This window comes from Nelumbo lutea, chromosome 4 (assembly GCF_056320005.1).
Source record: "Nelumbo lutea isolate HS-2025 chromosome 4, American lotus-T2T, whole genome shotgun sequence".
Taxonomy (NCBI): domain Eukaryota; kingdom Viridiplantae; phylum Streptophyta; class Magnoliopsida; order Proteales; family Nelumbonaceae; genus Nelumbo; species Nelumbo lutea.
The window spans coordinates 85,443,699-85,561,350 of NC_142687.1; the positions used below are offsets into that span (position 1 = coordinate 85,443,699).

The 117,652-nt window shown below is 41.5% G+C and overlaps 2 protein-coding genes, 1 long non-coding RNA gene and 1 pseudogene across 14 annotated transcripts; 2 read left to right on the forward strand and 2 right to left on the reverse strand.

Annotated features, from left to right (window-relative positions):
* Positions 1 to 4,242: 4,242 nt before the first annotated feature.
* On the reverse strand, positions 4,243 to 23,627 carry LOC148861477 (binding protein). The gene is made up of 10 exons (XM_088982397.1): positions 21,984 to 23,627; positions 21,097 to 21,840; positions 19,909 to 20,403; positions 19,737 to 19,828; positions 19,569 to 19,656; positions 19,302 to 19,416; positions 19,006 to 19,132; positions 18,745 to 18,919; positions 16,331 to 16,343; positions 4,243 to 5,228 (listed from the first exon to the last, which is right to left on the reverse strand). Exons 1-10 carry the CDS (start codon positions 23,502 to 23,504, stop codon positions 4,519 to 4,521), a joined length of 4,080 nt encoding a protein of 1,359 aa, XP_088838523.1. The 5' UTR covers positions 23,505 to 23,627; the 3' UTR covers positions 4,243 to 4,518.
* Positions 23,628 to 60,323: 36,696 nt separating this feature from the next.
* LOC148861478 (phytochrome A-associated F-box protein pseudogene) lies at positions 60,324 to 62,334 on the forward strand (annotated as a pseudogene). The gene has a single exon (XR_016112223.1). The product of XR_016112223.1 is annotated as a phytochrome A-associated F-box protein pseudogene (transcript).
* A 13,852-nt stretch (positions 62,335 to 76,186) lies between these two features.
* LOC148861479 (Terpenoid synthases superfamily protein) lies at positions 76,187 to 115,649 on the reverse strand. Of its 10 annotated transcripts, none has more exons than XM_088985595.1 (3): positions 115,148 to 115,591; positions 114,958 to 115,043; positions 76,187 to 77,267 (listed from the first exon to the last, which is right to left on the reverse strand). In XM_088985595.1, the coding sequence occupies exon 3, from the start codon at positions 77,230 to 77,232 to the stop codon at positions 76,327 to 76,329; it is 906 nt and encodes a 301-aa protein (XP_088841721.1). In that variant the 5' UTR covers positions 77,233 to 77,267; positions 114,958 to 115,043; positions 115,148 to 115,591; the 3' UTR covers positions 76,187 to 76,326. The 10 variants fall into 10 exon arrangements, 6 of the variants coding, with proteins under 6 accessions (XP_088841721.1, XP_088841724.1, XP_088841727.1 ...); XM_088985598.1 differs by having other exon boundaries at positions 114,958 to 115,025; positions 115,148 to 115,589; XR_016113145.1 differs by lacking the exons at positions 76,187 to 77,267; positions 114,958 to 115,043; positions 115,148 to 115,591 and adding exons at positions 77,467 to 81,643; positions 81,726 to 82,088; positions 82,245 to 86,511.
* Positions 86,519 to 100,249, forward strand: LOC148861480 (uncharacterized). 2 transcript variants are annotated; one of them, XR_016113148.1, is made up of 4 exons: positions 86,519 to 88,139; positions 88,690 to 88,794; positions 90,092 to 90,146; positions 99,957 to 100,249. It is a non-coding gene; the product is annotated as an uncharacterized LOC148861480 (long non-coding RNA). The 2 variants fall into 2 exon arrangements; XR_016113149.1 differs by having other exon boundaries at positions 88,690 to 88,745.
* Positions 115,650 to 117,652: the final 2,003 nt, after the last annotated feature.

The window sequence follows — 117,652 nt, forward strand, 5'->3', positions numbered from 1 at the left end:
CCATACTTGTACATACCCTATAGGATCTGGGTCTAGGTGTTTTCCTTTCAGTTTGGGACCAGGTCTACCCTAATCAATACAACCCATTGGGAACCCTAAAAGAATATGATACAAATGACTCACGAGATGTAAAGTCTGTTGACAAGCAAGCATACATTAGAAAAATGAAAGGAATATAGTTTACTTCAAGGATATGTGAAAACTGGCTCCAAGTCATTAAATGTTGCTAAACTCTGCACGGTAAGAAAATTCTTCCAGAGCACAACTAAGAAAATAATAATGAAAACCTCTGCAGCTTTTGCATGTCCAAAATGATGGCCAACATATGAAGATCAATGAACACTTGCTTCTGATTGAATAAGATGAGAAATATATTAACTATAATAAAGGAGAAAACTCGAAATGCTAAAGATTAATATATATAATCAACTGTGTACATAGATAAATATGATTAAAAGCAAAATAGCCATCATGAAACAGTAATTCACTCCTTGCCCTGCAAACTGCAATACAAAACAAATATTGGGGATGGACCAATTCTGAAAAACTACATGGTCCATAGTAACATTAAATTTTAGCTTTCAGCCTCAATTTCACAATTCACAATGGACTCAAATAGTGGAAAATTTATAGTTCACTTATCTTGGCATCAAATTCTCTACAGAATGTGCAAATACACGTCATAATCAGATGATGGGAAGAATAGTTTTCAACTTGCCAGACATTAGGACCTCAGCAAAAACCAAGTACTGGATAATGTAAAAAACTAAATGTTTTACCTTCCAAGGATACAGCAGTGAGAAAATAAACTAATCTGCATTTCAACTGAATCAATGCTAAAGGAAATGACTAAGAAAACAAACTAATCTGAGAAAATTAAATGCTTTACCTTCCAAGGATACAGCAGTGACAAGTAAACTAATCTGCATTTCAACTGAATCAATGCTAAAAGGAAATGACTGTCAGAGAAAACAAACTAATCTGAGAAAACTAAATGATTTACCTTACAAGGATACAGCAGTGAGAAGTCAGCTAATCTGCATTTCAACTGAATCAATGCTAAAGGAGACAGGCTACCTTGACCAGGAGTTTATCCCTATCTACCTTCTCTCGAGTTGGATTTCTAGGGATTTGAACGGTGGTCCTAGACGCATAGGTGAGGCGCATTTTAGGGTAGGTGCCTCGCCCAGGTCCTAGGCACAACACTTTCAAAAGGCACATGACTGGTGCACCTAGGCATGCACCTGATGCGCCTTGGCCCAGGCATATGCCTTTTGAAAATTGTACACTTTTTTTTTGCTTTTTTTGAACCTAGCAGCTGGGCCGGGGGCTCCACACCCCTCGAGGCAATCCCAAGCAAGTCCATGTTAAGGTCTTAAATTCTTAATTCTCACACAAAAAATAATGATTTTATAATTTTAATTGTCTTTTAAGAAGATATTGTATTAAGATGAATGAATAAACAACATTAAGCAAGTCCATGTTAAGGTCTTAAATTCTTAATTCTCACACAAAAAATAATGATTTTATAATTTTAATTGTCTTTTAAGAAGATATTGTATTAAGATGAATGAATAAACAACATTAGCAAATAGGGGGTTCTCAGAGCTTCAGTGAGTGAACGAACCGGAGCAGACTTGTTTGGGATTGCCTCGAGGGGCATGGCACAAAGGCGACTTGTAGAATCAGGACTGTAATATATTTTACATCACATTAGCTACTCGAAGTAAGCAATTGAGCAAAAAAAAGGAGATTGTGGGCTTTATGTGCTTGAAAATGTTTTATTTTATTTTTAAATTTTCATTTGAATATGCTTTACTTGTTATGTTTATGTATTTTAGATTTATATAATAGGCTTTTTAAAACATTAATTTTAAAATTTAAGTTTATATTTCTTATTAATATTATGTTTAATATTTTTGAACTTTTTGCATTTTTTGAATTTTATTATTATTTTTATTTTTCAGCAATCTTTTGCAATTTTACGCCTTGCTCCAAAAAGGCATGCGTGCCCCGCCTTGCGCCTTGCACTTTTTAAACATTTTATCTAGAAGTAATCGCAATTTGATATATAACCTGTCCTCATTACCATATGAAATTTGTACTGCATGTTGTGAGGATTGGTCACAAGCTATTGCCGCCCATTTCTGTTCAGTTTTTTTTTCTCTCCTTCAAATGCAGGGCTAGCATCTTCACTTAAACTACTTTTACATTTTTGCTATATGCACATATATCTTTTTTTATGAATAAGAAGATTTTATTATAGAAAGAAGAGAAAAAGCTGCAACTAGGGAGAGGCACGAACTACAACCTCAACTAACTAAAAAGAAAACAAATTACACCTATGCCCAATACAATTGATCCCTATTTGCCCCTTGCTTGGCTAAGCTATCAACCATAGCATTAGCTGATCTCCCCACCGATTGTATCCTTATAAATATATTCCTTGTCAGCCACTTGAATTTTTTCAATGTATTTTTGTAACACCAGACTACATTCTCTGGGTTCTGCAGCCACCTCACCACCACCTTAGAGTTACCTTCTATTAGTAGCTGTTGCACTCCTAGTTGTACTGCAAATTGTACCCCTTGGAGGGCGGCTAGTAATTCTGCCCTAGAGGAGTCCCCCACACCTAGTGTACCGGAGTATAAGAGAGCCACATTACCACTTTCATTCCTTATAACCCCTCCCATTCCAGAGGGGCCTGGTTTACCTTGACTACTGCCATCAAAATTCAATTTCATAAAACCTTCAGGAGGGGATGTCCAACTCATATACACCTTGTTCTTTCTTGAGGTGCTACTTGCCACTGCTGCTCAATGCCTCCAAAGATCATTAAAAGAGAACTGGTGAAATAAGTACAAAGATTTGGAAGATAACAGTCACCTGTTTCTGCACTGCTCAATATCTGCTAGAATTTGGAATCATTTTCTCGGTTCAGTGGGTCTTGCTTGGTCAATGCCAGCTTCGGTGAAGGAGATGTTGTGGAGCTGGGGACTACAGGGATTGTCAAAGCTTGCTTCAGCTGTGTGGATTTCCATTCTGGCTGCAGTCATCAGTACCATTTGGGCAGAAAGGAACAAAAGACTATTTCAGAATATCTATAAGGATCCGGAAGACCTGATATCTATTTCTTTTGGAAAGTTGACTTCTTGGGTCTCGGCCTCGAAGCATGGTTCAAAGTATCGATACGCCTCTGCGTGTCGGTACTTAGATACACAGAAATTACCTTTTTTAGTTTTTTTTCAAATTTTGGTTTTTGGGGAGTTAAAAAATGGTTTTTTTAAATTAAAAAAGGGTGGGGTAACAGGTATTTCAGGACCCAAAAGATACGATACGATGCACCCAATACAGGGCGTGTCAAATTGATTTTTTGAACCTTGCCCCGAAGGGAATTCAGGCTGCTCAATCGAGGGCTAGACTAAATTCTAGGAGCCTATGGCATCTGTAATCTTGTTATGTTTGGGCTGTTTCCCCATCTAAGGTGCTCCCATTGGGGGCCTTTTATACTAGTACTTCTTATCAATAAAATGTACCTTACCTTTTATCAAAAAATAATAATAATAATAAGTCCAAAGAATTCAGACACAAAATGGCCCTATGTAATATGCAGTCCTTTGATTCTTGTATGCTTCTTTCCTTCTCTTGAAAAATTCTGGAGTTCCTTACTTCCCAACTGTCCAGAGCAAAGCTGCACTTGCACACCTCCACATTAATCTTCCTCTCCAATGGCGCCAAGGAAAGGTAGACGGATCAAAAAGCAAACTTACACAGGTTTTTTGAGAAGAAATGTGTTTTAATAGAACCCTCCTGACTGTTTTCTAATCTTTCATGCTAAGATGCTAATAATAGAACCCTCCTGACTGTTTCTTGAAAAGAAAGAGGTTTGCTAGTAAGGCATTAAGTAGACATGCTGCATTACTACATTCTTTAAGCCACATGGGAGAATGACATGGCCATACTGGATTAATGCAACTAATCCTTGAAAGGCTGTTACAACTAATCAATTAGATAATGCAAAGTTGTCCATGATATAGTTGACCAAATTTGTCCCCTTTTGAGATCTTAGCCTAAAGGCCCTAAACTAATGTTCCACTTCGATATGTGCTTTAATCTGGCTCAACACTTCTTTTGTTGCACACTATAACCAATACTCAGCAAATCATTTATTAAATTTAATGGAAGGGTGAAGAAAAGGCCCATCTCCAAAATATATTTCAAAACAAGCACATGTGGAATCCAAAAAGTTTAGTTAGATTGATACTCGAGATAAAAACTCTTAACAATGCTCTTGACATCTTAGCTTCAATAACATTCTTTCAAATATCTTAATCTGAAAGAAGATTTCAACATACATTTTACTGAAAGATATCATATAGAATGTAGAAATAGAAACATTATTTACATCCTAAATATCAAAGTCCCTGGGGCTGAGTAGAAGAAACTACCTTGTAAGGCCTCAAAGACGCAAGCCAAGTATCAATAACTTTTACATGAAAAGTGGGTTGAGAAAACAAACTAACTCTCTTCATCAGAATCAAACGATTGTCTTCTCCTCAAAGATTCCAATACATCCAGGGGACGATCTCCTCTAGTAAGTGTTCCTCCCATAGAAGATTTGAGCTTGGGCATACTAATGGAACGAAGTTGTGGGGTGGATGTACCCCGATTCACTTCCCTTAACACAGATTTAACCGTGGCTGCAGCTGCCACATCTGCCATTGCTGATGCAACTTTGACAGCACTTCCCAACTTCTCAGCTAACCTATCGTGAATATTTGATTCTTTAGCAATTCTGGAAATACTAGTCCCATGGCCTGGGGGTGAACAGTATTTATTGGCTCTCTGCATGGTCTCAACAGCCTCAGTTACTGTAGACTTGGCCTTGGTTGCTTCATACTTCTGCATGTCATATAAGAGTTCCTTTTGAAGCTGCTTGTCAGCAACCAATATCTCGTCAATCTCATTCTTGTAGTCCTTGAGAAGTACTCTTAAGCACTCCATCAGACAACCTGTGAGAGGGCTATTCTTGCTCTCCAAAAGCCGCTTTAGTTCTATGAATATGGGGATAGCATTCTGGATCAAGCCCTTTTTAATTGCTTGTGTTGCTAACCTCCCTCTTGCAGCAGCCAATGTAACTCCACCATCACCCCCTTCCTCATCCATTTCTGTTGACTCAGTTGCAGTTCCACGGTTGGACTGGATCCGGATCTCTTTACATGCAAGTACTAAATCAAGCATATACCTGCTCCAATGGACCATAAGGTCTCAAGCATGGAACCATCAAATCGGGCATGCAAATAACCAATTATTCTATTTGGCAGCTAAAATCTTATTACACTAAAGCAGACATGGCATTACACCCATCCACCCAATGACATTCCACTCCCCAATAAAACCAATAAAAAAATGGCATGGAAAGTGGAATGATATCCAATCACAGTGGCTATTATGTAGAAAACATGGGGGAATGGAACTCCAGATTCCAGAATTCTATCTTTGCTAGCAAGTAGAATAAATAAAACAGCAGAAGCCATGATCTAGTCATGTTTCAGAAGCATCTAGGCTATCAAGCAATTCAGTTATCTATCCCAACATCGTAGATAAGCATATTAAGCCCTTCAAGCTTGCTCTGCATGGTGTCTGGTCATTTGGCAAAGCTAGAAACTATAAATCTCACTCTAGGACAAATCCAGCTGAAGTTTTGAAGAAAGAGGCTACTGAACAAGATTTGGAAGCTTCCAATATGGTCATATCTTCAAGGGAGTCTTTTAGTTGTTCAGGAATCTAAAAGTGTTGCATGTATGTGAACCTGGGAAGTAGAAAACAATGCATATCCTAGAGTCTGAAAACATGGATGCACAAACACATCCTTTTTTTTTTTGATAATTGGATGCACTGGAAATGAGGACATTCTCACAGTTTTCCATGCAGATATTTGGAGGAAATGGGGAGAGGTGGCAAGAAGCTCTTCAAGAAAGGAACCGGCACTTTCTCTTTGGTTGCCTCCTGCGGAAGGATTTATTAAGGCCCTTTTGGTTGGACTATTCTGGGCTTTTGAAATCCATAAAGCTCAAGAAATTGGGATTACACCAAGTTGAGATAGAAGGAGATTCTAAATTGTTAATAGACTGGCTGCAATCAAGCAAGTTGGGAGCATGGATGTATTAACAGCCCATACGGGAAATCCTCAATATAACAAGGGAGTTTGATGCAGGCTTCAAGTGGATAAGAAGATCAGCTAATGGTCTGGCTGATACCTTAGCCAAACAAGGGATAGTGAGGGAAAGTTTGTTCTGGGCAGTTCTGTAATTCAAATTAGTTGAGCTCAACTCCTATCTTAGGGGTTGACAATTGTATCTTAATTTTACAGTAATGAACTTACCGTTTCCAATAAAAAAAATGCTAAGCCAACTAGACAAACAAACTAATTTATAAAAGAATAAACAAATAAGTAAAAACCAACCCCTTTTTTATATAAAGAATCATCACCTAGGCAATGCCTAAGCAGGTGCCTAGTCATCTATGCAACAAGGCACACAGCTATCTCCCAGCATTGACTTGGCATCTTAATAACCACACCTATACTATAGATAGATAGTAGTGATAAGAGTCGTAAGATCTTTTTGGGTCTTTTTTGTTGAGTTATTGGAGAGCTTTATTTTCTCAGTATAGAGTTAAAAAAGAGGAGAAGAATTTTCATAAGAGGTTTGAGCTTCACTCTACATTTATTTTCTCCATTTTCAACTGTTTCTACAGTGAGGTGAACAGTTGGTCAGTACCTTCTGTTCCTCCAAGCCTACCTAGGTCAGATTTGCTTCAATATTAGATCATAACTGTAAATGTCACTCCTAGCCTACAAGGCTACAAGGAACGCATGAAGAGACACCTCACTTTATCACATACCTATTTTGTTAGTGGCCCAATGATATACTTTTATATTCTTTATTTTTTGAGATTATAACAATAAAAACATTACTAAGAATTTTCTGTACTACTTTAGCCAAAGAGGAGAGTGTGATTGCTGGAGTGAAATTTTAATAAATTCTCATGCAACGTAATTCACTCAATAGAGTGATTGAGTTTTTTATTATTTTGGGTAAAGCCCATTCAGGGGATCATATGGATTATTCCCCTTAATTACATCTCCACAAGAAAGTAGAGAACACCTTTTGATTCTAACTTAGAGAAATGAATGCATAGAACAAAAGAAAAGAATAATAGAGTACTTCTTAAAAAGAACTTTTCATTTGCATTTCTTTTACATATTAAAGTGTACAAGAATGAGAAAAGAAGACAATTGAGAAACTCCACGGCAATACATTTCTCTCTTTCTTTTCTTTTTGATACAAAGAAGATTTCCTTCCCACTCCTTTCTTCACAAATTGTAGTCAATCAGATGAAATTCTAACTATAGACAGCCTAAATCTTTTGGATTTTGTATACAAGAAGGGAACTGTAGTCAATCAAATTGAATATTTGATTGTAGATGATTTTTATCCCTCTGCTATTCACTTTCAAATAAAGGGAACCATAATCAGCCTTTGTAAATCTGTAGATGCCGGTTTAATCCCTAACTTGTCTTGATAGAGGGACTATAATCAACCAAGCAAAAGAACTTGATCTAGATGGTTTTTTTCCCTCTATTTCTTTTCTTAAAAGTAACAAGGGAGAGAGAAGAAGAAGAAGAAGAAGAAGAAGGATACATAGCAAAAGACATATATAGGAAGTATTTACAAAGATGACCTTCCTTCTACCTACATGTATTAGTGAGATTTCTTTTTTTCTTCCTCGTCTTCCCCTAAGAACTTCTCTTTGCTTCTCCATTTATCTTGGTTTTCTTAAGAATCTTTGAGAGTGGTATGCTCTGAGACACAATTTTCTCCAAAGAGCACGCTCTAGTTTCCCCTTAAGGAGCTTAAATAGGGAGTGGGCTAGTTATGCAACTATCCTCTCCCCCTAGGCGAAGGACACCTGTCATTCCCACTTAAAAAGAGGGAACTCTCATACATGAGACCTTATTTATTTTTTATGATTTAGCTAGCACACTAGCCAAGCTACTTATTTGGGTTAAAAGCTATCTAAATATTATTTGGGATTTAAAAAAAAAAAATCCTTTTACAATGATGCACTTGATTTTTGGCTATTGTTTCCCAAAGTATGTCTAAGGGTATTATTTTAGCCTTTTCAGCATTGATATGTGGAATCCAAGATAGCCTAAAGAATTTTTGGTTATTGCCCCTTTCTAAGGGGAAATAAAAAGGCAAAAATTTGTGGAGTTATATTCGTTTGGCTATTTGTTGCGAAATTTGGAAAACACAAGGACCAAGTTGATTTCTTTAATGGAAAAAGATTTAAGAACTGGATTATGTTACTACCAAAATTTGAGGGTGTCACAAAGGAGGATTTTGAATATGTAACTTTTGGGTTTTATTAAATCTCAAATTTGGGAGGTGAAAGTTTTGTATATTTTGTTTTTTATGTTTGGGGTGACTCCTAGTGGTGCAACTTATGTAGGCCCAGCCCAAGCATGGACCGATCCAACCCACAATTTTACATGTGTTGGGCTAACAATTAGGAAAAAAATAATAGTATATAGACCCACAAAATGAATGTTTTAGTTTAGTAATGTCTATTTTGTTTTTCTTGGTAATAATGAAAAAGAAGTTTTATTAATCAAAATAAGATTGCATTCAAAAGGTGATGAGGAATCACTAGGGGTGCAAGTCGGGTGGGCTGGGTTGGGTTTAAGCTCAACCTAGGCCCAATGGCCCTAAGGCCTAAGTCTAGCATGTGCCTGAGGTCAAGCCCGGATTGTCCAACTTGGGTCCAATCCGCACTAAAATTTGATGCACTTGGGTTAACTCAAGACCGGGTTGAGATAATGTTGGTTAACCAGCCCACAAATTTGACCGTATGGTTACCCAAGGAAGTATGCATATATGCATGCAAATATGTTGTGTTGTGTGTGTATATATAGTATATACATAGTTGGGTTGGGCTTGGGTTTTAAGTTCTTTGGCTGGGCTTGGACCCAAAAAATTATTTTTCTGGCCAGGCCCAGGTTTAGCCCTTAGGTGGCCCAAACCCAACCCATGTATATACTACACACACACACACTTGCATGCATACATGCATACTTCTTTGGGTAACCATACAATCAAATTTGTGGGCTGATTAACCAACACTATCTCAACCCAATCTTGAGTTAACCCAAGTGCATCAAATTTTTGTGTGGATTGGGCCCAAGTTGGACAATTCAGGCTTGACCTCAGGCACAGGCTAGGCTTAGGCCTTTGGCCCATTGGGCCTAGGTTGAGCTTAAACCCAACCCAGCCCACCCAACTTGCACCCCTAGTGATTCCTCATCAGCTTTTGAATGCAATCCGATTTTGATTAATAAAATTTATCTTTCATTATTACCAAGAAAAATAAAATAGACATTACTACACTAAAACATTCATTTTGTGGGTCCATATACTACTTTTTTATAATTGTCTATATACTACTTTTATTTTTTTTCCTAATTGTTAGAGTTCAATCATCACATATGTTGGTGTTAGGGGTGATCTTAGGCAGAGCTCAACACCTATGACAAGGGCTATTGCTTGGACCCGGATCTATGGCATTAAATAATATATTTAGATATTTATAGTATTTTATATTATATAAAATATAATATACATAAATGTTGCATGGGCCCAAGCTAGGCTAGGCAAGACTTTGGGCCTATGACATTAAATAATATGGTCACCCAGCTTGCACAGAAGTCTATTATTAAATAGATGAATTGATAATGCAAAGCTTTCAACTTCATAATTCATCGAGGTAGGACCTTGAATGTCAACTTGTTCATTTCAACCAAAAGGCTAACGACCTAGCATTCAAGGTCCCACATCGATAAATTTTGGAAATGGAAGCTTTGCATTCATCTATTAAAGAATTGTTAATCAAGGCAAATAAGCTATGAACCCATACATGAGTTGACTCGTGGGAATGTGTCAAGTTGTAAATCATTATCAAACATGGGGTGCTCATGCAACACTTACGTGTAAATAAATTAATGTTTACTTTATAAAATAAAATGTTATATCCAATATATGTTTTATGAGTCATATAATAATTATTATATAGAATAATATAATATAACATAAAACATATATAATATTATATAATATATATAATAAATGCATATAAAATATAATTTTATATATTATATAAATATATAATATTTTACAGGCTTGATCTAGGCCCACCTGAAAATTTCCTAGCTTGATGCATGCCTAAGCCCAGTGTTATGGACACATCGCCAGGCAGCACACTGCGGCGCAGTCACAGCAGCGGCACGCACCACCCGGCAGCACCGCACAGCAGCACGCACCGCCTGGCAGCGCGCAACACGCACCGCCCGACATCGCGCAACACGCACCGCCCGGCATCGCGCAGCATGCACCGCCCGGCAACGCGCAGCACGCACCACTATGAGACGTGCGCGTCGCCGACAGCAACGATAGGGCGGGACCTACACGACAACTCATCAGTCCTTATCCACACTTATCTTGCCACATCAGCCCTACTCACCAACTCGCCGCCAGCTACACTAGTCCTTATCCTTATCTTATCTTATCTTATCTTAAGTAACAGTTGTGTTACCATTAGGAGTAGGTAATTAGGAGTTTGAGATTAATTAGGAATTTGCTTCTGTAATCTCCTATTTAAGGAGCCACGAATTAAAGAAAAGGCATTGAATTTTCGATCAAGAAAAGAGCTTAGGAGAGTTAGGGTGATCTCTTGGACAAATCACCCCCTAGTTTGCCACCATAGGGTCAGCACGCAAAGGGAAGGGCAAGGGAAGACTAGGAGTTTCCCCCGTGGACCGCCCCGTAATGACGTGCGGGCCCATAACATTTTGGTATCAAAGCCTAGCGTCATGGGCGACATGGAGCAGCTATCATCCAAGGTCCACGAACTGGAACACCGACTGGTGGAAAATCACGCAAAAGTAAGAGAAGTCAAGGAGGATGTTAGGGAGCTTCGGCGCCTACTAGAGTTATACTTCGCCACTAGAGAAAGGAGTCCTGAAGAGGCGGCCACCAACCACAGCCACCGCCCAGATCGGGCCGAATGCTCTAGTGAACGACAGGACGCCACCCCAGCTACAGCGGTCATACCCAAGTACAGTCGTCTGGAGTTTCCCTCATACAGCAGCAGCGATGACCCACTGGGATGGCTGTACCGCTGTGAGCAATTCTTCCGTAATCAGCGCACGGTGAAGAAGGACAAGGTCAGCCTGGCTACATTCCACCTGACCGAAGAAGCGCAGCTTTGGTTCTACCGAGTAGAGTAGGAAGAACCAAATCTTAGTTGGGAGCAGTTCAAGTCGTACTGCCTCCTTCGATTCGGACCCCCATTAACAAGCAACCCCTTGGGGGAACTCATTAACCTCAAGCAGATCGGGACCATAGCAGAGTATTAGTGACAGTTTCAGACCCTTCTCGCCAGAGCCTCTTTAGTACACCCAAACCAGCAGGTGGATATGTTCACAACTGGCCTAGCCGAACCTCTGCGAGTTGACGTAGAGATGCAGAGCCTGCCTAACCTGGTCATGGCAATGAATTTAGCCCGAGCCTTCGAGCGCAAACTACAGATTAGCCGAGGGCCATCCAGCATGGGATGCCCAGCAACAGCTTGGACAAACCCAAAGCCTACTGGAGGAGGGTCTTCACTAGCAGACAACAGGGAACCACGGCCTTTCACCAGTAACCCTCCCCGATCTACAACCAGCATAGGGAGCAGCACGACAGCATCTCCCATCAAACGTCTATCCAGAGCCGAGATGGCGAAACGTCAGGCCAAGGGCCAATGCTTCAACTATGACAAGTTGTACTCCGCAGGCCACCGCTGCAAGCAGTTGTTCTGCCTCCTGGTAGATGAACTGGAGGAAGAAGAGCAGACAACACTAGAACCCGAGATCTCCCTCCACGCCATCATCGGGATGCAAAACTCCCAAACCATGCAGTTGCAGGCCCAAGTGGCAGGGAAACAGGTATGGATTCTGGTGGACTCGGGGAGCACACATAATTTTATCAGCAAGCAAGCTGCGCGCCAACTGAAACTACCGGTGGAAGACCGACCACGGCTTCAGGTAGCCATAGCAAATGGGGAGAGAGTTCACAGCCCGAGGATCTACCGAAACATCCAAATACAAGTGGATTCTGAACCATTCCGTGCTGATCTGTTTGTATTGCCCCTATACGAGTTCGATATAGTGTTGGGAATTAAGTGGCTCATCACCCTCGGCCCTATCCTATGGGATTTCAGTGCCTTGACCATGACATTTAACCTAAATGGGAGACAAGTCACATGGAAAGGGACCAAGATGAGAGCAAAAAGACCACAAGTACATACTTTCCATGGCGACGCCTTGCACGCTGCAAAGATGGAGAGACTTCTTGCTGATTTTCCCGACATGTTCTCAGAACCCAAGGGCCTTCCTCCTGTCCGATCATGTGACCATCGGATCCCCTTAATGCCAGGGACTGGACCCGTGGTCGTTCGGTCGTACCGCTACCCACACCTTTAGAAGGACGAGATAGAGAACCAGTGTACAGAAATGCTGAAGCAGAGTATTATCCGCCCAAGCCGCTCCCCATTCTCTTCGCCAGTCTTGTTGGTGCCAAAACAGGACAGCACCTGGAGGTTTTGTGTAGACTACCGGGAGCTCAACAACAGGACCGTCAAGGACAAGTTCCCAATTCCCGTGGTGGACGAACTGCTAGATGAGCTCCACGGGTCTCAATATTCCTCTAAACTGGATCTCAAGTCAGACTACTTCCAGGTTCGAATGGCCCCCGAAGACGTGAAGAAAACAGCCTTCCGAACGCACTACGGCCATTTTGAATTCCTGGTTATGCCTTTTGGTCTCACCAACGCTCCATCCACATTTCAGGCCTTGATGAACGAGGTATTTCGACCCCACCTCCGCAGATTTGTCCTAGTATTTTTTAACGACATCTTGATTTACAGTACATCATGGGTGGAGCACGTTCGTCACCTACGGACGGTTCTGGAGCTGCTACGCCAACATAAGCTCTTCCTAAAACGAACCAAATGTTCCTTCAGAGAGCAACAGGTCCTTTATCTAGGACATATAATAAGCAAGGAAGGAGTCTCGGTAGATGACTCCAAGATTCAGGCCATTCGAGAATGGCCCAAGCCTCAGTCCACTAGGGCTCTCCACGGGTTCTTAGGGCTCACCGGATACTACCGCAAGTTTGTAAAGGATTACGAACTCTTGGCTGCCCCGTTAGCCAAGATGTTAAAGAAGAATGCATTTCAGTGGGATGAAGCAGCGGACGCCGCCTTCACAAAATTAAGAGATGCACTCTCCTCAACCCCCGTGCTATAGTTACCAAACTTTAACCAAGAATTTACGGTTGAGTGCGATGCGTCTGACATAGGCATCGGCGCAGTGCTGCAACAGCAAGAGCACCCCATAGCCTTCTTCAGCCACAAGCTAGCAAACCAGCACCTAAAGCTACCAACCTACGAGCGTGAATTGATCGGGCTTGCCAAGGTCGTCCAACACTGGAGGCCATATTTGTGGGGCAGACCCTTCGTCGTCAAGACAAACCATTATAGCCTCAAGTACCTTCTTGAGCAGCGGCTTACTACTCCACCCCAACAGCACTGGGCAAGTAAAGTGCTAGAGTTTGACTTCCGCGTAGACCACAAGACAGGGGGCTTCAAACCGGGCCGCAAATGCACTATCTAGGCGTGATGAAGACACAATACACCTTTGCGCGATCTCCCAGCCCCGCGTTACCCTATTAGAGACCCTAAGGAGCATACTGCCCCAATCACCAACATTTTGGGATCGGGTGCAAGAATTACAGTCCGGAACAACCAACCCGAACCGGTCCTTCCACGAGGGACTTGTGTTGTACAAAGGGAGGGTATATCTCCCAGCAGATTCCCCATTGATTTCAGCCGTCATCGCCAGCATCCATAACGCCACCCACGAAGGGGTTCAGAAGACGTTACACCGCGTCCGCGCCGATTTTCATTGGCAGGGTATGCGCGGCTCAGTTAGGGATTTCATCCAAAACTGCTCCACATGCTAGCAACAAAAATGGGAGAATTTACACCCGGCAGGCCTCCTACAGCCCCTCTCACTTCCAACACAGATTTGGGCTGATATCTCCATGGACTTCATTGAAGGCTTGCCTAAAGTCGGAGGGAAGTCAGTCTTATTCGTAGTGTTGGACCGCTTCTCCAAGTATGCCCATTTCATTCCGTTGTCCCACCCATACAGCGCAATCTCTGTAGCCCACGCCTTCTTCACACCATCTTCCGCCTGCATGGGCTACCCGAGTCCATCGTCAGCAACAGGGACCAGTCTTCATCAGCACCTTTTGGAAGGAGCTGTTCCGATTACAATGCACGACCCTAGCTTTCTCCTCCGCCTACCATCCACAAACAGACGGGCAAACGGAGGTTGTCAACCGTACCATAGAGTTGTACCTCCGTTGTTTCATAGGGGACCAACCACAATGCTGGGTGGATTGCCTTCCTTGGGCCGAATACTACTATAACACGTCCTACCACTCCTCCCTTGGCATGACTCCCTTCCGGGTTGTGTATGGCCGAGACCTTCCTCGTCTTTTATCTTACGAACCAGGCTCCACACGGTTGGAAGAAGTAGATCGCAGTCTCCAAGACCGTGACGCCCTCCTGACTGAAGTCTCCCTACGCTTACAGTAAGCACAAGCGCGCATGAAGCAAGCCTACAATCAGCACCACCGCGAAGTCACCTTCGAGCAAAGTCAGTTCGTTTGGCTGAAGCTCCAGCCTTACCGACAACTCTCCCTCATGCGTCGGGGCCCCCCCAAGCTAGCCCCAAAATTTTACGGGCCCTTCAAGGTTCTACGGTAGATAGGGAAGGTTGCCTATCAACTCGAGCTACCGGAGCACAGCATAATCTGTGACACCTTCCATGTGTCCCTACTAAAGCCTTTTACAGGGATTCCCCCTGAGCATGTGCCTTCTCTACCTCCTCTAAAGGACGGTAGACCCATCCTCCACCCTTGAGCTCTTGTCCAGTCACGCATCAATCAGGGTACCTTCGAGGTTCTCGTAGAATGGGAAGGACTACCCTCAGCTGAGGCCACCTGGATTCCCTACACCGACCTTCACAACGCCTACCCAACCCTCGAGCTTGAGGACAAGCTCGTTGTCCAGGAGGGGTGTGATGTTATGGACACATTGCCAGGCAGCACACTATGGCGCAGTCACAGGCAACGGCACGCACAGCAGGCCGCACAGCAGTACGCACCACCCGGCAGCGCCGCACAGCAGCGCGCACCGCCTAACAGCGCTCAGCACACCCCACTGTGAGACGCGCGCGTCGCCGACAGCGGCGGTAGGGCAAGACCCACACGACAGCTCATCAGTCCTTATCCACGCTTATCTTGCCACATCAGCCCTGCTCACCAACTCGCCGCCAGCTACACCAGTCCTTATCCTTATCCTTATCTTATCTTATCTTATCTTATCTTATCTTATCTTAAGTAATAGTTACGTTACCATTAGGAGTAGGTAATTAGGAGTTTGAGTTCATGTTGGAGTTTGAGTTTAATTAGGAATTTCCTTCTGTAATCTCCTATTTAAGGAGCCACGAATTAAAGAAAAGGCATTGAATTTTCGATCAAGAAAAGAGCTTAGGAGAGTTAGGGTGATCTCTTGGACAAATCACCCCCTAGTTCGCCACCATAGGGTCAGCACGCAAAGGGAAGGGCAAGGGAAGGCTAGGAGTTTCCCCCGTGGACCGCCCCATGACAAGATCCTACGCGCGGGCCCATAACACCCAGCCCTAAACACAACCTAGGCCTGAAACCAAAATTTTCCAAATTGGGCCAGGTAGGGTTGGAAATGATCATCCCTAGTTGGTGTATGCTGTCTTGAACCACCAAAGATCGAAAACTTGAATCAATAAGCAAGGAAGAACTTAAAATTTTGTCCAATCAACACAATTTTATTAGGACAAAAAGGCACTCCCCCTATATTTTTTGAGCTTTTTCTTTTGTTATCTTCCCATGAATGTGTTGATTTACTATGAAGTTTATACTTTTTATGAAGATTATAGATAATTACTTGTGAATGATGGTTGTCGGTTTGTGAAGATTATATATAACCAAGGAGACTAGGCAACAAGGAGTGGCAAGAAAGTGCCTCCTTGTCACTAGCCTCGCCTTGGCACCTTGAAAACTATGCATTAGATTTCTGTAGTTCCTGGCTGAGTATCTTAATTATGTAAGTATAAGAGATATACTCATTAAAGAGTCCTTGGGTTTCACTAATGTGTATTTGCTAGTTCCAACTTTAAGAAACAAACACTGGATCAATAGCTCATTGATGTGCATGCTAAGCTCCCTATGGTTTTCGGGCCTACAAGGACTTAGCTATGCCTCCATACCTAGCACCCTATTAGAAAACAGAGTAAAGAGTTCTTTAATTGCAGGTGGACCCCACCGCCAAACATTCAAAGTCTGTTTAGCCCCTCGTTCTTTGGTTGGCCAAACAAAAGGGGAAGGATAATGTGGAGATGTGTGAGGGCTGCTATTTGCTGGACTCTTTGGGAGGAAAGGAACACCAGATATTTTTCTGAAGTTGAAAGAAGTAAAGAAAGCATTATTGAAGTAGTAACAGTGAGGGTGGTACACTGGCTGAAATACTTGGACCTGTTTGTTGATATTTCTATGGATATATTGCTAAATAGCTGGCTGGAGGTGGCAAATTCTGCTCCCGCCCGCTCTTTAGTTTGTCCTGTGTGGTCACCACCAGGAAGTGGACTTATAAAGCTAAACTTCGATGGAAATAGTGAGGGAAATCCAGGTCCATCAGGTGTAGAAGGGGCTTTTAGAGATGAGGATGAGAAGATGCCCGCTTTGTATTCAGGTCCCATTGGGATTGGAGACTCTCTTAAAGCTGAGGTCTATGCAGTACTGGAGGGGGGTATAAGGAAGTCTAAGGAACATAATATACAAAAGTTAGTTATTGAAGGGGACTCAAAACTGGTCTTAAGTTGGTTACAATAAGGTAGTGGACTTTGGGAATTTGCTAATGAAAGGAGGGAGATTAAATGGCTAACTAAAGAACTGGAAATCAATGAATTCCAGTTATTGGGAATTTGCTAATGAAAGGTAGTGAACTTTTTTGTTATCTTCCTGGAGAGAGTTAGCCTGATTATCTCTCTCTGGAGTGTTGTAACTAGAACTCTTTTAATCTAATGAATTCCAGTTATTGATCAAAAAAAGAGTACCTTAATTGTCATTTGCTATTCGTTAATAGTAACTCCCTTACTACATTCAGAACAGGCCTCTATCAAATGGGTCCCTTCGCTTCACTCTTTGGAAAAGCACTGAATTAAAACTTTGAACGAGTTTTAGCCATTTAGCACCAATGGCATCATCAGGAATGGCAATGTATCATCATCTTCCACCAGAAGGCTTCAAAGATCATCAGGAATGGGAACAACCACCTCTTCTTCTTTTTATAAGTAAACCACCTCTAAATTTCATTAAGCTAAATTTTGATATATGTAGCTTGGGCTTTCCATGAGCTTCAAGAGTATATGGTGTTTTAAGGAATCAGCTTGGAAAGATATTGACAGCTATTCAGGTTAGACATTGGGGACTCCATCAAAGCTAATCTATTATCCCAACTGCAAGCTCTATGCTTGCGCAGGACACTAGGACATATAGATCTAGAGGATGGTTGTACAGTAGTGATAGGTTGTTTTAGGAGTAGTGACCCAGGACTAGGGGTGATCATTTCAGCCTGGCCTGGAAATTCCGACCTTGGGCCTGGGTTTTGTGTTCAGGCCCAGGCCCACATCAGGCCCACAGATTTTAGGGCCAGGTTTGGGCTTAATACTTCAAGCCCGGCCCGCATATATTTAAACTTACACATTTTGTGTATAATGTATACATATGTATACATGTTATTTTATATTATATTATATATTTATATATAAATATTATAACATGACATGTATAATTTATATTATATGTAATATTTTACATTATATAATATATAAAATAAAAGTTTATATGCATGTTATGTCATTTAATATAAAACATTATAGATATCTAACGTTTTATATATGAAAGACAATGGCCCAGAATCAGGCCCGAGCCCATTTAGACCTGGGCTAGGGCTTATGTTTCAGGCCCAGAACCCCGGGCCTGGGCCTACGCTATAGCCCTTATCATAAGTGCAAAGCCCAGCCCAGCCCGGCCCATGATCACCCCTACCCAGGACCTTGGCAGTTGCAACAGTTAATTGGAGAAATTAGGAAAACTTAACTTCTATAACTAAATGGATGTCTCATCTGGATGCATAGAAATACCAGCTAATTCCTTAGTTGATTCACTAGTAAAGGAAGGAGCAGCAAGAGTTGACTTGTATTAGGGACCTTGCCCCTAGGGCAAAAGACTGTGTACTTTTGAGTAATTGGGTTTTACTGTAGGATTGTGGTAAAGTGGCGTTTTGGGGCCAACTTCACTTGTTGGCCCCAAAATGTTTGTTCTGTTACCTATCATAAAAATAAATCACAGCAAATGCATGAAATCAACATTATCATTTCATCACCATCAGGATCTGACTTGATCCACCTATGTGGTACAGTTCTTGTTAATCAACATCATTTTTATCACTTCAGTCCAACAGATATTCAAATAGTACCTGCAGTACAGACTGCCCAGTAACATCATCAAGATTGAGCAAGCCATCAGATGCAGCAGCAAGTACTTCTGCACAGAGCTTTGCAGAAGTGGCCAAAAGGTGCTCTGGAGCCATTTGTTTCAGCAAAGAAACATAAATGTGCATCCGTTGTGACCTAGACTTTTCATCATTGCCTCTGCAGCAAACAATATCACTACATAAAGTCAATCATTATTCGCAAGACAATTATTTTGTTTGGCTCCAATTCCATGACAACCTTACCGGAGTGAGAAGAGCCGACTGTCCGTTCTCACACCTTGAGATTCACTGTGTCCAGCATGTGCATGACAGTCATTCAAAACAAATATGGCCTCAACAAAACTGTTATATGCCAGAAGTGGTGCCTTTGCTGTTAAAATCATGCAAATGTCAATAACTGTAGACAGATGGTTCACTTATATGGACATATGCATGCACAGTCTCATAGACAAACATACAGACTCAGACATGCATGCAAGAAAGTCCAATGGCCTTCTCATAGATGTAACATGTCAAATTATTTGTGAGAGTGCCTTAACCTTTCAAGATGTTCCCAAAGAGAAAATCTGCTAGCTGCCTGATCTTCTCTGATTCATCAACAAGGGACAAGAGAAATCGAAGGAAAAGCACTCCTCTCCACTTCACATAGTCCCTCTGTGGGTGAGGATAATAAGTAAAGGATTATGTCATTTTCCACCTAAGGAAAATTCTCTTTAATCATTTTCCACAAAAATAACCTTCTACAGAAAATAACATTATTAATGAAAACAACAATCTTAAGGTCAGGGCCCCAGAAATATATTGACCTGCAATAATCTTGAAAGTAGTACAAATGTTTGTCTTCTAACAACTTCACATGGATCACGCAAGCACTTGGTGATCTTGGATATGTAACTGAAAATTCAAGAGCAATAACTACTTAAAAGTCAAGCAGTGGATGAAAACCTATATGGGTTTGTGTCCTATGGCCTCACCAATCAACAAGAGCAGTGTATCGCACACAAAAATCTGCCATCATCACCACAATGTTGTTGCGAAGTGCTGCAGAGTCACTCTTCTCAAGCTCCTGCAGCACAATTCCTAATGATTAGGTAAAGGTGATTTCAGAACCATGCCAAACAAACAATATAGGACCAAGAGCAGAACCTGGACAAAAAGAGGGATATAACGCTTTGCAAGTTTCCCATCTGCAAGGCATATCTTCCCCATCGTTAGCCATGACTGATTATAGAGAGAAGGGGCTATCTGCTTTATGGGAATTGCAGAGCCAGGTAATCTTTTCACTTTTAATTCAGAAGTCCCTGATGTGATAATGGTGTGTAAAAGTGGAAGAATGCTTTTTAAATCTGCAGAAGGACAAACCAATACCAATGATCCAATAGTATATACAGCGGTGACAGTTCGTAATAAGGAGGGAGACGTGGCTGCTACTCTCTTTCCCTTTCTGTCCCCGGTTCTAGGTGGTGTAAAAAAGCTATTCAATTTGCTTACTTCCGAGGCCTCTGAAATGTAGGTTTCAAGAACTTTTAATGCTTTAGAGAGCAACTGGTTTACCCATCTTAAGACAAGGTTGTCGCCCTCTTCAGGACTCAAAGCCTTTCGTTTACACAAAGTTCTGAGGGCTTTTACATGAGCATTTACCTGCCACAACATATATGAAATGGTTATGTAGATAGGAATCAAACAAAACTCTAACTGCACAAAGGAAGGGCAATATATATGAATCAATTGTGCCCCCTTCTACTTTTGTTCTAATACACCCAGGTAGGAAGTGGTTAAGGAAATTCTGATGAATCTTAAAAAGAAAGATTCATCTGGAATTAGTGGAGGTGCTGCAATAATGAGTCCGGATCTAGTAGGCACAGCATTGTAAGCATGTTCGATGAGCACTTAATAAATATTCTGACAACTGCATCAAAAGTTGTTTTTAATCTTTTTCAAGGGCAGCCTAGGGTATTTTAAGGGACAGGTGTCAAAAATTTTTCATGTGTACTCAATGTGCTCACCATGTGTGCCTACCTGATCCGGACTGTGCTACAACACCTTGTTGCAATGATAAGTGAGCAAGCATTCCTACACTTTGATGAATTTGTGCAAGTAAAGAAGTTAGTCCAAGAGAAGAAGATTCATCTAGCAGCAACAAGGAACCTAATTTAAAGCCTACAGTTCAGTGAACTAGACAAGTATCACATGCAACAAAACTTAAGACCATTGTGAGCTTAATTATTTAAGCTAACTAAACAAACATGTGTGTTTGTTGAAACTGTAGAGAATGAGTTATTTACATATTGCTCTAGATAGAAACATGGGTCTATGAATCCAGACAAGAAATACCTCTGTTGAGTGCATGTTGAACTCCTCAATCCGCTTCAGCAAGTTATGAGCTAACTCTGCTGCAGGCTCTGGGGGCAGCTCCATAGAAACATTAGAAATTGTCTGCAAGAGGAAAACGCGATCTCCTGCCCAGGCAGTTGAATTGATTTCAATGCCCTCAACTTGTTCATCAGTATTTCCTTGCAAAGGTGGGCTGCGAACCTCACCATCTGGTGAAGTCTTGTCAAGGAGCTGCCAGTGATGATGGAGAAAATCCCAGCCCACCGCTTTTGGCAGAAATGCTGACACCTCAGATAAAAGAAACCAAGCACCAGGAGGAGCAGTCCACTTCTCTATTGGCATAGAATGGCTCAACCAGAGAGACTCAGATGTCCTCATAATGTTTTGGAGTGCAATAGCAATAGTAGGTTTTAGTCGTTTCTTCTTTCCAAGACTTGCACAGATTTTTTTCACACAAGGCATGACCTCTCCATCGGAAATCTCATTCAGTAGAGCCAACACTCCTTCAGGAAAAGACAAAGCAATTTTCTTTTCTAAATTTTTCTTCCCTGCATCCAGATTGGAACAACAATCTCTGATATGACTCAAACCTGAAGATCCAATTCTGGATACCCGATCCAAGACCAATTCCAAAAATAAATTCTCACATTCCTCCTGAATGCTGGATTCATTGTCAGTTATTAAGCGTGGAACAGATTGAAGCCACTCAATGACTACACCTCTGTCAGAGAATTTTCTAAATACCTACAGAGACAACTAAGAATCCGAAGTTTAAAAAAATGCAGGAAGAGAAACTTTAGACCAGAAGCACAAAATATATGCATAAAGGGGATACAAAAGAACCAGAGAGAGAGAGAGAGTAAAATAAAATTGAGCAACAACTATACCTCTGATAAAGCTGACATTGCTGTTTTCCGAATGCTAACAAGAGGGTCTGAGCAAGCAATACCCATAGTTTTGAGCACGACTTGATCCACAGGCCTTCCTAGTAGTGCAGTCGACTTGGTAATTAAAAGAAGGGCAGCTTTCCTAACTGCTGCCTTCTCATCCATGCACCTTTTCCTAAGAAGTGTAGTTAGACCCCCATCCATATTCTGCCACTCAGCGTTCCCCAAACCCATCAGTTCTTCCAAACGAGCTTGGCTTCTAACATCTGCAGATAAAAATCCCACCACCTGTGCCAGGTTCGATAAAGCCCGAGCTCGAATTCCCGCAACTGCATCTGAACAACGCTGAATCAGAGCAACCAAACACCTTTGCCCCCAACAATCTTTAGCTTCCTCATCTCTGTTTACCCCCAATGGATCCGGAAATGACATCAGAAACATTGGTATAAGATCGACAGCTAGTAGCCTCAGGTTGGCCTTCCCCTGAGTCATCTTCACCGTATAATCCATAAAGCCAACTTGCTCGTCAAATTCCATTGCTCGAACTATCTCCATTATTGATTCCACGGCAGAAGCACGGGGCTCTGACCTCTCGGGTGCCTTTTGGACCAAGTACCTAGGGAGATATGCAATTGCTTTCCTGACAGCAGCAGAGTCTTTAGCTGCAGTCATCATCTGATGTGTCACAAATCTCAATGCTAATGTTCGGGCCTGCGATTTCAGTAAAAGAATTGCCGGAGACAGCGATTTCAACACTTCAGTGGCCGCGATGGTCTGGTCTCCATGCTCGGGCTTCAAAACCCCATTCAATATCCGGAAACACAGGTCAGACAACCTCTGGTAGCTAGCCGAATTGTCGAATGACTCGAGCGCCATAACTGGGATTTCTGCCACAGTTTGAATTAAAGACTTCAAACTGTCCGGGAACCGATCGAGATGAATTCGACACAACACCGAATCTAGTCTTTCGAGGATAGGGAATAGAACTCTAACATCAAACCGGTTCCCATCACTTTCAACATCGTCCTCAGTATCATTGACAATATTGCGAGAAGTCTTACCCCTCCCACCGCCCTTTCTCTTTCTATTCGTCTTATTGATTCCGGCACTATTGTCAAGTGCTGCCGTAGGCGGTGGGACAGATCGATGCTGCTTGAAAGATCGTCTGATAGAACGAAGGAGCGAAACGAACGCGATAGGAGTGAACAAAGTTAAAACGGGAGAGTTTGGAGATAGGAGAATCGAAAGATAAACTTTGGAAGCTAAGAGAGTGACGTCGGTAGGTCCGGAGTCCATGGAAGCTGTGATCCGACTAACAAGGAATGCCGGAGAGATGTTCTTTGACGCTAGCTCTTCCCACAGGCGATCGATGTCGTCGGTATCGTCGGCGCCGACTGCATTGTCGGCCAGGGTTTGTAAATCTAAGAGGGCTGATCTTGAAATGGGCATTTCTGAATCTGTGCCATTGAGGCCATGGTGGGTTTCGAGCTCTGAAGCTATTCGAGAGATGATTTCTTCCATTGAGGCCTAAGTTCTCTGCATTCTGAACCCAACACTAACACGGCGTTTCTAGTCTCTCACAGTCTCCCCCTCTCCCTCCATCCGATCTTCGAATTTTCGGCATTCCCGCTAATTGAAGGCGGTGGTTCGGATAAAATAAGGCTGCAAAAGGATCCAATGGATCGGATATCAGTATATCCAAATTTGATTAATTTGTATTCAAACTAAAACTAGTGAATGACCCGTATTTAGTACGGAAAGTTAATTATATATATATATATATATACATATGAATCAACGTTAATGATTTTTATTACCATTTTTTATTACTGTTTATAAATTGTCATTTTTTAAGACATTTATACAGTCTACGGATTCACATAACTTGACCTTTATATGTCAAACCCAATACGGGTCATTAAATTCAACTTGAACTGTTTATTTCTTTAATTTAACTATTTTTATTATTATTATTAGCAGGTACATGTACAATGCACGAACAAATCTAAAAGATTTAATATTTTTATTTTTCATTTAATATTGATTTATAAAAAATAATTATTGTTAATTGAATATGAACAAAGAGAGGCAAAGTAATCACTCTTGAATGTCGGTCAAGTTTAGGGGCAAAGCACCCCACTCCTTATCAAAGACAAATAATCGTCGAATTTCCCTACCTCGTCCCTAGTATTGGGCGGGTTCAAGTAGAGGTATAAATTGCGTCATGTTGGGTCAGTACAACACAACCCACACGTAGCCCACACAAAGTGCGAGTTGTGTCGTGCTGGCTCATGAGGCGTCCTAGGTTGTGTCTCCCTCCTCTAGGATAATTTGGGGGGTCAGGTCGGCATGACTCACGGCTCGAGCCCGCATGAGGCCGTGTTGCGTCGTGGGTTGAGCTGGTTCATGGGTCGGGGCTTGGGCCAAGTTAAGCTTAAGGCAAGGCACCCACTCCCCATCCAAGCTTTTTAAAATTTGACTAGATAGAGAACCTTTATAGGGTCGAACAATCTGATTGTTTGGTCCAAATGGATGACCCGCTTTGACAAAAAAATAAAAAATTAGAAAAACAAAAAAATGTCAAAATTTGTTCTTTGGGTTGACGGTTCGACCGCCCAAATCAGTGGTTTGCTAACCAAATAAACTGTTTTTGGACAAAAAGCGATTTTGAGGTGAAACGGTGTCAGGTTTCCAATTTTTCTGATCTGATCTAACCATCTTGTTTGATCCAGTTTTAAAACAGTCCCCGTCAATCCAATATTTAATTTGATGTTAAAAATGATCAAAAGGATATATCGAGTATCTACCACATGGTAAATTTCTAAAAGTACAATAAATTGTCTTTAATATTCAAAAATGTAATTTTATGAATATTTTGGAAAATTTATTGTACTTGTGTAATTTTGAAAATTTATTCAAATTTATTTAATTTTTTATTAAATAATTTATTTACTTTTAAATGGTTTACTTACAAATTATACTCATTTATCTTATAATTTCTAATATAAACTAACCAATAATTTCCTTTTTCCAATATTATACTAATTTGTCTTAATAATTTGTGTAATTATCTGTTCAAATTATAGTTTTCCATATCCCATTGTAATTATTTGTCCAAATTCTAGTAATTTTGAATAATTATTTAATGCATTTTAAATAAACTTTCAAATACTTTATATCTTTTAATTTCAAAAATATTACTTTACGAAAATGTAGTTTTATGAAAATTTTTGAAAATTTTATTACATTTGTGTAATTATGGGGATTTATTGAATTTTTTTAAATTGTTATTAAATATATTTTTTTATTTGGTAGTTTACTAACAAAATTACACTAATTTATCTTTTATTCTTCAATATAAATTAGTTAATAATTTCATTTTCTAACATTATAATATTTTGTTCCCCCATTTGTATTTGGTTGTTAATTATAATAATAACAATAGCTAAAATTGTATACTTTTTTATAATTGCTAAATATAATTATCAATTTTATAGAAATTATTTGAAGGGTTTTCAATTTCTATAAAATGTTGTTGATAAATTAATTAATAACAATATTTATTAATTTTTGCTAATTTACTAACCGTACTAATAAGAATATTTAATTTTTGGTAATTTACTAGCTGCATTTATTAACTTTTGGTAATAACACTATTTAATACTCATTGAGTATAGGTGTGATTAAATATTAATCATGTGTTAACTATTTATTAATTAATATGAATATTTTAAATGAGGGAGAGTGAATATAGATTGGGGGGAGATGCATTTTAGGAATTGATTAGGGAGTGGGGCAACATGATACTTTTCTATTGGTTTAAATGAGATACTTAGGAGAGAGATTATAGGAATATTTTTAGGGAAAATTCATGATAGGTACCTGTACTTTAGGCTAAGTGTCAATTTAGTACCCAAACTTTAAAATGGGACAATCTAATACCTAAACTTTTATTTTGCCACAATCAAATACCTAGAGTTAATAATCATCATTTATGTATATTACATGACCTCATGTGCCATTTAAGACTTTTAAAAATGTTAAATTTACCCTTTGAACACTATTCATTAGAGCCCAAACACACTGTTCATCTTCTTATATCTCAAGAAAATGAAGATCAAGTTCCAGGAACCCAAAGAGTGGAATGTTGGAGAGTAGGACAACTATTGCTCTCTCAGAAAAAGAAAAAATCTATATATTAAAAAGAGAAAAGAAAATACGCTACTTTAATACTTTGCTTGAGGGTGTAGGAAGAAGAAGAAACAGAGACGATGGTCAGATCAATTTTGCTCAGGTTTCCTGGTTGACTCAAACGCATTTGTTGCTTCCGCTGAGCAGCGAAGTACATACAAATGTAAGTAAGGGTAGTATTGATCAAAGAAAAGAAAAGGAGAAGGAAAAGAGGAAAGGAATCCATCCATTCATAAACGATGGTGGAAGAGAAGAGCATTGAAGATGAGCTATGCTCTCAAATCCTACTCGCTGAAAGAGTATAGAAAGCTCAAGGAGGATATCAAGTTCACTTTTAATCCCATTTCCATTTTCTTCTTGCTGATGAGGTAGTGCAGACGGCAATGGAGGTTGTTGTTGAACCACATTATTGGCGAATGGCGGTAGCCAAGTTGGTGGTGGCGGTGGTTATTGAATCACACCGGGGAACATGGTCGGGAAATGTTTTGCACCTTGAAACATTCTACCGGAAGAAGGTAATGATTGAGGAGCAAAACCAGGAAGGAATGAGCTCATCAACTCCGGAAATGGAGAACATTTCCTCGTCGTTGTTAGTGTTTCCTTGCCCTTACGTGCCTTATCCATCGAGGTGTAGCTACCATTGATACCATTTGGTGGTCTACCATTGAAACGAATCATTTGACCCAATCCAACCTACAACTCTCCAGCATCCGCCATCGGAAATCCGGCATGGTTGTTATTGGTGTAATTGAAATTTGGGGCTTGGTTATGCTTTCTGGATTAACCCATATTCTCAAATCTTGTATTGATACTGTTGTGATTGTGCTTGTATAGGTTCAATAATGTGTCGACAGAATATCTTGGTTGCATCTGAGTTCGTTGTGGGTTCATCTGCACTGTATCTGTACCTTTTCCCAGTAAGGATGCAACCATTCCAACATAGTGCGGTTTCATTCGTTGATTAAGTGAAGGTGCAGAGCCAAGAAAAGTGAACTTTATATGCTCTTCAAGCTCGACTGCTCTGAAGTAGGTAAGCAAGTCGACTATCTCTACCAAATGCCTCGCTCTGCTGTCCGACTCGACAACTCCAACCCTTCTCTTTATGAACGTCCTGTCCGTTGTATCGTCCCCAAAGTCTCCAAGAATCTCGAACGCGCCTTGGCTCTCGTCCGTAAGTGCAAGCACAGTGGCGTCCTCCGCAGAGTCGTCACCATCACCAGCACCACCAATTTCCGCAAGCTCTTCAACCTCATCGACGCCTCCATTGGCGACATGAAGTGGCTCTTCAGCATCTTGGACTCCTACGGCTCCGGTGGCGGTACCCTCCCCTCCCCCCCCGCCCCCATCGCTAGCAACGACCCTATCCTCTCTACGTTTGGTCCTTCATTGCCACCATTCAAATGGGTCCTCTTCCCGAACAAGTGAAGAGTGCCAACGAAATCGCCTCACTCGCCCGTGACAATGACTGCAACAAGAAAATTATTGTCGAAGAAGATGGGGTTCCCCCTCTACCGAAGCTCTTTAAAGAATGGGCCTCCCTCGTGCAAAATCACGATTCCGAGCAAAACCAAGAAGGATGGTTTCAATCCCACTTCCATTTTGTGTCGGATTCCAAATCTGCACAGAAAAAATCATTAATGGGATGATGGCTCATAGGATGGGAGAGTATAGCTTTTGAAGGGCATTTTTGTCTTTTTGTATGCTATTTAACGGTTTAACGGATGGTTAACTCCAAATAATACATTGTCGCAAATAAAATTTCCCGTGGCATTTTAAAGTTTGGGTACTAAATTAGCACTCAGCCTAAAGTACATAGTACCTATCAGGAATAGTTTGGTGACATGTCTTGAGTGGTGGGAATGGGGAGGAAAGAGAATGCAAGGTGGGGATAACTGAGCAATGAGAAGCATGGTAACGGGCCCGTGATTTGTTAAGAGAAAGTTAAACAATGGAAATACATAAAAATATATAATTGTTTTATATTTTAACTTTTTAATAAACAACCCGATCAAACTCAATACGTGTTGGTCGGTTTTCTAGTATTTCAGATCGGCTTTGGTTTAATAAATATATATTAATATTTTAAATTTAAAATTTAAAATTTTAATAGGAAAGTAGAAAAATTCCCAATTTGTTAGTCTAAAAGATTTTATATCATAGATTCAATTTTTGTAATTTATTTTTAATATCATTGTAATTTATGAAATTTAAAGTTAATTATTAAGTTTAAATCTTTTGAACAAACAAACAAAACTGAAAATAAACCCAAATCAATACAACCTGAGTTGGTGGGTTTTCACTAATGGTCAATTGGTTTCAAGTGACAAACATCGGACTTGACTAAATTGACTTGGTTAGAACTGAACCATTCATTAAATACTCCTAAGTTCAACTAAATTTATAGTCTAATATCTAATAAATAACAATAGTTTAATCTCCAATAATTATTGAAAATTTATAACAAATGTACACAATCATTGAAAATAAGTTTATAATAAAAATACAATAATTACAAAAATATACTAAATTAGTCAATAAATAGTGTATTCTGAAATTATATTTTAATCTATAATAAGTATTAATCTATAAATTATAGAAAATATATAATTACTAAAGACAAATTAATAACAAAAATACAATAAATACGATATAAATTTCAAAAGTTAAATCATAGTTGTTTAATCTCCAATAACTATTGATAATTTTCTATTAAATAACAAAGATAAAAATACATTTATAAATAATTATTGAAAGTATATTTATAAAAAAATAATAAATAATTACTGAAAATAAAATAAATATCAATTATAGTATATATAAATATATAACGAATATACACTATTATTGTAAAATTATTACTAATAAATATAATTTTGTTGATAGTTATTTTCTATAATTATTAATTGATATAAGTGAAATTAGTTATTTACAATATTATTTATTTGTTGAAATAATATTGTTATTTAAATTCTTAAAATATTAATTATTTATTGAATTTAATAATCCATAAAATTATAATTGTACTATTATTACATAATTCGTTATTAATTTTGTAAAATATTAAACTATTATTAATATGAATATTATGAATTTTATTATAATTATTTTTCTACTTGTAATGTTTTTTTTTTAATTTATCACATAATTTCATTATTTTAACTATTTAAAATTTCGTCATGTTAATTATTTAAGTAATATGTAAAATATCTAAAAATTTTCATTATTTTAATGTTATTACGTTATATTAAATATTTTGTTATATCATTTAGCTATTTTTAATGTTTTTTATTTAAGATTTTTAGTTATTGAAATATTTAAATAATGTTTTTTTTAATATTAAACTTTTATTATTTGAATAACTTTCAAATTGAATAATTTGCAAAATTATAATTTATATTGTTACTATATAATTTCATGATGAATGTTGTAAAAATATTGAATTATTAATAATATGAATATTATTAAATCTATTAATTTTTTTGTGTTTTGAATAAATATTTTAAATTTAGTATATAATTCTGTTATAACATTTAAATAGTTCTGTTTTTTTAATTAAAAATTTTTTTAGATAGATATAAATAAAAAGTGGGAGGAGAGGATAAATAGGAATTAGAGATTGTTTAGCAGAGAACCCCGCTACTAATTTAGAGATAATTTAAGAGATAAATAGGAAATAAATATAATTTAGGAGATAAATAGGAATTAGAGACAATTTAGGAGGAAGTGGGGGAAAGTGGTGCCACTTGGCTAAACATTGGAAAACAAAATCCCTCTTTCTTTATTGTTGTTAGAAATAGTTATGCATGTGTGATTTCCTTATTGGTTTAATGGGTAATTATGCGGAATTAAAAAATTCAAAATTCAAAAAAACAGAAAATTAGGAAGGGGGTTTGAAGCAATGAGAGGTATGGTGATGTGGACAGACCAATTTTAATATATACTAGTGGAATGGCCCGTGCGATGCATGGGGTATTTGATATTGATGGCGATATTTGACTATGCTTTTATATATTGGGTATAGATTTGTAATTTATGTTATTTTCTTCCATTTTTATGATTTTTTTATTTTTATAAATTTTCTATGTATTTATTTGTTTTTTATAATTTATATTATTTTCTTTATTTTACGTGTTTTTTCATAATTATTTTGCAATAACATATATATAATGGGAAAAATAGAAAGTTGAGGGTAAATTTGAAAAGTAAAATTAGAGTGTTTTTACCAAACCAATTGCACCATTCTCATTTTTCAGTATGATATATAAGTTTCTATGATTTCTACATTTTTTTTGTAAATTTTCAATGTATTCCTTTGTTTTTTGTAATTTATATTGTTTCTTCATTTTATGTTTTTCATAATTATTTTGTAGTGACAATATATATAATGGAAAATATAGAAAGTTGAGGGTAAAGTTGGAAAGTAAAATCAATGTGTTTTGACCAAACCAATTGCAACATTCTCATTTTTTAGTATATAAGATATAAGATATACATGGTATAGAATTTTTTATGATTTTCTATATTTTTTTTGTAATTGTTTTTGTGTATTTCACATTCTCATTTTTTTAGCATGGCACATAAATTTTTATGATTCTTTTTTTTTTTTTGTAAATGCTTGTGTATTTTTCTTTTTTTTTTTTGTAATTTATATTGTTTTCTTTATTTTGAATAGAAAGGTGCATAGGATAAAGAGACACCATTTCTATTTCCTCCTTCCTATTGTGAAGTAGGGGGAATGGATAAGATATACACTATGCAGAAAGGGGTTTAAAGGCGAGAATTGAGGTTTTAGAACTTATTTCTTTGCTTCATGTGTGAATATTTGGCATTTTGCCTCACGTCGTTCTGTTCGTCAATGGTGGGGTTGTTATTTGCATAACTAACGGCTAGTGTTTGGATATAGGTTGATCTTGATTTGTTTATATTTGGATTTGAGTTGAGCATCCATCCGGTTTTTGTAGAAGAGGCCAGATCTCTTACCAACAAAACACATTCCAAACCTCTACAACCCTACCAAGTACCAAACCCCTACGGTATTACGTTGGTAGGGTGTTAGATTATTAGACTGGCACGATGATCGTCAAGAAAAAAAAACACCATAAAACAAATCAATATAATGAACCTGAAAGCATTTATCGATCCAATACAACTTATTATGTTAACGGAGACAATCGAAATAGAGGGGAAATGGAAAAATATACCTAGAAAAATATGGAGAAAACCAAAAAATGCTTCATTTAATCATCTAATTGATTGTTTGATGATGAAAATAGAGAAGTCGAAAAAATCCATTCCTCCATTCAATTTGAATTCATGGGTTTTGGGCAAACCATCCGATACTTGACACATGTTGGCACTAATCGATGAAGAAGTTCGTCAGGTAGGCCTATCAATGATACCCAAAAATCTGAGGCCCAATTCGACATCCAATCTAATTATCTTGGACTCAGATTACGTATTTATGTAATTGGATCAAATATACATCCAATTAATAATCAAATCGGATTTGGATTTGACCCAATATGATTTGATTAAAATTTGAATATGATTATAATATAATATTTATTAAATTTAATATACAAATTCTATATAATTATATTAAAATTTATAAAAATATATTTTAAATATTATATCATATATGAATTTATATAATAAATTTAGTATGTTATATTTATATTAATTTATTATATATACAAGTTGAAAAATAAATATTTTTTTTAATTTTACTGGTATTTTAGAGAATTTAAAGAGGATTGGAATTTATATGAGTTTGTTAGGATTCAAATTCGAATCTGAGTCTCTATATCTAATCGAATTTTGGATCAAATTTAAACGTAGGTTCTTAATATTCAGATTGGATGCGGATTTTGATACATCAAATCAGAACCCGATCCGATTGCAACCCTATAGAGGAGAATATCAAATAAAGCCTAAGGGGAGAGAGAGGAGTAGGTTCCATAGCGGTTTTATTATTATTTTATTTGTTACAAGCGTGAACTATTAGGTTTTTTCACGAAACATTGTTCCCATCCTCATTTTTGTAAATGGTACAGACACCATTCTCATTTTTTAGTATGATATAGAAAGTTTTATGATTTTCTATATGTTTTGTAATTTTTATGCATATTTCTTTATTTTTTTTAATTTATATTGTTTTCTTCATTTCGAGGAAAAAGGTGCATAGGATAAGCGAGATGCCATTTCTGTTTCTTCCTTCCTATTGTAAAGTAGGGGGAGTGGATAAGATAAACACTATGTAGATAAGGGTTTAAAGGAGAGAATTGGGGTTTTAGGATTTATGTATTTGCTTCATGTGTGAATGATGACATTTGGTCTTTTGCCTCTTGCCATTCTACTCACCAATGGTGGGGTCGTTATTTGCATATCTAATGCTTAGGATTAGGTTAATTGTGTCATTTATATTTAGATTCAAATCGAACACCCATTTGATTTATATAAAAGAATCCAGATCTCTTGCCAACAAAATGTCTATAAATATTGAAATTTTGGTTAATGAAATTATCGTTGATTAATTCAAATTAACATTAATCAATTAATAGTATTTTGATAAATACAGTTAATATTTATGATAATTATCTGTAATTTAATAAATTACTACAAATACAATTAAATTAATGTATTTATTAATTAATAGTAATTACGTTTAAAAAGTAATAAATTACACTTAACAACAATTATTTTTAAATAAATAACATTATATTTAATAATTAATAGTAATTATCATTAAACTCAATAATCACAGTGTTTTTAAATAATTTACAATATTGATTAAAAACCAGATTTATTTAATAGTAATTAACAGTAAATAACTACAACAGTAAGAAACAAATTCAAATTAATTAGGAGTCCAACCCGAAAACCCATTATTAGTAATTAAGAGCATTAATAGTAATTATATTTAAATTGCTTTTAAATTTAACAGTAATAAAATATCAAGATAGGATTAATTGACAACATTTAAAAGTAGTTCAATTGTAAAGAAATTATTTTTAAATTGTAATTACCAATAATTATAACTATAGTATTTTATAATGTAATTAACAGTATAATGAAAAATACGCCAAATATTTATGATAATTACAGTATTTAAATAAATTCATGTAAATACATTAAAAATAAAGTATTTATTAATTCACAGTAATATAATTAACATCAATTGATTATAAACTGTAATAAATTACATTTAACAACATTTATTAACAGAATGTATTTCATAATTACAGTATTTTAAATAATTAAATTGTTTATTAAAAAACAATATTATGTAACAGTGCAACATACAACATTTAACATTAATTATTTATTAATTAACAGAAAATTGCATTTAATTATAAATAATTAAAAGTAATTAAATTGTAACGAAATATTAAAGAATAAAACTGATATGGGTCTTCATAAATAATTATCAATGGTATGCTAAAATGTTGATATCAGTATTTTGATAATTATTAATGGTTACTAATGGAGGGTGATTTGGCCCGACCTCATAGCTCAGGTACATGTAGGCATGACCTAGCTCAAACAGTGACTCAGTGGGGAAGCCCCACCGAGTTCAGCACGACAACTCGGTAGGTAAACTACTCGCCGAAAGCCGCCTCGCCCGCACCTCCTCCCTGGGGTCAAGGGACTTCGGGGGATCCCGAGTTCGGGGCACCCTGACCCCTTTTGAGACCCGAGATCCTCCCAATGGACCTAGGGCTACTCCCAAGCAAGAACACATTGATTCTTCTTTGGACGCCTTGAGGCACGAAGGCCTCGGGTCGGCTAGCTCGGCATAACCGGCTGCAGGCAACCCGCCACTTAAGGGATGGCCCTGCTCAGGGCAATTCGCAGGAGAACAACTTGGTATACCATAGGAGGGCTTCCTGCCCGACCGCCGTACCTAACAAACCTGTGAATTGCAGGCATGTCCCCTCGCCGCGCCTGCCACCTTTAGGAAAGTGTCCCACACCTGACAGACACGTATCCTGCACGACGGCCCCGTGCATGCCACCTCAGCTCTGCCTGTAGTGGCTACGGCAGACTGACAGTGACTGTTATACCTGCCTTGTCAGAAGCCAGAGGGCCGCGAGCAACAGAATTCAGCTATAAGGAACTTACCCTCAAGGAACAAGGTATATGAAAAATCACTAGCGCAACCAACAGTCTTAGCCTTCGTTCTCTCTTTGCTTCCTGTACGTAATACTAACTTAAGCATCGGAGCATTCCCATCGGGAAACCCCCCGGGAGTTCTTCCTCCCTCTCATTTCAGTTAAATCTCAAGAGCCACACGAGCGCCAGCTAGGAGTGACCAGATTGTGCTACATCATTTGGCGTTGTCTGTGGGAATCGCTTTAAAAAGCCTTTCTCTCTAAACTTTTCCAATTCCTTCTTCCTCCTTGAAACAATCCAACGCTCATGGCTTCCTCTAGCAATGTCGGATGAAGCACGGAGATAGATAACTCCAGGGAACAACCCTAGTTTCCTACTGTCTGTGTCGGACATTTCACCGTCCCCCTCTCAACGGACGGAATCCCTAGCTTGAATGTGCCTCTCACAATGGCACCTGTCATCACCCCACTCCCCGCTACATTCGGAACGACATTCACCGAGCCTTCGGTCGTGCCCCCAGTGGTCAGCCCGAACTAGCTGGAGGACTTGGTGCAGTGCATGAGGGCCAAGCAGGCTCAAATGCAACATTTCCAACAACTTTAACTTTACCAACATCACATATTGCACTAGGTCTCCCAGCATCAGTATCAGCAGCAGTTCCACCAGTTGCCCCAACCTCAGCTCTCGCCTTCAGCGCCTAGCTTCACAGCAAGCCAAATCTCGCCGCCAGAGTGAGCACTCCGGCCGAGGAGAGGCCCCCCCAAAATCTCCCAAAAAACCAGGCCTCCCCCCATGGCAAACGGGAGAGACCGGCTATCCCTATCTCGTCGCGGGCAGATAGGTCGGGAGGACCCCGACTCGGTAGGTCTACGTCGCCTCGACAGTCGAAGTTTGGAACCCCGATCCTTGAAAACCAGTTCGAGATCCTGGCAACAGATTCCAAGCAGGATCCTTCTGTCCGTAGCCATTACCAGTGGACCGGGCTACTACCGATGCAAACCATTCTGGATAGTGCGGAGGTGAGCAGCATGAACGCCAAGCCCATCAAGAAGAAGAGACACCGCCACCGAGCTCGCCGATCTGTCACCCCCGATTTGCCCGAGCTCATGGGCAAAGAAGAGGTAGGCTTGGCCGGAGCCAAAGCTCCCCTCCTTTCGGTTCTGTCCCCCCTGTCTTCCGAACTCCTGGCAGTCCCGATGCCGAAGGATTTCAAGCTCCCCCCTCTTCATAAGTATGACGGGTCGTTTGACCCGAATGATCATGTAGACGCCTTTCAGTCAAAGATGCACCTAGCGCAAGCCAACAAGTCGTGCATGTGCATGACCTTCTACACTACTTTTAGGGGAGCAACCCGCATGTGGTACCGAAACTTGGCGCCCGGGTCAATAAGAAGTTGGGCGCAGCTCGCACAAGCTTTCACGTCCCACTTCCTCACCAGCAAACGCTGCCCGTGAACTGAAGAAAGCATCTTCAACGTAGCACAAAGAGAGGGAGAGTCCATCCAGATCTATATCAAGCGGTTCAACGACGATTGTATGCAGATACCGCGCCTGGACCCCGTCGTACGCCTTGCTGCAGCCAAGAAGGGCGTGATGCACAAAGAGTTCAAGTGGAACATGGTCATCAACCAACCCGCGACCATAACCGAGTTTCTAAAGCTTGCAAATAAGTTCATAGCCACTGAAGAGGAGATCAACCAGAAGGGCGAAGGCACACCCGAAAAAGAAAGATAGAAGGAGAGCCTTCTAGTCAAGGGGACACCCGAAGAAAAAAGGAAATAGTTCGGGGAGCAAAGCCGGGTCAACTGTTCCGAGCTCCTGCTCTGGATCGAGCTGATTACACTCCATTGAATGCAAAGCGGGCCGAAATTCTGATGACGATCAAGGACACCCCGTACGTTAAGTGGCCACCCCGTCTGAGGGGTAATCCCAATGATAGAAATAAGAATTTGTATTGCAGTTTTCACAAAGACCACGGTCACAGTATTGAGAGTTGTAAAAACCTACGTGAAGAGATAGAGGAGCTCATCCGTCGCAGATATTTGGGAAACTTTGTACAAAATAATAATAATAACAATAGCAATAGAACAAGTCGGCAAGGAGAGCACGGTAAAGATGCGAGTCCAGTAGCAGGCCGACCGAACAACTGCAGAGACAGCCTCTGGAGGAGAGGCCAGTTCGGGGGACCATCCACATGATAGTGGGAGGTTCGATCTTTGCAGGTTGCACCTCAGCAGCAGCATGGACGTCAGTTCGTGAGGCCACCCGGGAAGAGCAGAACCCCTCAAAGCGGCCGAAGACGACAGATCCAATTTTCTTCACAGAAGACGATGTGCGAGGGGTCAACTACCCCCATGATGACACACTCATAATAAAGCTAAGAATCAATGACTTCGAGGTCAGGCGCGTACTCGTGGACTCAGGCAGCTCAGCCGACATCTTCTTCAAAGCTGCATTTGACCAACTTCAGTTGCAAAGAAGCGATCTGAGGCCTACGGACACCCCTTTAGTGGGCTTCAGTAGAGAGGAAGTCCGCCCCCTTGGGAAAATAACAGTACCTGTAGAGATTGACACATGGCCTTGTGTGGTCAGATTCGAACACAACTTCCTGGTGGTAACGACCCCCTCTCCCTACAATGCCATAATAGGTCGACCGATCACCCATGTCCTATTGGCGGTGGTCTCCACTTACCACTTGGCTATGAAGTTCTCGACAGATTTCGGTGTGGGAGTAGTGCGGGGCGACCAGCTCGAGTCCCGCAATTGCTACGTTGCCGCCCTAAAGGGGATAACCAAGGTGGCCGATGACCTCGAATTGGAGCGACCCACGGAGCAAGACGAAGAGCGAGTCACGCCCATAGAAGAAACAGTCACGGTCCCAACCTCAACAGCAGACCCAGCTCGGACGCTTCAGATCGGCGCTTCCGTCCAGAAGCCCCTACAATCCGAACTGGTAAGTTTTTTACTTCAAAATTTAGATATTTTTGCATGGTCCGCGGCAGAAATGCCCGGTATAGACCCCGAAATCATAACTCACAAGCTGAACACTGATCCTGTAGTTAGGCCCGTTAGACAGAAGAAACACAACCTAACATCGGAACGGTGGAAAGCGGTCGACGAGGAAGTCAAGAAGCTCCTCGCAGCAGACTTCATAAGAGAAGTCCACTACCCGAGCTGGGTAGCCAACCTAGTCCTGGTAAGTGGCGCATGTGCGTCGACTACACCGACCTGAACTGGGCTTGCCCGAAAGACTACTTCCCGCTCCCCATAATCGACCGTTTGATGGACGCGTCCTCAGGGCATGAGTTGATAAGTTTCTTGGACGCCTATTTGGGCTATAACCAGATCAAGATGGACCCGATGGACGAAGAAAAGACTGCCTTCATCACGGAGTTTGGCCTATACTGTTACAAGGTTATGCCCTTTGGGTTACCGACAAACCTCTGAGGCAAGTCTTGCTTAAGCCCGAGGTCTCTGGTCGGTTGACGAAGTGGGCCGTTGAGCTCAGCGAGTACGACCTCCAATACAAGCCGCAAACTGCCATTAAGGCCCAAGCCTTAGCAGATTTCATAGCCGAATGCACATTCAGCTCCGAAGTTCCCAGTCCGATTGAGCGCGAGGCTCCCACCTCGGGTGAGCCCAAAGCTCCCGGATCGGTCGAGTCTGAACCCCGTGAAGTAGTAGCCAGTGTGACACCTCTCCTAGCTCAGCCAACCGTGAGCTGGGATGAGGAGCCCTGGATCCTTCACGTAGATGGCTCCTCAAACCAATAGGGCAGCGGTGCCAGAATAGTTCTGTACGGCCCAAGCGGCATAAAACTGGAGTATGCACTACACTTAGAGTTCAAGGCATCCAACAATGAAGCAGAATACAAGGCGTTGATAGCTGGACTAGCTCTAGCCAGAGAAGTAAAAGCCAAGCACATCGTTATCTGCAGTAACTCCTAGCTTGTGGTCAACCTGGTCACCGACGAGTACGAAGCTCGTGAGCTAACCATGATCGCCTACTTAGCCAAAGTCAGAAAGGCCCTACTCAACTTCCAGTCACACTTTATCAGACAAATCCCTAGGTCAGAGAACGCTGAGGCCGACGCCCTGTCCAAGTTAGTCAGCACTAATGACATCACCATGAGAACCATATACATAGAGGACCTGTCTCAGCCTAACATTCTCACGGGGGGCAGAGGAGGTCACTCCCGTCGTTCAAGTAGAGCCGAGCTGGATTGATCTGCTCGCGAGCTTCTTACTACATGGGACCCTCCCTGCAGACCGCAATGCGGCTAGAAGGGTGCAGCGCCAGGCAGCCAAATATGTCATGATAGACGAACAACTATATTGGAGATCTTACATGCTCCTCTACTTGCGTTACTTGTGACCTACCGAAGCCAAGCTCGTACTCCGTGACATCCATGAGGGTCTGTGTGGTGGGGACTTGGGGGGCATGGCCCTCGCCCAAAAGACACTTCAACAAGGGTACTATTGGCCAACAATGAAGGTAGACGCTATTGAGCTCATCAGAAAATGTGACAAATGCTAGAGACATGCCAATATTCACCACCAACCCGCTGCCGACCTCAAGAATCTCACCAGCCCGTGGCCCTTTGCACAGTGGGGCATCGATCTACTCAGGCCATTCTCGCCAGCAACGGGTGGAAGAAAGTTCTTAGTAGCGGCGGTGGACTATTTTACCAAGTGGGTACAAGCCGAGCCCCTCGTGATGATCACAACCCGAAATGCCCAAAACTTCTTTTGGAAGAACATCGTATGCCGCTTCGGACTACCTCGGGTATTGATTTCCGACAATGGCAAACAGTTTGAGGACATCAAATTTCAAGATTGGTGCCGAGACATGGGTATCCAACAGAACTTTACTTCACTCACGCACCCTCAAGCAAATAGTCAGGCAGAAGTCACGAACAGAACCATCCTCCGCGGACTAAAGGCACGACTGGACCGAGCTAAAGGATTGTGGGCTGATGAACTACCCAGTGTCCTGTGGGCCTACCGAACCATGGAGAAGATCACCACGGGAGAAACACCCTTCAATCTCACCTACGACACCGAAGTAGTGATCCCCCGCAGAGATCAAAGTACTTATGCTACGAGTAGAAGAATACAGTGATCAGACAAACGAAGATGAGTTACGTACCAACCTCGATCTACTCGACGAAGTAAGGGACCTCGCATACATTAGGACCGCAACCTACCAGTAGAGAGTAGCTCGGTACTATAACGCTAGGGTCAAGAAGCGAAACCTCCGCGTTGGCGACCTGGTCCTTCATAAAGTTATGGTACCTGAGCCCGGCGCTGGCAAGCTCGGGTCCAACTGGGAAGGTCCTTACCGAGTGAAATGAGTGCTCGGGGAAGGAACATACGAACTCGAGACCCTCGAAGGGAAACAAATACCTCGAGCATGGAATATTGTCAATCTAAGACAATATTATTTGTAAGAATCGAGTAGGCCACGAGCCACTCCCCAAGCCTAAGGACCAAAATACCGAGCCAACGCGACCTCAACACATAAGACCCAACCACCACTTCGGCCTGGGTGAAATCTAGGAGTGGACTACGGGTCCCTCCCTAAGCCTAAGGGCCACAAGAAGACCCTAGTCGCCACTTTGGCCTGGGTAAAACCTAAGAACAAACTACGAGTCCCTTCTTAAGCCTAAGGGTCACAAGAAAACCCCAACTGCCACTTCAGCATAGCAAACTGACAAAAACCTGGTTATCTCTAACCCTTAAGGGAAAGACAACTCGGGTGTGAACACTACGGTGTCTATACACTTGTTGCTCTTACTCAGCTCGGTAACCTACGCAACCTGAAGTAACACAACTTCACTCAGTCACCCTTATCGCCAACTTGGTGGCTTGACAGCTCGGGTAACCCATACATTAAATTAACCAGCTTGGAGTCTGCTCACACTTCGAAGTATTTTTGCACTCAGAGATACTCGAAAGAAACTATATTTCATTAAAAAGAGAGTTCAGGTATAAGAGTTTTTACCCGAGCTCGAAGGCTCAGGATGGTACATTCACAGTTCAGAAAGGGAAAAGATTAATTTACAAATATAAGGAGCAAACTACTTCGGGGACTCGCCACCTCTATCAGGGACCCCCTCGGGGACAGTGTCTGGACCGGCGTCCTCTGCTCCATCTTCGGGACCTTCATCCTCGGAATCGGGGTCATCTTTTGATTGACACACGATGTTGTCAATGATCTGCGAAGTAGTGATGACACTCGTGTCTAGCTCGGGGTAGAGGTGCCTAATCAGCCACCGACTAAGCTTGAAGCCCTTATGGTAGGCCTCCGTCATCACATCGTTGAATCTCGAAGACTTGACGTAGTCAATGACGGCTTGGGTCTTGGCCTCCTCAAGAGCACCTTCGAAGATTGCAGTCTTCTCCCTTATGTCCTTCTAGAGGTACCCCACTTCATGCTCCAGCTTCCCCTTCGCCTCCTTGAGGCCTTGCACCTTGAGCTTCAAGGCATCCGCTCAGCCTTGAGGCTGCTCACGTCGAGCCCTAAGGCCTCCTGACCGACCTTAAGGCCATTCACCTCGGCCCTCAACTTGTCCTTGTCTCGGGCTAGCTCCCCATTCTCTGCCATTAACATCTCAATGAAGCTCTTTTGAGCCAAGGCGTCACTCTCCAGGCGGTGAACCTGACAATGAGCTGCCCTCAACTCAGTATGGGCTGCACGAGACGACTCCTCAGCCTCCAGAGCCTGCCTCAGGTGCCGATCTGATTGGAGGGTCAAGGCGCGAATGGCGGTGTTCACCTGCGAAAGGGAAACCAGTCAAAAAAAAAAAAAAAGAAGGAAAAAGAGAAAAAGAAGAGAAACTCACCACCATAGTATGAGTGGCAGCTCGGGCGCCGAGCTAACCAGGAGTGAGTTTGGCCCACTCGCTGACCTCCCCTGGGTATGCAGCAAGCGTACTCTTCTTCAGGCTGCGCTTGGGATTCAGGACGGATTGGCTCCCTTGACCCTCTGAGCTGGAAGCCATCATCTCCACATCGTGAGTGGAGCTCTCGGAGGTCTCAGCGGCATCTTCAACAGGATGAGCCCCGGTAGTAGCGGCGTTAGCCTCGGTGATGCTTTCCCTGGCAAGTTGGGTAGGCTTAGCAACGGGCCCCTTTGGCACAGTCCCCTCTTCCAGGTCTATGACAGGGACGACTTCCACCTCGGGCCTTGAGGCAGAGGTCTACAGAGTCGAGGCTCGGCTGGAGCTGGCGGGGACCCAACGCGCGCCTTATTTACCACGCGTTTCTTCCTCTTCATCTGGTGGAAGAGTCTCTAGTTGTCTATCTTTTCCGCCTCCATAGGACCTGCGATGAAATATGACATCAGTAACTCAAAGCAAATATATGAGCGGAAAAGCCGAAGTGGGAATTACCTACCCGGACTCAAGCTCGCTCCGACGAGCTTCTCCTTAGAGGTGAAGTCTTTATAATGCAACCCGAGCTTAACCAGTGACTGGAGCTCCTCCTTGGTCTTCCCGTCCAGGATGACACCAGGGTCTTGAATGACTATCCTCCAATTGGTGGGGAAGGGCCACCCCGTGCTGCTCTAGACTACGAAGTAGTCCCGCTTCCAAGCTGGGACTTTGCTCGGGAGCTTGTGCATGAGTTTAAAACCCGGGCGGGGGGACAGGTAGTAAGACTACCTATGCCCGGGGAGAGCGCCCGAAGCGCTCTTCTTTATAGCCATGGTTGTACTAAGAACATCTAAATCTATGGAAAGGGAACGGTCAAAGACAAATGGACCCCACCACATTCCGCATGGAGTTCGGGTGGAGTTGGTCCAGAGTAAAGGGTGAAGTGGAAGTTTGAGCCCGACTACCAGTTGCTCCCTGAAGATCACGATCTCGTTGGGACCGTGCTCCCATGGGAAGTTGCTAGTGGGAAGACTATATGAGTACTCGCTAGGGAGGCAGAACCTCTGTATGAGGTCCTGAAGCCTCTCCGAGGTCATTATGGAAACCCCGAACTGATCTGGTTCCCGACCTCGGTGGGAGGTAGACGCTAGATGATCCGAAGCCATCCGTACTTCGGATGGCTGGGTAGCAGAGGGGACATCCCAAGACGAGGTACCTACCTCGGGCTCGTCGATGAGATCGTCTACACTAGACGACGTACAGGACTAACAGAAAGAAGCGAACTAGAAGGGAAAAGGAAGCTCGGGAGAACTCACCAAAGAAACGCAACCGGACTGGAAGAACAAAACGAACTGGAGGACCCAAGCTAAGAAACCCCTGGCGCAAGCTCAAACGCTAACGATGAAGACTTTGTGGTGGAGAAAATGGCCAAGGGACCCCCTATTTATAGCCGCAATTGCGGGTTCTTTGAGGCGAAAATGATTTAGTGCGTTTTTGATGTTCGCGAAGTCCAAGTCGCGTGAAGTCCGCGCGTAACTCGGACGTGACCCGAATCTCTTTTCAGTCGAGTCGGGCACTAGACCGATACAGTTGGACGGAATGCGCAACGATGCAACACAAACACCGACGCCAAATCCACCCGGCGCGTCATGACCTCCCCGCGCTGGGTCACCGCCGCTAGCGTAGGGAGTGGGGGGCAATTGATGGGGGGTGATTTGGCCCGACCTCGTAGCTTAGGTACACGTAGGCGTGACCTACCTCGAACGGTGACTCAGCATGACAGAACAACGGACAAGAGCACAGCTCGGTGGGGAAGTCCCATCGAGTTCAGCACGACAACTCGACAGGTAAACTACTCGCCGAAAGCCGCCTCGCCCGCACCTCCTCCCCGGGGTCAAGGGACTTCGGGGGATCCCGAGTTCGGGGCACCCTGACCCCTTTTGAGACCTGAAGTCCTCCCAATGGACCTCGGGCTACTCCCAAGCAAGAACTGATTCTTCTTTGGACGCCCCGAGGCACAAAGACCTCGGGTCGGCTAGCTCGGCATAATCGGCTATAGGCAGCCCGTCACTTAAGGGACGGCCCTGCTAAGGGCAATTCGTAGGAGAACAGCTTGGTATACCATAGGAGGGCTTCCTGCTCGACCGCCGTACCTGACAAACCTGCGAATTACATGCATGTCCCCTCGCTGTGCCTGCCACCTTTAGGAAAGCGTCCCACACCTGACAGACACGTACCCTGCACGACGGCCCCTCGCGTGCCACCTCAGCCCTGCCTATAGTGGCTACGACAGACTAACAGTGGCGGTTATACTTGCCTAGTCTGAGGTCAGAGGGCCGCGAGCAACGGAATTCAGATATAAGGAACTTACCCTCAAGGAACAAGGTATCTGAAAATCACTAGCGCAACCAACAGTCTTAGCCTTCGTTCTCTCTTTGCTTCCTGTACACAATACTAACTTAAGCATCGGAGCGTTCCTGCCGGGAAACCCCCTGGGAGTTCTTCCTCCTTCCTCTCGTTTCAGGTACATCTCAAGAGCCACGTGAGCGCCAGCTAGGAGTGACCGGATTGTGCTACATCGGTTACAACGGTACTTGACTGAATACCATTTTATTAATTATTAATGGTATTTTAAATTGTAATTAACAATATTTTATTAAATACACTTAATATGTATGATAATGAACTATGAATTAAAAAAATACTATAAATACAATAAAATTAATGTATTTATTATTTAACAGTGCATCATACAGGAATTTACAGTAATTATTTTATAAATAGCAGAAAATTGTATTTAATTAAAAATAATTAAATTGCATCATACAACAATTATCAGCAAATATTTCTTATTTAAAGACATTACTATTTGTAAACATAATATATGTTTAAATTTGTAACTAAATGATTTTTAGTAGTAATTATAATTCAAGCTACAAATAGCATAAAATTAAATTTAATTACATTCAACAGTAATTAATTAATAATAATATATACACATATTTAATGAGGTAATAATCTTTTTAATTAATTTAGTAAAAATATAATGAATAATTATAAGTTTTAATAATTATCATTATTAAAATATTTATTAACAATAATAAGTTACAGAAAATTTTCAGTAAATAAGAGTACGTATATAAATATAGATATGAAATGAATATATCCGAAATATAATTATAAATATAAATATTACTTATTAATTAAATAATTAATTAAAATACTTATTAATGAATTATTTATAAAATAATGGTAATTAAATAAATATCAATAATTAGTAAATTTATAAATAAACTGAATTGATTAGCAGTAATGTATTTTCTAATAAACTATATGTATAATTATTACAGTATTGTTTGAATAAATAACAATACTTTTTTAAATAATCAGTATTATTTAAGAGTGCATACTATAACAATTAACAGTAAATAATTTTTAATTAGAAGAATTTTCATTTAATTAAAAATAAGGTATATAATTTTTTTAGTAAAAAAGAAATGAATATTATTTCAAATATAAATATTAGTTAGTAATTAATTAATTAAAATGCTTATTAATTAGTTGTTTATTAAATAATTATAAATAATTAATTATCATTAATTCATAAAACGGGTTTAGACTACTAATATATTGAACCGGACCACCTCATAGTGTGAATCAGGTGTACAACGGTTCGAATCATGATCCGACCCGAACATCGTATTCTTTACCCGCTTCCCATTTCGTTCGCTTATTAAAGCGACTAAAACATTAGACTTCGCCATTTCAAAGATAGATGCTTTACCACCCATTTCAACGAAATATAATCAAGAAATATAAAATAAGCAGAGATGAATTAAATGAAAAAACTAAAAAATGAAAAAAAACCAATATAAATACAACTGACAATTTTTCTCTCGCTCGCTTTGTTTTCTGTTCAGTTTTTTTTTTTTACTCCTTTTCTGAAATCTTGTATTTGTATTTGTAATCCTCATAGCTCTCTGAAAGAAGAAACCTAACATAATGCTAAATAGAAGAAACTTGATCCTTCTACAAATAACTACAAAACGAAAATAAATAAAAGTCTAAGTGTTATCAGACATTAAACAGAGCAAACGATTGAATAGTAAATGCACACTTGCTATTTTTTTTTTGAAAGTCACAAACTCAAAATTTAAATAGAAATTAAACTGACCCGATTTAGATTGCAGGGTTGAATGAATCTGATTTCCAATTTTCTCTGGATTGAATAATTGCACAGTTCCCTTATATTTGTGAGTTCCCAAAGTTCTGAAATTTCTTTGAGTTGCAATGTGAGTTTTAGATTTCAAAACATTTACTTCCCACTTGCATAAAGGTAAGTTTGAATTTCAATTGTAAGGACAATTGTCTTAATATATGGGTGCCAAGTGTCTTAATCACGGAAAAGGGAATGTGGCATGACAGCATGTCTAGAACTCATTCTAATTCTAGTTTTCTGTTTTTTTTTTTTTAATTCACGTAATTATTTCAGATTTTTCAGCCAACCAAATGAGGAGATCACGTCGTCTGCATCAACGTTCTACAACGTCGAATGAGAAAATGCCACATCACTCTCCCTTATTTAATTCACAACTTAACTAGGAATGGCAACAGGGCGGGGCACCTCCTCCCCGTCCCCGGTGGTAGGGGTAGGGCGGGTTCAGGGCAGGGCATCCATTCCCTGTCGGGGATGAATAACCCTCAAATTTTTCCCGTTCTAAGATAACTTCTTAAAAATTATTTATTTTGTGGACAATTTATACATATAATATAGGAATTTGGAGGTATTTTAGGAATTGAATCATAATACTTTGGAGGTACTTAAAAAAAAATTATGGGATTCTAAGATTTTAAAAATTTAGAGAAAAATTAAAGATATTGTAAATATCAATATTAAACATATAGATATTTTACTAATTTTACCTTTGGGTTCAGAGAATTATATGCAAAAATCGTCCCCGCCCCATCCCTAGTTTGAAGAAAAAATATTTTCCATGTCCCCGCCCCGTCCCCGTTTAGGGTCGGAGAAAACCTACACCGTTCGGGGCAAGGCGGGGTGGGGCCCAATTTTACAAGGAAAATTGCCATCCCTTTAACGGAGCAAAGACCGCTAACGGGAGTCTAGAATCCAAAAAAAAAATAATAATAATAATAAAATTCTTTTAATCCTGCATTCTTCCCCCACTTCAGTATCTCTCCCCCTCCTCCGTTCTCTTTCAACCCAAGTACTCTCCATCATCCAAACTATTGCTTTGGTAATGGGCGGCTGTCTAAGGATCACCAACATTTCTCACTCTCCCCTTTTGTTTTTTCTCTCGAGAATCTCTCTCTTCCCTTCTTTATTTTTATCTCCCCTTCCTTTGTTCTCCTTAAATCATCATTGTCACCACCCAAAAACCAAAATGATGCTATCATCAATGATGCCTCAATGTTTTCTCTTCAGTTTTACAACATTCACCTTAATTGTCCTTCGAGTTCATCCTTCTTAAATTCTGATGTAACCGTTTTCGGCCACGTACCAATGTTTTGTGATGTAAATTTTTTTGGCAAAGTACCTCGTTATTCGACCCAGTGGTGGCGTACCTTAGTGACGAGCTACTTGGTGGCGAATTGCCTGGTGGCGAACTCCCTGGTGGCGAACTACCTGGGGGCGAACTGCCTTGGTGGTGAACTGCCTTGGTGGCGAACTGCCTGGGGGCGAACAGCCTTGGTGGCAAACTGCTTGGGGGTGAACTGCCTGGTGGCGAACTGCCTGGGGGCGAACTGCCTAGGGGCGAACTGCCTGGGGGCGAACTGCCTAGGGGCGAACTGCCTTGGGGGCGAACTGCCTGGTGGCGAACTGCCTGGGGGTGAACTGCCTTGGTGGTGAACTGCCTGGGGGCGACCTCCCTGGTGGCGAACTCCCTGGTGGTGAACTGCCTTGGTGGCGAACTGCCTGGGGGCGAACTGCCTTAGAGAATGTTGGAGCTCCCTGGTGCGGCGCAATCCGACTGCCCTCAGCATGAGGCGGTCTTCTTTCCTTTGTAGGCTGCGGGAGATGAGGGACCTGCGAGAACTTCATCTTTTCCTCCTCTTTGTAGGTGGCGGGAGCTGAGAGACCTGCGAGAACTCCATCTTTTCCTCCTCTTTGTAGGTGGCGGGAGCTAAGGGGCCTCCGAGAACTCCATCTTTTCCTCCTTGTAGGTGGCGGGAGTTGAAGGACCTCCGAGAACTCCATCTCTTCCTCCTCCTTGTAGGTGGGGGGAGCTGAGGGACTTCTGAGAACTCCATCTTTTCCTCCTCTTCGTAGGCGGCGGGAGCTGAAGGACCTGCGAGAACTGAATCAGAGGTCCCGGGGGTACTTTCCCGGTGGGGGCTCTCCGATGCTTAAGTTAGCACTCTTATTGTAGAGAGCTTTGAAGATAATATGAGAGAGCTAGAGAGCAGGGTTACTTCCCTTTCTTTTCCATCCCCTTCCCCTTTGGGGGGTGAGGTCTTTATATACCGGAGTCTTTGCGGGTTAGGTGGGTGAAAAAGCCTCCAAACGGTAAGACTCGTCGCATCCGGTCAGAACCGGGGTACGGTGGTGAACTCCTCGAGGTCGTCAGACAGGTGCTTGTGTCAGGCGGCCAGGTCGGCGCCTGGGCCGGGTTGTTAGAGGGGTGCTTGCGTCAGTCGGCGGGTCAGTGTTTAGGCCAGGTCGTCAGGTCGGCGGGACAATGCCTAGATCAGGTCGTCAAGCTGGTGCCTGTGTCAGTCGGCGGGTCAGTGTCTAGATCAGGTCGTCAAGCTGGCGCCTTGGCCGGATCATGCGCTAGGCTGGTCCAGGTTGGCCAGGTCGCGCAGGCCGTGCACAGTTTGCGCAGGCCGCGCGTGCGCTGTGCAGTTCGTGCGCGCCGCGCAGGCGTGCGTCCGGCCGCGCGCAGGTCGCGCCAGGCCGGCCAGACAGGTGCCCGGGTGGGTCACCGACTTCGTAAGTTTGTTGGCTAGGTGTTTTCCTAGTTGTCACGAGGTGCCACGTGTCATAATTTTATTGGAGGGCCAAATCTGCCCTCATCAAATTCCAAATTATAAATAGAGATAAAGGAATAACACTTTAAGGCCTTGTTTGATGATTAAGTGGTTGTTAAAAGAAGTATTTGTTGCACAAGTTCTTCTTAGGTCTTGTTCGTATTTTGATAAGTTACTTACTCGAGTAAATGCACTTATCCAGGTAATTGTTTCCCAAGAAAGATTTCCCCGGGTAAGTGGATTTACTCGTGTTCTTTTATTTCCCATGTAAATAAGGCAATGGCCATTTTATCCACAAAAATCCATTATTACAAGGGGCATTTTTGTCCCTTTCAAGTACTGGCAACTTTCCCCCAAGGTGGGAAAGTTATTTACCCACCTAGGAGATGGGTACCCAAGAAAATAAACTTTCCCTTGTCCCCACATAAATCTAAAAAAAAAAAGAACATGGGACTTTTGGTCCCCATTGACCAACCTTCCCCCCTCTTAAAATCCAGAAAAAAAATGCCCCCTTAGGAATACTTATTTTAACAACCACTTAAGGTTGTTTGGTGGTTCATTTGCCAAATCACTTATTATGTTTTTAAGTACTTATTGGGGTGGGGATGTTTGATAAGTTACTTTCCCCGTAAGTGTTTATATTGACTCAGATGACAATTTTAGCCACCACTTCACTCATACATATATACAATGCTTTTCACATATTATATACTATACATTCAATGAAAAGCGCCACATCATGACAACTGAGAGCCCATGTAGACCCACTCGTGAATTGCCATGTGGACCCAATTAACAACAACAACAACAACAACAACAAATAATAATAATAAATAATAAATATTATTGATAGTAATAATAATAAATAATAAATAATAATATCATAAATGATAATAACAAATAATGAATAATATTGATAAATAACAATAATTATAATTTAACAATGTAAAAAGTTATACAAAAATCAAGAAAACAAATATGTAACCCACATATTTCAACATATTTTTTCATCATTTTTAACATCAAAATGCAACCAAATATTCATCCAACTTCAACAATTTGTTTGCATGATTTTAACAAAAACGACAAGCCTGTTGATCATTTTTCTTCACCGTCGATCGTTGTCAGTGGACCTATAATTGGGTGTGTCACTACCTAGTTCACTATGTTTGAATGAGATGAGAGTGAGGTCAAACCCTCATGTAGGGGTATTTTGGGTATTAAAAAAATACTAGGGACTGATTCATCCCATTCTATTGGAAAAAGTACTTCTCCATGAAGTGATGGAAAAAAAAAACCAACTTCAGGTCACGTTTTTAAGATGTACTTATTTTAATAAAAAAATACTTCTTCCCCATTTTTTACCAAACACATAAAAGCGCTTAATAACCACTTAATGTGTGGTCCCATCTTTTAAAAGAATTATTTGTTAAATAAAGTACCTTTTAGAAGTAGACCTGTTCATGGGCCGGATGGCCCGACCGGCCGGCCCGGCCCGGTTCGGCCCCCAAACGGGCTTGAATAGGCTTTTTGGCCCGCGGACTTAACCTCGGGCCAAAAAGCCCGGCCCACATAAAATTCAAGCCGAGCTCGGGCTTTGCCAAAATAGCCCGGCCCGAGCCTGACCCGGCTTGACCTATAGTTAAACCTATGTAAAATCCCCATGTGATGTCCATTTGAATAAATTTTTTAATTTAATAAGGTTGTTGATTCACTTGTAGGCCTATTGTTCATTTAAATAAGGGAAAAAACACCTGAATTAAAATAGATAATGTCCATTTGAATAGGGAAAAATTTGAATTTCTTTTATTAGGTCGGGCTTCGGGCTTGGGCTCGGGCTTTTTATCAGGGCCAGGCTTGGGCCCAAGTTGTAGGCCCATTGGGCGGATCAGGCTCGGGCTCGAGCCTAACATTTTTCTGTTAATAAAGAGTAAAAGCCCGGCCCGGCCCATGAACAGGTCTATTTAGAAGTGAAATCAAACATGGGCTAAAGCCCTTTACAAACCTTAATATGCAACTTGAGATTGAAAATTTCCATTCCCAAATAGAAAAAAGAGATATGTGCAGAAACTCCTAGTGCTTTTAGGCACCGAAAAAAGCATATAGTTGAATTCTCATGTAAAGAAGGCTTTAAAGAATCTAAAATCCTCACCAAAGCTATATCCATCCAAATGAGTACCAAGCTATTAGAAATATGTAAGAAAGAATTTCATAACTTGTTATTCAAGGGTCGGATAAGATTCAGTAATTCGTCTTGAGGTTGTTCAGTGTTTTATGTTAAAAACAATGTTGAAATAGAAATAGAAATAGAAGAGAAGTGTGTGTATAAAAGCATCAATCATTTTTAAATAGAGAAGTCCCAATGCCATTAAATAAGGCTTTACGGTGGATTAAATATCCTATTCGGAGCAAGTAGAATTTAATAAAATGTATATACAATGCATCAATCATTTTTAAATTCTATATAAAATCTGGGTATTGGCAAATCCAAATAGAAGAGAAGTGTGTGTATAAAAGCATTTTTACATTTGGGCCTCAGTCCTTAAAAGTATTTATTACCCAAATTCCTCTATGACTCATGCTAAGCTTGGAAAATCACCCATCTTGGGGCTGGAGGAGCATTTAGTTTGGACTGAGTTTACTTAAAGAAGACATTGTTTGGACAGTGGGGAATGGTAGGTCTATTGATCATTGGACAGATACGTGGGTACCATACCTGCCTCATAACAAAATAAGCACCCCCAAACCAACAAATTGCACAGTCCAAACAGTTCATGATCTGACTCTCGACAATCCTAGAAGATGGAATTGAAACTTAATCGTAACTCTATTTTCTCAGGAGGAAGGGGATCAAATCCTCAAGATTCTTTTAGGTCTCACAAATGTAGGAGATAAGTTGATATGGAACTTTTCTACCAACGGGGACTACACTGTCCGCTCATGCTATCACTTAGCATGGAGTCTAGAATGTAGAAGACAAAATACTAAGCCTAGTTCCAGTTGTATCTCTCCCCCTCAGATTTTTGAAAAGGCCTGGAAGCATCTTTGGAAACTCAAATTCCCAAACAAGATCAAATTCTTTTTATGGAAAGATTGCATGGGAGCTCTGGCAGTGAACAAAGTTCTAGTAAAGAAAAAAAAAAAAAATTAAATGATGCAATTTGCCAATTCTGCCTTCATTCAGAAGAAGACATTTTACATTGTTTACTGAAGTGTGGTTTTGCAAGAGCAGTTTAGACTGCTTCCTCTATAGGGATTCACCCAGAAGCTTTCGTAGCTGACAATTTTGGTTCTTGGTTGATGGAGTTGTTCATCCTAGAGGAAAATGATCGGTCCATATCTACTAGCTGGATCACTGAAGTAGTTATAACTTGTTGGAAAATCTGGACAGCCCGCAACAACCTCATCTTTAAGGGGATCCAACCATGCCGAAGACAAATAGCCCTATAAGCTTTCCAGTTCTCAGTCGAGATTCTTCAGACAGTTCCAACCCCGACTTCTTCAACAACTTCAATCCAATTGGAGTCTTCATGCTAGAACCCTCTGCCAACAGGTTTGGTGAAAATTAATTGTGTCGCCAGTTTTGATACAACCTTGGGTAAGGCATCTATGGCCTGTATTGCTTGATCTTGCTCAGGTGAAATCATTTGGAGTCATGGAAGTTTGTGCCCCTGATCCTCTGCCCTTTGTGCATAAGCTTTGGCTATTCGGTTGGCTTGTGCAAAAATTGCCTTGGCAAACTTCCCTTGAGTCATCATATAATCTGATTCTAGCCAGGCAATTTCGGCTTTAAACAATGCTGCCTCTATCCCTTTCTCACCTTTAGGGGCATTATGGTATGATATTCTATCCCTAGTTTCGTGCATTGTTGTTCATTTTGTTCATGTTAAGAGAGATTGTAATGTTTTGGCCCATAAGCTGGCCACGTCCCTGACCCGGGGTGTGGGTATTCTCTCATCCCCTGTTTTTGGGAGGTTATTTTTATCTTGGTTTCCTTCTAGGTATCTCTTCGCCTCTCTATTTAATATCCAATTTGCTTACCTTCGCTTCTGCTTCTCGTTCCCTTCATGCTAGGTTCGTTGGCCTTCCAATCTGGGCTATTTCTTGTGGTTTCCCTTCTGGGTTATCTTGTCTTTGGATGATCTGCTGATACCAATATGAATTCAAATGTGGGGAGGCTTATTTCATCAAAACTGTTGTGTGTTTTTTGAGGATGAGTTGAGAGATCAGAGACTACCAGCCAGAGTGCTTAGATTTAAAATTGCTTAAATTTGAAGAATTTCCATTCAATTTATTAAAACCCATATGCTTTCTTTGTTTTAATTGAAGTTTCTATTGTTTACTTCCCTTGTTTATTAAATTGCTTCAATGTCTTGGAATTGAATTTTCCCTTTCTATGGTCAAGCTCCCTTCCAAGATCAAATCAAGGGTTGTTTGCTAACGTGAACCAACAGTGGGGACAGAGAGGGGAATTATTAAAAATACTTATGATATCATATTAATTACTATTACTGTGAAGGCGGGATGATGGTTTTTTTTTTGAAACTCAATGCAGCGTAGATTCTTTCACTGATTTGCTAGTTCTAGCTGGTCTAGAGCTAAGAAAAACCTCCTTGTGGGCATATCACAAAATTGCCTCAAATCCTATATTACTAAAGAGTTATTTAGCTACAATTGATTATCAATTCATTTCTGACTTTTCCCAATTGCCAAATTATAATGCTTATTCCTCTTTTCCGTTGATGAAGATTAGCTATTTATTGGAAAATTATTTCTGTTGCACACAACTATTAATTCTCCAATTTTCTTGTTATCTGCTAGAATTGCTATCATAAATTATCTTGGAACATATGATGGTTTTTCTTTGAATTATTTCATACTAAAGAGGATATTGAACATTGTAAAATAAGAAATCCATTTACAATTTTATATTAAACAGGATACTGGGGCCAATAGATAATATATGTGCTGGACCAAAATGAGAGTAGGGCCCACATTGCTTTATTTGTATAGGTGAATGCATGAGTGGGTCCCACTTCAATATTTTGTATAGGTAAACACATGAGTGGGGTCAAGCAGGTGATGTATGTGTAAGCCAAAGATGAGAGTGGGGCCTACATTGATTTTTTTTTTATTGTTATGGTGAATGCGTTAATGGGTCCACTTTAATATTTTGTATATAAATGGGACCCAAGAGTACTATTTACATATTTGAATGTATTATTGGATCACTTTATTCATCACTGTTATGTACTTTGTCAAACGATCTTCATGTCTTCTTAGCTTTTTATAATATCTGTTACAATTACTGCAACCAAACCATTTTCGTACTTTGTAGATCTACTAAGGAAAGCTCTTGTAGTCTTATGGGTCTTTACTACTAGAAGATCTTCTGTTGAAAGACTTGTCAAACGCCTCCCAAATCATCACACATATCTTGCAAAACACAAACACGGAAGAAAGAATTGACTCAACCGGGCAGTATGCATAATTACATATGAAGTCGCAAATCACAACCTTCCAGATGATTTTGCATTCCACTGGTTCAACCTCTTTGATATCTTTCCCAACCGGGACATTGAAAAAAGGCTTTTCAAGATTCATCGAGGGGAACCATTTTACAAAATGTAAAACAGAACTCAGCCATGGGTCATTTGGCACTCCTTACAGTTTCTTCAGCCCAGGTGAATGCATCAGTGAGCACATCAATGGTCCAATCCTTGACATCTTCCTGCATCTCAAAATCATTTTATATCTTTATAACCAACAACATCAGAATAAGGTCATAATCCTTACTAATCAATTAGCTTTAATTATGAAAATAGAAAGAACATGAACCATCTGCTCTCAGAAACAATATTATAGGAAAAGCAGGGAAAAGAGAGAGAAGAAAACAGAAGGCTAAAGTTATAGCTAAGCATCAATAATTAACTAGATGCAATAAATGTTTCGTATTCTCTCTTATGATTTCACGTTATCTAGGATATTTCTTTTTCTTTGTTGAGACTTGAAACAAGATGCCATATCCATATTGCTAGGGGCACAACCTATTTATATAATCTAGAGATATGTACAGTCAAACTGAAAACGATGAACAAAAAATGTTGGACTCCAAATGCCTTGATACAACTGAACTCTAAGCCACGGAGCCCTTTAACATAGATGATCAAGAGAAGCGAAATTTCAATATTTGCATGCACTACGTTGAGAAGACAGTACAGAAGTAATGGGATTCTAGCATGATCCACCTTCCCATAGCTCTTCCTTTTAAACAAAACTAACAAAAGATGAGATGTCTCATGATTGCAAAAACATTCATTGATTATAATCCTTTTTGAGATTTGGCAAGAGCTTCCGGTCTACCTTAAAATTTAATATGTTCAGTTGATGGTTAATGCTACATAGTTATTCTTAGCATCTGATAATTGTGTATACAGATTTATGTCACACATTTACCAATAGAGCCAAGAATGTAAATCCTCTACATCAAGTATGTACATTATTCTTCAGATGTAACCTTCACAAAAGGGCAATATGAAGAGTTCTCCTAAGTCCTGACAGATGGAATGAGATGTTGCAAGGACAGCTTCAAAGATCAAAGGGTAAACGGCGGGAGTAATTATGACTTTTTTAAGGTAGTCAAATGCCTCGTCATCTAATTAGTAACGCGCATGAATGGATTAATGAGATTTTCACTGTCCTTATCTACTATCCAGCGAAATCACAGCCGAGGGAACGGGCTTGACAGAATCAGCGGGAAAAAAAATTCTGTTGAGCTTGACTCTAGTCTGACTTTGTGAAATGACTTGAGAGGTGTAGGATAACTGGAAGCCATCGGGCAGAAGTGAAATACCACTACTTTTAATGTTATCTTACTTATTCTGTTAGTCGGAGGTGGGGTGATGCCCCTCTTTTTGGACCCAAGGCTCGTCTCGTTGGGCCGATTCAGGTGGAAGACATTGTCAGGTGGGGAGTTTGACTGGGGCGGCACATCTATTAAAAGACAATGCACAAATGTCTTAAAATGAACCCAACGAGAATAGAAATCTCATGTGGAACAAAATGGTAAAAACTCGTTTTTGTTTACTGATTAAGTTGGTTGAGAGAATTTTAATGCCAACTGTTTACCGGGCAGTGGAAGAGAATCATGGAAATCTTCGCTACTTAGTAAACTAAGTTTTAACAAGAAAGAATTGAAGCTTTACTATTTGGCCTTTTCCCCATAAAGTGTCCGCTTTCAGACTCAAGCTCACTTTATCATGCTTATAAATGCTAATGCAGGAATATCTCAGTCTCACCTTATTAGATGGAGATGCAGCATCTCGTGTACTACTCTTACAAGGGACTGAGGTAATACCATCCTCAAAAGGTTCTATTGTTTGATTGTTGCTCTGACTGAAATGTGAGGAGGGGGTTCATCTTTGAGTCAGCACTTTCCCCTTCATAGGTATGACCCGGTTCCAAGAGAGGTGAGAAGTGGGGGACCCCAGTAACACCGTCAGCACCCTCATTGGATATCGGTCTGTTGGGAAGGAGAGCTCGAGCAAATTGGTGCAACCATATCCCTCTTTGTATGGTTCTTACAATGGATTGTTTCTGCTAATTTCTCTTTTGCTTCTTGGTGTCCTGCATCTTTGTAAGGTGGTGGTTGCTTTTAGTCTTTGCTTTGGCTAGGCAGAAACAGCCCCCCGCACCCCACCCCCGGTGTTTGTATTAATGCTTGTGTCAATCAAATTTTTTACTCTCTAGCATGAATTTGTAGCCTCAGACTGTTTGAGAAAATTTGAGCCTCTCCCTCACTGCGACTAATGTAAGCCTGGACTCTACCTGAAAGCAATCAGAACTAGAGAATAGTGGCTTTAATGTGCTTCATTGCTGAATCCAACTTTTTAGCATCTTTGAAAAAATAAATAACAATATGTTATGTCCTTGAATATCATAGAAGATTTTTGATGAAGCATGTTTTTTGGTAGCACCTTGTTATTCGAACTATTTCCAGGTGGCCGATGATTCAAAGGCCAAAGTGGAGGACTTTTGTTGGATGAGGACTTGGATGCCGAGCTAGGGGGTAGATTGGGTGCCGAGCTAGGTTGATTGCTGAGTTGGGTAGCTCTTCGGAGAAACCTACAAGGAATCAATATTAGAGGACCCAGAGTGGCTAACCGGCGAGGTCGTTCCAATGCTTAAGTCAGTATTGTGTTGTCTTGGTTGCAAGATGAAAGCTTGTGTAGAAAGAGCTAATGAGCAAATAATCGCATATACCTTTTCGTGTCATTGGGGTTGGTGCCTTTATATAGGCTTTGTTTGGTGTGGGTTTCACGCACTGCATTTGAGATTTCCAGGAGGTTGCCTAACTGGTCCGAGATCCCCGAAGGTAACCTCCATGCACGTTGGCCATCCTCTGGAACACTTCGTACGTGGGCCAACTTTAAAGAAACTTGGGAGTGTTGAGATATGCATATCGAATTTTTCGGCGATCACAACTCACAAGTCACCTCCTGGACCTCAGTCAAGTCAGCAAGCCCTTGAAGGAGGTCACATCGGCTAGTGATGAGGTGCTCCTATCCGGCCTAAGTTGTGGTTGAAGTCACTAGGTTGGTGGTAAAGGCAGGTCACCAGGTCGGGGCGAAGATGAACTACGATCTGGGACTCCAAATCATCACCTAGGTGGCGTCTGGGTGTCATCTAGTTGTTTTGGGTGCCATGTGTCACAATGTCATTGGAGAGCCAAATACACCCTCATCAATTGCCCCCCACTCCCGAGCTGAAAGTAGCTCGACAAAGGGAGTAGATCACTCATTTGGCCCAGAATGACTAATTCGATAAGCTCGTAGTCGTAAGCATTGGTCCAATTTTCTTCTCATGCTGGAAGAGTCCAAGTGTTTGTAGCCTTATGCAGGACCTCACCGTATTGATTATTGGGGCATGAGAGAGAATTCATCCGCTCGAGGAGAGGTGGAGCAGGTACCTCGATGACATCTACTTTATTAGGGATGGAACCATCAAGGGGTTTTGCAATCTGACCATTACCTCAAGAGCGAAGTTTATCACGCCATTCTTAAGAGGGGGTTATGTGTGACTGTTTATCAGGTCGCTCCACCTAGGTAGATTTCGATGCAGCGTCCTTCGAGCTGGTTCTCAAAAGAGTAGCCAGCGAGTTCGATGCGGAGCCTAAAACCGAGGTGGAGGTCTACTGTGAAGAGATCAACTAAGTTTGCGTCTGTCATGGTGCTGAAAGCGAACAAGTCTTTCTTTTGTTCTCTTTCTTGTGCCGAATGCGAATTGCTTTTTATTTTGCCCATGCAAAAGATGCGACTAGGTCTTATGTGGTGCAGAGGTCTTTTATCGGCTTGGCACCTTAGCCCTTAGGCTTTGGGAGCGACTCGCGGTCCACTCTCCTTATCCTTGATTTTGCCCATGCTGAAGAGGCGACTAGGTCTTGGCACGCCTATGCCGAAGAGGCGACTAGGACTTATCTGCCCATGCTGAAGAGGCGAGTGGGACTTAGCATGCCTATATCGAAGGGGCAACTAGGACTTATCTGCCCATGCTGAAGAGGTGACTGGGTCTTGTATTGTGTCGAGGTCTTTTGTTAGCTCGACACCATGGCCCTTAGGCTTAGGGAGTGACTTATAGTCCTCTCTCCTTATCCTTGGTCTTGCCCATGTTGAAGGAGCGACTAGGTTTCATGTAGTGCCGATGTTTTTTATTAGCTTGGCACTTTAACCCTTAAATTCTAGGAGCGACTCGTGGTCCATTCTCATTGTCTTTATTTAGCCGATGTGTGGCTTGACCTTTCCGCCTATGCGGGTGATCATTCTGTAATAACTTCTCATATAGCTACTTCTACGTCATCACGTGGGATTATCTTTCTGGATGAGTGCTTGCGAGACCACGGCGTACATGTTCCACCCCGCCTTGCGAGGGCATAATGTTGTTGTCGGTGTGAGTCAGAAGTTCGGGGCCACGACTGCGTTGCATCAGCCTTGTAATGACGCCGGTCGTCCACTCCTACGAGAAGCCACAGGGAGCTTGACCTCCGAGGGCAGCTCTACTAACTGTAGGTCGTTGACTCACTCGGGAGCCTTGAAGGGCTTGACCCGCAAGGGCGTTCGCATAGTTAGTAGGTCGCTAACTCCCGCGGGAGCCGCAATGGTTTCAATCTGTAGGGGAGACCTCACGAGGAGGACTGATGAGGCTTATTCGGGCTGAAATAAAGTCGGTAGAGCTGCTTCTGTTGGCCATCAACTTCCTGCAGGAACCATGATTGGCTCGACCTGCGGGGACAACCTTACTGCTAGTTGTTAAGGTCGTTCTGTTGCTGCCTATTTTGCATCGACATGGATACGTCGAGCTGCTCCCATGCTCACATCTAGAATTTCATGCTTCATCTCATGGAACTACTGCGCTTTGATCCCGGTGGGAACTACTGATGGCTCTACAACGGAGAGATGGGCGTTCACATGCGGTAGCAGGGTATTTATCCAGGGCACTGGGGATGCTGAGTTCGGCCTGAACTTGTTTGATTGTCACAAACGGAGTTCTCCAGGTTCATCATAGATGTTTTTGCCCCCCAGTAATTGGTATTCGTTCTAGGTGTTGATGCCACATAAAAGTGCCTTTGAGTTCATAAAAATGGAAATTAGAAAGTGACAAATTTAATTTCTAAAAGGTGAGATCTTTAATTTTCTGGAAGATGAGGACTTAGTCTTTTAGAAGGTGAGAATTTAGCTTCTTGTAGCGTTTCCCATAGATGACGCCAATTGATGAAGCATGTTTTTTGGCAGCACCCTATTGTTTGGACTACTTCCAGGTGGCCGATGACTCAGAAGCCGAAGTGGAGGATTTTTGCTGGATGAGGACTTGGATGCTGAGCTGACTAGGCCGAACTGGGGGGTAGATTGGGTGCTGAGCTAGGTTGGTTGCCAAGCTGGGTATTTTTTCAAAGAAACCTACAAGGAATCAATGTTAGAGGACCTGGGGTGGCTTACCCAGCGAGGTCGCTCCGATGCTTAAGTTAGTATTGTGTTGTCTTGGTTGTGAGCTGAAAGCTTGAGTGTAGAGAGAGCTAGTGAGCAAATAATTGCACGTACCTTTTCGTGTCATTGGGGTTGATGCCTTTATATAGGCTTTGTTTGGTGTGGGCTTTACGCACCACATCCAAGATTTCCGGGAGGTCACCTAACTAGTCCATGATCCCAGGAGGTAACCTCCATGAACATTGGCCATCCTCCGGAACACTTGGCACGTGGGCCAACTCCCGAGAAACTTGGGAGTGTCGGGATATGCATACCGAATTTGTCAGCAAGCACAACTCGCAGGTCACCTCCTGGAGCTTAGTCAGGTCAGCAAGCCCTTGAGGGAGGTTGCTCCTCGCGTCAAGGTGCTACAGGTCGGACCTAGACGAGGTGCTCCTAGCTGGCCTAAGTTGTGGTCGAAGTCGCTAGGTTGGCGGTAAAGGCAGGTCGCTAGGTCGGGGAGAAAGACGAACTACGATCTGGGACTCCAAATCATCACTTTGGTGGCATCTGGGTGTCGTCTAACTATTTTGGGATGCCATGTGTCACAATGTCATTGGAGGGCCAAATCCGCCCTCATCAATTTCTTTTCAATTCTTTTAGATTTACTCATATATCAGTTTGTTTTAGAATGGTTATCGAGAGATAATTTCCAGATTTCCATAAAGGGTTTTCAATTGTTGATTTTATGATGTCCAAACTATTAGATCTATCTTTCAAGTCTCTTCAACTTTTGATACCCCTAGTGAAAATAGATGTTCATTTGGAGAATTAGAACATTTGTACTGCTGAAAGCTCTGGCTCTTTAAGAGGGGTTCAAGTTTGCTTTGAAAGTGAGGGTGCTCCACATTTTTTAAATGCTGTTTAGTTCAATTTTATTCAATTAAAAGTACCCAAGTATGCAATATGCGGATTTTCCAATACTTGCCATTTAGAAAGTAACCGTTTGGTTATCTATAAGAACCAATCCAGATCTGTTGATTGGACACCCACCCCCTCCAAATAAAAATAAGGGAGAAGTACAGATACACACGATCCAGAATTCTTAAAAAATACGACAATAAGCTTCAATGGGTTAGGTATTCCATTCAGCTGGGGATTGCTACAGAACAGGACAGCACATATAACTTCAACAAATTAATAAAGACCACAGAAAATGCCAACCATGAGCTTCGATAGGTTGAGGGCACGGATTATATACGAACATGTCATGTCAACCATACACCTCACATCCCAAATCTGAAATTGTATGTCCTGGAGACAGAGAGGTACCTGTGTTATTGGGGGTTCGATTCGGAGATACAGGGTACCGCCGATACGCAGACGACACAGATACCTGTTTTCGGCTTAGGAACCATTCAAAAGCAAACAAAAAAAAAATAATAATAATAAGAAATTAGTTTGCAAACAAAATACGAAGAAGGAGGACACCGCCGGACGCCGGTTGCGCAGGGGTTTGGCCGGTGGTCTGGTCACTGGCTAGGGCTAGGGTTTGGATGAGAGAGCTGACAACATGGGAGGGGAGTTCGAACGACCGTTAACGGTGTTCACACGTTAAGCAGTTGTTGAAGCCGAAGGGGCGACGTGCTTCCCTCTGGTTGGAGGCTACACGCTAATCCGAAGGGTCCACAGGATACGCGTTTCCCACGAGAACCACAACCACAATCTTCGGAATGGAATAATAAGGGTAATAGCATATTCGGTGAACTCTACACCACAAACTGTGGTGAACTCGACAAACCTGCCACCTTCCCCCCCCCCGCTTCGTCTCAAACTAAAAGCACAGGAGAAGAAACTCTACACTCTGTGCTCTCTACAGTCTACACAAAACAAAGCAAAAGAACTCGGATCAAAGAAAATTAGAGAGAAAAAAAAAAAGAAACCATCATCACTGAGGGAAAGAAAAAGAATTTCAGAGTTAATGATCAGATCTTTTCTCTTCCCTCTTTCTCGATGACTCAAACCACCTTCTGGAGTCTCTCCGACGATGTTATCCTCAACATCTTTTTCAAGCTCCAAGACGACCCTCGAAACTGGGCAAGACTCGCCTGCGTCTGTACCAAATTCACCGCTCTGGTTCGCAACGTCTGTTGTAAGAACAAATGCACTGAAACCATCCCTTCCGTGGTCGCAGACCTCCTCTCTGCCCCGGTCGTCTCGTCTGATCCCCCAGGCGGATGGGCAGCTCTCCGTAAGCTGTCCGTCTGCTGCCCGGGGCTCCTCCATGCCGGTGTTCTCTTGGAGAATTCGGACTTCGGTCTCGAACGAGAGCTGGGCCCCGATGAGAATTATCAAAAAGCTGGTCCGGCCCGCGTTCCTGACGTATCGCCAACTCCTCCTTCGAGCAGCCTTGGTGATCCTTCCGTAGGTGCTTCTCTCCATTCTGATGATTCTTGGTCACTCTTCGATGATCTCTACTTTGATACCATCTATGATGCATCCGAATCAAATGACGGACCTGCGTTCATGGACGAGTCCGATAATGTTCTGGTCAAGGTTGGTTCTGATTTCTCCATCAGCGAGAAGACGGAAAAATACAGTTCAGTTGGGTCTCATTTAGCTACCGGGGTTTGGAATTTGAGTCGAGAGCAGGGGAATAAGCTACTGGCGAGTCGGTTCAGAAAGGATTGTCTCTATATATGTGATTGGCCGGGTTGTGTTCACACCGAAGAGAAACGTAAGTACATGCTTTTCAGAGGTATCTTCAAGAACTTCAAGCGGTCTAGGGTTTGGAGGACCATTAACGATGGGAAACGGAGCAGGATTCCATTAGACTGCGCGTTTTGCGCTTGTAAGGAGACATGGGATCTGCATTCGGCTTTCTGTTTGAGGGGGGTGTTTGGGTACCATGACGACGGCGAGCCGGTTGTTCGAGCATATGTTTGTGAAAATGGCCATGTTTCTGGGGCGTGGACGGATCGACCAATGTTCAGTTGACAGCGGAAAATCTTCTTTTTGTTTGTGGGTAACTGGGTATTGATTACTATTCATTTATCATTCCCTTGAATTGTTATTTTTATATGTTCATGGAGAATAAGGATTTATTAAGAACTTGGAGGGAAAGAAGTTGGGGTATTAATATATATTATGTCTCCCGACCTATTATGACTCTGTATTTCTTTGCTTTATGATTCTGATGATTGAAGTTATTAAACTGTTTATTTTAAGTGGCTTTGCAGTCAAAGTACGGAGTTTGTAGTTTATCTTGTTAATTGCTTTGGTTATTTTTGATACTTCACATGCACAACCATAATATAATTTCATAATTGATTATTTTCTTAATAATTTATTCAATCCATGTGGGTAAACTCGATTTATAAGTCCAGACAAAAAAAACTCAAGGATAGGAGAGGAAATGAAAAGAGAAAATGGCATAAGAGTAAGACCCAGACACTCTATCAGATAACCTTGCATATGGAAGTCCAAGCAGAACAGTCTGATGTATGCCATTTTGGTGCATGGGTTTGTGCAGCTATTGTTCCACGATGAAGCTACCTTATTAATTTGGTTGAAACTTCAGGAGGGCAACAGAAGTTACATATATCATATAGTCATGATCCCTGATATAGGTCTAGCTTTAAAGCAACAAGTTTCTTGTGTTTTTTTTTTTTTTTTAAACAATACATCCATCCAAATTGGTTAATGGACTGAATACTGCATAAGAATTCTTGGTGCTTACTAGCTTAAATTTCTCTTTCCTTCATTTTCTATTGGCACATGTTTTCAGGATCTATTATGTTTTTTTTTTTCTAGGTGGATTTTTTTTGGGTACTTTACTGGCAAAGACTTGACCTTCATTCTTGTGTATTACTTAATGAATCTTAGTAGTCATGTGTATGAAACATGGATGAAATTATTTTCTAGTCTCTTTTACATGTGAATAGGATCTGAACAAGATCAATTTCAAAACCAAAAAACTACATTTATGTATAATGAAGAACATACTTATCATAATACTTTTCCTAGTTGGATGGCAGCTCTTGTATCTTATGATAATACTGGATCCAGATTTTACTTGGAAAAAAATCTAAGTACAACAGCAGACCCAGAAAGCTATCAACTTTATTCAAATGAATATCATATCCAAAATGAGTAAATCCCTGATTGTAACTTTTTTCTTATTGAATGAAATTTTCTTTTTTATTTATTACCAAAAAAATTATGTGCAAGTAATTTGAGCTTAAAATGGCTGGCACTACCTCTTAATTTAGTCATTTTGGAAATGTAACTTGATGGTTGAATTAAGTTACAGGAAAATGTGTACATCATCTGTAAAACAATGTACAGATTATGGCTTGCAAGTCACATCTTTTAATCAAAAACTCAAGTAGGCACGCCCTTTAACTGATCTTAATAAGCTGTCGTTGAATTCATTTCTCCAGGAATCCTTCTCAAGTGGACTTATGCTGGCTTCAGCTGCATCCCTGCAGCCAGTACTTTGTCTAAATGCGTTAACCATCTAAACTGGGTTCACTTCTTGTCAAATCCATGAAACTAAGAGAATAACCAGATTACCAGAAAACACAATCAACTTAAACCCTATAATATAAAGGGAAATCCTATTTTGTTTAAAAATTTTTAGTTTGAATGTTTTATGAATATCATTTACATTATACTTTTGGGCCATCACTTTTTGGTCTGAACATACTTGGAGTTTGGAAAATGAAGATTACAATGCATATGGTTGGCTTAGACTATAACTTTGATGGGTGGATGATACTATCCATATCTGGTATTAAAATTTTCGTCATTTTGATATGTTTCTTCACAGATGGTTTTCAGTTGATAAGTACTTGCATTTCTTTGATGCCATTTCAATTTTGTGAGCTTCTATTGCAAGTGGTCAATTCATCCCTCACATTTAGTGGTTGGACAGTGTTGCAATGGTGTTCTTTTGAAATAGCTGAATGACTTGATATTATAAACATAGCATTCTTTTTGGTCATAACAGTGCAGGAAGGAGAAAGAACTTTGACAGCTTATCTATCAATGAAATTATATTTGCTTACTCTCCTTGGGAAATGTGTTGCTTTAGGAAGTCCTTTGATTTTTCATGCTTTGCATGTTAAAGATAATTGAGCCTTTTCTGTTGTTGCTTTTCCCCCCTCTCAGAATCAGAGAGTTTCATCTGGAACACATTATCTTCCAACGAATGAGTCAAAGTTAGGGGTACCTGATAAAGAAAATAGAAACATTACTAGTGTAAAATAAGCAGCTACATGATTATCTCTATGAAAGATATCCAACAATTGGATGTCACAAAATGTTAAACATATTTAGGAAAGAGAAAAGTTAATTGGTGGACTAAGGATTGATGCAAGGAAGAGAGCTCCAAATTGACAAAGAGATTAGCTAAGACAAAAGCCAATTAAAAGTTTGGATCGTCAACATTTTGAAGTGATAGGAGATAGGGGGCAGTTATTGGCTCAAATATAGGATTTGGATAGGATCAGGCTACAAGAAGGAAGAAATTTGTCTGAGGAAGAATTATCCAGGAGGAATAGAAACACATTTAGAAGAATTCTCTAGGCAAGAGGAAATAGGTTGGAGGAAAAATCCAGAAGCAAGTTAAAAGAGGTAGATGACATCACTAATTTTTCATGCTTTGACAAATAGAAGGAGGAGAAAAAAAAGGGATTATTTTAAGGTTAATCTATAAGGGAATGGGGTGAGGCATGTGGATGGGATTGAAGAACTAGTTATTTCTATTTCTGCTCCCTATTAGCTCCATCCTTGTGCTATGCTTCTAGAGAGACTTGTTGAGGAAGTGGGGAAAAATCTATTTCTGGGAAGAGCAGAACAAAGCTCAGGGATGGATGATTTTTTTATGGAATTTTTTAGGAATGCTGCGAGCCAATGGATGCTAATATAATGAAGGCTTTTTCAAGCATTTCATGAAATGGTTATATAATATATAATAATAAATAAAGTAATGAATGTGGTGTTCCTTTCTTTGATACCTAAGAAATCAGAGCTGGTGCCAGTGTGCCACCAAATGATTTTAGGCCAGTCAACCTGATAAGTAACCTCCCCTGTCTTCTCACCTTAGGGAAGTTTTGAATTTGGTGCTGTTATTGCCTCAAGGAACATTTGTTAAAAGGTAAACAAATCTGGAACCAAATCTTGCTAACAAATGAAGTGGTGGATGTTGTTTTGGAGGCAGGGAAGAAGGGTTTTGTTTGCAAATTGGATTTGGACAAAAAACCTATGATCATGTTGATTGGAGCCTCCTTGATTGGGTTTTAGATCTAACGAAGTTTGGTTGGAAATGGAGAAAGTGGATGAAGGGCTTTGTCATATCAGCCCACTTCACAATACTCATAATTGGATCCCCAGAAGTAAGGGTGTCAATGGACCGGTTTTGGGTTGGACTCCGCCAAATCAAAATCCATTTGGATGGATTGGACGGACCAATAAGACATATTGAATTTGAACGGACTGGACGGACCAATATAACATATTGGATTGGACCTGATCCGTCCATAACGAATTTATATTGGATTGAGCCAATATCTAGTCCATTGATAGAAAATAAGAACATAGGTGTCAATGGACCAGGTTTGAGTTAAAACCAGTCTAAATTAACAGGAATTTGAACAGATTAGACAGTCTTTGGACCGGTCCAAAATGGTCCAAAATATTCATTGGACTGGATTGGACCAAGTCCATTTGTAATGGACTCGCATTGGACTGGACTGGATTGGACCAAATCCATTCCAATTGTCACCCCTACCCAGAAGGTTCTTCAGGCTGACAGGTGGAATTAGACAGGGTGATATGCTGTTTTGCTGGGATCAACATAGAACAAGGACAAATATGGATTGTGCAGACATCCTATATTGTGAGGTGGAAACTTGCCCCAACAAGCACCTGGACATGCCTTTAAAAAGGTAACCCTACAGACAATTCTTTTTTTGGATTATGTGGTAGAGAGATTTTCCAGGAGGTTGGTAGCTTGGAAATAATGTACAAATCATTGGTAGCAGTATAACACTGGTCAAAACTACTTTTGTTAATCTCCTATTTCTTATTGGTTTTCTTGGATCCAGTGAGTGTGATCGAAAAAATTGAAAAAATAAATAAACTTTCTTTGGAGTTTAGGTGAATCCAAAAGGTATCACCTCTTGAAATGGAGTGAGGTGTGTAAAAAGAACGCAGATGATGTGCTAGAAATGGGAATATCAAGGATAAAAACAGAATATGTTAGGCAAAAGGTCTTTGAGGTTCCCTCTTGAACCCAACTCCTAATGGCACTCTGAAATCAGAAGCAAATACGGCCTTCATCATAATGTATGGAATTCTGTTTCTGCAAGAAGAGTCACTCTGAGATGCTTTTGTAAAGCAATTTAAGCTATCTACTCAATTTTCTTGACCATGTCAAGTATGACCTTATTTTTGGACAAGACAAATTTTGGGAGGATATTTGGTTGGGAAGTACAACACTTGGTCTTGCTTCCTGAGGCTGTTTTTTATTTATTGTCACAAAAACGAAAGCAATTTCGAAATTCCAATTTATTTTTCTAGTGGGATATCTTGGGAAGTATAGCACTTTTCTCACTTGTGCTTTGTTGTAAAGGTTTGAAATCACTTTTTTTTTCTCTCTAATGTAGATCATCTAGTAATTTTCCAAATGAAGTGGTGAATTTATTTTACTCTTCAATGAATGCAACTTATACGAATGAAGATTAAATAATGTGGTGTTGTACAAGGGCAGCTCTGTGGGGAAAGAAATGCTAGAACCCTTGAAAATAAGGGCAATGAATGGAAGACTTGATGGACTTCATTAAAGTAAGGGCAACTGACTGGGCATTGATGAGGGAAAAATTCAAAGGAGTGCCAATTGATTCAGATTTGAGAGGGTCGTTCATTATAGTTGGTTATGCCCAAAAGGTTCATTGGGTGTTCCTTGAATGAGGAACATCAAACTAAATTTTGATGGATGTTGCTATTGCAACCGGGTCTGTCAGGAGTAGGGTGTGTGATAAGGAATGAAACAGGAACCACTTTGCTAGATTTTTCAGGCCCTGTTGGAGAAGGAAACTAATTGAGGACTGAATTGTTTACGCTTGTGCAAGGCTTAAGACTGGCCTATTCATCCAATTACTAAACTTAAGTGTGGGAGAATGTTAAGTGGTGATTTCCTGATCAACTTATACAGCTTCAGACCCGTGGCCTTGGATCTTTTGGACATGTAACCAGAAAAGCAGGGGCTTTAGCAACCAATATGAACTACTCATTCAATTCAACTCCTAGATCAGCCAACTGTCTACTTGACACTCTAGCAAGGGCAGGGGTACAAATGGTAGACTTGATTTGGTCCAAGTTCAGATTATTTGAATCTTTAACCCAACTTAAATTTATATCAATATGAAAAAGCTTTCTTGCATTTGCCTCTTTTCAGACTTATTTTTGTTCAAGATGAAATTAGATATGGTGCGAACACAAGTGCGCAACTGACAATGTGATCAATTACGAGTGAATATACTTAGTCTTCCATAGGGCCGCCAGTGAACATGCCAGTGTTCATATAGCCATCTTCACACATTTGTATTCACAGAGCGTACGTGACTGCTGGTTGGGTCATATGATTGTGGGCCATGGTACTCCTGATATGCAACATGAGAATAGTTATTTGGGTTCAAGTCAAGATCTTATCATAGAAAGTTAGTTCTATACTTGCATCAGGCAAAAGGATAAGGCAAAAGGATAAGGATGTATCTCAGGTTGATTTCTCTCCCTCCCTCTCTCTTCCCCTATGCGTAGGAGCCTCGTGCACTGGGCTACATACCTGCATCAGGAGTGATATATTAAGATCAACCATGGTTTTGAAAACTGGACCGGACCGGATGGTTGGATCGGTTGACTCGAGAACCAGTCAGGCAATTGGTTCTGTTTCACCCTAAAACCGTTCTTGGCTCAAAAACCGTTGACTTGGTTAGTGACCTGCTGACTTAGGCAGTCAAACCATCAACTTGAACAATTGCTTTTGATCATTTTTTATTTTAATTATTTATTAGCGGAGGGGTCCCTGCATTGTAGGGGCTCGCTCATAAATTATCATGCTCAAGCTCGATTCGAATTAGAGACTTGAGCTCGAGTGCAACTCAAGTCAAAAGCTCGGAAGTTTGAGCCGAGGTGACGCCTTATGTACACACTCGATTAGGCTCGTGAGACCTTTGATTGCAAGTCTCCCTAGCAACCGAGGTGCCAAGCCATAGTCTCCCTAGCAGTCGAGGCGTTGAGCCAAGGTCTCCCTCAATTGCTGAGGTGACAAGCCGAGAACTCCCTTAGTTGCTGAAGTGTCAAGTTGGAGTTTCCCTAGTAGGAGAGATGTCGAGGTGTCGTCGAGCTCGAGCTCGACTACCTTTGATTGCAGGTCCCCTAGTAGCCGAGATGCCAAGCCAAGGTTTCCCTCAATTGGAGAGAGAGTGTGTCATTCTTGTAATTTGTAAGGAAAAAAATCAAGAGAGAGACACGGTTGGAAGGAGAGAATGCCATTCTTGTCATTTGTAAGGAGAGAGAGAGAGAGAGAGAGAGAGAGAGAGAGAGAGAGAGAGAGAGAGAGAGAGTGGCATTCTTATAGGGGTGATCATTTCAGCCCGGCCCGAAAATTACGGGCCTAGGCCTGAGTTTTGTGTTTAGGCCCGACTCAGGCCCGGGTCCACATCAGGCCCACAAATTTTAGGGCCGAGCTTGGGCTTAACACTTCAAGCCTGACCCACATATATTTAAACTTACACATTTTGTGTATAATGTATACATATGTATACATGTTATTTTACATTAGATTATATATTTTATATTAAATATTATAACATGATATGTATAATTTATATTATATGTATTATTTTATATTATATAATGTATAAAATAAGTTTATATGCATGTTATGCCATTTAATATAAAAATATTATAGATATGTAATGTTTTATAGATGAAAGACATTGGCCCAAAATCAGGCTCGACCCGGCCCAGGCCCGTGTAGACTTGGGCTAGGGCTTATGTTTCAGGCTCGAAACCCCAGGCCGGGCCGGGCCTAGGCCTAAGCTATAGCCCTTATCATAAGTGCAATGCCTAGCCTGGCCCATGATCACCCCTACATTCTTATAATTTGTAACGAGAGAGAGAGAGAGAGAGAGAGAGAGAGAGAGAGAGAGAGAGAGAGAGAGAGAGAGAGAGAGAGAGAGAATGACATTCTTGTAATTTGTAAGGAGAGAGAGAGAGAGAGTAGGGGTGACAATTTTCCCCGTCCCCGATGGGTACTCGGGCTCCCTGACCCGATGAGGTCAGGTATGGGGGGTACTTTGGCGGGGTCGGGCATGGGGCGATCCTTGAATCCCCGATCGGGTTTGGGGACAGGGGTGGGGAATACAATCCCCACCCTGACCCGACCCCGATTAATATATATATATATATATATATATATATATATATATAATATTATTCATTTTTAAATATTAATTATTAAAACTTAAAAAACAGTAAAAGTGTAAAACACAAAACTAAAACCCTCGACAAAGAGAAGAGAGAAATTGAGAATTCTCAACTTTGTTTCTGGAACAGCTAAACCAGTGAACCCTAGCTTCGTGCGTGCCTTCGTCTTTGACTCTTTGTCGCTGAATCGCCAACCACCGTCGCTGTCGCTCACCGTTTTCGTTAGAAGACTCAAAACCCTAGCTTTGTGCCTTCTCGAGTGATAGAGAAGAGATACTGAAAGAAGAGTTTTAGTCGTTAGCCCTTCTAACCTTCGTTTAGCATCGTTGACCGCCATTGCCCGTCGGACTCTCTCTCGTCGCCGACCTCAACTCTCCCAATGGTCCTCTCTCTTTCTTTCTCTCTCTCTCTCTCTCAGTCTCAACCTCTCAGTCCGTTAGGGATTCGGGTCTCTGACGGGAAATTCATCCCTGCCGGGGTCGGGGATGGAGGGGGGATTCCTTCCCTCGTCGGGGATCGGGGACAGGGACAGAGGGTGATTTGGGGGTCGAGGTCGGGGATGGGGAATGAATGGCATTCGTAGGAGAGAGAGTGTGGCATTCTTGTAATTTGTAAGGAAAAAGAGAGAAAGAGAGGGTTGGTAGGAGAGAGAGTGAAATTCTTGTAATTTATAAGGAAAATAAACAAAAATTACTATAAGATTCCATTTTTGCATCTTGAGGCTTTCTTTCGTACGCATTCCAACTTAATATATTTATATTGATTTACTTTTTAAATCAAAATGGGTCATCCGTTTGAATTGGATGGTCGGGCCGTTTGACTCGGGAGCTGATAGCCAAAATAGTTTTGTGTCCAGTCTAGTTTTTAAAACCTTGGATCAACTATAATAGATATCTGACTATAAGCACATGAGCATCTGATCATGACACGGTAAAGTAAAGCAATGTTTTCACTAGTTGACAAACATACGACACGATATTGAAGATAATGATTTATAGGGAAAGTTTCCGGTTAGTAACTGTACTTTGGACCTAGTGTCACTTTGGTCTCCAAACTTTAAAATGTGATAATTTCGGATTAGTACTCAAACTTTCAAAACATGCCAATTTAGTAACTATCATTAATCAACCATCAAGTGTCATGTGAAAAGACACAAATACCCTTCGGATGTCATCGAATTTGGTTTATCAATCATCCATTCAAATTAGAACCAACTGTCAAATTTTTCATCCTTTTTAATTTTCTTTATCAACTTCCTCGTACTTGGTTCGAACTTCATCTGTAAATTCATCATGTAGCAGGACCTCTATCTTCCTCGATTTGAGGCAAACAACACCGATGAAGTTCACGTCGATGCAGGGATTGGTGATGCATTTTAATGCTGATTTCAGATCTCCACTATGTGAGGCTTCCACGAGATGTTGAGACACCTTTGTTTGACAATCAACTTGAAAAACCTGTTTAGCCACAAGAAAATTGCTGCCGGAGTGACCGAAGACCATCATTTCATGGGATGGACCAGTAGGTGTTCTAGCTGTTTTGTCTGGAACTTGAGGCACCAGAAGTCATGAGAGACTAAATCATGTTTCCATCCATGTTATAACTTGAGCCCGTTTAGAGGTGCAGGCTGAAGATTCAACTTAAGTTGCTTTAAAGAGGCTGAAGCAGACGATTATTCAAATGACACGGAGAGCCAAGAAGCTGTTGTTCTTCAGCCTTTCCAAACAGGCACTTATTAAGTCACAAAAACACTTCCACCATTACCACTATTATGGTATATTATGTCACCATCACCATCATCATCATATAAATAAATGATTATTAAAATATGAAAAAAAGAAAAAAACTCTAAAAGTCGTGTATGAGTGAGTGATTTTGAAGATATGTGATGAGGAGGGTGATCAATCAGAGGAGGGTTCCCACTGAGGTCTCATTCACACTGTTTTTGGCTTTTTCTTTTGAAGAGGAGGGTGACCGATTAGAGGAGATTTTGGTTGACGTGCTGTCATATTGTCCTGCAAAGAGGTAGAGTTAGAGTGCCTGGGTTTCTTTACCCGGGGTGGGCACTCCGATGCTTAAGTCAGCGAAATGGAGATTTTTTAGAGAGTTAAAAGTGAGAGAGCTAGAGAGTTGCAAGAACTAAATTGTGCATACTTTCTCTCAGGAGATTAGTGCCTTTATATAGGTGTGAGAGATTAGAGACCTCCTGTAATGGGTCCTAGATTCCCAAAGAGCTGCTTCCGCTAAGTTGGGAGAGAATATCTCCGCCGGTTACATAATCTGTGCAGAGAGCTGATGTCCATCCATTCGACTCTGATGCGGGTGATGCAGGTAGGTTGGCCTAATGATCGAGCGTTATTACTCTGGAGAACTTGGTCTTGATAATAGATCTATGTAATAGGTCAGCGAGCATGTTTTGTATGTCATCACTTATACCCTACTTAGCTTGGTTGATCTCCAAAGGAGGTTGCTCCTTAAGCGGAGGTCCTTTAGGTCGGCCAGGCAGAGGTACTTTAGGTTGGCCATAGGCGAGATGCCACGTGTTATGCTATTATTTAGAGGTAGGTCGTCAGGTCATCTGTAGGTCTCCAGAGGTAGGCCACTAGGTTGACGGAGGTTGGTCGCCATGTCTCCAGTAAGTGTCTGGAGGTAGGTCGCCAGGTTGGTGGAGGTTGGTCTCCAGGTCTTTAGAGGTAGGTCGCTAGGTCTCCAGTAGGTGTCTGGAGGTAGGTCGCCAGGTTTTCGGAGATAGGTCGCCAAGTCAGTGGAGGTTGGTCGCTAGGTCAGCGAAGGTAGGTTGCCAGGTCTTCAGTAGGTCTCCAGAGGTAGGTCGTCAGGTTGGTGGAGGTTGGTCTCCAGGTCTTCAGAGGTAGAACGCTAGGTCTTCAGTAGGTGTCTGGAGGTAGGTCGCTAGGTCTTCGGAGATAGGTCGCCAAGTCAGTGGAGGTTGGTCACTAGGTCAGCGAAGGTAGGTTGCCGGGTCTTCAATAGGTCTCCAGAGGTAGGTCGCCAGGTTGGTGGAGGTAAGTCGCTAGGTCGGCGGGGGTAGGTTGCCAGGTCTCTAGTAGGTCTTTGGAGGTAGGTCACCAGTTGGGACTCCATCATTTTGGCTAAGGAAAGTCATCTTCTAGGTGGTGTCGGGGTGTCATCCAGTTGTTCTAAGATACCACGTGTCATGATGTCAGTAGAGGGCCAAATCTGCCCTCACCAATTGCCCCGACTCCTGAGTTGAGGTCAGCTTGATGAAGGGAGTGGCTTGTTGTAGGTCCTTTGGCTCGGGATGACTAGTTTGATGAGCTCATAAGCATCGGTCTAGGTGGCTAAAGCGGTTATAATTTCAGCTATCAAAATGATGTCGAGCTAGACAGATGAGGCTCAACCTGCATAGGTCGGCCTACCTATTGCCAACACATTTTGAGGTCGGCTTAGGGGGCCTTGATGCTGAAAGCAGTTTGGCTTCCCCTTAGAGTGCAATTTGAACAGGTCACCAAGCGAATGGTCATTTTGTAGTAGTGCGGCTGCATCTCTGCCATCATGGGGGGCAACCTTCCTCAAGTATGCATTTGTGGGTCAATGCCACACATGTACTGACCTGTGAGGCAACTCACCTTGAGGGTGTCACTTTACTCTCTACGGGTCGCTTACTCTCACAGGAACCATGAAAGGTTCGACCTGTGAGGGTAGCTCCACATTCAGTTAGCTGCCCACTCTCATGGGAGCCATGGAGAGCTTGATCAATAGTGAGGCTTTGTAGTTGGGTTGGGAGATAATCTGGGCTAAATCATTGAAGCTTGCCCGAGTTGGTCGTTTAGTTTATGCTCCCTTGTGATACGTGCATCACTGTTGGCGTTTGAATAGTAGGTCAGTGCCACGACTACATTGCGTCAGTCCTCAGAGACGTTGGTCGTCTGCTCCTATGATAAGCTACATGGAGCTCAACTTGCGGGGGCAGTTCTACTAATTGTAGGTTGTCAACTCGCACAAGAACCTTAAAAGGCTCGACTTGCAAGGGCAACTGTAGTCCATTGGCCATTGCTCTCAACACCTCGGCCTACAAACACCTTGTCACCTTGGTAGGGCTGGCCTGTGAGGGCCGCTCCACAATCTGTTGGCCATCAACTCCCACATAGAGCATGAAGGGCTTGACTTGTGGAGTGGCCTCACAGTTTATTGGCTATCAACTTCCACGGGAACCATAGAGGGCTCGACTTGTGGGGGTGGCCTAACAGTCTGTTGGCTGTCAACTCTAACAGAGAGCATGTAGGGCTCGACCTATGGAGTTAGGGAGATTATGTCTGGGCAAGACCGCGAGAACTTGTCTGGGCTAATCATTCTAATTCTGCCCCCTTGGGGGTTTTCTTCGATCCGGGCGTTGTTGCTCGAGGATGCCATTACTTGAGGCTCAGAGAACGAGTGAGAACTTAGCTTTTGTGTAGCGGTTCCCACAGATGGTGCCAATTGATGTTGTGTGATCTGACAACTCTCACGTGTCTGATGACTCAGACGCCAAATTGGATACTTGCCTTGTTGGTGGCTGAGCTGAGTTGGCCTAAGCTAAGGTTGGTTGAGCTGTGCTGTTCTACAAGAGAGAGAGAGAGAGAGAGAGAGAGAGAGAGAGAGAGAGAGAGAGAGAGCTGTGAGAACTAAATTGCACATACCTTCTCTCAGGAGAATGGTGCCTTTATATATGTGTGAGGGATTAGAAACCTCTTGTAATGGGTCCTAGATTCTCGAAGAGCCGTTTTCTCTAAGTTGGGAGAGAATATCTCCATCGGTTATGTATGGTTATGTAATATGCATAGAGAGCTGAGGTCCGTATGATCGACTCTAATGCGGGTGATGCAGGTAGGTTGGCCTAACAGTTGAGCATTATTACTTTGGAGAACTTGGCCATGATAACGGATCTATGTAATAGGTTGACGAGCATGCTTTGTAGGTTGTCGCTTATACCTTAGTTCGGTTGATCTCCAAAGGAGGTCGCTCCTTAAGTGGAGGTCCTTTAGGTTGGCCAGGCCGAGGTACTTTAGGTTGGTCATAGGTGAGGTGCTACTAGCTGACCTACTAGGGTGATCTGTTTACTCAATGCCGAGGTGTCACTTGGATGCCATGTGTTACGTTGTTATTCAGAGGTAGGTCGCCAGGTCTCTAGTAGGTCTCCGGAGGTAGGTTGCCAAGTCGGCGGAGGTTGGTCGCTAAGTCTCTAGTAGATGTCTAGAGGTAGGTCGCTAGGTTGGTGGAGTTTGATCGCCAGGTCTCCAGTAGGTCTCCAGAGGTAGGTTGCCAGGTTGGCGGAGGTTGGTCACCAGGTCTCGCCAGGTCAACGGAGTTAGGTCGCTAGGTCTCGCCAGATCTCTAGTAGATCTTCGGAGGTAGGTTTCTAGTTAGGACTCCATCATTTTGGCTAAGGCATACGTGGTGCGGGGTGTCATCCAACTATTCTGAAATGTCATGTGTCATGATGTTAGTGGTGGGGCAAATCTGCCCTCTTCAATATGTAACACATTAACTAGGGGTTAAGACTTCTGAGTGGGATGATAGAATAGCAAATGGACTTGATTTCAGAATGGGATGACAGGGGGGACCCCCTCTTTAGCTAATGAGTGGGTGAGATGGGTTGAAGATAAGTTTCAAATGAGATTGGTTACCTTGCTTGAGTTCAATGTTTAAAAACCGACCTAGAGGCCGAGCAATTTTTGCCTTTGGGTCACAGGTTACTGGTTCAACCAACTGGGTTGAACAATTTAGACCTTGCCATGTCAACACACACACACACACACGTGTGTGTTTATATATATATGTATCTATGTGTGTGTATAAATATGTTTTAGATATGTTATATGTATATTTACTTTATGTTTTTTATTCAACTTTTTATTTTTTTATTTATAAAAAATATTAAAAATTTCAATTGGAGGCTAAAAAAGGGTTTTTTTTTTCACGAAAATAGCAGGGCAAGGTGCCTACGTCACCTTGGGATGCATAGATCTCAAAAAATTACCAAAAATAAATAAAAATCACCCCAATCGGACATCAAAATGCAAATTTATGGCCTCCAAAAGTTTGCATGCATTGAGTATGCAACCTGCGACCCGGTGACCAAATCGAATGGGTCAACAATCGAAACAACCATCCTGGCCAGGTGATGACCGGGTCAATGGCAAGTTGAAAACATAGCTTGAGTTTTCTCTTTGCTTTTTTGTAGAATAATTTTCAAGGATAATTTTGACATTTTCAAGTCTTAAATCACACATGATGTCAAATGATACACATTACTAACAATCCCTTAACAGCAAGTGCCAGTAGAAAGTACCAGATTGGCACGCTTTGAAAGTTCGAATACTGAATTATCGCGTTTTAAACTACGAGGACCAAAGTGACACTAGACCCAAAGTGGCACGCTTTGAAATTTTCACTGATTTATAATGTCAAGCAAAAACCTGGATTACAAAGCTCTTGTTATTCCAAGAGTGGCACTTGATTTGAGTCTTACATAGCATTTTACCTTATTTATAGCCCAAATGAAATGGCTTCTTCAAGAAGAAAATAAGCTCGTTTCGAAAAGAAAAATGGAGAAAGAAAAACTACTGATTCCCCAATTCTGACATTTTATTAACAACCAAGAATGGAATCATTTTGGGTTCATCTTTTGCTAGTACAAAATCTATCATAATGTGATGGCTCAGAGATCCTCCAGAGGTCCAGAAGAAAAAAAAAACAGATAGAAATCAATATTTCCTTCTCCATGCATGCCACTTAAGCTTCGATTGAAACCAGAATGGAGAAATACCCAATACTCCACGTCCCAACCTTGGGTCAAACACATCAAACTCTGACCTGCGTAAAGAGTCCAAGAAAATCTGTGCAGGCACGGCTGGCAGAAGAACTGGAAGAGCCTCTTTAGGTACTGTTTGAGCCAATTCACGAGCCTTTTGCAGGTGGACATTGACTATTGATGCCATCTCAAAGACTGCATCTGAGAGCTTCTCACGAGAGTCCATCCGGATTTCTGATTGACTTCCATGCTTAACCAACAACCCATGGTTGGTTGCTACATCGGCTGGTATATAACAAATCGGGCGGTTACGACTAGCATGGTAAGGTAACGACCTTAGCAGCAACAAAAGGCCACTTGCCTTCCCAATATGTGAAGCAGCATGATCTGCTGCAGTAGAATTGATCCCACCAGCTTGAAGTGTCATATAGAGAATGGTAGACACTGTGTCCTCAGCGTATCGCTCTAGTTCCTCGATTGTGTCTGGAATCTCTTCCCTCCTTGCATCATTGATCCGAGCTTCAACAGATCTTTTCAGCCAACCCTTGGTTATTTTGTGCTCAGAAATCACACAAGAGAGGGCCTGAGCAGTTGGATGTTCTATTACTTTGTCGGCAAAGATCTTGTCTATGGCTTCTTGCCACCAGAGGAGACGCATGAGGCCAACCCTAGGATCAGAAGCAACATCCATGGCTTTGGCTGTTTCAACATTGAAAGCACGGAGAGCAAATGCAGCCCTTCGCATGTCAGGGGGAAGATGGAGGAGGCAGAAATAGTGGTGATAATCATAGCTTCGAACTTGCTGTACACAATAGGAAAAGGCTGCTCCAAGGCCACTGGATGTGGAAGCAGCCTTCATCAAATCCTTATCGGGCTCCTGTCCACAATATCAACCTGAAGGAAACAATTAGAACAATGCACTTTATTGAGATTGAACTAAATGCTATTTAAGTGAAACTATCTATTTATAAATTGATACACTCCACCCCTTCTCTTATATTCAAACTTAAGAAAACAACATTTTGATAGTAAAAGGAAAACTTGTTAAAAGGAGTCACCAAACATTTAACCCTTAGGCTATGTTTGGTTTGAAGGAAAAAGTAGGGAAAGGTAGGGAAACCTCTACAAACTTTGTATAAATTTCCCTACCTTTTCCTTTCTTTCCCTTTTACTTCAAACCAAACACAACCTTAAGGAAAACTTGTTAAAGGGAGTCACCAAACAAAAGGAAAACAACAATAACAACTCCCCACTTCTTAAGGAACGCCGAAAATATAGACAACATCCCCCCAACATTGAACCCTTACAATCTACCAATTAGAGCTGTCAATGGGTCAGGTCTGGTTCGGGATAGGGTGTACCAGTCCCGTTCCAATTATTAATTTGGACAATAAGGACCAATAACTGAACCAATTATTAATTGGGACAATAGGGTCTGACCTGATTAGACCAGATTATACTTGGCACTTATAATTGCCAATGATAATAACAATTTAGAACTTCATTTCGATAATATAACCCTGATAAAACCCACAATCTGCATCTAATAGATGAAAACTGCACAAATACAGTCCCATGTACGTTTTCTCTGATTTAAATTCCTAGTTGACCATCCAAATTCTTTTGTGGCTGCTTCTATCCAAACCTATGAGGCTATGACCAATGAACCCTGCTATTTTTGTTTTTTTTTTTTAATTCTTTATAGAAAGAATAAACAAAATTAGTACTTACAAGAATGAAGCAAGGCTAGTAAATTTACATATGAATTAAAGGAAAGTGTGAAAAAATGCTAGCATGATCAGTCATGGGTTGGAAAAAAAATGAAAAAAGAAACATCAATTATTCAAGTAATTCAAAATTTGTTTCCCCTGATCAAATATGTTGGAACTAGTACCCATCAGGATGAACATACAGCTTAACTTTATGACAGTTACCATATAAAAGACTTCCTAAGGCCTTCAAAAGGTCACTTACCCAGGTAAGTTCACTTAACCATGTTCTTTTGATTCCCAGTTAAGTTATATAATGACTTTTACCAATTCAATGTTAGAATCGGAAAACTTGTCCCATTATGTTTTGTAAACTTCTACTTACCCACCTAGGAGATGGGTATCACTTACCTGGGAACCGACACCTGGGGAAACGAACTTTACCGTGGGGCTCAGAGTTTACAGAAGAAAGAACACTGTAAAGTTAGTCAATGTGAATCACTTTCCCATCGACCAACTTTCCCCCCTCCTATTTCCCAAAAAACGAACAGGGCCTAAAAGGGGAATGATAGGGTTACTACAAAGTTGCTATACCTACATACAAGAAAAAAAGCAGAATTTAAAAGAATTACGATAAATAGAAAGACTAAGTTTAAAACTTAATTACAGAAACATTGTTATTAGTTGAACTAGATTTGTTTTCTTTAATTATTCGTTCCATGATCATATATAGATATAAACCAATACAAACTTATCATGAAATTCAAGTTAGGAACCCTCAATATATATACAGAAATTGGTGAATTTCAAGGAGTGTTGTCACCAACATACTCAATACGGCCATATAGTTAGAAAGGTATTTTTTGAAGTAAACCAAACACTGATAGTCTGTCTGTTCATTAAAAAAAAAAAAACGAAAGATCTGTTGGTTCCCCCCTGGTTTAGATAATGCATTGTCAGAAAAGCTCAAAAAGGCCTGGAACTGTCTTGAAGATTCCCTTTTAGTATGCCTGTATTACATCCTCAGCTCGATAATTGCATCTATGTGCCTGAGGTTGCTGATTGTCTCCCTAGGCAATCCCCAAGGGCTCCATCTCTCTCACTGCTACTAGTCTTGAACTCATCCTCACATCTTCTACCTCTCTTCACCAAGATGAAAATTTGGAGAATAGCATCCTTGATCAAATAATTAAAATTTTGAGCCAACATGATGGTCATACAGCTTGAATTTATGATAGCCTTTTCTTTATGACAATTATTCAATATTGTAGTAATTCTCTAATTCTCTTCAATCCTATCTATAGTTTCTTTAGAATTTTAAGAAAAAAAATATCCATGAATCCCAGTGCCCTGCAATACCTACATCAGTTCAGAGCTTGTCCTGATAGCTGATCCCAGCATATGTAAACGAAGAGGATAAATTTTCTGCCAAACCCTCTTCTAAATACAAATCTTGAATTGCTGCAAGTTGAGACTTTTTAAAGAGTTGAGGGAACGCTGAGAAGGGCATGGGTTGAAATAGTGGAGTGAGTACACTTAGGACTTATAACATATGTCTTGATGGAGTGGCGTGGTGAAAAAAGGATTATTGAATTCTCATTACAGAAAACAACGTATAAATCAGACAGAAAAAAAAAACTTAAAAGAAACTTGAACTAACTTACAATACTCCAAAAATAACCAGCTTGCTACTAGGAAATCTATTTAAATGAACACAGCCAGGATTGCTTAACTGAGTAACTGGCCGGGCCTCTAGGTTTACACGATAAATGCTGGTTATTATCTGAAACATTCCTCTACTTTTTTGGCTCTCTTAAAGCTACCTTGACTTCTTTGTACCTACAGAGACCTCGCTATCAAACATTTTCTATTAAAAGACTAATGGTGTTTGCAAGATTGCATTGATGCCTCTCCATTCAACTTCATTCTTTGATCCAAAGTTCTAAAAATAGATCTATCCATTTACTCAAATTGTATAGCAAACATGAAAAAAAGAGTAAAAATGAAAAACCAATAGGGCAAATCAAGTTCTATTAGTTTCTTTTAGTGTTTTAGGAGAGTTCATTGCAAAAAGGGCCAACCAAGTTCTTAGTTTCTCTTGGATAAAATAAATCAAGTGATTTTTTTTTTCTTATTATTCTATATCTAACATCCCAAGTTTGTGATTTTTCTCATTTCTTTTCTAAATGGATTTATTTTCTTCTTATTATTATTTTTTCTTTTTGCATAGATCAAATTAACTAAGTTTTTTTTTGATAAATAAGTTATATCCTTCCTTCTAAACTATTGAAAAGGGTGATAAAGTTGTTTGAGGTTGTGTCAAAACTAAAGATTAACTTCCAAAAGAGTTGTGTAGTAGGGCTGAATTTAGAGGAGGAATCGGATAGGGTGGTTGAGGAGTTAGGTTGTCTGACATCTAGTTGGCCTTTGAGATACTTGGGGTTACCATTTGGAGCCAATCCTAGGGAGGGAAGTTTTTGGAATCCCATGGTGGAAAGATGTGCTAAGAAACTGGTAGCCTGGAAAAGAAATTATATGACCTTGGGGGATCGAATTAATTTAATTAAATCCACCTTAGTGAATCTCCCAATTTACTTCCTTTTAGTATTTAGGATGTCGCGAAGGGAGGTAATGAAAGTAGAGAAATTGATGAGGGACTTTTTGTGGGAGCCTAGAGAGGGAAGGAAGGACTATTTGGTAAGATGGGAATTTTTTTTTTGATCAGTAACAGTGAAATTTTATTAATGATAAAAATCAGGATTACAAAGGGATGGAGCTAAAAAGTCTTAACTCCAGCTACCCAAGAAACTTTCTGACCATGCAGTGATTACAAAACAGCCCAAAATAATGTCTCTATTTACCCCTTGCCTAGCTAGACCGTTAGCCAATGCATTTGCACTTCTCTTTATCCATGTACATTGAATTTCCATTTCCTTGGTTAACCACTTATAGTTCCTCTTTTCATTGCTGTATTTCCACATCATAGCACTGTCCTCTTTTAGCCATTTCACCACCGTTTCAGAATCACCTTCTATAACCACCTTTTTGATATTCATTTCCTTGACCCTTTGTATCCCTTCAATAGCTCCTAAAATCTCAGCCCTCAAAGAGTCTCCCACCCCAGTCGGCCCATAGTACATGGCTAACAAGTTCCCTGTTTCATCCTTTATCACACCCCCAATTCCGGAAGGCCCTGGGTTGCCTATGCTGCTGCCATCAAAGTTCAGTTTGGTGAACCCAAGGGGTGGAGTCCAGCAAGCTTTTAATATCTTTCTACATAAGCCTGAATCTGCAATCTCCCTCCAATTCCTTAACAGCTCATCAACTGAGAACACTTTGAACAGCTCCAATGTTCCCAACCATTGTACCATCCTAATGTGGATGATCTCCATGATTTCTTCCACACTTCTCTCTTTATTTGAGAAGATCCTTGAGTTCCTCTCCTCCCACACTGTCCAACAGACTGCAGCTCTACCACACCTCCACATGATTTTAGCCCTTTTAGTTGGCCAATTAGGCATGGAAGAAAACAAGCTTGGAACATTCAAAGGGGGAGTTCACCTGCATCCAAACAGAGAAGTAAACCATATCCAAATAGCTTTAACAAACAAACAAGATATTAGTAAATGATATTCAGACTCACCATCAGACTTATAGAGAACACGCCAGTGAGGAGACAAGCAGCTGTTGGGTCTTTTCCTTTGGAGTAGATCCCCTATATTAACTCTTGCCAGTAAGGCTTCCCAACAAAAACTCCCAACCTTAGGAGGTATAGGTCGACACTACACTTCTTTAACAGGGAAAGAAGAGCCAACAGGATGAGAGGGTAACCGTGCTTTGAAAAAGGAGGCACAAGTGTAGGAACCCAAGGGAGTGAGTGTCCAGATTCTGCTATCTGCTTTAGACGGCTCAATGAATACCCCTTCAAGGATAGATAGCAAGGCTATAGTACAGACTAACTCTATGTCCCTAACACCTCTTCTCAAACTTAAAATTCCAACCAAACCTAGAAGGTGAATTGGAAGGTACAAGAAAAGATGAAATTAGTTCATTCTTAAGGGAAGACATAGCAAAAAGGCCTAGAAATTGATCTTTCAAAGGGGAATCCCCAACCCAAACATGTTCCTAGAATTTGATAGGATTACCAAAATGCAAGTCATACCTGATCCATGGAGAGAATAAAGGCAAGATGGCTTGAATAGCTCTCCAAGGGGAAGCTCTTGTAGCCCGTGCTAGAATTTCTGAATCCCATCCATTATTTGCCAGTCCATGTATATTTCCCACCACCTTAACCCACAACGTTTCTTTCAACAATGAGAATCTCCACAACCATTTCCCTAGTCCTAATATTACCAATACCCAACCCTCCCTCCATTTTACCTCTACAGACCACCTCCCACTTGACCCTATGGTCCCTCTTCTCCTCCCCCGGCTCCCATAGAAAATCCCTCATTAGCTTTTCCAACCTATTAGCCACCTTCACCGGTATCCTGAAAACTAACAAAAAATATACAGGAAGGTTAGCCAACGCAAACCTAATTAAGGTGATTCTCCCTCTAAGAGAAATAATTTCTTTTCCAGTCTCTTTTCAAATCTCTCCACAATAGGGGCCTAGAAATCATCTCTCTTAGGATTATCCCCCAAAGGTAAGCCCAGGTAGTTTAATGACCAATTAGACACTACACATCCCAAAATATCTGCATACTCCCCAATCTCCCCTTCCCCCATATTGACTCCGACTATACAACTTTTTTCAAAGTTCACCCCAAGATTTGACATTTGTTCAAAGAGTTGTATAGAGAATTTCAAATCTTTAATCCAATTGATATCCCCTCCTTCACAAAACAGAATCGTATCATCTACAAATTGTAGATGTGTAAGTGGTACATTATCCCTTCCAACTCTCCACCCTCTTATGAGCTCCCTAGAATCTGCTTTGGATATCAATCCCCCTAGCACTTCAGCTACCAATGTAAACAAGAAGGGGGATAGGGGGTCTCCTTGTCTAATCCCCCTCAAAGTTGGGAAATAGTCCACCACTGTCCCGTTCACCAAGATAGAATAATGACAATCCCTAATGCATCCCATCACCCATTTGCACCAGATGTCTCCAAACCCAAAGTTCATCATCACCTCCAATAAGAAGGACCAATCAACCATATCATAAGCCTTTTCCAGATCTAGTTTGCAGACCACACCTCTTCTCCTGGATCTCTTGTAGTCCTCTAAACTCTCACTTGCTACAAGTATCTGATCTGTTATTTGTCTCCCCCTTACAAAAGCTCCTTGATTGTTCGAGATGATAGTTGGTAGCACCTTTCTAATTCTAATTGACAACAACTTAGTGATGATCTTATAGAGGTTGTTAACTAGATTGATCGGCATGTAGTCCTTTGAATGGCTTGCGTCACTTTTCTTGGGAACTAAAGCAATGAATGTGGAATTTAACCCATGGTTAATCACTCCTCTGGTATGGAATTCATCGAATACCAACAATATATCCTTCTTTAGAATCTCCCAACAATCTTGGTAGAAATCCATCGTAAAACCGTCTGGGCCCGGTGCCTTTGATCTATCCATTAAAAATACCGCCTCTTTTATTTCTTCCAACTCAAATTTCTTCTCCAACAATCACTTTCTTCTCTCTTCAGTGTTGGCCAATCCAAACCCTCCAACCATACCCTATTATTCAGTGGCCTTCTATATATATTCCTAAAATGACCTGCAAATGCTTCCGCAATTTCTCTTTGACTTGTGACTGTTTCCCCTTCAATTTCCAATCTAGTAATAAAACTTTTCCTCTTTCTACCACAAGCCAAAGCATGAAAGAATATAGTCTTCTTGTCCCCCTCTGCTAACCACTTGCATCTTAACTTCTACCTCCAGCTTATTTCCTCCTGAAAAATATAATCCTCTAACTGTTTCCGCAATCTCCATCTTTGTTCCTTATCCTATTCAATTAGGCCTTCCCCTTCTCTACTGTCCAATTCCTCAATCTGTGTGATCACACTCTGTTTCCTTTCCTCCAATCTCCCAAAGTCCAGTAGATTCCATTCCTTGATTCTACCTTTCAAATACTAGAGCTTCTTGTGAAACCTCATCCCATACCACTCCACTGCTGGATTGCTCTCTACCCACCACTCTTCAACCTTTTTAATGAACTCCAAGTGCTCTAACCACATGTTCTCAAATATAAATGGAGCTGGACCCGCATTTCGCACCTCTTCCTTGCAAAGTACAATAGGCCAATGGTCAGAAGTCACCCTTGGGAGTGCTCTAGAGTTTAGATTCCCCTAATGTTCTTCCAGATCATTTGAAAATAGGAATCTATCCAACTTAGAGCAAATTGGATTGGTTTGGAGATTGGACCATGTATAACACCTTTGTGATAGTGGGATTTCTTTTAAATCAAAGGCCTCAAAGAATTGGTTAAACCTCCTCATACTTGTGGTGCTCCTCTGCCTAGGACTATTAGTTTCTGCCAGGAATCTTATTACATTGAAGTCACCTCCTAAGCACCATGGTCCTTCCCATAGACCCCTTATGTCTGCTAGCTCTTCCCATAATAACCTTCTTTCTCTATAATCATTTGGCCCGTACACATTGGTTAATACCCATTCAAATCCATCTTCCACTTGCCTAAATTTCAAGAAGACTGTGAATTGTCCTACCAATTCCTTTAAACCTTCCACTACCTCATTCTTCCACAATGTCACCACACCCCCTACAGATCCCCATGAAGGTAGAACCACCCAACTAATCCCCCTACTCCTCCACACCCTCCTTGCCCATTTGATATCAAATTCTGCTCTTTTCGTTCCCTATAACAGTACCACATCGGGATCCATTTTCCTGATGACTCCTTTTATTACTGCTCTCTTCCTTGCACTACCCAATCCCCTCACATTCCAACTTAAAATCCTCGTTATTCTTTTTTTATATCCACCCCTTGCACCTTTATCCCTCACTTACCCCCTCCCCTCCTAGCCCCTCTAGTTCTAATGCCTTTGTCACTTGCCACTTCCTTCACCTTGCTTCCAACCTCACTCATTCTCCTCCTTTCTGACCTTCTCTCTTTTTTTGTAAGAATCCTTTCATCTTGTTTGGATCTTTCAGTTTACACTCCAGTTTTGTACAAATAATGCCACAGAATCCTCACTTGCCAGCTCTTTTTTCTCTGATTCTTTGGTTTTATCTTCCTGGCCTAAGTCCCTACCTGTACCTTCTTCCTCCTTGTTGTACCCTAGCTGAGCCTCTGCTGCCCCTTCTTTCAAACATTTATTCTCCTCCGCCTCAGGTAACATATTCTCACCGTCTCCTAGAGACCTGATGCTACTATTTACTCCCTCCTTTCTTTCTACCTCCCTCTCTAACTCCTATCTACCTCTACAACCATTACCTGGCCCTCCTCCTACACAGACTGCAGCCTCTGAAATGGGAATGGAATCTGGCACATAGGACATAGAGCAATCATTAGTACCAAAAACTGAAAGGACACTATTACCTGGGTTTAGCTGGAATGGATTAGGGGAACTGGAATTGGAAGCAATCGGATTCTCGAAGGTGTGGTTGTCGGCTAACTCCTTGGCTCGGGTCTGTGCAGTTAACCTTCCTGTCTCTTTCGTTGTACAGTGGTCCCTCTATGCACCCAGCTATTTGTCCCTCATTACTGTGTTTCTGCTTTGCTTCAGAGGTGTCGTGGATACTTCCTTACTAAGCTCTCGCCCGTTATCAAGCTTTGGTACAAGAACTTCTAAAGCCAGATCACAGTCTTCTTCCCCACCCTTGTTCTCCTGGTGTAGAAGCCAGTCCGAATTATGTCCTTCCCCTGTATCTTCTGAAAAAAAGTACCAAGGTTCAAGGTTTACTGCCAAATCAGCCTCTGATAGCTGGTCTACCTCAGTACTGCTACTGGACTGGTCGTCCGAGTCCTCTTCCAGATTTGGATCTTCCAGTTGACAGTTTACCCAGCCCTCATCGACCCCTTCCTTTTCCTTGCCACATTCTCTTACATATCTAGGATTCGGATGGTCTTTCTCTAAGTTGCTTCCTTTTGAGAGCTCAGCCACAGATCTAGGGACCCATTGCAAAGGTCCAACTCTTTTCTCTTTCCGCCTAGTCGAAATGGAGCCTCCAACACAATTCCTCTTCGAAAAGGAAGAAAATAGACATGTTTTGGTGTCTATAATCCCCTTCGGTCTGTCCTGAGCCACGTGCTCACTTCACGTGGCCCCGAGATCGATACTTTGGTTGGCCCAACCCCACCTCCAACCGGTTTAGACACTCCGGCCCGCGACAACATATTATGTGGTCCAACCCTCTTCTTGACCACGTCAGCAAAAGAGGCTCGAGTCCTCCCACTTCGAGAAGCTTCAAATTTTTAAAATTTTTTTTTCTCTAAATGGCTTATGTGAGTCTTGGTTTTCCAGTTGCAGTTTCCTCCTTCGGCCACTGCCGCTCTACCTTTAGGCCCGCCAACACCTGTCTGCCACATGATATCGAACCCGCCACGTCCCCTTTGTCTTCAACCTTGGTTCTTCATCCCCAAAGTTCCACCTCCATCTCTGAAACCAGCCATACTCTGTACTAGGCATCATCTACAAGGATTTTGAACACCTTTGGGATCGATTCTGGTTCCACCCCTTTAACCCTCACCTCCACTGCTCGAAGATCCTGTAGTTTGCATTCTTCCAACACTCCCCCCAGCATTTTTACCAGGTTTTCCAGGATTAATCTATTCCATAGATGAAACGGGAGTCCAAACATTTTCAGCGTGAAGCTCCCTCTGAACGGCTCCACCTCATTACACAAGGGTTTCGATTTCTGAACATAAATCAATCCCTCTTCCCACTTGAAAGTTGCGAATCCCCTGTCAACACCATCTCCGACGCTTAGTATTGCCTTCTAACTTGAAAATGGCTCCAAATTAACCTCCGAATCTATCTGCAAATTATTCACTACCACTTTCAACAACTTCCTCTAGTCTTGAACATCCTTATGGTGGAAACCACCATTTTCTTCTCCCATTCGTCTAGTTCAGCCTCAACCCAAACTTTTAGTCCTCTGTTTAGAAACACTACGGCCTTGCCGCAGCTGAAAGATCTTTCCTTCAGCGCCTGGAACGAGGACTCAGGGATATCCTTCTTGCTGCTCTGTTCTTGTTCTTGTTCTGTTTGCAGGTGATTAGCCGCAGCAAGGAATCTCTGCAACTCCACCGCAAATAACAGTCAACCTTGACTTTGCTTCCCTTTCGGTAGACAAACCATTTGCTTTCGGTCACCGAAGTGTTCTATAATGGTAATGAACCATCCTTTCTTATTCCATCTGAGTTCCACTTCATATTTTTTCTTTTCCAATTCCAGTACATTCCTCCACCCTACGGTTTTTATGGACTGGAGTACTCCATCGATGAAACCTTTCAACCAGTGAACAACTTCCTCAAAAAGAATTAGCGTCGCCCTTCTACCTTCTCTTACCTTTAGCAGATTCTTACTTTTAGATTTTCCGCCTTCCAGAAGAAACCTCTTTGCTTCAATATCCAACCCAGTCCTCCATCTATTCACCACCTGAAACTCCTTTTCGTTCTCTTCCCATCTCCGCTCCCGACATGATTACTCCACTTTCCCCTAATGCTCTACTCGTAGAAAAGTTTCAGAAAATAGACCATGAGCTGGTTAATTCAATTAAACAGTCTTACTGCTTGTCCAACTGTAATATTTGTTGCAGTAAGAATAGTCACATTTCGGCATTTGGTCATGATATCTTAGGAGGCTTTCCATATTCTACCAAGATGAATGGTAAGATGGGAATTAGTATGCAAGAAAAGGGAGCAAAGGGGTCTGGGATTGAGTAACCTAGGGAAGAAAAACTCAGCCCTTTTGGGTAAGTGGCTTTGGGGATGGCCTTTGGAGGAGGAAAGACTTTGGCACAAAGTTGTAGAGAGTACTCATGGAGCAGAAGGCAATGGTTGGGATGCTGGCATTTCTCGAAGGGCCATGTTGAACTCTCCTTAGAAGGCAATCTATGGAATTCTTCCACAATTCTTAAACTTAATCAGGTATGATGTATACTGGGGATAGGGCTCTTTTTTTGGGAGGACTTATGGATTGGAAATTCAACCCTCAAGGATCTTTTTTCGCCTTTGTATTCCCTCGCTTTAAAAATGAACCTGTTCAAAGATTTGTTTCATTTTCCTCATCTTCTCGTTTCAGTTGGGATTTGGGTTTCAGGAGAGATTTAAGAGATTCTGAGCTTGATCAGAGAACATAGCTACCTTGCTTGTTTGATTCTATCTGTCTGAACCCTTCTAAACCAAATGCTCGTATTTGGTCCCCAACCCTTCGGGCACTTTCTCTTGTGCCTCCTTTTTCTCTTCCTTATGCTCTGTCCCTAGTTCTCAGCCTTTCCCTTGTAAAGAGGTATGGTCTAGACCTGTTCCCTCTAAAGTGGAAGCCCTTTGTTGGGAGGCCTCTCTTGTAAAACTAAACACTTTGGACAACCTACAAAGAAGAAGACCTTGCCTAAGTATTTCCCTAACTGGTGTGTCCTCTACAAAGCAAGTGGAGAAAGTTGTTACCATTTACTAATATCTTGTCCCTTTGTTGTAGGTCTCTGGGAAAAGCTTCTTAATCTCTTTGGATGTAGGTGGACAATGCCAACGCAGGTTAGCAATCTATTTGAGCCTACAACCTTCAGGCGGCTTAAGAAAAGAGGTAAAGTCTTGTGGAGGTGTGCTAGGGCTGCACTGGTTTGGACTGTTTGGGAAGAAAGAAATGCCAAGATCTTTGATGAGAAGGAACATGATCATTGTAAGGGGTTACTGAATTAATAGAACCATTAATTGGGTAAAGACCCTGGAACTATTTCCTCCATTCTCCTTTGATGATTTATGGAGAAATTGGGAAGCGATTGCGAAAAGCTCCAGTACAAGACCTAAACCATTAGCAGAATGGAAACCTCCTCAAGAGGGTATCATTAAGCTCAACTTTGATGGCAGCAGTTTAGGCAATCCAGGTCCTTTGGGTGTTGGGGGAGTGTTTAGAAATACCGAGGGGCTAATCATTGCTTTATACTCTGGCCCTATAGGAGTAGGGGACTCAGCCAATGCAGAAATTAAAGCAGTGTGACAAGGAGCTGAATTTTCCGAGGAACTGAACTGTGAACAGTTGTTAATTGAAGGTGATTCCAAGTTGGTGATCCAATGGTTAAAAGAACCAAAAACGGTTGCCTGGTCCTATAAAGGAGCTTTATGAAGATTCAAATGGCTAACTACAAACATGTCAGTTCAATTCCAATTGGAGAGAACATCAGCAAATGGGTTAGCAAATTCATTAGCTGAACAAGGGGTGCATAGGAATCAGATGTTTTGGGATAAACTGTAATTTTTGCTTTAATCCGAGGCTACATGTCGTGCCTCATCTTGGGAATTTTCTGTGTATCTTTTATGCTTTTAATCTATTAATAAATTCACTCATTATTCATAAAAAAAGGCTTCCCTATATGCCCCTTGCTTAGTTAAGCCATCAGCCAAAGCATTTGATGATCTCTCCACCCATTTTGTAATAACAGACATATTCCTTGTTAGCCACTTAAATTTTTTGACTTCATTCCTGTAGCACCGTATGGTATCCTCAGGGTTCTACAACCATCCCACCACCACCACCTTGGAATCCCCTTCAATAATAAACTGCCCTACACCTAGTTGATTTGCAAATTGCATTCCTTGTAGGGTTACTAATAGTTCTTATAACTCCATCTCGGTGGCAATAATAATGTTCTTATAACTATTTTTCGGCGACGATTTTTCAGTCTAACTACATCGGTGGGAAGTATTAAAAACCATGTGAGGCTGATTGTTCTATTTACATGACAATGCTGACCAATCAACCTTGATGGATATTTTTGTCCTTTCACCAATCATCTAACGTTGATTAACGGTTCTGGCCTAAAGTAACAGTTTTCGAGAGTACCCAGGTACTAATCTTCAATTTTGCCTTTGCAATTTTGCAGTTGTAGACAAGAGTAAAGCTTCTTGCGGGTGTTGCTGCAATGGCCACCAATCTCAGTATGATTCCTTGCTCTTCTCCTCCTCCACACTTTTCCTCTCATTCCAGCTTTGTTCTCTTTGTATTCTCTTTCTCTCACACATAGTTGTCAAGACGATGCGTAGGCGTCTAGTCGCTTTTTGGGGCTTACCTCACCCAAACGCCAGGTGGTTTATATACCACTTATACAAATTTGTATAATGTTTCATATGTTTTTATATTTTTAGCAATATAATATTAATATAGGCATGATACACTGAATCATTTAATTATTTCTTTTACTAAATAATATCTTTTATTTTAGCTTCTTCTTTTATTAGGGTTCTGAGTGATAAATATTCAAACGAAAGCTAAGAACCGAGGAAGACTAACAGGATTTGAGTGGTGCAGAGTTCAACGTCTTAAGCAAAGACCACCAACCAATCGCAGAAGCTAGAAGGTATATTCGTCATCCCCTCCTTTGGAACAAAAACAGGGGCTCCACCCCTTCTTATTTTTCTTCTAGAACAAAACAGGGGCTCCTAGACAAAAAGGAAGAATTTGGGAGACTTGAAGAATCAAAAGAAAGAATTACAAAAAAAATTGAGAAACTAGACCAAAAGGAATCCCTAAGAGAGTTTAGTGTGGAGGACAGATCAAAGTGATGAATCTAAAAGTGGAATTAGAGGAGATTCTGAGAAAGGAGGAAATCTCTTGGAGACAGAAATCAAGGTGCAAATGGCTTGAGGTAGGAGATGGCAATACAAAATACTTTCGCTCTAGCAAATGGAAGGAGAAGAACTTGATCTCTAGTATAGAGGTTGAAGGTTGGGTGATTACTTCAGAGGAGGAAATAATACAAACCTTCTTAGAGCATTTCAAATCAATCTTTGTCACCTTAGGAGAGAGAAGTTCGGAATTGGGGGAGTTAGACTGGATTAGGCTACTAGAAGCCTAGGCTGCAGTTCTAGAGAGAAGCTTCACTGCAGAAGAGATACAGGAAACAATGTTTTCAATGGAAAGATCCAAAGCACTAGGGCCCGATGATGGCTTTTTATCAGGATTGTTGAGAAATTATAAAAGATGACTTATTGGAGGCCTTTGTGGAATTCTATCATAAGGGGGAAGTCTCACCAGGAGCAAATGACACCTTCCTAGCACTAGTGCCTAAGAAGAAAAAGCCAAAACTACAAAGGACTATAGGCCCATAAGTCTTGTCGGTAGCTTATACAAGATCATAGCTAAAGTGTTGGTGGGAAGAATTAAAACTTCGTTGCCTCTAGTAATCTCTCAAAATCAAGGAAAGTGGTGAGACCCTTTCTCATTTAATGATATCATGTTCTTTTGTGCATCGAATTTGGGATTTCTTTTGTACTCTCTTTGGCTGCAAGTGGGCTCCCCCTCAAGATGTGGCAGGACTCTTCAACCATGATTTCTTGAGACAGAGAAAGAAAAGAGGGACGGTAATGTGGAAAGCAACAAAGGCAGCAATTTGTTGGGTAATATGGGAAGAGAGAACAGAATTTTCTTGGAAAAAGTAAAACAGTAGAGGAAGTGATTGATAATATCAAGGTGAAAGTAGCCCATTGGGTAAAACTCTTGGACTGCTTTCAAGTCTTCTCAGTCGTAGATTGTTATGGACACACTGCCTGACAACGCATTGCGGTGCAGTCACAGGCAGCAGCACACTCAGTAGGCCACGCAGCAGCACGCACCACCCGATAGCGCGCAACACGCACCGCACGACAGCAGCGCGCACCACACGGCAGCAGGACCATGAGACGTGCACGCAGCCCAACAGCAGTAGTAGGGCGGGACCCACACGACAACTCATCAGGGTGGGTCCACACTTATCTCTTCTCGCCAACTCACCGCCAGCTACTCCATCTTATGTTATCTTATGTTATCTTAAACTGGAGTTGTGTTACCATTAGGAGTACGTAATTAGTAGTTGAGTTCAAGTTGGAGTTTGAGTTTAATTAGGAATTTCCTTCCTATTTAAGGAGCCACGAATTAGTGAAAAGGCATTGAATTTTCGATCAAGAGAAGAGCTTAGGAGAGTTAGGGTGATCTCTTGGACAAATCACCCCCTAGTTCGCCACAATAGGGTCAGCATGCAAAGGGCAAGGGAAGGCTAGGAGTTTTCCCCGTGGACCGCCCTGTGACGAGATCCTACGTGCGGGCCCATAACATTTTGGTATCAGAGCCAAGCGTCATGGGCGACATGGAGCAGCTGTCATCCAAGGTCCACGAACTGGAACACCGACTCGTGGAAAATCACGCAGAAGTAAGAGAAGTTAAGGAGGATGTCAGGGAGCTTCGGCGTCTACTAGAGTTATACTTCGTCACCAGAGAAAGGAGTCCTGAAGAGGCGGCACAGCCGTCATCCTGATAAGGCCGAAGGCTCCAATGAACGATAGAATGCCGCCCAAGCTGCAGCAGTCATACCCAAATACAGTCGTTTGGAGTTTCCCTCGTACAACGGCAGTGGTGACCCACTGGGATGGCTGTACCGCTGAGCAATTCTTCCGTAATCAGCGCACGGAGGAGAAGGACAAGGTCAGCCTGGCTGCATTCCACCTAACCGAAGAAGCGCAACTTTGGTTCTACTGAGTAGAGCAGGAAGAACCAGGCCTTAGTTGGGAGCAGTTCAAGTCGTACTGCCTCCTTCGATTTGGACCCCCATTATCAAGCAACCCCTTGGGGGAACTCGTTAACCTCAAGCAGACAGGGACCGTAGCAGAATATCAGCAGTAGTTTCAAACCCTTCTCGCCAGAGCCTCTTCAGTTTGCCCAGACCAACAGGTGGATATGTTCACAGTTGGCCTATCTGAACCTCTGCGAGTTGACATAAAGATGCAGAGCCTGCCGAACTTGGTCACAACAATGAATTTAGCCCGAGCCTTCGAGCTGCAGATTAGCAGAGGGCCATCCAGCATGGGACGGCCAACAACGAGTTGGACAAACACGAAGCCTGTTGGAGGGGGATCTTTGCTGGCTACCAACAGGGGACCACGGCCTTTCACCAGTAACCCTCCCCGATCTACAACCAGCAAAGGGAGCAGCATGACGACACCTCCCATTAGACGCCTATCCAGAGCCGAGATGGCAGAACGCCGAGCCAAGGGCCAATGCTTCAACTGTGACGAATTGTACTCTGTCGGCCACCGCTGCAAGCGGTTGTTCTGCCTCCTGGTAGATGAACTGGAGGAGGAAGAAGAGGAGCAAACAACTTTAGAACCCGAGATCTCCCTTCATGCCATCACCGAAATACAAAACTCTCAAACCATGCAACTACATGCCCAAGTAGCAGGAAAACAGGTACGGGTTCTGGTGGACTCGGGGAGCACACATAATTTCATCAGCAAGCAAGCGGTGCTCCAACTGAAACTACCGGTGGAAGACAAACCACGGCTTCAGGTAGCCGTAGCCAATGGGGAGAGAGTTCACAGCGCAGGGATCTGCCGAAACATCCAAATACAAGTGGATTCTGAACCATTCCTCGCTGATCTGTTTGTATTGCCCCTAGACGAGTTTGATATAGTATTGGGAATCAAGTAGCTTATCACCCTCGGCCCTATCCTATGGGACTTCGATGGCTTGACCATGACGTTTAACCTACATGGAAAACAAGTCACTTGGAAAGGGACCAAGATGAGAGCAAAAAGACCACAAGTACATACTCTCCATGGCGACGCCTTGCACACGGCCGAGATGGAGAAACTTCTGGCCGATTTCCCCGACCTGTTCTCAGAACCCAAGGGCCTTCCCCCTGTCCGATCGTGTGACCATTGGATACCAATAATGCCAGGGACTGGACCCGTGGTCGTTCGGCCGTACCGCTACCCACACCTTCAAAGGGATGAGATAGAGAACCAGTGTACAGAAATGCTGAAGTAGGGTATTATCCGCCCAAGCCGCTCCCCATTCTCTTCGCCAGTCTTGCTGGTGCCAAAACAGGACAGCACCTGGAGGTTCTGTGTAGACTATCGGGAGCTCAACAACAGAACTGTCAAGGACAAGTTTCTGATCCCTGTGGTGGACGAACTACTAGATGAGCTCCAAGGGTCTCAATATTTCTCTAAGCTGGATCTCAGGTCAGGCTACTTCCAGGTTCGAATGGCCCCAGAAGATGTGAAGAAAACAGCCTTTCGAACGCATCACGGCCATTTTGAATTCTTTGTCATGCCTTTTGGCCTCACAAACGCTCCATCCACATTTCAGGCCTTGATGAACGAGGTATTTAGACCCCACCTCCGCAGGTTCGTCCTAGTATTTTTTGACAACATTCTGATTTACAGTGCGTCGTGGGTGGAGCACGTTCGGCACCTACGAACAGTTCTGGAGCTGTTTCGCCAACATAAGCTCTTCCTAAAACGAACCAAGTGTTCCTTCGAAGAGCAACAAGTCCTTTATCTAGGACATATAATCAACAGGGAAGGAGTCTCGGTAGATGACTCCAAGATTCAGGCCATTCGGGAGTGGCCCAAGCCTCAGTTCACTAGGGCCCTCCACAAATTCTTAGGTCTCACGGGATACTACCGCAAGTTTGTAAGAGACTACAGACTCCTGGCTGCCCCATTAACCAAGTTGTTGAAGAAGAATGCATTCCAGTGGGATGAAGCAGCAGACGCTGCCTTCACAAACTTAAGAGAGGCACTCTCCATTACCCCCGTGCTACAGCTACCAAACTTTAATCAGGAGTTTACGGTTGAGTGTGATGCTTCTGGCATAGGCATCGGCGCAGTGCTGTAGCAGCAAGAGCACCCCATAGCCTTCTTCAGCCGCAAGCTAGCAGACCGGCACCTAAAGCTACCCGCCTATGAGCGTGAATTAATTGGACTTGCCAAGATCATTCAACACTGGAGGCCATATTTGTGGAGCAGACCTTTCGTCGTCAAGACAGACCATTACAGCCTCAAGTACCTTCTAGAGCAGCGGCTTACTACTACACCCCAGCAGCACTGGGCGAGTAAACTGCTAAGGTTTGACTTCTGCGTAGACCACAAGGCAGGGACCTCAAACCGGGCCGTCGATGCACTATGTAGGCGTGATGAAGACACGGTTCACCTTTGCATGATCTCCCGGCCCCGCGTTACCCTATTGGAGAACCTAAGGAGCGTACTGCCCCAATCACCAACTTGGAGGGATCGAGTGCAAGAATTACAGGTAGGTACAACCAGCCCAAACTGGTCTATCCATGAGGGACTCGTGCTGTACAAAGGGAGGGTATATCTCCCGACAGACTGCCCATTGATTCCAGCCATCATCGCCAGCATCCATAACACCACCCACTAAGGGGTTCAGAAGACATTGCACCGCGTCCGCACCGATTTTCATTGGTATGGTATGCGCAGCTCAGTTAGGGATTTCATCCAGAACTGCTCTACATGTCAGCAACAAAAATGGGAGAATTTACACCCGGCTGGCCTCTTGCAGCCCCTCTCACTCCTAACACAGATCTAGGCCGATATCTCCATGGACTTCATTGAAGACTTGCCTAAAGTCAGAGGGAAATCAGTCTTATTCGTGGTGGTGGACCGCTTCTCCAAGTATGCCCATTTCATCCCGTTGTCCCACCCATAGAGTGCAGTCTCGGTGGCCCACGCCTTCTTCACACACATCTTCCGCCTACATGGGCTGCCAGAGTCCGTTAGCGACAGGGACGCAGTCTTCACCAGCACCCTTTGGAAGGCGTTGTTCTGATTACAGGGCACGACCCTGGCTTTCTCATCCGCCTACCACCCACAAACGAACGGGCAAACGGAGGTTGTCAACTGGACCATAGAGATGTACCTCCATTGTTTCGTAGGGAACCAACCACGACGCTGGGTAGATTGTCTTCCTTGGGCCAAATACTGCTACAACACGTCCTACCACTCTTCCCTTGGCATGACCCCCTTTCGGATTGTGTATGGCCGAGACCCTCCCCGTCTTTTATCTTACGAACCAAGTTCCACACAGAAGTAGATCGCAATCTCCAAGACCGCGACGCCCTCCTGGCTGAAGTCTCCCTACGCTTGTAACAGGCACAGGCGTGTATGAAGCAAACCTACGATCAGCACCGCCGCGAAGTCACCTTCGAGCCAGGGCAGTTCGTTTGGCTGAAGCTTCAACCATACTGCCAGCTCTCCCTCAGGCGGCAAGGCCCCCCCAAGCTGACCCCCAGATTTTACGGGCCCTTCAAGGTTCTCCGACAGGTCGAGAAGGTTGCCTATCAACTCGAGCTACCAGAGCACAGCAGAATCCATGACGTCTTCCATGTGTCCCTACTGAAGCCTTTTATAGGGACTCCCCCTAAGCACGTGCCTTCTCTACCCCCTCTAAAGGATGGCAGACCAATCCTCCACCCTCGAGCTCTTGTCTGGTCACGCATCAATCAAGGTACCTTCGAGGTTCTCGTAGAATGGGAAGGACTACTCTCAGCGGAGGCCACCTGGATTCCCTGGATCGACCTTCACAGTGCCTACCCAGCTCTCGAGCTTGAGGACAAGCTCGTTGTCCAAGAGGGGTGTGATGTTATGGACACACCGCCTGACACCGCATTGCGGCGCAGTCATGGGCAGCGACACGCTCATCAGGTCGTGCAGCAGCACGCACCGCCCGACAGCGCCGCACAGCAGCACGTACCGCCCGGCAACGCGCAACACGCACCATCTGACAGCGTGCAGCACGCACCGCACGACAGCAGCACGCGCCACACAGTAGCAGGACCATGAGACGCACACGCCACCCGATAGCAGCAGTAGGGCGGGACCCACACGACAGCTCATCAGGGTGGGTCCACACTTATCTCTTCTTGCCAACTCGCCGCCAGCTACTCCATCTTATCTTATCTTATGTTATCTTATCTTAAACAGGAATTGTGTTACTATTAGGAGTAGGTAATTAGTAGTTGAGTTCAAGTTGGAGTTTGAGTTTAAGTAGGAATTTCCTTCTGTAATCTCCTATTTAAGGAGCCACGAATTAGTGAAAAGGCATTGAGTTTTTTATCAAGAGAAGAACTTAGGAGAGTTAGGGTGATCTCTTGGACAAATCACCCCCTAGTTCGCCACAATAGGGTCGGCACGCAAAGGAAAGGGCAAGGGAAGGCTAGGAGTTTTCCCCGTGACGAGATCCTACGCGCGGGCCCATAACATAGATATTCTAAGAACATGGTCTGAAGTAGCACAATCTTCAAGAGTAAGAGATAAAGTAAGGCCGGAGTGGAAACCACCTGAAGGCAATAAAGTAAAGCTGAATTTTGACGGGGCTCATATGGAAATCCAGGCATTTCAGGAATAGGAGTATTAAGAAACCCTGACAGGAGGATATTGGGTATGTTCTCAGGGTCAATTGGCAATGGAAACTTGCTGAAGGTTGAACTATTGGCATTACTACAAGGGTTAAAGCTAGCCAAACAACTAGGATGCAGAGATGTTGAAGTGGAAGGGGATTCAAAAGTAGTAATTTCATGGGCAACAAATAGCAGCCACCCCCCATGGACGTTTAAACATGTGATTAGGGAAGTGGAGAAGATTTCCAAGGAGGTTGAGGCTGAATTTAAATGGGTCCGAAGAAGTGCAAATGGGCTAGCTGATGGATTAGCAAAACAAGGGGCATTGAGACATCAATTATTTTGGGCTACGCTATAATGAGGGATGAATAGAGTGAGGAAAAGGGATTAACAGACCCATCATCAAATTGTATAAAATGCTTACAATTTGAATTTTAATAAAACACATTTACTGATAAAAAAAGAAAGGAGCCTTTGTAGAAGGAAGGCAAATAATTAACCAAATTCTAGTGGCCAATGAGTGTGTAACAGAAAAGAAAAGACAAAGAGGGGTAGGCTTAATTTGCAAATTGGATCTGGAAAAAGCCTATGATATGGTGGATTGGGCTTTCCTCATGAGTCTGATGGAAAAAGTAGGTCTGGGAGAAAGATGGAGGAAGTGGATTAATGGTTGTATTAGCTTAGCACACTTCAATTTTGATCAATGGTGTGGCAAAGGATTTCTTCCCAACTAAAAGAGGTTTAAGGCAAGAAGGTCCTCTTTCCCCTTTCTTGTTCACTCTCATTGCAAAAGGTCTTGAGTAAATTGATCACTAAGGCTGATCTTGAAAGCCAATTCAGAGGATGGAGAATTGGAAGAAATGAGGTTGTTGTGAGTCTTGTGACGCATCTGCAATTTGTTGTTGACATAATCATTTTCTGTGAGAGTTGTGCAGAGCTCAGTACAAGAAATTTGAAAGCCTTGGTTGACTGATTCCAAAGATGATCAAACCTGAAAGCCAATTGGGGGGAAAGTTGTGTGATTGGGATAAATTTGGGAGAGGAGTACATGTCACGTTTGGCTGAAATCCTAGGTATGCCATTGGGAGGAAACCCTAGAGTAGAGAGTTTATGGAAACCAATAGTGGAAAGATTTGCTAAAAAATTAGCCTCTTGGAAGAAAAACTCTCTCTTTATAGGGAAGAATGGTGTGAGTGGGGGAACGAATATGAACTTTCCCATGGCTGTCATTCCCTTTGATGGTCTGAATTACCTTGAGTGGTCTAGGGGGATAAAACTCTGCATCACTGCTAGGGGGCGAATAGGATACATCAATGGGAGAGTAAAGGAACTGAAGTATGGAAGTGCTGAGCATGATAGGTGGAACCAAGAGAACAGTATGGTGATGTCTTGGCTCTTGGTTTCAATGCTGCCACGAGTAAGGAAGACTTTTATGTGGCCTGAAACTGCTTGTGAGATATGGGAACAAGCGAAGTCCACTTATTCAGAACAGAGACACTATGCCAAGACATATCAACTACAAGCTGAATCTTCTACTTGCAAGCAGGGGGAGAGGAGACTCTCGATGTACTATTCTGATTTGACATCAATATGTTAAGAACTCGATCACTATCAGAATGTAAAATGGAAGTGTGATGAAAATGCAAAGGCCTATAAGTCACTTGTACCACAGCAATGCGTGTTTGCCTTCCTCCTATGGCTGAATTCGTCATATGAGTCCATCAGGGTACAGATCTTGGGTAGTAAAGACTTGCCATCAGTCCAGGAGGTGTATGCCTTGGTGCAATCAGAAGAAAGCAGAAAAAGTGTGATGAATGGTGTAGAAGGGGAGTCAGTTGCCCTAGCGGTCTGGGGAAATTCAAATACAAATGTCGGAGGTGGCTTTAAAAGGGATGACACTCGGAAAAAATCAGAAGATAAAAACAAGCTTTGGTGCACTCACTGCCAGAAGACACGACACACTAAAGATACATGCTGGGATCTCCATGGAAAACCTAAATGGGCACAGGATTTGGGTAAGAAGTCAGCACCGGATCAGGGCAAGAAACCAGGCCAACAGAATAAAAAAAGGTATAACTCGGCTAATATGGCATCAACAGAGACTAGTCCTTCCGTAACTCAGGAGAAACATCCCGGTTCTGACCCTAAGGAAGATATTATCAACTCCTTCCATGAACATTTGGAATTGTATGGTAGGACTCTCCACCAGGTGGATTTTGGGCCTACTCCTTCTACCTCATTTGCGTCTACATCAGGTAATGCCACAGCCTTCCATGTGTCATCTCATACTACTGATTCACATTGGATTATTGACTCCGGAGCCTCAAATCACATGACCGATAAGTCAAATTTGTTCCAGACATATAACCTTCTCTCTGGGAGAGGTAAGGTAAGACCGACTGATGGTTCTTTTTCTACCATACCTGGCCGAGGCACCATATCTCTCCCACTTGGCCTTACTCTTCCTAATGTCTTGCATGTTCCGAAATTACCTATTAATTTGTTGCCCATTAATAGTATTACTCACTCTTTGAACTGCTCAGTCACATTTTTTCCATCTTCATGTGTGTTTCAGGATTTGACATCGGGGAAGACGATTGGTAGAGGAAGCATGGTGGATGGTCTCTACGTGTTGGAGAATAATGCTGGTCTAGTGGCGATTGAGTCCACAAGTTCGTCGAGTGAGAGTCAGACCTATTTATGGCATAGTCGTTTAGGTCATTTTTCTTTTGAGTCGTTAAAAGTTATGTTCCCAAAGTTGTTTGAGTCATTGTCAGTGAGTCAGTTACAGTGTCAAACCTGTCAGTTGAGTAAGTATTGTAGAAGTTCTTTACTTTTAAGAAATAAAAGATCTGAATTTCCATTTCATATTGTTTATTCTGATGTTTGGGGCCCTGTTACTCTACCTACTGCAGCTGGCTATAAGTATTTTGTTACTTTGATTGATGATTATTCTCGATACACTTGGGTTTACCCTATGCGATCTCAAGATGAAGTGCCACAAATTGTGAAAGATTTTCAACGCATGGTGTTCACTCAGTTCCAAACGGAAATTCATAGTTTCCAGTCGGACAATGCAAAGGAATATTTCCATAGTGATCTCACGAAGTTCTTTGCTTTTAGTGGGTCACTTCAGTGAAACTCTTGTGCCAGGACACCCCAACAAAATGGTGTGGCTGAACGAAAAAACCGTCACCTTCTCGAAGTTGCTCGTGACTTGCTGATTCATATGAATGTGCCAAAACAGTTCTAGATGGATGCAATATTGTGTGCGACATATATTATTAATCGCATGCCCTCTCGGCTACTAGAGTATAAGGCCCCACATAAGCTCTTGTTCCCTATAGCCCCGTTGTCCACCATTCCGATGCGTGTTTTTGGGTGTCGTTGTTTTGTCCACAACCTGTCACCTACTTTGTGGTAAAATTGACCATCGAGCTATTCCTTGTGTTTTTCTAAATTACCCTTCATCTCAAAAGGGGTATCGTTGCTATGATCCCATTGCCCGCAAGTACTATGTTTCCATTGATGTCTCATTCTTTGAGAGTCAACCATTCTTATCGGTTTCTCCTCAGAGGGAGAGTAGGGTTGAGGAGAAACAGGCGACGACTCAGATTCAACTACCTCCTTTACTCAATCCTCCTCTGTTCCGGGTTTTTCATCGTTGCAATAAGAGCCAACAGAATTCAAGAGCCGTGGAGCCGGACACTATGCAACCAACATCATCGGATTCACCCGAGGCAGATATGTCTTATCAGCCAGATACACTTGCTCCCATTGCTCCTTTAAATGTTGATTCACCTGTCCCCAATGATCTTAATATTCCTATTGCTAAGAGAAAGGGTGTTAGATCTTGTACCACTAATCATCCTATCTCTAACTTTGTGTCCTATGAGCATGTTTCACCTTCGTACCGTGCCTTTCTCTCTTCTGTGGATAGTGTCCCCATCCCTAAGACCGTGGTAGAAGCTTTGTCAAAACCTGAATGGGCAGATGCAATGCAGGAAGAAATTGATGCTTTACACAAAAATGGTATGTGGGAGTTGGTAGATCTTCTTGAGGGGAAGGAACCAGTGGGGTGCAAGTGGGTGTTCACAGTGAAACACAAAGCTGATGGAACTGTTGAAAGGTACAAGGCTAGACTGGTAGCAAGAGGCTTCACATAGGTATATAGAGTGGACTATGCTTTTGCTCTAGTAGCGAAGATGAACTCTATCCGGATTCTCCTTTCCTTGGCAGCAAATCTTGATTGGGATCTTCACCAATTGGACATCAAGAATGCCTTTTTGAATGGTGACTTGGAAGAAGATGTGTACATGGTCCAACCCCCAGGGTTCTATGCCAAAGGCAGTGAACAAAAGGTGTGCATGTTAAAAAAGTCCCTATATGGGTTGAAACAATCACCTCGGGCTTGGTTTAGTAAGTTCCATTTAGTAATCCAACAGATGGGATTCAAACAATCCCTGTTTGTAAAAAGAGGTGAAGGTAAAATTGCAGCTCTTATTGTGTATGTGGATGACATACTGATCACAGGAGATTGGGAGGCTGAAATCCAGAGACTAAAAAAATTCTTAGCCACTAAATTTGAGGTGAAGATTCTAGGCCCCTTACGATACTTTCTTGGAATTGAAATTGCCCACTCTCACAAGAGCATCTTTATTTCCCAATGGAAGTATGTACTAGATCTACTAGAAGATACAGGCAAGTTGGGGGTAAAACCATCTGAGTCACCTATTGAACCTAATCACCATCTGGGAGACAGTCAGGAAGAGTTTTTGAAAGATGTAAAGATGTTCCAGAGACTCGTGGGGAGACTTCTGTATTTGTCTATGACCAGGCCTGATATTGCCTATGCAATGGGTGTCCTTAGTCAATTCATGCACAGCCCGAGGACAACTCACTTTGAGGCTGCAGAGAGGATCTTGAGATATCTCAAGAAGTTTCCTAGAGTTGGTTTGTTGTTCCAAAAACACAGTCACTTAAAAGTGGAAGTATATACTGATGCAGATTGGGTAGGAGCAGTCAATGACCGAAAGCCTACCAATGGTTATTGTGCCTTTGTAGGAGGAAACTTTGTCACATGGAGAAGCAAAAAACAAAGTGTGGTGGCTAGATCCAGTGCTGAAGCAAAGTATAGAGCGATGGATCATGGGGTTGCGGAAATCATGTGGATAAGAAATCTATTAGGTGAACTGGGTTTCGCAATAAGCAATCCTACGTCACTCTACTGTGACAATAAAGCTACCATCAATATTGCTGCTAATCCAGTTCTGCATGATAGGACGAAACACATTGAAGTGGACAAGCATTTTATCAGAGAGAAACTTGAAAGTGAAGAAGTGTGCACACCATATGTCAGCTTGGAAGAGCAACTTGCAGATATCTTCACCAAAGGTCTTTGTTAGTGGTGTTAGTGAAGGGGTATTTCAGTCTTTGTACTTGTTGAGAATGTTGATGTGTACGGTTATGTTAGTTCGAGTGCCTCCTACTTAAAGAAGGGCACTCAAGTCTTTTCCAATAAGTTAATAATATAATAACAGGTCTAGCCGAATCTAGGGATAACTTTTTCTCTAATTCGAACCAGTCTTTCTCTCTTTCCTCTCTTTTCTCTCTTCTTCTTTCCTCTCCTACTTCTTGTTGTTTACTTTACTTTACAGTCAACGAACAAGACAGAATTCTAGGGCAGGTCAAACTTCAACATGGTATCAAAGCGAGGTTCACCAAATCAGACTTGCTAGAATTCTGTCTTCTGCGCATTCGAATTAGGGTTTCTCTTGGGTTTCTCAGCTGTGAGTTGGAGACTGGGAAAAGGGCTAAAAGGAGTGATCGCCCTCTTCCCTAAGAGGTTCCTATGCCTCCGATTGTGTCGTTGGTGATTGGTTGCTGTGGTTTCTAAGCCCTAGTTAGGGCTGGTACGTGTGGTGCAGTGGTGTCTCAGCCCTTCATGTGGTTGGCCTTCAGGCGATGAGGTAAAGTTTTTTTATGCATATTTTTCTGTTATGAAATACATGAGAGGTGTAGTACAGTTCACATGATGGGTTTTCAGATTGCAGTATGCTAGGGTTTATTCTGGTTTGTGTGTGATTCGAAGGGCAATAGTGTCTACTTAATGGTGAAACTTCCTGTAGTTGTGGATTAGGGTTGATGGTGTTACAAGTGTGGTTTTCAGCATTTGATACTGCTGAAATCAGTGTGCGGATTTCGGTGAGTAGGGTTTGTGGTGTTGTAGTTCTCAACATTTATTACTGTTGAAATCAGTGTGCAGATTTCGGTGAAGTGTCTGTGTATAGTGTGCAGTGTGTAGTGCTCATAATTCAGTGCTCAGAATTCAGTGATAAGGGAGTTCGGCAATGGCAGATAACAGTGATAGTAAACCTAACGTCATGATATCTACTGACTACCTGAATGTCCAAATGACCTCCATTAAACTGAATGGAAAGAATTATGTCCCTTGAGCCAAGTCTGTAGATGTTTTTCTGAAGGCGAAGAAGAAAGTGAAGCATATAAGAGAGGAGAAACCCTCCGCTAATTCTCAGGAGTATAAAGACTGAGAACAGGAAGAGGCACAGATCATTACATGGTTGTGGAACAATAATGGAACCCAAAATTAGTGTGAACTTCTTGTTTCTTGACACAGCCAAAGAGGTGTGGGATCATGCTAAGAAACTGTATTCAGGTCAGGATAATACCACTAGGGTATATCAACTGTATCAGGAATACTTCAATCTTGAGGAGTACTATGCCAGTGTGAGGAATATCTGTAATGAGTTAAATGCCTATCATCCTCTCACTTCAGATGTCAAAGTTCAATAGCAACAGCGAGAGCAGCTTGTGACACGGTTTCTGGTGGGGCTGAAGTCTGAGTATGAACCAGTACGAGCCCAGATATTAGGGGGATCTGCTCTTCCATCCTTAGAGGAGGTGTTTGCTCGGCTTTGGAGAGCTTCCATTGGATCTATGGACTCTAATGTCTCTGATAAATCAGCATTTGCAGTGTCGAGAGGTCGAACTGGCAGAAGTGGGGCTCGAGGAGCCCATCCTGGCAGGAGTGGTAGTGGTGGATCTACACATATCCGTGGTGGTGGTCGTACTGGAGGCAGAGATTCAGGGGGAGCTCGTGGTAGAAGACGTGGCTCGGGTCCACGGAAGTGTACTCATTGTGGTTTGGATGGACATACCATTAACTACTGCTATGACTTACATGGTCCTCCCTCGACGTGGGCCAACCATGCCATGACTAGTGACACCAGTTTCAGCTCTAGATAGGAGAACTGGTCAGCTGACCTGATGCCTTCTACTCCCTCAGATGGTCCAGGCAAGGAGATGGTGAGTGTTCCTTGGGATGAGTATGAGAGGTTTGTTCAATCCAAGTCGCAACAGAACACTGCTTCCTTTGCATACTCAGGTATGACTTGTTTGGCATCCACACTCAACCCCTGGATTATTGACTCTGGAGCCTCCGATCACATGACGGGAACTCTAGGTGTGTTTTCATCTCTCACTCATTGCTCAACATCACAATCTGTTACCCTTGCTAATGGCTCCACATCATCTATCTATGGTGTTGGTAATATTGACCTAGACCCTGTATCCCTATCCTCTGTTTTATATGTACCTAAGCTTCCATTTAATCTTATGTCTGTTAGTAAGCTGACCAAGTCCCTTAAGTGCTCCATCACATTTTACCCTTCTATGTGTGTTTTTCAGGATCTCAAGACGGGGATGAAGATTTGTGGAGGGCATGAAGCCGGTGGACTGTATTATCTTAATGGTGGTGGATGAACGTCAACGGCCCTTCAGTCATCTATTTCTCCTCTCCAGTGGCATTGTAGATTTGGTCATCCTTCGTTGAAAGTGTTACAGTCCTTAGTCCCTTCATTGAGTCAACTTTCTGTTTTAGATTGTGAGTCATGTCAATTTGGGAAACACCATCATGTTCCCTTTCGTTCTAGGGTCGATAACCGTGTGTTGAGTCTTTTTTCTTTAATTCATTCAGATGTTTGAGGTCCTTATAAAGTGATGTCATATAATGGATACCAATATTTTGTTATTTTTGTTGATGACTGTTCAAGAATGACGTGGATCTATTTAATGAAAGAAAGAAGTGAATTATTTGCCATCTTCCATAAATTTTATGCTGAGATCCGCAATCAATTTGGCGTTCACATCAAAATTTTCCGTTCCGATAATGGTCGTGAATATTTGTCTTCATCTTTTCAAGAATACTTGGACCAACACGGCATTATACAACCAACTTCATGTACCTACACTCCGCAACAAAATGGGGTTGCTGAGAGAAAGAACCGCCATCTTGTAGAAACGGCACGCTCCCTCATGCACCACAAGAATGTTCCCAAAACCTTTTGGAGCGATGCAATGCTCACCTCTTGTTTCTTAATTAATCGGATGCCCACGTCTATCCTTAATGGTCGTTCTCCTTTTAGTGTCTTATTCCCCAACATGTCTCCGTTTCCGCTTTCTCCTCGGGTATTTGGGTGTGTCTGCTTCGTTCATAATCTGGGTCCCAGGACTGACAAGTTAGATGCATGTTCCCTGAAGTGTATCTTCCTTGGCTATTCCCGAACTCAGAAAGGGTACAAGTGTTATCATCCCAGTTCTCGTCGTTCCTTGGTATGTGCTGATGTTACATTCTTTGAGTCTACTCCGTTCTTCGTGGGGTCCGGTGCTGCTACTTCCTCCACATCACCATCTCCTCTTCCTCTTCCTATGGCTGATCCACCTCCTCTGGTTCCAGTCATGCCTACGTCCTTGCCTCCGATGCCACCGTCGGTTGACCGTCCACCCATCCGTCACATGTATACACATTGCCCGTGTGTACCGGCTGCAGCTCCTCCAGTTTCATCACCGTCGACAGATCCAGCTCCAGCTCCGACACCAGCCTCCGACCTAGATCTTCCTATTGCCTTCCGGAAAGGTAAACATACTTGCACCTTTCACCCTATTTCCAATTTTGTTTCACTTACCCACCTCTCCGCCTCTCATCGCCAGTTCATATCTTTGTTATCCTCCATGGTCGTTCCTAAGGATGTCCAGGAAGCCCTTATCTCTCCAGAGTGGTGTCGTGCTATGGAAGAAGAACTCTCTGCTCTGCATCATAATCACACTTGGGATCTCACCGCTCTTCCTCCTGGGAAGCAGGCTGTCGGTTGTAAGTGGGTGTATAGTGTTAAGTACTTGCTAGATGGTCGTGTTGAGCGCCTGAAGGTGCGGATGGTTGCCAAAGGGTACTCCCAAACCTATGGCATTGACTACACAGAGACATTCTCCCCGGTTGCTAAGATAGGGTCGGTTCGTGTCGTCATCTCCCTTGCAGCTATGTATGATTGGCCTCTCCATCAGCTAGATATCAAAAATGCCTTTTTGCATGGTGATTTGCTCGAGGAGGTCTACATGGAGCAACCACCCGGGTTTGTTGCATGGGAAGGTATGCAGACTTAAGAAGGCTATTTATGGACTTAAATAGTCCCCTCGAGCATGGTTTGGTAGGTTCAGTGAGGTGGTCAAGAAGTTTGGTATGAAACAGTGCCAAGTTGATCACTCTGTCTTCAGTTTTGACTTTTCGGCAGGCAAAATAATATTGGTGGTGTATGTGGATGATATCGTTGTGACTGGGAATGATAAAATGGGCATTGGTAGATTGAAGGCATTCATACAGGAACACTTTTAGACAAAGGACCTTGGCAAGTTGAAATACTTTTTGGGCATAGAGGTAGCAAAATCTAAGCATGGCATTAATTTGTGTCAGAGGAAATATGTGCTTGATTTACTGGAAGAAACATGGTTGTTGGGTACTAAACCGATTGAGACACCTATGGAAACAAATACGAGGCTGAGCAGTGATATAGGTGAAGTATTTAAAGACCCTGGCAGATACCGACGACTTGTAGGCAAACTAAACTATCTAACCATTACTCGGCCAGATATTTCATTTGCGGTTAGTGTGGTGAGTCAGTTCATGCAGAAACCTTTGGTCCCACATTGGAATGCAGTGCTAAGGATTGTGAGGTATCTAAAAGGAGCTCCTGGTCGTGGTTTGCTGTACGGGAGTGGTGGAAAACTAGTAGTAGAAGGATACACCGATGCTGATTGGGCAGGTTCTATGTCTGATAGACGATCTACCACAGGCTATTGCACCTTTCTAGGGGGGTAACCTGGTAACATGGAAAAGTAAGAAGCAAACAGTTGTGGCAAGCAGTGCAGAAGCAGAATATAGGGCCATGGCACATACTGCTTGTGAATTAGTGTGGCTGAGGAACCTTCTACAGGAGATAGGATATGACATCAGTACTCCAATGAAGCTCTATTGTGACGATCAGGCAGCGGTTCATATCTCTTCCAATCCAGTGTTTCATGAAAGAACCAAGTACATCGAAGTTGACTGTCATTTTGTGAGAGAGAAGGTGCTGAATGGGGTGATAGAAACTGCATATGTTAGTACGGGAAACCAGTGGGCAGACTTGTTTACAAATGGTTTGAGTCGGGGGAGAGTGGACTACATATGTAACAAGCTGGGATTATATGATATATACTCACCAGCTTGAGGGGGAGTGTTAGTGGTGTTAGTGAAGGGGTATTTCAGTCTTTGTACTTGTTGAGAATGTTGATGTATACGGTTATGTTAGTTCGAGTGCCTCCTACTTAAAGAAGGGCACTCAAGTCTTTTCCAATAAGTTAATAATATAATAACAGGTCTGGTCGAATCTAGGGATAACTTTTTCTCTAATTCGAACCAGCCTTTCTCTCTTTCCTCTCTTTTCTCTCTTCTTCTTTCCTCTCCTACTTGTTGTTTACTTTACTTTACAGTCAACGAACAAGACAGAATTCTAGGGCAGGTCAAACTTCGATAGTCTTCATCATGTGCGGCACAAAGATTTGTGTGACAAGTTGGGCATGATTGACATCTATGCTCCAACTTGAGGGGGAATGTTGGAATAATGTTAAAATAACTTAGTTGCAAATGTTAGGGTCTGTTTGGCTAATTAAAGTGTTTTCTTTTATTTCATTTTTTTTTATTTCTGTTATGTCTGTTATTGTACTTAGGGACACAAGGGTCTTTTCCCTTGTTATTCCTGTCGCCCTATATATAGTAAAATAAACACTAGCGCCGTCAGTACTGTTACATTGCAAACCTTCTCTCTTCTCTTCTTCTTCTCTTCTCTCCTCTTCCGCTTATCTCTGGCTGACTAAACTATCAAGATGTTTAAACCAGATTTTCTTGAAGGGGAAGCAGGACCTTTGTTCACCTGTTGAAAGAGCCTTCAACAAAGACTTAGAACAGAACTCACCATTTGGGTGGAGGGTCCACACTCGGGTATCATGGGAAAGGGGGGAGAAGTAGACCTCCTTGATGGTTTGGATGAGGGCCATGAGGTCTGAAATTTCTTGGTCCCTTAGAGGTCTTCTGAGTGGTAAGTTCAGGTTGTTGTTGGCGGGCAGGTTAGGAATACAAGAGAAGACAGTTGAATATTTGTCTAGGGAGAGGTTGTAGAGTCTAGGGAAGGAGGCTGCTAAAGTAGAATTTCCCCACCAAAGGTCCTTCCAGAATTTTATTTTATAGCCATTTCCCAATCTGTATCTAATAAAAGAAAAGAAGACAGAATGTGAGGAGACAATACCTTTCCAAGGATTTGATGAAGTATTTTATTAATAATAATAAAAGTAAACTGACAAGTACATGCAAAATTGAGTTCTCCCGGGAGGCACAAGTTGCTGCCTTAATAGCAAAGTAAAATTACAACTGAGCCAGAATAATTGATCCCTATTCACCCCTTGCTTAGCTAGTAGGTCAACCAGCCCATTTGCCAACCTCCTCTCCCACTGAAATCTAACTGTGAGATTAGAGATAAGCCACTTGAATCTTTTCATTTCTCCCCTAAAAGCCCAGGCTATTGTCTCTGGTTCTTTCAGTCACCCAGTTACCACGTTAGAGTCACCTTCAATGATCAGCCTCCTAAAGCTCAACTCTTTAGCAATTTGTGCTCCCTGTAAAGCAGCTTGCACCTTTGCACTAACTGCATCCCCCACTCCAATTGGGCCCAAGAATAAGGCAACAATTTGTCCCACTTCATTCCTAAATACACTCCCAATACCAGAAGGTCCAGGATTTCTAGAGTTGCTGCCATCAAAGTTGAGCTTTATGAAGCCTTCTTCTGGGGGCTTCCAGTCTACAACAGGTTTGTCCTTAACCAAAGAAGAATTTGCAACATATTCACAGTTTCTCGGTATGTCATCAAATGAGAAAAGTGAGAATAAATCCAAAGTTTTGGCCCAACTAATATCCCTTATTAGCAGGCATTCCCAAACAGTAGCTATATCCCTTTCTTTATCATTAAAAATTCTGTTATTTCTTTCCTCCCAAACTGTCCATACTAAAGCAGCCCTAACACATTTTCATAAAATTCTACCTCTTCTCTTAGGCCACCTAAAAGTTGTAGGGTCGAAAAGCCCCCTGATTTGCAGAGGCATCATCCACCTACCCCCAAAGACCAAAAATTTTTTTCCCAAAGATTCACAACAAAAGGCAAGAAATTAGAAGATGATAACAGCTCTCTCCATTTGCTTTGCAAAATAACCACTAGCTTCGGGAGATGCAGAGGTTGGGTCTTTTCTTTTGCAGGGTATCCAATGTGGTTTATTTCCCAAGAGAGGCTTCCCAACAAAGGGCTCCAACTTTAGGAGGAATGGACTTAGACAAGACTTCCTTCCAAAAGAAAGGTTATGGGTTAGGGACTGAGCACAACTGAGAAAAAAAGGAGGCACAAGAAAAAAGACCCTGAGAGTTGGAAGTCCAAATTCTAGCATCAAGTTTAGAAAAGTCCAAACAAACAATGTCTAGGGTTTTTATTAACAAAGCAGCTTGATCAAGTTCAGAGTCTCTTAGATCTCTTCTGAAACCCAAATTCCAACTGAATCTAAAGGATTGAGAGAGAAACAAAGCTTTGAATGGGTTCACTTTTAAAAAGGGAGAGGGAATACAAAAATGGATAAAGGTCCTTAAGGGTGGAATTACCAATCCAGGTGTCTTTCTAAAAGAGAATCCTATCACCAATACACACATCATACCTGATAAGGCTGAGGAACTGGGGAAAGATACCATGAATAGCCTTTCACAAAGAGTTTAGTGTAGCCCGCCGAGATACTCTAGCATCCCAACCATTTCCTGCATAACCATGAATACTTCCCACCACCTTATGCCAAAGCCTCTCTCCCCCTAATGGCCATCTCCATAGCCACTTACCCAATAAAGCTTCATTCTTCTTCCCTATATTACCTAACCCTAAACCCCCTTGCTCCTTCTACAAACTAGATCCCATCTCACCAGGTAATCTTTCCTTCCTTCACCAGGCTCCCACAAGAAGTTCCTCATGATCTTCTCTACTTTTAGTACCTCCCTTTGTGGCATTTTGAATACTGTGAGGAAGAAAACTAGAACGTTAGCTATAGCAGATTTAATTAGAGTGATATGACCCCCCTAGAGACACAATTCCTCTTCTAAGCTAACAATTTCTTAGCACAACTTTCAAGAATTGGACTCCAAAAGCTTCCTTCACATGGGTTGGATCCTAAGAGCATTCAGCATACCTAGATATTTCAAAGGCCACCTAGCGATAGGACAACCTAAGACTTCTATGACCCTAGCCATCTCCTCCTCTCCCAAGTTCAGTCCCACTACGCAACTCTTTTCAATGTTGATCTTCAACTTAGAGACAAATTCAAACAGTTTGATCACATGCTTCAAATTACTTGCCTTTTGAGGATCGTCGGCAAACTGTAAATGTGTACCAACCGTGCTTTCTCTCCTAACCCTCAGACCTTTAAATAGTCCAAGCTATCATCTCTTACAATAAGACTACTGAACACCTCAACTACCAAAGTAAATAGGACAGGAGAAAGGGGATCCCCTTGCCTTAAACCTCTGTTTGCTGGGAAAAAGCCTCTGACCACTCCATTAACTAGGACTAAATAATGACATGTCTTCAAACATCCTTCAATCCATCCACACCATTTTTCCCCAAACCCAAAATTTTTCAAAGTGTCCAAGAGGAAGGACCAATCAACCATGTCATAAGCTTTCAGCCCTGGTATTTATTACCGTTCAGAATTGGACCATAATGGAATTTCGGTCTATACCGGCACCATAATATCAGATTGGGGAGGAAGATCAGAATTAGAGATTGATAGAAAAGCAAGGATATGGGCTCGTGTGAGTAGGAAACAAAAAATATCTATTTCTCCAAGTCCAATTTACACACAAAACCTTTATTTTCCCTTTTTTAAAATCCTCTACACATTCATTAGCTATCAAAACTAGATCTATGATCTGTCTACCTTGAATGAAGGACTTGCTTTAATCTTAAAGACAACACTTTGGCCAAGATTTTATAGATGCTTGTTACCGGCCTAATTGGTTTGAAATCTCTCTGTTGATTGGCACCCCCCTTCTTTGGGATCAAAGCTAGGAAAGTTGAATTTATTCCCGGACTAGTAAAGTATTCCTTAGCAAACTCCTCAAAGACTGTCCAAAGGCCCACTTTAATTATCTCCCAACAATCTTTATAAAAATCCATTGTGAAAACATCCAGTCCTAGAGATTTATATCTATCCATTGTCAAAATCTCTTTCCAACACTCTTTTTTGATCAACAACACAGAAAAGATTCATTAGTTAGAAAAATCAAGTACACCAAGAAGTCATGGTAGACAAGCATTCCATATTGTCCACCAAATACATCACAGCCCCAAACAAACCCAAAAACAATCCCTTTAATTACAACACAGCCGAAAAGGTAACCCGATAGAAACATACTAACTAGAATATAGCCCAAAACATATATTGTCTTTTAACTCCTAGCTTAGCTAGACCATCAACCTTGCTGTTAGCTGATCTTCTAATCCATCTTATTTGAATCACCATGTCTTTAAAAGCTTCTTCGAAGCGCCTGAATTCATTCCTTAACTGCCAAATTATTCCCTCCCCTTTCTTCAGCCAGTTTACCACAGTTTTTGAGTCCCCTTCAACAATCAACCTATTACTACTGCCTTCATTTCTGAGCTCACTACATCGCCTTGCTGAATAGGGCCTGAGAACATGGCTAGCATATTTCCATTCTCTCCCCTTATTACCCCACCATGCCCAATGGCCCCAGATTTCCAAAACAGCTGCCATCAAAACTTAGTTTCTTCCGCCCAACATCTGAAGGGGACCATGATGCAATCAAATTGATTTCCTAGATGCAGTGTTTGCAATTGTTCCCCAAGACCTGAAAAGTCTTTCCAACACTCTTGCCAAATCTAGACTCAATATTGGCCAATCCAGTCCTTCCAGAGTAGCACCCACATCCTCTTGTTTTTTAAAACTGATTTGAAATGAGCCACAAAAAAATCAGCAATCTCTTCTTGATTGACCAAAGTTTCTTCATTTACTTCTAATTTCTCCACAAAATTTTTTCTTCTTCTTCCATTAGCAAGTGCATGGAAAAATTTAGTATTCCCATCCCCCTCTTTGATCCAAAGGTGCCTCGATTTCTACCTCCAACTGATTTTTTCCCTCTACAAAAATCCTTCCAAACTTTGATTGACCAAAGTTTCTCCATTTACCAGACGTTGTAACTGATGATGTGCAATTACTAGTAATGGTCTGCCATTTATTATTCTTGTTTCATGCTTTCTTTTTGTTAGGTGATACCTCTTCACCTTATATTTGTAATTACTTTTCTTTTAATGAAATTCCCATTTATTTTCAAAAAAAAAAATTAAGACTTGACTAATTGTTTGACGGCTTCCAAAATAAGGAAATCCCTTCCCATGTAGCTGCTGCCATGACCCAAAATAAAAAATCATATTAGTGGCATGATCAGTCAAATAACAAGACAAATCTACAAATCCCATACTGCTTCACATGGATTATTTTGTGAAAAAGCAAAGGCTTTAGGATAGGCTGATTGCCCCTGTATCATACATTTACATGCACATCACAGGGTTCCACATAAGCTAATTTGCCCACATGCCAGAGCACAAACTAAAGTTCGGTCCTTGGGAATAACTTTAAGGATTCATATGCTTCATCATTGCTCTCCATCCCCTGAAAGGGAAGACGAAAAATGGCAAATTCTCAGTTCAATCTTCCTTGAGGAAGCTGAGTGACCCTACACGGCCTACAGCAAATAATTATTTAAGTTTTTTTTCAGATCTGGAAGTGCATTACAGATCTTTAAGTGCTTCTTTCCTTTTATGTCAAGGGGGAAATTGAATCAAGAATGATTACAGAATGCATAATTGACCTGGGTTGACTATGTGTAGTCAGAAAGTTTGTTAGTTGATACAACTTTTAACCATTTGATTCTGTTTAGTGGTAATATGTTTCTGGGTGTCAATTACTGTTGGTGATGTGTAAACATCAGTTTTGTGGTGATTCTCATGGTGAGGGAAATTCTATTACATTGTAAAAAAGGGAAGTTCTAATATAGTCCACAACATAAGTACATCATCCATGACTCTACTTATAAGGTGATGAACCATTAGTACATCATCCAATGCCAGGATGAAAAAATGCCACAATGTGGGAGTGGTGCACTGGAATACAGACCCTTTGTCATATTTTTCATCCAATACTGCATTCCATATAAAATAAAATAAAATTGTTCACTGAATGGTAATCTTCCATAATCCAGCTGACAGAAAAAGAGAGCCCTTCCCCCAACACCCAAAGCAGAAATAGAAAATTATAACAAAAAAAATAGAAACTTTTAAAGTACAAACTCACAACCATCCCATATCTATGCCACCTACGTTTTTTTTTTTTTTGATAAATATATCTACGCCACCTACTTGTTTGATTTGATAGCATTTCCAACAACAAGAACCACAAAAATCAGATAAAATTCTAAACAATTGGGACAACTTTAATCTTCAAAATCTTCTAACAAGATGGATCTGGTTAGGGTTGGTTGTTGGCTGCCACGACTAGCATCACTGAAAATAGAACACGCAAAAGAATAAGACTTCATAATGAGAGGACTCATTTCATTTTACTAGCAAATCCAGTTAGGCAGTATACCACCTCATGCAATTTATTTCAGTGCCCAGAGATCCTTGAAAATGTTGACCAAGGTTCCACTGGCTAGCTTAAATCCAATATCTCATTATAATAACTTTCTCCCCTAGGGTAATGTTTTAGCGTGAAGGAAAAAAAAAAAAAGAGACTAAAGTTGATTTTACAATTACCATTTCAACCATCCATACCTAAACCAAACACCTTGAAGCATTCCTGTTTCCTTCCACGTCTAACTAAAAGGGAGATGATTTTCGTTTTTTTTTTTATACTTTTTGCTGCCAAATGAAATTCGTATTTCATAACAAATTTATAATTTAATGGTTGCGGATGAGGAAGAAACACCTTTCTTCCCGTGACGTTCCAGAATGGGTTCAGATTGATTGATGTTTGGATGGAATACAGCATTGGTTGATGTTTAGATGGCTAAAGCACATTTGGAAGAAACCACAAACGCTGAGCATGCCATAAATATAAAGTTCAAAAAAAAAAATGTTGTTCCTAACCTTTCTTCCCGTGATGTTCCAGAATGGATGCAGATGGATGGATGGGAAATAAGATTCAGCTTTGACAACTGGAAGAGGAAGAAACACTGGAGACGTTGAAGAAACAACAAACCTTTAAGCTTGTTTTGACGATTGAAGTTTTGAACAAAACCTAAATAGAGAGGAGAATAAGAGAGATTTGAACAAATACCGGCAATGTTGAAGGTGGTCGGCGGTGAGAAGTTTGTTTTGGCGACGTTGAAGCTGGTCGCCGGCGGTGTTTCAGCGAATGAATCTTCGGAGAGTCTGTCAGTCTGAGAATGAACCTTCGAACGTCTAACCCACTGTCACACCGACAGTAGAAGACTGATGGTGGCTCAGTTTTAGGATCTCTTAATTCGTTGTAGGCTTGTAGCAGGTGTGACACCTGGTATCAAATCCCCGCTGCCACCACTCCGGGTTGGGTTAAGGTCTTGAGGAGATGGGGAATGACGGTATGTGCTAGTGCTCCCTGAAACAGACCCTATTCAATTATTCATGAACCCCTCGACCCAATTCACCCCGACCCTCATAGCCTCATTGGTACACTCGACTCAACCCCACCTTCACCCTAACTTCACGGGTAATTCGACCCATATTATATTGAATCGGCACTAGCATGAGTGAACCGGTGAATCTTGGTGGTTTTAAATAGGGGGAGAAATGGATAAGATCATGATAATATAGATATATAAGTTACTTATTTATCGGGAAACTCCCGATTAGTAGGGGTGAGTATTATCTCGTTAAAACCGAAAAACTGAATCAAAAGTTTTGGTTTCGTTTTTTTGGTTCGATTTTTCTGTTCTTGGTTATTTTAATCGGTTATTTCATTTTGTGAAATTTCGATTTCAATTTCGGTTTTCAGGTTTAAAAATTTAGTTAACCAAAAAAATCGAATTAACTGAACTTTATTATCTATAATATATATTAACATATAATACATAAATAATATGTATAGAATATATTATATTATATTATATTATATTATGTATTAAAATATTTTTTTAATATATAATATACATTAAAGTATATATAGTGTTGAAATTCAATTTTAACCAAAATAACTAAAAACTGGAAAAAAAAATTGATTTTTTAATAGTTCGGTTTTGATTCAATTTTTCATTTAAAATTTTGATTTATTTAGTTCATTTTTTAACCGAATAAACCATTTGCCCACCCCTATCGATTAGTACCCTGTACTTTGGGCCTAGTGCCAATTTAGTACATGCCGTTAACCAGTTAAGTGGCATTTGAAAAAGACGCAAATGTAATTTTCTTTATCAACCATCCAAAAGTTGACAAAAAATTAACATTCCCAAATTCTTGCTTCTTCTATTCAAGAAAGTTGGGGGCATGCCTTAGTGGGCAATTTGGACCCTAACTTTCTTGAATAAAAGATGCAAGGATATAGGATTGTTAATTTCTTGTCAATGTTTGGATGGTTGATGAAGAAAATTAGATGACACTCAAAGGGCATTTGTGTCTTTTTTTATATTTAACGGTTGGTTAACGGTAGGTATTAGATTGACATGATTTGAAAGTTCAGGTACGGAATTGTTAAATTTTAAAGTTTATGAACCAAAGTGGCACTAAACCCAAAGTATAGGGTACTAATAAGGAATTTTCCCTTTATTTATATTGCATTTTTGTAAATGTTAGTAAAAAGGCATGTATATATTATATATATGATAAAAATAGTTGAAAAATGCTTATATTTTTGTTTTTTTATAAATTGTAATGTTTTCTTCTTTTAATAATTTATTAAAATTTTCAAAAAATTAAAATGGATAAGATCAAATGCGAATATCTAACATCCTTAATAGATTCAAATTTGAATCGTCGCTTGTAAGATCTGATTGGGTTAGATCTATAATTTATATTATGGATTAGGTTCAAACAACTTGATTTGAATTTGATCTGATCCATTTGCATCCCTAATTTCAAGATAGATATGGATTTAGTGGGCCAATGGGTTGGGTTAAAAACGCCAATCCTACCCATGGATCAAATGTTGTGCTAGATGGTATTTGACATGATCTTTCTTGGACTTATTTGATCTAATGAATTGTTGTTAGTTGAGAGGCTAGTTGGGTTGTCCTAGTGGAGGTACATTAGTCGAGACTCAAGAGCTAATTGAGTGTTGTTGTGTTATGCCCAAAAAAGTGACAAAAAGAATTGTGGTCCTTATGGGGGGGACTCAAGTGTATGGCTAATCTATATCTATACTAATGTGGATGAAGAGTAACCATTTTTTGGACTAAATTTACCCTTTATTTTTTTGGTTGATAAGGGGTATAAAAGTCATTTTATTACAATTCTAATGGCTACTAAAATGCACATATTTATATATTTATTCCATCTCTAATTGTAAGGGTTGAAAATGTAAGTTAAATTATTACTCTCCACCTCATTTAATCTCTTCTCATTAAGTCTTATATTTAAGGTATTAACTCTCATTTTCTCTTATTATATTTTATATTTAAGTTTTTTCAGTAATAAATGCTACTAATTAGATCTATATTAATATTTTGAAAAAATATATGATGCAGAAAAGATATGATATAGAAAGTGTTTTGACCAATCAAAACCCACCCATGAATATAAGGGTAATTGTCCAAAATTCATCATAACTTTTCAACATTTCTCTTAAACCCACCATAACTTTTCAAAACGT

Coding starts and splice junctions, on each gene's coding strand:
- LOC148861477 (XM_088982397.1), bottom strand. CDS start 23,504: ATGGAAGAAATCATCTCTCGAATAGCTTCAGAGCTCGAAACCCACCAT. Junction 19,829..19,908: donor ATATCCCTCTTTTTGTCCAG/GTTCTGCTCTTG, acceptor ATTGTGCTGCAG/GAGCTTGAGAAGAGTGACTC. Junction 19,133..19,301: donor CTTTGGGAACATCTTGAAAG/GTTAAGGCACTC, acceptor TGATTTTAACAG/CAAAGGCACCACTTCTGGCA.
- LOC148861479 (XM_088985595.1), bottom strand. CDS start 77,232: ATGAAGGCTGCTTCCACATCCAGTGGCCTTGGAGCAGCCTTTTCCTAT.